The following is a 144,179-nucleotide window of genomic DNA, read 5'->3' on the forward strand; positions in this document are numbered from 1 at the left end:
AGTCATTTCTAAACATTACCTTGGTTTTGTGAGGCATTAACTAGGATTAATGGTGTTTGATATGTATATGTATGTCTAGCTAGTTAATGCTAAGTAAAGGTAAAATATTATAATAAATGGTTATTATTGAATGTAAAGTACTTAAGAAGGATTAACATGTTGTTTTTGAGTGGTTTGTCGTTCATACAACTAGAAGAAAGGAGGTACAAGTTGGCAATTGACATTGACTGAAAGTGCAGAAAAAGTCAAAAAGACTAGTTTCAGTAAAATGGGCACATCTCACTCATTTCTTAACGAAATTCAGATTTACAAAATTATCTGGAAATATTAAAAAGAGATCTAAAAACCCTTTAAACCATTTGAGCTGATTCACAATAGTTAATGAGTAGTATTCACTAGAAGTTGACTGAGACAAACTAGCAAATTTACAGGCAACAATTAAGGATTGAGTTCTAATTCAACTTGGACTCTTCTACCTCTTCATGAGTTTATGTTTTTGGAGTTATTAAAGTCAAGGAATATTGGAGAAGCTTTTGGAAACAATATTTAATGATTAATAGATAATTATAACATGTTTTGTACACATGTTCAACCATGACTATTTTTTTATAGTTGTAGAGTTTGAAGGTGATTAGAACTCTCTCAACTCTTGTTAGTTTAATCTTTATTACCAGTCATGAATAGAATAAGTCATATGCTTTCTGTCATAGGAGAAATTAAATTTGTAATAAGTAGTGTTGAAAGTGTTTAGAGAATACCCAAGTAGTGTTGAGAATAGTTAGAGTTGAGAGTGTTTGGAAAATATTTAGTTAGTGTTGAGTCTTGTTAGTGGTGTTCATGTTCAATCAACAAGTCTGATATATGTCCATGTCATATTTTATTTGCAATAAGAATATTATTTGAGCATTGAATCTTGTTTATTGAAGATAGAATGCTAACGATAGATTGGAGCAACTCAAGCAAGGGCCACTTGAGGAACTGTGACTCCATCATAGTTTAGATTTGTAATAGTTTAGATTTTTATTCATTATTCTTTACTTTTATTAGTGAGTTGGTTATGATAGGTTTTGTTTTTAGCATATTTAATTTCACTAGTTTTAGAATAGTCAGCCTGTAGCCAATGTTGTTGCAAATAACCAGTTTGCCTGCAACCACTGCTGTATAATTAGTTTTATTTCCAACATTGTATTTTCAATTCAGTTTATTATTTTGAGTTTATTTTCTATACACAATTGAAATAACAACTTAGAAGGCTTCCATAGTGCACATACAATGTTGACTCATTTCAAGTTCATGTCCCTGGTGTAGGCATCTAAAATGGTCAACGCTTGCGGTGTCATACTTTAACATGTCCGTGTGACCTTATTTTAGGGTTTTCACATCTTATTAACACTTCTTCTATGCTTCACACTTGATCTTTATTATTTGTCGACATCTTGTCATTCTTCTGCATTTCTTCCCTCTTCAATTGTGTTTCTTGCAATTTTCAATTAATTCTTGTCAATATAGTTTTCAAATTGCAATCTTTTATCATAATCATCTTGTCATATCAATTGGACATCGTCAATCCGGATTTGTGTCGAATTAGGGTTGTGTCCTCGATCTTTATCATTCGTAGTCATCTTTGATCAATTATTGTCATTTTTATCCTTTTGGTTCTCCTTGTCAATTGTCAATTGTCAATTGTTGGTCTCTTGTCAATTTGTGATTGATTCGTCATTGATATTTATCAATCTCAGTATCATGTCAACCTTCATCAAATCGACCTTTTATCAATTTTTGATCGATTTGTCATCGATCTCAATCAATCATCAATCCTTATCAATTTTTTGATTGATTTGTCATTGATCCTTTGTAATTTGTCATCTATCAATTTGGTCCTTTTGTCAATCTCGATCATTTCATCAAGTCAATCAATGTCAGTTTCTTATCATTGTCAAGTCCTTGTCATTTTGTCCTTTTGTTTGCAATCTGTATCTTTTCTTGGCTTCTATTTTGTCTTGACCTAATTTCATTTCTAATTTGTCCATTAGGGTTTAATGATTTAATGATTTAATCCTTCTAACATTTCTCTTTAGGTTAAATGGATTAATTTCATTTATCCTAGGTCCCTCTTGTCATGACTAACTATTTCATTTAATTGGCTAATTAGTCTTTGTTCATTAATTAATAAATAATAATTTATTAATTTATGTCACCTAATTTCCTAATTTCTTCATTTCTAATTTCTTAATTTTCCTAATTTCCCATTTCCACTTAATTTACTAATTTAGAATTTCAAATTTCTTTTAATTTTCCCTCCTAACTTTCCCACTAATTTCTCCTCCTAATTATCCCCCCTTTTTGTGCTCATTTTGTCATAAATCAATGAGCAAGTTTTTAGGCCAATTTGTCATATGTCATGGAGAAAATTTTGTGCATAATTGATGAACATGATTTTCTCTCAATTTGCATAGCAATTTGTCATAATTTATCGATCAACTTGTCAATAAATTTTATCATTCAATTATGCCATTTTCAAATCAATCATGCTAATTTCATCATTTATTCACTTTGTCTATAAATTGGTCTCTCTTATCATTGATTTTCTAACCACAATTCAATTACCCTCATGTTGTCGCTTTCAAATTCGTCACTTGCATTCATCTTGCTTGCTAAACTTTTGCATTTGTAGGTGACACCCACATAATTTGGAGAAGAAAGAATAATAATGGAGTCCAAGGAAGGAGATTTCTGCATATGGTTTGCACTTTCATTTTGAAATTTTGTCTTCCTTCCTCTATTGAATGTATTAGGATTGGATTTTATTAGAAATTAGGTTTGTGGTTGCCTAATATTTATGCTTTTGATGCTTTCCCCTATTTTCCTAGGTACACTTGGGTTGAAAATTAAATGTATCTTTTAGTTCATGAAGGGTTTCTTAGTGTGGATATAAATCCCCAAGTTGTGAATTAGTATTCCAACCTCAATTGCAATTAAAAAGCTCAATAATCCCTACCCCTATCCTTACACCTCTCTCTCTCTCTCTCTCTCTCTCTCTCTCTCTCTCTCTCTCTCTCTCTCTCTCGTAAGAATAACATGAACCTATCGATAATGGAGCCTGATTATCTTCCTGTAGACACCTAAAATTAATATTTAATTAATTTAAGCTTGTCAACATAATTAATTGATTGAATTGTGTTATCCTTATTCCTCTGAGTGTTAATTAAATCCAATTTAATTAATTCTTCCACTATTAATTTATCAAATAAATTAATTATTTCCCCTCTTCTTTTAAAGTCCCCTCCAATAATTATTTCCTCTAAACCCACTTAGTTAATTAATTTTAATTAATTAACCTATTCATGTGATTCCTACAAATTGTTAGATAATTGATTAATCCCAAAGACACTGAGAAGGGGGGGGGGGGGGGGGGGGGGGGTGAATCAGTGTCTAACCGGTAAATAAAAGATTTAAACTTATTTACAATTCTGTAACTGAGATTAATATGTCTGTAAGCAAACAATAATGCAACAAAGAGAAATAAAGGAATCAACATCAATGCACACCATAACAAAAATATTTTGTTGAGGAAACCCGGTAAGGGAAAAAAATCGTTGGGATTTGTGACCCACAATATTTAATCACTGTTCATATGAATAAATATTACTTAGTACAAAAGGGGCTTGCACATGCAGGAAGGCCAACTGCCTAGAGCTCACTGCTCAACAACAAAAGTGAAGTCTCACTGACTACAACATCACACTGATGTAAACATAAAAATGAACTCTTGCAACTTGCATCAAAAAGTTGGATGAGTTCGTTGTTATGCTCTGTCTGATACCGGTATGCTATCAAATGATTCTTCTTATACATAATAGTCTTTGCTCTGCTCTGCTTCTTATTCTCTCTAAAATAAACACATCAAAATGCACATACAAATATTCGCTATCATATCCTATCTTATCTCATATTATTGCTTACTTCTTTTCAAATGACCTACAAGAACTCATAAATATGAGTCTTTACATACAACATGTCGGCCATACAATTATAATTTACATTATAATTTATTTTGCATAAACAATACTTATTGTCAAGTTGGTCTAGAATGCCGGTATAATCTTCTGCCGATGTAAATTGGATGCCGGTGTGAATAAGCCTTGTTGTATCTGCCGGTGCCAGTAGGTGAAATCTATGGCCGCTTGAACCTATGGAACCTTGTTTCCATCAATGACAACATCTACCTTTCTCATCTGAGTGTATAATGCCAACAATATCCTCCTTTGGCATTGATGACAACACTCATGAGAAAAATAAAAAACTGTGAATCCAAAACTGTGAGTGCTCCCCCTGAGAAAATGATCTGTTCATCTTTTGTATACTTTTCTCCATGCCTTACTCAGTACATTTTTCTCACTATATACTCCCCCTTTTCCATCAATGACAAAGGATGTCAAAAATTTCTGAAAATTCAAAAGTTTACTTAGACCCCTGAAGTCTGTTGTGTACAACTTGAAAAATATCCGCAAGAACTAAGTTTAGATCCTGCATGAACTTCATACTGTCGGTAATTATTGTTTTTGTTTGTCTGATCAATCCGGTAAGATAATGCATTTGTTGTTCCGGTGATCTATCTCCTTGAATTGTAGCCTTTGATAGTGCATTCGGGTGAGTGATTAGATTGTCCAATCTTGGACCAAGCTTATTCTTCAACTCCCTGGTTTTCATTTTCAGTCTTGCCTTTTTTTTTTTTCGAGATTTTCAATCTTCTCCTCATGTATAGCCATCTCTTGTTCTATGACTGATGTTAGTTCCGAAGAACCAATTATGTTATCCACAATATCATCAATTTTCTTTTGAGTTTTTTCTGATCTTATCATCAATATCTTTTGTTAGTTGATGTGGTTTACAAGCTTCCCGGTATAATTCCTTATACTCCAAAATGGTATAATTCAATGCCGGTAGCAGTGTAATAATCTACTGAGTACATTCCTTTATTGTTTTTCCAAAGAATACTTCCTTTTCTTTATCAACTTTTTCTTGAATAGTCTCCTTATTTATTTTGTCCAATGACTGAATGTTAGCATAAATAAATTTGGACAATGTGTCCAAATTACCTATCGAGCCAACAATATGATCTACCTTGCACTCCGGTGCAATCATCTGCACAATCGGTAGAGAATCAGCGATAGTCTTAAATTCTAAGGCATCACGCTCTGTTATTTTCTTTATAGAATTCAATAATACTTCTATGATAGTTGTTGGTCTGAAATCCAAAATTGAAGTACTGGGAGAGGTGCTAGGTTTTGCATTATCTTTCTTCTCTTCTCCTGATTTCTTTGACCCTTCCTCTGTTTTCTGTTCAGCTACCTTAATCACTTCCTCTTCCTTATTCTCATTCTTATCCTTTGCCAGTTCAGATGCTGTCTGTTCTTGTGCTTTATTTGTCAATGTCTCAACATCAATGACCTTAGTAGTATCTATATGTATGTCACCATTACTTATATCCTGCTGAGTGTCAACTGCCTTGACCAGTGAGTCAGAAATCTCAATATTTACAGATTTTGATTTCTTCTCTTCAAAACTTTCTTTATCTACAACTTTATTTGCACCATCAATAGTTATTTTATCAATATCAATATTTAAAGGAGTGTTAGTGGGTTGGTCCTTACCAATTTATGGAATAGAGGTATCATCCATTGTAATGTTGATGTTCTAAGTGTCAACCTTCATTGTGAATAGAACGTTTGACTCGGGATCAACCGCATCTGTTGCTTTTTCTTCTTATGATGTCTTTTTTGCGGGCTGATTTTGTACTTCTGCATGTGCCTCTGCTGTTGCCGGTGGGGTGTCCTGAGCCGGTGGTGGTAAGTTATCCTTTATTGTTAAGTCAGGAACACTGCCAACTTTAAATTCTTCCCTTTATCTCCTTTTTGATATACATTAGTAAAAGATTTGTCAGCTTTTTGTCTTCTTTTTTCTTCTCTTTTCTCTTTCTCCACAAAGAAAATATCCCATTTGTCTACTATCTCATCTGTGATTTCCTTTGTCCTGTCGACCGTGAGGCTTACTTGTGAGTGACCACTTACAAAAATAGTTATGTTAGCTTCTGCTATCAATTCATCTATTTCTTGTCTAGACTTAGCTGGATGAACAACCAACAGTGCTTCAACCTTCAATTTCTTATCCATTCTATGATGGATATTCTTTTTGCCTCAAGTCTTAAATATAAGTCATTGGGGAGAAAATCATTGACTTCAATAAGAAATTTCTTATATATATCTAAATACAAAATTATTCTTTCTTCAATAATGTTCTTATCTGAATCATCAAAAGAATGATAAAACTTACTAACATTGCTGAGATTACCATCCTGAGCTATTTCGTTAACGAGCTCTACTGGGGAAAGTGTATCAGAATTCTTTGGTGTCAATTGCTTTTGTGTAATCTTCTTCTTAGGACTGCTAGGCTCTCTCACAACCTGTTCTTTCTTTCTAAGTGTCCTTGTCTTCTTAGGTGACGGAGCAGGTGTCAGTGGAGATTTTTTCTTCTTCCTATCCACTCTTTTAAATTCTGTAGCTTTGTCACTATTAGTCTCGGATGAGTTAACAATAGGGGAAACATGTGTTATCGGTTGCTGGTCAGACTTTCTTTCTTTTATGCTTGCAATGACATCACTCAACCGTTCAAGTTTCAATAATCCCTTGGTCGACAAATTTTGCAACATCTTTCAATGTTTTATCCCTTTTCTTTCTTTGCCTTGAATAGCAGCATCTTTCTCTATGGTTTCAGCAGTGCCAAAGATCTTCTCAATAGGTTATGGTGGGGCATCTAGAAGTCTCTTGGCATAAGTTTCCAAAATGTTGGTGTCCACTTCATATCCCATTTTTGTTACCCAAACAGTTCTGGGTGTGACAACCTCCATCCATATTTCATCTCTTTATAACAAAGCATATCAATTTGTCATAATTATCAACAATACTCTGAGGGATTCTTTCCCTTTGCTTCATTCTTGCTTGAAAGTTTTTGAAGTATTCCTTTACCTGCTTGTTTCCTTCTGAACCCATGCTGGAAATTGCTTCCTTAATCTGTTTTCCAACAAAAATATCATAGGCAAAGTCTCTATGGCCTATGCCGGGAATCTCCTTTGAGAAGTATAGCATCAAACATACAATTAAATTACCATATTTGAATGCTCCCTTTTTATCACCCTTGATTTTGTCCAAGTTATCTATTAATTCATCTTTTAACCATTCACAAAGATCAATTTTTGCATTATTCTTTACCATTTCATAAGCACTGTGAATGCATAGATTGGAAAAAAAATTCAACCTATTTGTATGTGCAACCTTGTAACCAATAACCATGCTAGCATATTTAACATTGTCATCATTAATGTCACTTACCCTGAGTGATCTATTATCAGATGTAGTGTCGATTAGATCCATAACACCTTTGTTTGGAATTTTCTTCTTCTTCTCAAGCCTTGTGCTGGTAGAGGGTAAACCTGTAACAACTTTAATAGCTTCCCTAGTGATTTTGAAGATGGAGTCAAGCCAAAATAATTCACCGTGAACTCTACTTAGAACATATCAGACAATTTCATCTTCGAATTCAGGCATATAAAGGATGTCTACTAACCCTAAATCTTCCACAATCTTATGTTCAAGTTTGATTACACCTTGGTTGTTTGTGATGGATTTCATAAACATGTTCTTTATCTCCTCAGATCCTAAATCTTCAATATTACAGGGAATGTATGGCCTAGGGTCTTCTGTGAATGCGACTCCCTTTGGAATTTTTGAAAATGCTCCAATAGAGTCGTCCATCTTAGCTATCTTAGGAATTATCTTTAAAAATGGCCTAGGATGTTTGATATTCTCTACAACAGTAGGGTTTTCTATGAATTCAGGAACGAAAGATGAAGAAGCCATGACACAAAATAGATACCTTTTTCTGTCGAATGCAAGTGAAAACCTTGGATGCCTTACAGAATATTTGCTACTCTGCTTCTTGAATGCCAATGCTCTACTTTTGTGCTCTTCAAATGTTTGATGATTCGAAATAAGAAATTTCAATGCTTTATAGCCAAAAAGTTAACTAACAACCGCATTAAATGCTTCGCCGATTAAGTGAAATTCCATTGTAACTCAACATATGTGTTGGTAAAGAAGGATTATGACATCTTACCATCATCTAAGGGGCAAAATGCATGATCTCCAATTAGTTGCCTTACCCCTAAGGATTATTCCTTAGTTAGATGAATGATTTCCTATCGGTGCAGGATTGCTTTGTTCTGCCGGTGCAGAGCCAGATTCATCATTTCTTTGATCTGTCTTCTTGACCCATTGTTTAGAGAATTCTTGCTTGATTTCATTCACCTTTTCCTTGCCTTTGTCATTATATCCTCTGTTGTTTGCCAGTACATTCTTGCTTCTACAAAATCTTGCAATATGCCCAATCTTGTTGCATGCATAACAAGTTACATTGTTTCTTTGAATAGCTTTTCCATAACCTTGCCCGGTTTGAGTTCTGCATTGATTAGATAGATATCCAAATCTACCACAAGCATAGCATTTTACATTCATTCTGCAATCATTTGATTGATGACCATATTTATTGCATTTGGAACATTGATCGGTAAATGAGTTTGTATTCTGATTATTCCTATATTTGCATTGATTTGCTCTATGACCAAATTTGTTGCAATTAAAACATTTGCCATTGAATTTGTAAGCATTGGGTTGTCTTACTGGTTTGTTGTGATCATGATTATTTGTAGTTCCAGAACTTTCTCCATGTTCAAATCCAAGTCCAACTGCATCTTTATCAGGTCTTTGATTTTTCAGCATATCATCAAGCTTGGCTAAGCTCTTTTTGAATTTGTCTTTGTATTCATTTGCAATGACCAACTCACTTTCCAAAGTGCTAACTTGTCTCATAAGTTCCTCTTTGTCATGTTGTATCTAAATCAACTCTATTTTAAGCATATCATTTTCATGACTAAGCCTTATAGATTCATCTGATCTTTCATTAAGTCATCTGGCCAAATCTTCTTGATTCTTCTTTATATCTTCAATATCCTTACATAGTCTCATGGTTAAGTCTTGCATCTCATTCTTCATGTTATTGTTCTCTTGTCTCGGTTTCTCTGCAATATCTCTGAGAGTTTATTTTTCTTCATCATCTTGTTTTTGCAGTTGCTCACATAATTATTTTCTCTTACTCTGTTTCATGATCAGGTTTTCTTGAAGTGCTTTGATGAATTCTTGAGCAGATCTGAGTTCTTCTTCCAATTTGATATTCTTTAATTTTTCTGCATCAAAATCTTCAAGAGCCACTTCCAACTGTTGTCTCAAATTTTCCATGGGTACCAGTTTCAGAATCTTCCTCAAGCTGTTAGGCTTCTGCAAATAGAGGACTAGGCTTTGATACCAATTGTTAGATAATTGATTAATCCCAAAGACACTAAGAGGGGGGGGGGGGGGGGGTGAATCAGTGTTTGACCGGTAAATGAAAGATTTAAACTTATTTACAATTCTGTAACTGAGATTAATATGCCGGTAAGCAAACAATAATGTAGCAAAGAGAAATAAAGGAATCAACATCAATCCACACCATAACAAAAATATTTTGGCGAGGAAAGCCGGTAAAGGAAAAACCTCAGCGGGATTTGTGACCCACACTATTTACTCACTGGCCATATGAATAAATATTACTTAGTACAAAAGGGGCCTGCACATATAGGAAGGGCAACTGCCTAGAGCTCATTGCTCAACAACAAAAGTGGAGTATCACTGACTACAACATCACACTGATGTAAACATAAAAATGAACTCTTACAACTTGCATCAAAATATTGGATAAGTTCGGTGTTATGCTTTGTCTGATACTAGTTCTGCCTTTGCCAAAAACCCTAGCTGGTATGCTGTCAAATGATTCTACTTATACATAATAGTCTTTGCTCTGCTCTGCTTCTTATTCGCTCCAAAATAAACACATCAAAATGCATATACAACTATTCACTATCATGTCCTATCTTATCTCATATTACTGCTTACTTCTTTTCAAATGACCTAAAAAAACTCATAAATATATGAGTCTTTACAATACAACATGTCAGCCATACAATTATAATTTATATTACAATTTATTTTGCATAAACAATACTTATTATCAAGTCAGCCTAGAATGCTGGTATAATCTTTTGTCGGTGTAAATTGGATGTCGGTGTGAATAAGCCTTGTTGTATCTGTTGATGCCGGTAGGTGAAGTCTACAGCCAGTTGAACCTTGTTGCCATCAATGATAACATCTACCTTTCTCATCTAAGTGTATAATTCCAACACTAATAACTTTTTCCTAATCCCACTCAACCTAATTAATCCTTCTAGAATCTCTCATAATCATTCTTATCATTATCGTTCAATTTTATATTCCCACTCATGTCACATCAACATTGAGCCTCTCAAAGAAATTCAAATTTCTTTGAATCCCTCAATGCATCCTTATTTTGGAATTTTTTATTTTTAATTCTTCATTTTGAAATTCAAATTTCCTTTCCCCCCTCTTCTCAAGGAATTTTATATTCCTATTTATTTTCCCAAGGCACCCTTGATCCATGCCTTCTATCTTAAATCAATCTCAACCCTCCATAAGGAAATCAATCTTGGCCCTTCATTGGCCTCGTCCAATCTATAAATTGGAGGATCATTTCCTCACAAAAGATCCACTTCCTCCATAGCATTCTCATGCTGCCCATTTCTCCTTTCTCTTCTTCCTTCAATCTTCCAATCCAAACCCATCCAAAATCCTATCAAATCCAATCCCTCAAGTTGAGAAAAGGAGAGAAAACTACACACCAATCAAGGAGCTAATTCAAACAAGCTATGGAGGGGTGCATCCTTGGCTTCACCAATAGCTCAATCCAAAGGAGAAGGTAGAATTAGCAAAGTATAAGTGGTTTGTTTAATGTTTTATGCTTTCTTTGGATTCTAACCATCTAATCTTACCTTGCTACGTTTTCCCCTCTTCATTTCGGCATGCCCGGTGGGACCCACATTCCTAGAATTTAATCCTTTTTGGAAGTTTTTATGAGTTTTTGCTCACAAGTGTTGGAATAGTGCGAGTGAATGCAAATTAGCACGACCGCCATAGGATCAGTGCGAGCGTCACCTACTTTGGCGCGTGTGTACGTGCTTTAGCACGTGGGATGGGAGTTTAAAATTTTTGACCCACCCTTTTGCAGGTCTGCAGAACATCGCAAGCGCCGCGAGAACAACATGTCTGCCTGCAATGTCATCCTATTCCTTCTTCTCTCTCCTATTTTTCCACCTTCCGTTTTTATTCTGGAATTAGTATTTGAAAGCACACTAAAAAGTGGAAAATTAAAAAAAAAATAGTTAATTTTGTATCTAGCTATCTTTTTTATTTCAGAAGTGTCGCTTCAGCACGAGTGCTCTATGAATAGTGCGGGCAATCTGGTAGAATCTCGCTCATTTTTGAATTTTTAAAATTTCAAATTTTGCTTGTGCTAACCTGCTTTAGCGCGACTGCTATCAGAACAACGTGTCCGCCCCAGGTATATTCTGCATTTATTTGAATTTTGTGCTTTTGTGCATTTCTCTTTTCGGACCCCCTTTAGCGCGTATGCAGGCACTTCAACGCGGGTGTCTAAAGAACAACACAAGCGCTATTTCTGTATAATTTTGTCTACTAATCAGATTTTTGAGTTTTACAGGTCCTGCCTGAGCGGTCAAATACATAAACAAAACTACTAATCTGATTTTCTATAGGTTGCCTAAGGAAATCCATTTAAACATTGTGTTTTTCTTAATCTTCTTATTTTAGGCACCTAGATTTAATTCGGGGTAAAAAAACTCTTGCTTTGTGTGTTTGAGGAAAGTATAGAGGTAGGAGAGTATGCTCTTTTCTGCATAGACAGTCAGAAATTGAACCTTTTCTTGTTTGCTTGCACATTTTTACCTTTAGCGAGCATGCCCTCCCGATTTGCTTAGGCATTGGTGAGAGGGGAACGACCCAAGTGAGTACAACTGAACCTAGGCATTCTGAATCACTATAATAAATAGGCCTCTTGAGATGAAAGTTTCAGAGGACGAACCTATTTGAGAGTTCACTCTCATATTGAGCACTTTGTAGGGCCCCTTGAGGTCTCAATCACGCTTGCATGACTACATCTTGCTTAGTACTTTGTAGGCCTATAGGCCTCAATTGCGCTTGCGTGACTACAAGAAGTAGTCTTTGAATGGAAATCCATACTAAAAAACCCTAGGAATAGAAGCCACTCGCTTCACCTCTGAAAGGTGGATAATCTTTGTGCAAGGGAGATAGTAACTCTCCCAAGAGACTTTCCATATCGTGCCCCCATTAGCATTTGGAGTCAGCTAATACAACATTGAGAATCCATTGCGTGAGACTGAATGATCATTTTCTGATTAGCTATTGGGTGTTGTAAAGCGGAAAAATCGAACCCTAGTCATTCTCCCCTCCCCAACTCCGAGGAGAGAGAAGGGAGAGTCACTAGGGTTGATGGTTTTCACTTAGGAGGGACTTTACATTCAAAAGAGGGGTTGAAACCCACAAGATCCAATCCCACGCAATGCAAGATTGGATTCTATATGAGTTTCAAGGGTTAAGACAACAAGGCTACCCTCTTTTGTAAAGAATGTAGATTAGAATGAGTAAGCTAGGAATACATAGAAAGTGAGAAAGATTCGCTTATAAACTGAGATAGGGATATAGGATGAAGCTGCGGACCTGGAATTAGCAGTAAAATGTCGAGATGGCACTGTCCTGCAAATTTGAGCAAAAGTTGACGGGACGATGGCGCCCGACGTGCACACGGTCCTCCGAAAAATCCGCGAAACGAAGGGGGATTTGTTCGTCTCTGCACAAGGATTCCAGATCTTCAATTTCAGTTGCGTACCTACAACCTACACATAGAAAAGCGAAGACGATTGGGGGGTTAGGGATTAGGGGTTTGCCCTTAGGTCAAACCCCGATTTTGGAATTAACCAAGAAATGAGAAATGCTATAAATGTAAATGACTGTAATGTAAAACAAGTACTAGTACCTTGTTGTAAGGATGTTTGTATCCTTATATGCGAAGGTATAGATGTTGTTGTTTGTTGTATGTTGTATGTTGTAGCATGTGATCTCCTCTTCAATGGTTGAATCCTTGTCTTGAATGCAACACTTAGCCTTGAATGGAGACTTAGAATGATCAATTGCTTGAAGGAATGTTTGAATGCTTGAATGCTTGAATGTTTGAGTATCGTTTCCACGTTTTGTACACATCTGTCCTTCCTCCTCAAATGGGAGACGAAATGTAGTTTATATACTTGTCAATTAGGGCTGATAGACTGATTTTCCCGACCTTAGGCCGACTAGGAAATGATATTTTCCATTTTGCAAACAAAAAGACCCGAAGTCCCATAGGAGACCGGGCCCAAAATAGGGCCAGGGACCAGGGCGCTGGGCGCCATGGTCCCACCTCCAGGGACAGCAGGGTACAAGGAGAATCAGGCCAGGGTGCTAAAAAATGCAGTTTTTGATGTCATGAACAAGTTTCGGGGTCTCCATTCAGGTTCAGTGTTGCATCGCCATCGTGAAGACCCAAATGCGGTCGAAATTGCAAGTGTCGCAATTTTAGGACGCTACAGGTGTGTACCTGAGTCAACAAGCAAAGGTTTTCCTCCTCATCCAACTTCCTAGGATAGCACTTTGTGTTTGGATTCTCTATGTGCGTTAGTGGCCAATGTGTATTCATTTCTTGATATCTTTTTCCAAGTCCATCATTCCTCCAACCAATCAATGCTCCCTCTTTCCAAATTCCATATTGTCATCATCAAATCCCTAATCCATTTTTTCTATCCAAGCGATTCTCCAATCCCCAATCCAGTTTCATCCATTCAAAAAATCATCCTTCCTCAATCAGTATTTCTATCCAAATCATTCATCCAACTTCGGGTAGCCTTCCCCTTCCTATTATCTATCCATTCTTCCATAATCATTCTCCCTCTAATCAAATCAAATCTCCAAACTTCCAATCAATCAAATCAATCCATCTTTCTAATCCGGTTATCCAATCCCTCATCAATCAATCGTCCAATCCAATCCAATCCAATCCAATCAAATCAAATTTAATCCAATCCAAATCTAATCAAATCTAATCCATCATCATTTGAAGCCAAGTTCTAATCTTCATCTTTATTTAACATCATCTTCATCATCTTTCTCCTCCAAAACATATTCATCTAATTCTAATCTTATCCCTCATTTTCAACATGGCTACCCAGAATTTCAAAGCTTGGTATGAGTAGATGCTCATGGAAGTTCACAAACCACCTCAACCTTCCTACCAAGTCAATCCCATAATCTCTCATCCACCTATCATATCCCCATCCATTTCATCTCAACACATTGCACCTAATCCCAATATGTATCTGATGTAGAGTGAATTGACTCTCACCTATTAGTACCACTTTGCCTAGGTATCTCCTCCAAGCTACACAAGATCCATCCAATGATTCTACACCTCACACCCTTCAAGGGTCTACAAGAATTACCCTCTCTGACCTTCCCAAGGTCCTTAGGCTAGAATAAGCACTTGTTGTTTTGTGAGCTCCATTTTCTTGCTTAGGAGACCTTGTTTTCCCACTCCCTTTCACACTCAACCGAAGGGTTCAACCCCTCTACCACAAGATCTTCATTCCCCACACTACACACATTAGGAAGGATTATTTTCAAAGGATTCCCAGCCCTATTCCTTACTCAAGAGATTTGACACTTACCGGTTTGGTGTTTTACAAACAAAATACACTTTTAGGCCTAACCAGAGACCTAATTCCAGTAGCCTTGTGAGAGGGGTATTCTCCATTTATCGGTTAAACTTCCTGAACAACCCTATGAAATATTTTACATTATAGACACCTTTTTGGGGTTTACATACAATATTGAAAAGCCAGAGGTGAGTTATATCACTAACATATCTAACCCTTACCAGTTAACTAGGCCTAATTGCCCCTTTCTAGGCCTTAAAAATAGGGATTGTTCAAAACTCCTTCACCAGTCCAATTGCCTGAGTGAATTGATAATAGTTTGGGGTATGTCATTCCATATGGAATTACAATCCAATCATACTTCATCTCCACCCACTGGATTCACCCAATTAGGGCATGTTATCCATGATTCCTAACGCTTGCCAACTCAACGTGCCAAGCCTAGGGCATGGTGGCAAATCTCTGTTTTGACTTCCCCTGACTCAAAACCAAAAAGAAAACATAGAATAAATTACAACCTAACATTCCACCAGGTTTCAAAGAGGAAATCCACCATGGAACGTTAGGTTGGAGCCATTTTGCTCTCAAAACCTTGGTTTTTAGGGCACTTGAAGCCACCTGCAACAAAATGAAGATTATTCATAAACTACAACACTTCAAGACTCAAAATCACAAACAAAATGAGGGCAAGACTCCATTCTAACAATCCATGACCCTGTTTTGGGATTTTGAATCCGTACAGGTCATACAACTTGCAAAGAACAACAAAAACTTGTAAGAAGACACACAAATAGGAAACCAAAATTGTTTATTTGCTTCAGATCTTCAACCACCTTCAACAAAAACCGATTATCTTTGGTATTTCCAAGCCTTATACTAGCCTTGGAGTAGTTACATATTCTCATAACCAAATGTGTCAACCAGCTAATCGTTGGTGTATGAAAATGTTGCAAAGTTGCTATGAGCAACTTTGCAACTTTTGCAATTTGTTACATAGGTGAGAAGCTTTGATCAAACCCAAACTTGGTCGCTTTCAAATGACTCATATGACCTTAACAACCTCAAAACAACATCAGCCAACCTACATTAACCCAAAAACAACTTATCCTATTAAGTTCTCTACTCGACACCCTTAAGAGCTCACATGCCAACAATGGCCAAACAAAAGACTCTTAGGGCCCTTACAATCATTTGAGCACACACGCAATGGCCTTATGGCCTTATTAAAAAACTAAAAACATGATTCCATCATCCTAGAAATAAACTCAACAAAAATTTCTAAGTGCCCCTGCACCATACTTCCGGGGTAGGAAGAAATCAAGTCCCTTGAGTGGATAGGGCTTGAACAGTGGTTCCATGCTGTAGTATATCTCCTTCTGACATCCATGTAGCTTCAGATTCAATGAGACCTATCCATTTAACTAGGTAATCTCTATAGACTCCTTTCCTAGTCCTTCTGACAATCTTGGAATCCAAAATGCAATCCAATGTCACCGGTTGGCTTGGAGGTAGGTCTTGTATCCAATCTACATCTTCAGTAGCAGTAAACTCTTCTTGATTTGCAGTTGACTGAGCTCCTTTATACTGGAAAAAATCATATACATTAAATATTGGTGATATACCCAAGTTTGGTGGTAGTTATACCTCATAGGCATTGTTGTCATACTTATGCACAACCTTAAGAGGTCAAATCTTCTTCCTACATAGCTTGCTAGACCACCCCTTAGGGAGTTTATCCTTTTTCAGATAGGCCATAACTATATCACCTACCTTGTAGTGTACTTCTCTTCTTGTTTTGTTTGCTTGTGTCTTATATTTTTCATTATTCTGCTACAATGTTTTCTTGACTTGTTCATGAATCTCCTTCATATTCTCTACAAAGTTTTCACCTTGAGCACTCCTATTGTCCATAGAACTAAGATCTCTGAGTTCTAAAATACCCCTTGGATGATATCCATATACTATCTCAAATGGACTCCGACCTATGCTTCTATTGACAGAGTCATTATAGGCATACTCTGCTTGTCCCAATACTTGATCCCAAACTTGAACATGCTGTTTGGTGAGACATATCAGTAGATTACCCAAGGACCTATTTACTACTTCAGTTTGACCATCAGATTATGGATGGTATGCAGATGAGAAAGAAAGGCTAGTACCAAGTTTCTTCCACAAGGTTCGCCAAAAGTGGCTCACAAATTTTGTGTCTCTATCACTCACAATACTAAGAGGTAAACAATGGATCCTTACAATCTCTTTGAAGAACAACCTTGCTATGTAGGAGGCATCATTAGTGCATTTGGAAGGCACAAAGTGTGCCATTTTTCTGAATCTATCCACTATGACATAGACACTGTCATATCCTCTTGGACTTCTAGGTAAACCAAGAACAAAGTCCATACTCACACACTCCCATGGCCTTGTTGGTATGGCAAGAGGCTGATATAAACCTACTTTGCTGGAGTTACCATTAGCCCTTTGATAAATAGAACATTGATACACAAACTTCCTAACATCTGACTATAGTTTAGGCCAATGGTAGAACCTGCCAACCTACTCTAAGGTCTTGTCAAGACCAAAATGTTCGCTTAGACTGCCTTGATGCTTCTCCTTGATGATATTGTCTCTCATAGAGCACTGTGGTATGCAAAGTAGGTGTCCTTTAAACAATAAGCCTTCATGCAATATAAAATCAGAATAGGCAACATGACAAGCATTAGCAAACTTTGAGCAAACATCATATGCTTCACCAAAATCTTTATCACCTTGGTAGAGGTCTTTGAGATCATTTAACCCCACACTTTGTAGCTGCACTTCTTGGATGGTTAGAACACTTCTACTGAAGGCATCCGCTACCTTATTGGTGACTCCTTTCTTATGTTTGATGGAAAAGGTGTAGGCCTGCAAATACTCAACCCACTTGAGGTGTCTTTGATTCAATTTCTCCTGTCCATTCAAAAAACTAAGTGCATGATTATCAGTGTAGACTATGAACTCTTTAGGTAACAAATAATGCTTCCACTTCTTGAGTGCTTGCACCATGGCATATAACTCTAGATCATAAGTAGAATACTTTTGTTTTGCTTCATTGATCTTCTCAGAGAAAAATGCAACCGAGTGACCTTCTTGGCTCAAAACGGATCCTATAGCTAACTTGCTAGCATCACACTCCACAGTGAAGAGATAATTGAAATCAGGGAGCCTAAGGTAAGGGAGTTCTGCTAACTTTTGTCTTAACAACTCAAACCCCTTGTCTGTTGCAGTAGTCAACTTAAACTGACATTTTATCCCATCTTTGATGGTGTTCAAGATAGGTGCACACACATGGCTAAAACCTCTAATGAATTTCCTATAAAAAGAAGCCAAACTATGGAAACTTCTTACATCTCCTATTGACTTAGGAGTAGTCCAATTCACTATTGCTTCCACTTTTGATGGATCCATTTTTAAACAACCTTGAGAAACTACAAAACCAAGATACACCAATTCTTTTTTGAAAAAATCACATTTATCCAAGTTGATCATCAAGTTTTCTTGATGTAGCTTCTTCAAAACCTGATTCAGATGTTTGATATGCTCCTCCTTTGACTTGCTAAAAATCAGAATGTCATCAAGATAAACAATGACAAACTTGCTAATGAATTCTCCAAGAACTTCATTCATGAGTCTCATGAAGGTGCTAGGTGCATTTGTGAGCCCAAATGGCATCACCAACCATTCATATAACCCCTCATTTGTTTTAAAGGTTGTCTTCCATTCATCACCAGGTCTGATCCTAATTTGATGATAACTTGATTTCAAATCCACCTTAGAAAATTAGCAAGCTCCATCGAGGTAGTCCATTAGATCCTCAATCCTTGGCAATGGAAACTAGTATCTAATTGTAATTTTATTGATGGCCCTTGAATTAGTGCACATCCTCCACTTCCATATTTCTTAGGTGCCAAAACAATGGGCACTACACATGGACTTAAACTCTTCTTTATCAACCCCTTATCTAGCAATTGCTGCACTTGCTTTGCTATTTCCTCATTTTGAGTGGGTGTCATTTTGTAAGAAGCTTTTTTTGGCAAAGTTGAACTAGGTATGAGGTCTATCTAATGGTTAACATCTCTCATAGGGGGTAAGGCATCTGGAATCTCATTGACAACTATGTCTTTGTACCGGTCTAGTAAGGTCTGCACCTCTTGAGGTATCACTGGTTTGGTTTCAGTCTTTGTCTCTTCTTTGGGTTTCACTATGAGAGCACATCCTTGGTTCATTCACGCTTCAATAACTTCAAGAAATCTCTCCCACTGAGCAACATAACACTTGATCCAACATGTCTTTCTTCTCCTTGATCAATCGAGGGATCCATTTGAAACTTTCTACCCTCCTTGATGATAACATAGGAATTCTTCTCCCCATCATGTATGGCTTTGACATCATACTACCAAGGTCATCCTAACAATAAGTGACATGCATCCATGCGTGATATGTCACATAGCACACTATCCTTGTAATCTCCTATTTCAAAATCTACCCAAGCTTTCTCATCTACAAGCACATGTTGTCCTTTATTCAACCAAGATACCTTATAGGGTGTGGTGTGCGGCAACCTTTTCAATTTTAGTTTGTCTACCATCTCAACTGCTACAATGTTCTCAGTAGACCCTGAATCCACTATAACATTACAAATCTTACCATGAGATCTGTAGGTGGTTTTGAAAAGTGTCTTCCTTTGTGTAGGTTCTTTGGACTGTGGTACCTTCAACAAGGTCCTTCTTAGCATCAGGTTCTCTCCATCTAGGACTAGTCTTGCCTTGTTGATTGGTGAGGTAACACTTTGACAATCTTCTTCTTGCACCAACTGAGTTTTGTTGTCTCCCATGTGAGAGCTTGAATTATTTTCAGGACACCAGCTCATGGTATGCCCCAATTGATGACAATGGTAGCATTTGCCAGTGAAGACTATGGTTCCTCTTCCCGAATTATCAAATCTGCCTCTATAGTTATTTCTCCCTCTAGAGTTGCCTCTAAAATGTCCTCCTTTGTTAGGATTATCACCACCATTCTATTATTGATTTCCTTCATCATTCTTGTTGGCATTATAGCCCCTTCCAAAGGTGCCTCTTCCTTGGAAACCTCTGCCACCTCTGCCCCTTTGATTTTGTTTACCTTTCCTTTTGATCTTATCTTCTGCTCTCAAGGCTAACTAAAAGCATATATGGATTGTGTCAGGTGCCATCATTCTGATCTCATCTTGAATGTTTTGTCTAAGTCCATTTAAGTACCTTGCAACCTTCTCCACTTCTTCCTCTTGCTTCCTAGCTCTTAGGTAAGTTTGTTGAACTCCTCTGTATAAGTACTCACATCCATTTCTCTTTATTTCAAATTATGTAACTTCTTGTGCATTTGAACCTCATAATCTACTGGTAAGAATTGAGTTTTAATCCTAATCTTCATTCTCTCCCAAGAGATGATCTTATTTCTCCCAGTTTGTTATCTTTCTTCTTGCATCATGTTCCACCATACTAGGGCCGATCCCTTCAATCTTGACTTGGCCAAATTGACCCTCTTTTCTTCTACAACTTCCTTGTATTCAAAATGATTGTTCAAGGCTTCTATCCAATCCAATAACACTTCTCCATTTAGGCTTTCATTGTAGATAGGTAAACCTTCTATGTTGTCTTTATTGAGTGACTTGAGGGCATCCAAGAAGATATGTTGATCTTTTTCCAACTCCTTTTTTGTTATGACTCCTATCATATCTGTATCTTTATCATCAGTTTCATCACCCCATTCAGTGACTTTGCCCTTGCCTTTCTTGGTTTCTTGCTCTTGGGCTTCACTAAGCATGTCTTGGACCAACTTCTTGATAGCCTCTTGGCTTCTCACTCTACCTCTGGATCTGACATACACCACTTTGTTCAATCAATTGGCTCTGATACCAATCTAATGTAGAGTGAGTTGACTCTCACCTATTAGTACTACTTTACCTAGGTATCTCCTCCAAGCTACACAAGAACTATCCAATGATTCTACACCTCATATCCTCCAAGGGTCTGCAAGACTTACCCTCTTTTATCTTCCCAAGGTCCTTAGTCTAGGATAAGCACTTGTTGTTTTGTGAGTTACATTTTCTTGCTTAGGAGACCTTGTTTTCCCACTCCCTTTCACACTCAATCGGAGAGTTGAACCCCTCTACCACAGGATCTTCATTCCCCACACTACACACATTATTAAGGATGATTTTGGAAGGATTCCCGACCCTATTCCTTACTTGACACTTACCGGTTTGGTGTTTTACAAACAAACTACACTTTTAGGCCTAACCGGAAACTTAATTCCAATAGCCCTGTTAGCGGGGTATTTTGCATTTACCGGTTAAAATTCTTGAACAACCCTATGAAATCTTTTACATTCCAGACACCCTTTTGGGGTTTACATACAATAGTGCAAAGCCGGAGGTGGTTTTTGTCACTAACATATCTAACCCTTACCGGTTAACTAGGCCTAATTGCCCCTTTCTAGGCCTTAAAAATAGGGATTGTTCAAGACTCCTTTACCAGTCTGATTGCTTGAGTGAATTGATAATAGTTTGGGGTCTGTACTTTCATATGGAATTCCAATCCAAGTATACTTCATCTCCACCCATCGGATTCACCCAATTAGAGCCTGTTATCCATGATTCCTAACGCTTGCCAACTCAACATGCCAAGCCTAGGGTATGGTAGCGAATCTCTGTTTTGACTTCCCCTGACTCAAAACCAAAAAGAAAACATAGAATACATTGCAACCTAACATTCCACCAGGTTTCAGAGAGGAAATCCACTATGGAACGTTAGGTTGGAGCCATTTTGCTCTCAAAACCCTGGTTTTTAGGGCTCTTGAACCCACCTGCAACAAAATGAAGATTATTCACAAACTACAACACTTCCAGACTCAAAATCACAAAAAATTGAAGGTAAGACTCCAGTCTAACAATCCATGACCCTGTTTTGGGATTCTCAACCCATACAGGTCGTACAACTTGCAAAGAACAACAAAAACTCGGAAGAACACACACAAATGGGAAACCAAAATTGTTTATTTGCTTCAGATCTTCAACCACCTTCAACAACAACTAATTATCTTCGATCTTTCCAAGCCTTATACTAGCCTTGGAGTAGTTACATATGCTTATAACCGAATGTGTCAACCAACTAATTGTTGGTTTATGAAAATGTTGTAAAGTTGCTATGAGCAACTTTTGCAATTTGTAACATAGGTGAGAAACTTTTCTCAAAACCAAATTTGATCTCTTTTAAATGACTCATATGACCTTAACAACCTCAAAACAACATCAACCAACCTACATTAATCTAAAAACAACTTATCCTATTAAGTGCTCTACCTGGCACCCTTAAGATCTCACATGGCAACAATGGCCAAACAAAAGACTCTCAGGGCCCTTACAATCATTTGAGCACACACTCAATGGCCTCATGGCCTTATTAAAAAACTAAAAAACATGATTCCATCATCCTGGAAACAAACTCAAAAAAAATTGCTAAGTGCCCCTACACTGGTATCATATCTCTTATCCTTCCCCTACCTTTTCCAAGGCAAATCCATCTTATTACCCATCCATATCTCCATATTATCCCTCCTCCACATATATACCTTCATCTCCCCTCCCACCTACATCCCAATCCCTATCCTTTTGCAACACATTCATTACCCCTACTCCTCATCCAAATCCTTTACTCCATAGTCCTCCAAGCCATTATCCTAATCTTTCATCCAATCCTTATTCTCCATCTAATCCCCATCCTCCATCTAATTCCAATCCTCCAAAATCCGTATTATCCACATCCTCCAAGTCCATCATCCATAATCTTATCCAAGACATGCTAGCAAAGGAGACAAAATCCCCACCTCAAAGAAAAGTTGCCAAATCTCCTCAAGTCCTTCATCCACCTCGATCGCCTCCACCTCAAATCAAATCCCAATCCACTTGGAAATATATGTCTAATTTAAATAATTTATTCATCATATCTCTAACATAGATATAAATATTGACATAATATTTTGATACATAGTTGAGCAATCTATATAGGCATTACAATTTATAAGTTGTCTTGAGTCAACATTTAGAGGTTAGATGTGTTTTTGTCTTTCATATTAATAGAACATATCAATTTTTCTCATACTTCTAATGAAAGAGAGGACAGGTCGACACATATTTAACGACCATATCAAGAATACAAAGAAGGTTACTAACCCATATAAAGAAAACAACACTAAAAACTTGAGGGGAGTAAGGAACTTGACCAAACTTGACACATATAAAAGCCATCCCTCATGATGTGCTGACATGGGAATATTACTTTCAAATATAAAGATTGAAAATAAGTGCAAATACAACTAGACTCAAAAACAAGTTTTCACAATTTTTAAAAAAAACCCTCAAAGAGTTTTTAAAAATGAAGTTAAATTGGGAGTAGATATATTTCAATTTTTTTAATTTTGTATTGGTTTATTATGAAGTTGCTTAGAATATAAATACATAAAGACTAAAACCCACATCTTGAGTTTTTAATGATACTTGGAAAAATATGTTTAATTTAAATAATTTATTCATCACATCTCTAACATAGATATAAATATTGACTTAATATTTTGATACATGGTTGAGCAAGCTATATAGGCATTACAATTTATAAGTTGTCTTAAGTCAACATTTAGAGGTTAGATGTGATTTTGTCTTTCATATTAATAGAACATATCAATTTTCCTTTTTTTTTTTTTTTCTCTTTCTTTTCTTCTTTTTTTTTCTTTTCTTTCTAGATCGATCTACCAACTTGCAAGAGTCTCCCTTGACATGATCAAAGTGGTGCAAGATTTTGTTTTGTTTGAGAAGTTACTAAGGGAGCTCCACAATACTCCTTGTTCTTGTGTTGAAAAAGCCTAGAGCTGCCCTCTATAGTGACTTTAGACCTATAAGTCCATGCAACTCAATCTATCTAAAATTTACAAGACTTATTGCTCTTAGATTACATTCCATTCTTCCGAGTTTGATCTGCCCTTAGAAGAGTGGCTTTGTACTTGGGATGCATATTTTTAACACCATCATTGTCCATTAGGTGATCCATTTCATGGACAAGGGAAAGAAAGCAAGCTTCATTTTAGAATTGGACATGAATAAGGTGTCTTTCTTGGACAAAGTTCTTGGTGGTTTTGGTTTCTTCCAAAGATTTAGAAGCATGATCCAAAATCGTATCTCTTCCCCCAAGTTTTTGATGTTGGTTAATGGTCTACCCATTGTATTTTTTTGGTGTCCTAGAGGCCTAAGACAAGGAGATCTCATCTCTCCTTTTTTTGTTAATCATTTTTGTTGAATCTTTGGGAAGGAGTCTTTATGTCACTTTTGAGTTAGGCAGATTAAAAGGCTTTAAACGAAACTCTATTGTTTTTGTTGTCACCCATTAGCAATTTGTAGATGATACCATCATTCTAGGGGAGGCATTTGTGGTGGAGATTGAGACTTGCAGCTAAAGTATGTGAAAGCTTCAATCCAAAATATTAATGTGGATAAGAGTTGTTTATTCTTTTTGAACACTCATTGGGAAATGCAAGAGAAGATTGCTAGTCTTTTGGGATATTAGTTGAATGAGCTACCTTCCATTTTCTTGCTTTGTCGTTGTTCAAGGGGCACCTCTCATATTTCAACTAGTCCCATATTTTGGAAGATTTTAGAGAAAGTTTGCATGTTGGAAAGACTGCTTGTTGAGCTATGTTGGTAAGCTCCAATTGATAAAAAATCCAAAGTACGTTCCTTTATAAAATAGAAAAAATATAGACAAGGTTTATTTGGTCAGGTTTAGAAGACAAATAAAGATTTTATTTGTTCTCTTGGGATCAAGTTTACCCCTTCCCAAGAAGTTGCTTGGGTCTGAGAAAGTTGAGAATGTTTAATACAACCCTTATGACCAAGGTAGGATGGAGGCTTGTTAAGGAGAAAAATCCATGTACCCTTATTATGAAATTGAAATATTTGACGAATATTGTTTCCCTTTTATTTCCAACAACTCTCTTCCTTAAGAATCATGCATGAAAAATGGATTGTGCAAAAGCACAATTGTCTTAGGTAAAGGTGTTAAATTGAATGTTGGTAGTGATAGGAATGTTCTCTTTTGGAAAGACAATTAGCACCTTGACTACCCTATGGTATCCTTGGACTAGTTTCATGTACAAGATAATCTATAGTGGTCAATTGATAGCGTGGTAGAAGGTTATTCAAAATAAAGCAATTTTATGATAACTTGGAAAAGCTTGATTCTTGCTAAAGCCTCCCTTGAGGACTTGTTTCTTATTACTAAATTGCAAAATGTGCCAGCTAGTTTTCATGTTTTCAAAGAAACTTGATAAGGTGTCTTGGTTTGGGTTAATTGCCTTGAGGGTGGCTATGGAGTTTTTTTAGACTTTTCTTTGCTTCTCAATGCCTAGTTAAGGCCTCCATCCCTCTAGTCTAATGACTATTCTAAGACCTTCATCTCTAAAGTTAAATTTTCCTTTCATTGGCTATCCATAAAGAATTATCACCTTGGATGATTTTGTCAAAAGGGGTTTCTCCCTTCCCAATAGGTGTCCCCCATGTGAGAAGAATTTGAAGATGATCTTTTGCCTCCTAAATTGTTCCTTTTCCTAGAATATTTGGGGTTTTGTTCTTGTCCAAAATTTGTTTTACATGGATCCAACATACCTCTATTTTGGTCCTCTTATCCTAATGGTCACACCCTTTCCCTAATCCCCTCAAGTTGCTTTGGAATATTTTCCTTCTGCATGTTCTTTGGGGCATTTGGATGGATTATGGCACTAGAAATATTAAATATAGGAAATCTTACCTTGTTTGATCTCGAAAATTTGCTTGTCCATTAGGGGAATCTCTTTAGCTTCCCTTAAGGGTTGAGATACAACTATGAGTGACAAAGTTGGCCCTCCTTGTGATCACTTGGTTGTTGACAAAGAAAGCATTGATATTAGCCCAAGTGTGTCCTTGCGAAAGAAGAGTATCCAACATTGTTAACATGGTCTTGACCCCCTCTTTAGTTTATATTTAATTTTCAGCATGCTTCTTAAGGGAAACCTTGGCCTAGTTGGATGGGTTGGGATTATTAGAAATCATTTTGGCAAGATGGTGAGGGCTTTCTCCATCAGCCTTGGTTCTTGTGCCAACCACTTTGTCAAATCTTTTGCTTCCTTTTGGGAGTTGTTTCTAGCTAAAACTATTGGAATTCAACACTTGGATGTGGAAGGGGATTATTGGATATCATCAATTGCCTCTTAAAATGCTAAGTATGTTGTTGGATCATTAAGCACATGATTAATAATGCCCTTGGCTTGCTTGATTCCTTTCATGATGTTAAAGTGATTAATATTTTTTCCATATTGTTAAAGTGGCTGCAATTTTTTTCACCAAATGGGGGGGTGTTGCATGAGGATCATTTTAGATAGGTTGGGTGTAAGGACCTCCTCCATGGTATAAATAATCTTATCCAAGATGAGACCCTTTAGCCTTTGCTGATTTAATTTTTCTGCCCCTTTTCTATGGTATACAAGGTGTGATCTTATTGGTTATTTGGAAGGCTCATCATGCTTCAAAAAACTTCTTACTTCTTATCTCCAAGTGCTTAAGTTTGGGTGGCTTCATTTGTGGGTTCGACAAGCATTTCTTGTGCTTTTTTTGGCAACATTCCAAGACTATGGGTGGGGACACGAACAAGGTGGAGTCCATATCTGACAAAGTCATTAAGAACGATGCTATAATATTGCGTGTCTTGGATAAAGGCTATGACCACACTTTTGTTGGTTGATTTTGGCAAATATTGGAGCTCTATGGTGTTGAAAATAAGAGGGATTAAGATGGAAATAATAAAGGATTAGATTTCCCAAGAAGATATGTAGGGGACAAGGGTAATAAGGGCTAGTTATTATATTATTTTTTAAGGGTGAAGGAAAAACTCAAAAAAAAAAATGCAGCCTAGTTATGCTAGGTGTTGGTTGAAATTTTTTTACACCTAGGAAGGCGTGCAAAATTATGGTTTCAGCCACAACGTGTGAATTAAAAAACTCTCCTAATTCTAAGGGAAGGTTCTCCCTTTCCTACTATTACGAATTAACTATAACCTATAAACACTAATCTAACTTGGGTGGGACAACATCCTTTTCTCTTTTTTTAGAAAAGATGATATTCTTTTCTCTTTTTAGAAAAAGAAACTGCAAGTAGAGTAACAAATTCAGGAACTTCAGAAATTTGAACAATTAGAAAGATGCTTATAAAAGGAAGCAAAGTTTCCATGAAAGCACAAAGTCTTTTGTCGCTTCCCCGAGATGAGAATGTAGAAACAAAAGCTCAAAGTCTTCACGTTTCTATTATCCTATCAACCTTTCAAAATGATTATAATATTGACAACATACAACATACAAAAACTCAAAGTCTATTGGTATAATGCACCTCTTGACTGCTATTGAATAAGAACAAGTATAAGCACAAAGTCTTGTAGTTTCGTCCTATCTTGACACTTAACTAAGCTAATTTAACCCTCAATATTTGCAACACAAAGTCTGCAAGAAATCAAATTAAAGCTCTTTTCCAACAACCTTACTAGAATCTCAAGTATATGCAGAAAAATTTATCACTGTGACAAAAACTTAATGGATATATGAACAAAGCCTCAACACAAAGACTGAAACTCAAATGTGCTCTTTATATTGCTTGAGAATCCAATTTACAAGTATACAACACAAAGCCTTCATCGCTGTAAATTTTTGCAGAGTTTACTTGCTTGCCAAAAAATAAAAAATTACATAGAGCATCCTCCTATATATTGTTGAGGGACTATGAGAAAAACATGGGAGCATTCTAACTACTTTAACTTATTCCAAATTATACTCCTTCTGTCTTTCGACTTGTAATTTGTTTACATGAAATTACAAGTTACAAGAGTACAAGTAATGTGACTACTTGCAATTACAATTTTTGGCATTAAATGTAATTTGTCAAAAGAAAATTACAAATGCATAATTGAAACTAATCTAAGTGTCCGAGACATGACTCTATTTACATCATCCTCTATCTAAGAGGTCTTCATGTTGCTACAAGATGCTAGCACATGAAGTATTCGAGATCGGTGAAGGTATTTGTCCAAGAACATCAACTTGTGTCATTGATAGTTCTTATGTCCTTTGCCAATGAACTCCAACCTCATCTTCTTGCTTGGGGTAATACTGATTCTTCAAGAGAAGTTCTCTTTGTGCATATGACACTGTACTCTTCATTTAATGTCATCAACATATGTCAAAACACTGGTTTTTGCTTACTGTCCTTACATGAATTATAATCCCTTGCAATCAAGTCTCTAGGACCTGACTGCAAGTATTGATCTTTTAAAGGAAAGACGTGGGAATGAAAGTATGTGGAGACAAAAGGTGAATTTCAGATCTTGGGAGGCATAATGCAAGTGCAAGAGATCATAGCAAACTTGGAATGCAAAAAGGGAAGAACACAAGTTGAGGAAAAACATTGACACTTACACTGGCAATCGGGTCTTGAAGAATTGAATGCAAGTAAGCATGCTTGCACAAAAGGCACCAACTAGCAATCAAGGTTTTGAAACCCAATTGCAAGTGCAAGAACATAAAACACTCATGCAATATTGGCTTGCAATCGCATTTCGGAACCCTGATTGCAAGTAAAGGGAACTTGCAAAAAAGGTTACATGCTTGCAATCGGGTCTTGGAAATCCGCTTGCAAGTAATCACAACTTGCAAATGAAAGACAAATACCTACATACTTGCAATGTTGGACTTAAATCCCGACTTGACTTTGACCAAAATTCACGACCAACGAGACTTTAGTTGCACTTGAGTCCTAAAGACCTGATTGCAAGTGTTAAGCGTTCAAACTTGCATTTCAGGTTTTAGGACCCGATTTGCAAGTAAAAGTGCATCACAACTTGTAATCGGGTTTCTAAGACCCAATTGCAAGTAAATTTAGCTTGCAATTTGAGTAAAAAGTTCCTATTTGCAATGGCAACAAAAAGTTCCTACTTGCAATGACTGCAGAAATTTCCTATTGGCAATGACAACATAAAGTTCCTACTTGGAGTGACTGCAAAAAGTTCTTACTTGCAATGACTGCACAAAGTTCCTATTTGCAATGATTGCAAAAAGTTCCTGCTTGCAGAGAGGAACTCAAAACTCGAAATTGCACAAAAAGCTAGGAAAATGAAAGCAAAAACCAAACAAAACTTGAACAATGATGACAAACACACTCATTAATGATTTGACATTAACAAATATGAGTTTTAAGCCTGGTAAAACACGCCTTAGAGAAGAAAATTACGAACTTTGAGTAAAAATTTGTAGGGGTTGTCAATTTTTTGAAAGTTCAAAAATTGAGACGACACTAGGGAGTCCCTCCCTCATCCTTGACACAAAATTACCCTTCAAATTATAAGTTGTTTAACTCTTGAGGATCAATTCCAAATCATTCTCTCTATTCATCTATCTCTGATTAATCATTTTTATCATAACATTAATGCCAACTTCACATTTTTCTTGTTGTCCTATTTGGAGTATTTTTTAAAAAGTCAATAGGGGCACGATTTCTCTCCCTTTGCATCAATCTCCCATTCTATTATTGGGAAACCATGTTTTGTCACTAAAGCCCCAATCATCCATGACCCTTAATGGGGTAGGGTTTGATCCTCACCCTAAGAAACATAAGCCTTGCAATGCTTCTAAGAGATCCCATCTATCTATGTTAACCATTAAAGTGACAAGTTTATGGAGTTGGATGCTAGGGAAGAAGCGGTGAAGACTATACTTAGAAGAAATGGCAAGGATAAGGCCTTAGTGGATGTGTAGAATTTTGCTCAGTTTAGGTTTTCAAGGCTTGATGGCTTATGCCTTGGCCCCTCCTCTAGATTGGAAGACTTCTCCTAACTCCTACATTTTCCATCGGTGATGTGGCTTCTATTGTTGAGCACTTGTGAGACAAAATGTGGTATGGACAAAGAAATCTTAATTCACCAAAATATTCTAAAAGTGGTTTTCCCTTGGAATCAATAGGATGAGTATAAAGACTTCCCTCCTAGCCAATAAACTTGATGGTGAACCATTGAATCTACACAAGGAAAATAAGCTAAACCATAAAAATTGAGAGGCTTTGGATGAGATTTGTATGCTCAAGAAGGAGAACGCAAAGCAAGATGAAAATTTGAGTTTGTTGGAGAAAGAAATGCAAACATCAAAACCAATTTGAAAAAGGTGATCAATATCAATAGAACTACCATCCAGAATAGTGGCATCAGCATAAAGATTTTTTGGGAATGCCTTAGGCCCCAAGCCTTATGTGGAAGCATTGGCCCCAATGCTAGAATTTGTGGCTCAAGAACTAAGGAGAAGAAGACCTAGGAGGTGGATGACACTAAATTTGTTGAAAAACATCTTGACTTTTTGAGAAAGAAATGGAAAGCCTTGTGGCCTTGAACTTGCTGTAACCTTTCTTCTCTGCCATGTGCTTGCTGTCCCAGTGTTGTTCAAGTGCTGCAGTTTGCTGGCCTTGGTGCCTTCTGCCCTAGGGGCTGTGTTGTTGACACAGTGCTGATATAATGCCGTTGTTTTGTTGTTAGTTTCACTGTATCCTGGTTTTGTTCATGTAAAAGGGATGGGACCCCTTTCAAAACCCCTCTTTCCATTAATGAAAAATTCCATCAATGCGCTTGTTGTACCAAAAATGATCCACGGTAGCTAATGTTATAAAAAATCATCTCAAGAGAAAATGCAAAGCCTTTGCAATATCATCAACCACCATGTTCACTTAGAAGATTAGAAAAGATGTGGTTACTAATGATTGCCATAATGGAATACAAAATTACCTATTACTGTTTAAGTTATAAATATAAAACTTATGACACCAAAGTATTAATCTTGTTATAGAGTAGATAGGATTTGGAGTATAAAGGATCAATTTATAGGATGGCGGGAGATGTCAGAATAAATTTTGCTATCAAAGGTTGAGAAAAAATAGAAAGTATCAATATTAATTTCTAAACAATAGCCTTGTTGCTTAAAATATCTAAATGCATAAACTGTTCTTTGTATTTTATTTTTTGCAGTGCCATGGGCTAATTTGAACTTGTTCCAACAGTACCATATAAATCAATTTATATGTATAATGTGGTGAAATTTAAATATTTTAGTGAAGAAAGTATTATCTAAGAGTTTTCCGCTTCAACTTATTAGTAATGATATCTTAAACCCAAAAGATAAGGTTAGATTTAAATACATGATTCCTGCTCAGATGATTGTCATATACAATAGATTCCAAAGAAAAAACAAGAGGGCCTAAATTTTAGGTAGGCAACAAAATCTCTATTTTGTAAATGGGCCCCTTTTCGAAATTATGACATTTTAATCTATTGTAAAGACTTGAAGAAGTTATTTAGAATCAGCTGCCTCTCTACAAACTTTTTGCAATAGAGAAGAACGTGAAACAGACACTCTAAAAAATCACTTGAACAAAACTGATGAATACAATTGTCTGACATTAGAGAAGTTATTGAAACAGTTATTTTACCCAATAAGATACTGAAAATCACCTCCTCCTTGGACCCATCCTGACATTTGGATTCTCAAAGAAATAGTTAACTTTCAAAACTAACCAACCACGTGCTAAACATCTTATTGGACCCTACTTTTGACATTATGCTGTAATGCACAGATCGTGGCTTCCATGCAATGAAGCCCTGAATATACAGGTGGACTATATAAAATCTGATAGTTCCATCAATTTTGGAACTACTTCTGGTTAAGTTAAAACTTAAATTAGGGCATCCAAAGGGGCACCATCCCCTCAGTCATCTTGTCTTTTGGATAAAGTTTTCGTGCACCCCCTGGCAATTCTCCAAAACCAATATACGTTCATAAAAGTGAGCAAGGAAGGAACCGTGAACAGGCAGTAAAAAGTAGCAGGTTTGACCTTTGTAACCTAACCAAATGCAAAAACAGAAATATCAGTCATCTACACCCTATAGCTTTAAGAAAAATTCCATAATCTGTGATTTAAATCAAAAAGAGAAAAGGAAATAAATAATATACAACTGCAACCAGAAAAAACTAAATGCACACAAGAAGATATGTAATTACAACAGATTACCTAATCCGATCCTGCAGTCAGATAAACACTATCTCTAAAAAGGACCAAATAAAACAACATAAGATGCAGCAGAAAATTCACACCTCATCGTAATGCAAGTGAACATGGGCAAAGTAGAAAATGAACAAAATAATTCTTGCGACCTGTAAGAACAGATTATAAAGTTAAAAGAGATGTCAAATCAAATAAATTAAATGTTAAGTTAAAATTATAGCCCCAGTAGCTGATGTATTGTTTTGTTTTTCTAATTTTCAAAAGAAAGAAACCTGTCTTTGAGTCAAGGAATATACAAACCAGCCAACCAAAAAATAATGCAATTCCATTTATTAAATATGCCTTTGATCTTTTCAGGCCTGCCAAGTCTAGGTACCTGGATTACCATTACAAAAATTAAGTACAGAAAATAGAAGGTAAAAGCTCACAACCTGTCTCTCATATTACATGTTTGAGCTTACCATCTCGCATTCACAAAAGGTGTAGTGATTTCAGATAATAGAATCATGTAGACATAAATTTGTGCCTCGCTGCTATAAAGTGAAACGCCAATTGCAGTCATGGAAAATCCATGATGTAAAATCTGAGGAGATATTGTGAAATGAGAATCAGGCTCAAGAAATCAGGAGTATAATTCCTCAATTCCAACAAAGATCCAAAAGTTAGTAAACTTACATACTCTTTACCACCTAAGGATGGATAATGCCAAAATATCATTGCCAAATCAGAGAGAAAATACCCAACCGATACCTGTCCCAATAAAAAGAGATCACAAAATTAATTCTTCATTAATCAGCGTTCAAAGTTGTATGCACAGATTTTTCTTAGAAATGATTCACACATATAACATCATATAAATCAATGCAGCGACTATTTTGGCCCCTAGGTAAGACTAAGACAATTAGACATGTATAGGATATTTTGAACCATGTGATATGGAGATATTTTCCAGAGAGCTAAACACCATTTCACACCTGTCAATGGAATCCCATAAAGCATTGCATCTATGCTGTAAAGTATCTAATTCAAACAGGCAAAAAAAACCATTCAGAGAGTGTCTGATTCTGTGATAATCGAGCATATATTTATTATAAACAGATGAAAAGATTTGATTTCATTTCCCTTTATTGTCAAAAGCTATTATATTGCTCACAGGTTTAAGGCATACCTTTTATCAATACCCACAAACACAAACAAACATAAAGGAAAACGAGATGCTTTTTTATAACATCTAATTTTATTTTTTAGCAACAACTGTATAAAAAGTATAAGCTTGTCCTTATAGAATAAAACTCAAGATCATGGAACTGCTTTGAGATAATATCAGTGAACGTTATTAACTTTTTTTGATTAAATTTCCATTAATGATCAGTCAATATTCAATTATGAGGTGAAATTAAGATTTCCAATCTCCTTTGACCCGTGATGCAATATTTGAGATACCCCTTTTCCTTGTGCTAAATTTGACTTAAGGAATTTAATTGCTACAGATCATGATTGAAATACTACTTAAAACATTACAAAAAATCTGAGTTAAAAGGAATCCATGACATAGTTTTTACTGAGGAAATAAAATAAAATCAAAGTTGAAAAATTATGTATACACCATCTCATTCTTTTGAAACGAGCCTTAATCAATCACTTAGCAGAAATAAAGAGCACACACTAATATCAAAAGAAAAAACCATAATGACACAATATACCTGGGTACCACCCTAGGTTTGGCACCCCTTGGTGTTTAGAAACACTTCTGACATAGGGGCAGCAGCCCTCTATCCCAATATTAGGATCATTGCATGTTTGTTTATATAGGTTTAACAATGTTCGGTGTATCCACCACCATATCCTTGATCTATTACTGGCCTCAAAAATGGTTTTAGGCTCTAAATTACATTTTAATCCCTGTTATCCACTTATTCTGGTTCTATGTTATCCAAAAAACATTAATTGCTGAGAAATTCAAATTGGTAATCTACCTTGACTAAAATGTGATACTCATTAAAGATCTCCACTTTCTATCTATTCTGATGCTATATATCATTCACATGACATTAAGGAAAGAAACGAATTCAGGTAGGTTTTATGGAAAAATGAATTCCAATAATGACTACATATAGTCATAAACATCAAACACTTTTTAAAAAACACCAATGCAATAAAGAGTATTTACACAATAGGCATTCAAATCCAAAACATGTAACTGCATATGCTTTGTGTCCAAACCGCTTGCCAAACATGGGGAAATAGAGCATTTTATTGAATCTCACCTCTTAAGATGGCTGCTAAATTAAAAACCATAATTATTAAATATCTTATGGGAGCAAACTAAGCCAATACCATAACAGAAATCTTGACTTTCCTGTTGTTTCTATAAACCTATACTCTTGCAAATTTTATATCCATGTAAGTAGACTGCCCTGTAGAATATATAAAATGCCAGCAAAAAATTTATGGTTGTTAAAACTTGTGATGAGCCGCAAAACACCAGGTCACATGAAATTAGACATTTTGTGTCCTCAGACATGGCATGTGGGGGCCACCGAATCTAACTATGAATGCCATCATTCCCCTCCCTCAAAACAGAAAATCACTGCCATTTTAATTATGCAAGGGTAAGTAAAAACTAATTCTATGGTCATGTGAGTAAATTATCATTGAAATTTCTATCCACATTTTGAAATTTGTGTATTCTGATTGATAAACAATTAAATAGCCATTAGTTTGTAGATTGTTCCTGTTTGATATTACATTCCACTCTAGATTAAGATGTGGTCCAATCTATATATCATATGATTGCATTAAAGGAACTGGTTGAAAATATCAAGGATGCCCCATTACAAACCATTGGAGGATTTCCAAATCCTTCCTTTGATTAAATCAAGCAATTTAGAATTAAAATGAAAATTGATTTAGTACAAAATTAATATTTCTTGATTAAGATGAAAGTAAAGATTCCTTGATTGCATGGAAAAAATTAGACGCAGAACTTGAAAAGTTGCAAATAAGTTTCATTAATTAAAAACATGTCAAGGAGGCATCACTAGAAGTTATGATGATTTTCAAGATATCCATTTTGTTAAATTGAATGAATTAAGAAATTAAGTTTTTTATTTTTTTTGAATTACTTAAGACAAAAATAGCCCCCTTTTGCTTAGGATGAAAACAAGGGAGTCATGAGAGGAAACAACACATGATTCATATATACTAGAAGAATTTAAGAAGAGCAAACAGTAAGGAAATATTTGGACATATTGTAATCCTTTCATGCTTTTCTTTTCAAAATATATGATACGTGGAAATGTGATAATGAATTGAAAAGGCAAAAGTTTTTTCAGAACTGTCGAAAAGATGATTAAATTTTATTTTTACAAACATGAAATGAATTCAAGTAGGGCACAATTGAAGCCTACATAAAGATAAAAACAGAAATGAAAATTCAGTTCAATAAAACAGAAGTCAAGAGAAGCTGCTGGGCAACTATTATTTAAACCTGAAGAAATTAATGCTGTGGAAATTTATAAATGATCCTTACTAAATTAGGACCTGGTTGTGTTCATCGATGTTGTAAGTATTAAGTATTTGATCTTACTGTAGTTTTGTACTTATAGTGTATTGTTTTAACTTACAGGAAATTGTCATCAATGTGGTCAAATAGAATCATAGAACTAATTTAGGAACTAGAACATCCTCTTTAAAAAGAATTTTTGGTCACGTAAGGTGGCAAAACCACATAATGGATTTCCTCCATTTAAATTAAACCACTCCTTGTTTAAGAGAATAAACTGAGTTTCTTTGCACGGTAAGAGTTATCAAAATTTTATGAGCATCTTCTTTCTAATTCTCTAATAGCTAGAATGTTTTTTTTATCATGTTTCTTTTCAAATATTATATGGCAAAAGGCCTTGTTCCTTTCTCAAAGTCCCTAGGCCCTGTACCTAGATCTACCATCATTAGTTAACAAATAATTGTTAGTTTTTTGACATTAAAATATTTGTGATATTCACTCTTTACATTCTCTAAAGGTGGGCCTACGTGTAAGATTGCACCTTATTCTGTTCGTGCTGAGCCTATCCTTGTTCTCTTTTCAAATTTGACAGTTTTGGCTATCTTTAGATGCCTCTCATCCTCTATATTTACAAATGGGTCCATAAATTAAGACTTCATTTTGCTACCCTATATTATATTATGAGACTCCAAAGATATAACAAACAAGATATTTTCATTTAGAAATGACCACCAAAAGAATACATGAAGTACTCACAAAAATCAACAAGATTTAACATATTAACTAAGAAATCCAAATTTAAAAGCCAGAAACTTGATTGTCAGATTAGTCATTAGAGTAATCACCCCTAAAATAAAGTTCGACAAAAATGAGCTTCTAAGAATAATTGGTTCATCTTGATCATTATTGTAGAATAGATCAGAGATAAAAAGAAGATAAATAGATGCTGCTGAAACAACAATGGCATGGATAGTAGAGAAGCCTCTGCACAAACAAAAAAATTATTTTGTCAAATTTTCTTCAAAGGCAATGAGGATAATAGAAATAGATGTTGAAAGAAGAAACAAATAACTATTCTATAATACATATTAAGTACCTGTTGTTCCATTCGATTTGCTCCATCTTGGTGAGCTTGGCATAGCCTTTAAAATATAGCAGGCTTGTCAATTTTGTAATACCATAAGCCTTCATAGGAAAATTATTGGAATTAATTTGTGCAAATAAAGTTGCATCCATAATAAAAAAAATACAAAATAAAACAAGCACACTGCCTTTCATGCTAGCCAAGCACATAAATGTGATGTTAAAGTTTCTAAATTGCTGGTTCTGGTATGGGATTGGAGTTCCAGTACACTGATATGGCATTTTTTTCCTTGGGTATAGGTACAATTTGGTGTGTATATAATTTCACAATATAATGATTCAATGATTTGTAAAATGTCAATACAAAATAAAAATTTTAATCATTATTCGATAATTTTCATATTGCTCATCTAGAGCATCAAGATTAGCATTTAATTTAATTTCATTTGAACCACAATCAGATATTGTATCATTCCCACTAGCAATGTCACATGCAGAAGTTGCCTCATCTATAGGTTTCAACAAGCTATATGCAACTAAAGTGTCTAAGTTAGCATATTCAAGAATTAGATCCCAATTCCTCGTCATCCCTCATTGTAATCAGATCTCTTATGTGACAAGAGATGCAAATTTGAGTGCACAAAGACTAAATCCTCAACTTTTTTTTGCAATTGATTGCCCTTAACCAAGTGGATAATCAAGTATATAATCCAATTCTGCTCAGTTGAAGAGGAATTCACAATTTATTGAATTTGCATACAACATTTACAATACAAAACACAAATTATAATATATAACAATTGTTGATTGTAATTAGGGAATGGCGGATTCCAATTGCCTTGGGCAACATTGGAATCCGCCCAAAGGGCTGGCCCCTTCTTCAACGTGTAGGGCTGGGCCCTATCTCTCACGGCACTCCTTGATTCCTCACGCCACACTCAACGTGCTCCCCCAAAATAGGGCCGACCCTATTCCATCAAGGCATTTCGCTAAAAGGAAAAGTAATAAATAAAAGTAAATTATAAAGCAAGCCGACATAACTAAAGACCTTGCTCCTCATATAAATAAATGACAACTTCACATTATCATTCACTCATTCAATCATTCCATGCGAATTATACATCTGCCTAAAATGCGAAGTTTGAAGAAGTAATATTGGCGATTTATATCTGTCATAAAAGGCCCTAATACCAAGTGCAAATACCATCATAAGGAGGGCGAATTGTTCCAGATTCAAGGAGCTAAGGTTGCAGTCCAGTCTCAAGCAAAGGTGCAGACTTAAGATACAATAAAGTGCAGACCTAGGGTGTGGACCTGATTGCTGGTTGCTGTGTTAAATGGGGCAGGTTTGATGCTTATGAAAGTGCAAACTTGTTGAAGACTTTATCAGCCCTATGTGCAATCATCTTCAAGTACTTGAGATAAGTGTTGTAATCTTCATATGAATATAATCCATAATCAGATCTGAGGATCTTTTCTGGCTGGGTTTTTCCTCCTAGGAGGTTTTCCCAGGGTAACCGTGTCTTGTTCTTATTTTTGTTCATTTCTATGTTATGCCTAAATCTAGAAAACTCTAAATCTTTCATCTAATCAATTTAGTTAGAAACTAAATTCTAGTTTTCTGAGTTTATATTAATCTGAAAGTACTAAAATTAACACGAAAGTATATAATCCAATTCTGCTCAGTTGAAGAAGAATTCACAATTTATTAAATTTGCATACAACATTTACAATACAAAACACAAATTATAATATATAACAATGAAAGAAAAAGAAAAAGTTTAAAAAATAAAATAAATGCATACTTGAGAGAAAAAATTTATTGCAAGAGGCTACAAGTAAATAGAGCCTTGGCCATATACATAAGACCATTCATGAGCATATTTGGATTTGCGTACAACAAGTATAATTACAAAACTTAAATCATAATATGTAACAATGAAAGAAAAATGAAAAAGTTAACAAATAAAAAGATGCATACTTGCGAGAGAATTTTTGTTGCAAGAGACTGCAAGTAAATAAAGCCTTGGCCATATATATGCCACCATTCATGAGCACATTTCTTGTACCTGTTTCAAAAAGCACAAACACTTTGTATATCTACATCTGAGAATATCCTTGTAAATATGGTGGATTCCCATGTGTTTGAGAAAGGAACAAAGCATTTTGCAGAGGCATTTTGAGAAAGGATACTTTTTTTGTTGAGGAGTTTGGCACCATATAGAGATGAAGAGAATGTTGTTGAGTACAAAATTATATTTAGAAGGATATTCTCAAATGAAGATATACAAAGTGTTGTCTTGAGTGAGTTTGGCCACTTCATATGGTGGATTCCCCTGTGTGTTTTGCTATGTTACGCCAAGTGTCCAGAATGGGGGGATGGGGAGATAGGGGGCCACATTTTTGAGTCCCTGATTTTTCAAGTCATTTTTGGGGACTGCTAGGGGACAGCAAAGGGGACGACTATATTAAAGATAGGGAAAATTTTAAATATTCATATGTTAACATTGATATTTGATAAAGCATGCATATAAGCATTATAGAACTTTAATATAACATTTGTGTTAAATTGAGAGTTCACATGAGAGTCAGAGTCAATCAAATTAGCAAAATGCAAACCTTAATTCAACATAGCAAGTCTGGAAGCTTCACTTCAAGCCACCTTGCTCATTGACACTCCTTATTGATGATAGTGTGTATCCAGTTTGCAGTTTATGGACTGATTTCAATTATTAAAATCATACCAGTTATGCTCATCAATCTTGTTCTAAATCTGTGAAGGTTAGAAATCAGTTTCAATGCTCATTCATGTGTGTTGCAGCTATAGAGGTTAGTTAAGGCACAGTTATTTTAAGGAATCACTAATATCTCCTAGGAGCTAGTCACTTGTTCAAGGATTCTCTGTAACAAGTTGTCTACAACTTTCTATAAGTCCAGAGCTGCAATTTTACTTTTTGTTAATCTTTGAAATCAAAAATTTAATGTAGAAGTTAAATCATATGAAAGACCATATTTCATGTTGTTCTCGTTAGAATTAACATATGTAGTCTAATGTGTATGAAATTTATCAAACACTTATGCACTATTTTTGAGGTGTGGGGGCCTACAAAAAGAAATATTTTTTTTTTTTTTAAATGTGCTGGGAAAAGGGGGATGGCTGGTCGTCCTTGAGATAGCTAGGGGACATCACAGACATCCCGACCGTCCCAAGGATGGTGGGCCGTCCCCTTTGAGAATCATTGACATTCCTATGTTTTTGGGACATTTCCTACTATTTTCCATATTTTGGAGACAACTAGGGATGTCTCCAACCCATCCCCGAGACATCCCCGAAATGGGGACACGTCAAAAAGGGTTGGGGACACATCCCCAGGTTTTCTTGGTTTTGTCCCTAGAAATAAAAACTAATGGTATTGTGAAAAACATACAAGTTTACAATTTGCATATTATTATGACAAAATCTAGAGAAGAAATAGCAATGGATACATGGTTACGTGATGTTGTAATACATTCATCGATGTGGTTGAATTGATCATAACGAGAGTTACTCATAGAGTGTATTGAGAAGAGATTTTCTATGGGTGCATGTTGCATTGAGGACAAGTTCTCTAAAAGTGTATGCTATTGGATTTAACAAAGTGTGATCATCTCTCCTAGCACAACTTAAAATCTCTTGTATATTGTAAGCTTGTTCTTTAGATAATTCTTTTTTTTTAAAATGTGCTGGGAAAAGGGGGATGGCTGGTCGTCCTTGAGCTAGCTAGGGGACATCACAGACATCCCGACCATCCCAAGGATGGTGGGCCGTCCCCTTTGAGAATCATTGACATTCCTATGTTTTTGGGACATTTCCTACTATTTTCCATATTTTGGAGACAACTAGGGATGTCTCCAACCCATCCCCGAGACATCCCCGAAATGGGGACGCGTCAAAAAGGGTTGGGGACACATCCCCAGGTTTCCTTGGTTTTGTCCCTAGAAATAAAAACTAATGGTATTGTGAAAAACATACAAGTTTACAATTTGCATATTATTGTGACAAAATCTAGAGAAGAAATAGCAATGGATACATGGTTACGTGATGTTGTAATACATTCATCGATGTGGTTGAATTGATCATAACGAGAGTTACTCATAGAGTGTATTGAGAAGAGATTTTCTATGGGTGCATGTTGCATTGAGGACAAGTTCTCTAAAAGTGTATGCTATTGGATTTAACAAAGTGTGATCATCTCTCCTAGCACAACTTAAAATCTTTTGTATATTGTAAGCTTGTTCTTTAGATAATATATCAAAGTGTTGTTGCTAATTTTTTTCCTTCCTAGGTTAGATCCAGTATTTCTAAGTGTATGCTTTGATTTGTCATTCTCTTGCACCAATTCTACATTATAGCCTGTTCAACATACTTCTCTTAAGATGATTAGTAACCTAATCTATTATGGTTTATCAAAGCTAAATCATTTTAAACTTTATTGTACATAATCCTCATCTTGGGAACATCAAAACTTAGAAACATAGTAAATGGAGTTTTTACGAAGCTACATTGGTCTATATAGAGGTTAAGATTCCCATACTTCTTGCTTGCAAAGACTCTTGGTTGCATACATTATTTGTCCAACAATTATTATAATTGCATCTTTAGTCCAATCCAAGGTGTGGTGTTCCTTCAATACAATGTTCCAAGTGCAAGCTCCATGTCATGAATAAGATCTAAATCATAATACACGCCACTACTTCATGCACAACTTGAGATTACCATGATTCTTGACAAACAAAATAGATCTACTTCATGGAGAAACAGTTGCTTGCATACATTGTTTGTCCAACAATTATTATAGTTGTATCTTTAGTCCCACTTAAGGTACTCAATAAGATGTCTAAAATGCAGGCTCCCTTTAAGGATAATATATAAAGCATAATGATAATATACATAGTTCAATGATCCTTTTGGACGGTCCTTGGTTTCTTCGGTAGAATGTCCCTTGCCTCAAAATTAGTCTTTGGGTTTTAATCTAGTAAAAGATAGCATCAACAAGCTTTGGGTCTAGGTTAGATTTTTGCGGCTGCCATTGGAATACTAGGATGATACATACTTATGGGCATTGCCAATACTTTTGATGTGGTCACAAATTTCAAGAAACATTTGTTGTTTGCAAAATTTAGTGTTCTTGTGGAGGATGACAAAGTACTCCCTTCATAGATTACCTTAAGTGATTGGGCGTCATAGATTGATTTCGAGAACTCTTTGGTTTTTATCCATTATTGCTTTAAAACGATCCATGTTGGTGCTATTTGCCTAAGAAACAAGAAACACTATTTAGTTTGGTGGAAAAAGGATCATGCACCAACAATTGATAATGATTGTGACACCACTACTATGGTTGTGTAGGAGAGAAACTGGGGGAACGCTCTTTAAGACAGAGTAGTTCCCCTTCAACAAAGGTTCAAAGAGGGGTCCGACATTGCGAATTGGGAAAACTCTAGATCTTCTAGGTTCTTCCAAAACAAAGAGACTTGTGTGGAAGGATCTCACCATTAAAGATAGATGGTTCTAGTTAATCAAATTTCTTTGGAACAATTTGGCTTCAAACCACCTTGACTTTGGGCTAGTTGTCTGTTAGGTATTGTTTTGCCCTATGTTTGCTTATTTTTGTTGATGTGAAGTTGTTTTGATGGTGGTGTCTAATGGTTGCCCTTTATTATTTTGTTGAGATTTATTGCCTTGTCTTCCTTCTTGTACAAGGGTCTAGGCCCTTTCAAAATCCTATTTTACCTTCAAAAAAATATACATCTAACTTCAAAGATAGTTCCAACAAATCTATAATAAACACATCCGTAGATTCTCAAGATCAAATCAAGTTTAGTTAAAAAATCAATAACATATTTTGCAAAAGAGTTGACACCATTTTCTAAATCTTTGTTGGACTCACCAAGACGAAATCTGAATAATGGAGATTGGTCTAAGTAGTCTTGTACAAGCATTGGATTCACATCATCCTCAATACTATCAAAATTCTTCTGATATCAATCAACTTGTTCTCAATAGGGGTTGCTCACTATAGTTCAATGAGGGTTCAAAATATATCAATTTGTTCTAGAGGGTAACCCAATCACCTCCACAACACATGGAGACATGATTTCCATCATATTCCTTTTCACACCAAATGCCATATGAAGTTGTCAAATGTACATTTTTTCTCCCTTAATACTAATAATTGCGATCATTGCAAGACTTCTTGAAAATATGATAAGATCCTAGATCAATCAAGACTGAAATGAATTTGTAATGCTACTTTACTCCCGTAGTTAATTAAGTATTCGCATTGGATTTAAAAATTGTTATTACAAGAGTTAAAATAATTTAAAATATGTAAATGTTATCAAAATAAATATAAATAACCAGTGTAAACTACATATGTAATAATTTAGTTAGGACTCTAAAGGAAATAATTAACACAGTAAATTGAATAATACAGTTACATAAATCAATCAAATTAGCATCAAAATAATATTATATGATATTCTCAATGTCTTTATCACTAATGGTTTTCAATATTTATTTGAATCAAAGCACTTGGAAAGGTCACTCTTACTTCGGGAAGATTTCAATAGTATTAAATTTCGTAGCTATGGTAGACTCTAGAGAACTTTTGTAAAAACACATGTGCCTATTGACACCAAAGCCCACCAAACCACCTTCTTCTTCCCTGAGTGATATCCATCTTACATAAATGCTTTATATAAGCCTTAAGGGTTGGTTTCCAAACCATCATACTCTCTCACAAAGTTTGCCTTTAATAATTATTTTACAAATAAATTTATTCCTCCCTTTTAAAAAGAATTTTTTATAAATATTCTCTATTAATCTCTATTTCAACCAAAGGATCATAATATACTTTATTTTTGTATCTCCCTATTAATTCTAAAGAGTTATTTCATAATTTTCTCTTCTGTTGAGGAAATAATTCACATGGTAGGGTTGTTTTATGATTTTTCCTTGGAACTTATTATTGATCGGTCCTCTTCCGAACAATCATCAATCATTCAATAAATTTTAGGTGTGTTGGTCACATTTTCCATGTTGTTCTCTCCTTACATTATCAAGCAATCTTGTACCTCCACTTCTTAAATTTAAACAATCTCTACCAAGGTAATCCGCTATCACCATTCTAGAAATAAGCAACCTCTATATGTCTTTGTTAGGACACCTTCTTGGGCGATTACTCTTTAGTCAGTAGTATACTGATATTTGTATTGCTTCCCTTGGTAAGAGGATAAATATAGCCCCTCCATTGGCAACCATTTTGGTATTTAAATATTTTTGGTAATTTTGGATTTGATCCATGCAATGTATCACCTTTGTAGAAATTAGTAGGTATGCACTCTTAGGAACAAAGTGACTAGTTTTAACAAGACAAGGACAATGAGAAAAAGGAGACAAAAACATATGATGGTTTGCAGAGGCTATATCAATTTATAAAACTTGAACAATAAATAATGAGTTTGAATGTGTATATAATAATATATACACATCAAAAAAGGCTGACTTGGGACATGTCTAGAGTAGGCCAACCTAAATAAGGTCCTTAGACAAGATTACAAACTCCAACATCCCCCATTAAGGTTGATTTGGGAGCTGGATCACTAAGACTGTCGGGGATCATCCCCCCTTGACTGAAACTACCAAAAGTTGATAGATGATCATTGACTAAAGATGAAGAGATCCTTTGACATATCAAAGGATATGCATGGCTTCTTAAAGATGACACATTCTATTAGATGCCTTTGAAATTTCTTAGCTAATATGCTTGTCTCCTTGATTTGAATGAAGACACTTGATTTGTCAATCATATTGGCTCTAAATGCATGCTTTGAGTTTCATGAACTTGAGGAAGGCAATAGCCCTATGCTTGACATTAAAGATCCATAGAACTTTGGGAAAATCACCAATGAAAGTGATGTAGTATTAGGACCCACCTAAAGATGGTTTCTTCATAGTTTGAGTCCCGAAGGTTGTAATGCATGATAAGTAGCTTTTCTCTCTCAATGATGTTTCCCAATTATACAACCTTGACATAATTTGTTAGTATAGAATATTGGGGGGATTCATATACCATTCTTTTATTTACCATGGGGTACATATCCCAATAATTGATTTGACCCAATTGGTGATGCCAAAGAGTGTTAATATTGCATGTCTTAGCAACCAGCAATGGCTGTAGAAGGAGAAGAAATTAAAAGAGAAACAGAAACAGAAACAGAAATAGAAACAAGAAAATACATGATGGTATGGAGGTAATGAATTAATAAGGACAGTAGCACAAAGGTCTTGGTCAATATGACACTATGCTGCAATGAAGAAGAAGTCTCTACCAGTAGACTTATAACTTTAGTAATTCTAAAGGATATAATGCTAAAGAAATTGTTTGATAATGGACAAGGAGTCAAGGAAAGGTAGTCAATGACAGCACTTTTCAGTGGCTTCAATGCAGACTGAACTCATAAAGGGCAGTAGTATAACAACAGTTACAAGCATGACAGCCATGAAGAGATGATGTAGACAGAATGACATAAAAGTTTGTTGCACAGTGGTTGAAGAGATGACTTGAAGGTAAGGGAAGTCATACTTAGAGGCTGCAATTCAAAAAATTTGGCACCTTCATGGCATTTTGACATAGACAAAGACCACTTAGGGGTAGTAAACCCATGGAAGAACAGCTTCAGAACATTAAAGATCATTTTGAGGTAGCTTTGAAGGCCTTAAATGGCCCAATTAGGGTCCCATGAGGGGGGCTTCGGGATCTATTTTCATGGAGCATGAGGTCCCATGAATAAAAAAAATTATGCTACAGGATAATTTTGAATCTTTTCCTGAATAATAGCAGCCCCTACTTTTTGGGACTGCATATTTCAGCAGGTGCAATTGGGGTGGGGTTAGAAATTGCCCCACCAACTTAGGAATTTTTTCTGCCACTTGTCAATTAGCTACTATTTTAAATTCCCACTAGAAAATAAATAAAAGGAAAATGGTATTTATTTATTAATTTTTTATTTGCAGCATTCTTCATGAGATCACCAACTTCCTTAAATTTCAGAGCTTAAATGTAATGTCTTCTAATGTTAATTACCCTAGTTTTGCCCTAGATCACTATTCTTAGTTAATAAGGGAGGGTTAGAGAGAGGGTACCTTTATCTTCTTAAAGGCAAGACCTACAACAAGTTAGAAAACAACCTACAGTCGTAATACATAAAAATAATATTTATAGGGTGTGTTATAACTGTTCCCCCTCAATCAAACCACCTTCTCCCTCTCATATGATTTCATCTATCACCATGGTAGAGAGGATAAGGATTTAACCCAATAGGGTGCCCTAAGTCTAACCCTCCTAAGCCCAAAGGCAGAGCACCTTTGCCCCCCTTTGGCCTCATGTGGACCCTGCCATACATATGAGGTGGCGTGCTTAGGGGTGACCCCAACACTGTTCCCCCTATTTAGGGACCCTTCCTTCTCTTACCATGATTGGATAAATATATACATATATATAAATTGTAAAGAACTTATATCTGTTACAATTACTGGCAGCCATGTTCTTAATTCAGTAGTAATTACAAAAGTACAATATTGATCTTTAATATCTATGTAATGCTTAATTATTATTCAGTAAGTTAATTATCAAACAATGGTTGATTATTCTAAAGATCAAATGTTCTGTATAACTAGGAAGGAAAAATGTCAGATCAGCTTGTGCCTATTAATGCAATCATGGAAAATTCTTACAGTTTGCTTGCCCTTTTATGTGTTTCGATTCTGCTAGAGTATTCTTCCCTTCTTCAATTCTTATTCCTTCGAGTTTTAGTGCAGATTCGTTCTCTGTCCAACTGATTCCCTTTCTTTATATCTCTCAATGTGAGGGAGAGGTCACATCTCTTCATCATGTGTGCCCTTTGGCATGAGACACGCTCTTTCACCATTAGCACCCTTTGAAAGAGTGCAGCTCTTCATTATTTCTGCCCTTTCAAAGGGACACAACCTTTCACAATCAGATCTGCACTTCTGATTCCCAAATTATCCCCCCTTCAAATAAGTTCTCTTCTCCCTTTTATACCTCATATTTATGGGAGTCGCAACTCATCATTTCATGCCTTTTGACCATTCATTAACTTAATCAAATTTTCATCATATATATTCATATTATTTTATATTTTAATTTAATTTTTATTTTTTATTCTTATGTATTTTAATTTTATTATTATTATTTATTATTAAATCATATTTCAAAGTGGGGACGTGTTGACTCTTGATTGCCCTTGACAACAAAAAAAAAGGGTGACATCTTGAAAGGCATGTTGATAAAACATTGGCATATTTTTATTAATAATGCTATCGTGCCTCATCTGCATATTGTTCAATGAAATTTATGATGTGTACAACCATGTAATGATTTGGCATCAACTTACCTAGCATTCTTGCACGAGACTCTATTGTGGACTTCAAATGTTTTGAAATCCCATTTTATATTTTGGTTTCTTAAGTGGTAAAAGAAAAAGAATAAACAACAGTGTTTTATTTTGTTGCACAAACCCTAGAAGGTGCCGCCATGGGTAATTTGAAGGCTTTAATAATGATTTTTCTATTTCAGATTTTTACAGAGCAGTAAAAAAGTTGCAAAATGTTTTTCTCTTTTGTAAAAAGAGATGAGCAGGAATAAAGAGTTTGATGGTTCTTTTTTTACAGTCATGTAACTATTTTTTTTTAAGATAACAAAAGTTTTACAAGGGTTTTATATGTTATAAACAAGAGATTCGTTGTTCATACGGATTTCAGTTTTCCGGAGCAGATTTATAACTATTTTAAAATGTTATACAAAAATCATGTTTCTGTTTAGAAACCCTAACTAATATAGTTACCCTATTTTGGAGGGTATATTTGGAAGGTTGTTTTTCGAACAGTTTTGATTTAAAAAAAAAACAGTTCATTTCAGTTTTGGAACTGATTCTACATCTTTGGGCATTTATACATATCATGGCCGTGACATTTTGAAAAGTGTGTGAGTGTGAAGAAAAAAATAAGGCAGGGAAAAATGTGCGTTACTTGCTGTGATCAGTGAAAAAGATTGAAAGGGTTTTTCATTGCATATTGTGAAAACTCTGTTTTCAGAAGTTCAGTGTGAATTTGATTTTGGAAATCAAGGACAGAAAGGATTATTGTATTTCATACAAATAACAGAGTATACAGAGTATGTGATTTCTCTGCACTTTATAGCAATATATTTGTAAAAGGAAATTGTTTCAGTTGTACTCTTATAATCTCAAAGTTGCACAAGTATATTTCTGCAATTATGATGTGGTTGTTGCTCCTTGAAGACAGTGTACAGAGTTGGTTCTCATTGTTATAATAAAAAGGATCTTTACGAGTGGTTTTTCTACCCCAAGAGGGTTTTCCACTCATGAAATCTTTGTGTCATGTGTCAAAAGTTTTCCATTAGTTTCATGCTCTGATATGTTGGATTATTTCATTTGTTTTGCATTGTGCTAATTCATACAATTGTTGTTTTATATCTGCAAGTTCCATGTTACTGTGTCATTTATAAAATTAAATGTTATTTACTTCATTTTTGAAATTTCAACTTCTCTTTCAAAACTTCTTGTATGAGTTAAGTTTTTAGACTCTAATTCACCCCCCCCCCTCTTAGAGTCAATTCACTTCCAACAAGTGGTATCAGAGCATAGGATCCCTCCATATAGGTCTTTCCTAGGGATTGTTCCTGGTTGTTTGGAAGTTCAAATGGCTCAAAATCAAGAAGGTGCTTCACTTTCCAGAGCTCCTCTTTTTGATGGCGCTGATTATGTGTTCTCGAGAATTCGAATGGAAACATATTTGATCTCTGTTGATCTTAATGTGTGGAATATTGTTACAACTAAGTATAAAGTTCTTGATATTATTCCTACAGACCCTGATGATAAAACAAAATATGAATTAAATGCTAGGGCCAAACATGCACTCCTATGTGGTCTTACAAAGGATGTGTTTGTAAAGGTCATGCATTGTAAGTCTGCCCGTGAGATTTGGGATAAACTAGAAACAATTTATCAAGGAGATAAAAAAGTAAAAGAATCAAAGATTCTCACACTCAAAAATCAATTTGAGGCATTGAGAATGAAAGATGATGAAACTATTGCAAGTTATTTTCTAAGAATTGATGAGATAGTAAACTCTAGAAGAGGTCTTGGTGAGACAGTGGATGAACAAGATGTTAGAAAAGTCATTAGAACCTTATTGCCAAAATTTGAAACTAAAGTTTCAACCTTAGAAGAAAAGAAAAGCTTTTCTACAATGACTCTTGATAATCTGCAAGGTATTCTTACTGCCTATGAAATGAGAATTGGCAGCAATTCCTCTACTTCAAAAGAAACAGCTTTTAGAGTAGAAAAGAAAGAAGAACCTGATAGCGAATCTGAACTTTCAGATGCTATTGAAGCTCTACTTGTTAGAAAATTGAAAAAGAAATATAAGGGTAAATTACCCTTCAAATGTTTTAATTGTGGGAAAACTGGGCACTTTGCTGCTCAATGTCCTCTAAGTGATCTAAATAGCGAAGAAGAAAAACCAGAAAAATTCTACAAAAAGAAAATGTGGAATCCTAAAAAGAGATTCAATACCTTTAAGAAAGAGAAGAGTCTCTTCACAAAAGAAGACTCTGAAGGAGAATCAGATGATTCACCTTGTGAAGGAGATGAGACACTATTTATGGCAGAAATAGAATCTTCTTCAACTAGCAAATCTGAAAATCAATCTGTTCTAGACCAAGGTGAAATTGATCTTGAGGGAGAGTTACTTTGTGCTCTCAAAGAAATAGAAAGATTAAAAAAATTAGTAGTCTCACATGAAAGTTCAAATCAGATTCTACGAGTTGAATTGAATGACTCAAATTTAGCAAATGAAAATCTGAAATCTCCTCTTGAAGATAGAGATAAGAAAATCAAAGTTTTAGAACAAGAAGTTTCTTCTCTACAAAAACAAGTTGGTCAATATGAGAGTACTATGCATCTGAATGATATTCTTGATAAACAAAAACATCACAAAGATCTGACTGGTGTTGGTTTTTGTAAGGGCAAAACAGAAAATCAGAATTTTAAGATAGAAACAGAAATCCAACATATTCTCTTAACAGATCTTTTAGATTTGGTTTCTTCAATGGATATTGTTTTTATTGCAATAAATTTGGTCACAAGGTCAGTACTTGCAGATTTATAAAGCACAGAACTCCTGTGTTTGGACACAAACAAAATTATGGATTTTCAAATACGGTAAAATGTTTTAAATGCAACTATTTTGGGCATACTACTAGACAATGTAAATCAAAACAAAGTGATGAAAAACAATGGAAACCTAAGTTTGTGTCTAGTACCGAGCAATCCATGTTGGTACAAACTGCACTTCTTTCCAATAGGAGAACCATGTGGGTGTTGGACAGTGGATGTTCTCACCATATGACAGGTGATAAGGATAAATTTCTTCATTTGGAAGATTATGATGGTGGACTTGTTAAATTTGGGGACAATTCAGGTATTCACATCAAAGGTAAAGGAACATTATTCTTAAATGATGACACTCCCATTAATGATGTATATTATGTTGAGGGTTTAAAACACAAACTTCTCAGTGTCAGTCAAATATGTGATAGTGGGTTTAATGTATCTTTTAGTTCTCAAGGTTGTTTTGGAAGGGTTGTTGCTACTGGATTGAGAACCTCTGGTAATATTTATAATCTACTTGATTCCACTGATTATGAAAATCATAAAAGTATGTGTCTTGTGAGTCAGATTGAAGAAAATTGGCTTTGGCATAAATGTCTAGGTCATGTGAATTTTGACACTCTTGTGAGAATTAGTAAGAATCAAAATGTCAGAGGTCTACCTATTCTAAGCAAACCAACAAATGCGATATGTAAAGAATGTTTTAAGGGCAAACAGACAAGGGTATCTTTTAAATCAAAAGAGCATTCTTCTACTAGGCCCTTACAACTTGTACATACAGATTTATGTGGTCCTACAAGGACTCAATCAATCAATGGAGATAAATATTTTATGCTCTTTGTTGATGATTAAACTAGAATGGTCTGGGTTACTTTTCTAAAACACAAATCTGAAGCATTTGATAGATTTAAAGTTTTCAGGAAAATGGTAGAACGTGAATCAAATTTGAAATTAAGATGTTTAAGATCTAACAAAGGTGGTGAGTTTACATCACAGGAATTTGTGGATTACTGCGAAAAACATGGAATCAAAAGGCAGTATGCAGCTGCATGAACACCTCAACAAAATGGAGTAGTTGAGCGTAAGAATAGGACTGTGAAGGAGATGGCTCGTACAATGCTAAATGAAGCCAATTTGCCAGATAAACATTGGAAAGAGGCTGTTCATACATCAATCTATATTTTGAATCGTGTGCAAATCAGAGTAAAATCTACTTTTACTCCTTATGAACTCTGGTATGGTAAAGCAGCTTCCATTAAATATTTCAAAATATTTGGTTGCAAATGTTATATTAAGAGGGATGAGGAAAATCTAGGAAGTTTTGATACTAAGATTGATGAGGGTATCTTTCTTGGATACTCTACTCAGAGAAAAGCTTATAGATGTTTCAATAATAGGTTGAAGAAAATTGTTGAAACAATAAATGTGAGATTTGATGAGCAGTTTCTATTAAGTAATGATTTGCAGGATGTTGAAGAAGATGCTCCAATGAAGCTTGATCAAGTTCCTAAATCTACGGAAACAGAAAAGAAAAATGAAATGAGCAAATCAATCTCTAATGAAGAGGATTCAAATGCAGAAGATTCAAATGCAGAGGATTCAAATACAGAAACAAGAATTCCTCAGTATACTCCTTCAAGGATTATTACAAAGAGGCATTCTCAAAATCAGGTTATTGGTAACGTGGATGTAGGGATTTTAATCAGAAGAAGAGCAAAAACTACTGAACAAGCTCAAATAGCTGAGCACTATTGTTTGGTAACTGATTTTGAACCTAAAAATGTTTCTGATGCTTTATCCAATCAATGCTGGTTAAATGCTATGAAAGATGAAATTAATCAAATAGAAAAGAATCAAACATGGGTGTTAGTGCCTAGGCCAGATGATAAAAATGTGATAGGAGGCAAATGGGTGTTTAGAAATAAGCTTGATGAATTTGGACAGGTTGTTAGAAATAAAGCACATTTTGTTTGTAAGGGTTATGCACAATAGGAAGGGATAGACTTTGGTGAAACATTTGCACCTGTAGCTAGATTAGAATCAATTAGAATATTTCTTGCATACTCTTGCTATAAAAAATTTCAAGTTTACCAGATGGATGTCAAAACTGCTTTTCTCAATGGCTATCTTGATGAAGAAGTTTATATGGAACAACCAGAAGGTTTTGAATCTGCAGATAAACCTGATTATGTGTACAAATTAAAAAAGGCACTCTATGGCCTCAAACAAGCTCCAAGAGTTTGGTACTCCAGATTGGATGCTCATCTTACAGGAAATGAATTTACTAAAGGAGGAGTGGACAGCAATTTGTATGTTAAGGTTGAAGGCAATGACATTCTAGTTGTTGAAGTATATGTGGATGACATTATTTTTGGCTGCAATAATGATTCCTTGTCTAAAAAGTTTTCTAAAATCATGGAATCTGAATTTGAAATGTCCATGTTGGGTGAATTAACCTTCTTCCTTGGTCTTCAAGTAATGCAGCTTAAACAAGGCATTTTTCTGTCACAAACTAAATATGCCAAAGAAATGCTTAAGAAGTTTAACATGATAGACTGCAAACCAGTTAGCACTCCAATGGAAACTGGTTGTAAATTATCTAAGTCTGATGACTCACCTGAGGTAAATCAATTAGAGTATAGATCAATTATAGGCAGTTTGTTATATTTGACTGCATCTAGACCAGATTTGATGTTTGCAATATGTTTGGTTTCACGTTTTCAATCTGCACCAAAACAATCTCATTTGAATGTTGTGAAACGAATTTTCCAGTATATTCAGGGTACTTTAGACTATGGTTTATGGTATCCTCGAAATAATGATTTCACTCTTGTTGGTTTCACTGATTCTGATTAGGCTGGCTGTATAGATGATCGTAAGAGCACCAGTGGTGCTGCCTTCTTTCTAGGTGACTGTCTTGTTGCTTGGCACAGCAAAAAGCAAGACTGTGTTAATTTGTCCACTGCAGAATCTGAATACATTGCTGCCACTGCATGTTGTACACAACTGATATGGATGTCCCACCAAATTGCTGATATGGGTATTTTTGTTGCTAAGCTTGTTTCAATTTTTTGTGACAATACAAGTGCTATTAGTCTTTCCAAAAATCCTGTTATGCATTCTCGCACTAAACATGTTGCTATCAAATTACATTTTCTGCGAGACCAAGTGTTGGCTAATGAGTTTTAGCTTTTGTATGTGCCTTCTCAGGCACAAGTGGCTGATATTTTTACCAAAGCTTTATCCAAAGAAACATTTGAAAGGCTTCGGGAAAGGTTTGGAGTTCTCTCTCAATCTGGTATTCTCACTTCATGCACAAATTGAGGGGGAGCTTTGCTCCTCTAGCAACCATCTGTTGCTTTGCCCTTTGTCCTTGAGACAAAAAGGGGGAGAAACAAACATCATTGATAGTTATATTTGGATTTCTTTATACATGATACACAATGATATTTATGGTATAGTGACTATGTTGGTTATGAGATTCAGGTCAATGATGGCATGTTTTTTTTGCCATCAAGGACAAAGGGGGAGTTTGTTGACTCTTGATTGCCCTTGACGACAAAAAAAAGGGTGACATCTTGAAAGGCATGTTGATAAACCATTGGCATATTTTTATTAATAATGCTATCGTGCCTCATCTGCATATTGTTCAGTGAAATTTATGATGTGTGCAACCACGTAATGACTTGGCATTCTTGCACGAGACTCTATTGTGGACTTCAAATGTTTTGAAATCCCATTTTATATTTTGGTTTCTTAAGTGGTAAAAGAAAAAGAATAAACAACAGTGTTTTATTTTGTTGCACAAACCCTAGAAGGTGCCGCCATGGGTAATTTGAAGGCTTTAATAATGATTTTTCTATTTCAGATTTTTACAGAGCAGTAAAAAAGTTGCAAAATGTTTTTCTCTTTTGTAAAAAGAGATGAGCAGGAATAAAGAGTTTGATGGTTCTTTTTTTTACGGTCATGTAACTATTTTTTTTAAGATAACAAAAGTTTTACAAGGGTTTTATATGCTATAAACAAGAGATTTGTTGTTCATACGGATTTCAGTTTTCTGGAGCAAATTTATAACTATTTTTATATGTTATACAAAAATCATGTTTCTGTTTAGAAACCCTAACTAATATAGTTACCCTATTTTGGAAGGTATATTTGGAAGGTTGTTTTTCGAATAGTTTTGATTTAAAAAAAAACAGTTCATTTCAGTTTTGGAACTGATTCTACATCTTTGGGCATTTATACATATCATGGCCGTGACATTTTGAAAAGTGTGTGAGTGTGAAGAAAAAAATAAGGCAGGGAAAACTGTGCGTTACTTGCTGTGATCAGTGAAAAAGATTGAAAGGGTTTTTCATTGCATATTGTGAAAACTCTGTTTTCAGAAGTTCAGTGTGAATTTGATTTTGGAAATCAAGGGCAGAAAGGATTATTGTATTTCATACAAATAACAGAGTATACAGAGTATGTGATTTCTCTGCACTTTATAGTAGTATATTTGTAAAAGGAAATTGTTTTAGTTGTACTCTTATAATCTCAAAGTTGCACAAGTATATTTCTGCAATTATGATGTGGTTGTTGCTCCTTGAAGACAGTGTACAGAGTTGGTTCTCATTGTTATAATAAAAAGGACCTTTACGAGTGGTTTTTCTACCCCAAGAGGGTTTTCCACTCATGAAATCTTTGTGTCATGTGTCAAAAGTTTTCCATTAGTTTCATGCTCTGATATGTTGGATTATTTCATTTGTTTTGCATTGTGCTAATTCATACAATTGTTGTTTTATATCTGCAAGTTCCATGTTACAATGTCATTTATAAAATTAAATGTTATTTACTTCATTTCTGAAATTTCAACTTCTCTTTCAAAACTTCTTGTATGAGTTAAGTTCTTAGACTCTAATTCACCCCCCCCCCCCCCCACTCTTAGAGTCAATTCACTTCCAACAACATGTTGGTGGTGGTTTTATGCACGTTCAACACATAATAAAATACCCAAAGATATCCTATTCTCTAATGATGAAAATCTTCCATGTGCTAAACAGCTGAACTGTGTGATCACAAAGACAACTCCAAGGTTCCCAAATGCATACGGATAGTCTCAGTTGGTTCATTGTGATTTGCTGGTAATCTCAAGGGGTACTTACATAATTGTTCAAGCAGTTAATCAACCTAAGGATTCTGGTGATTCTTGACACTTGTAACTTTTTTTTTTGAAATGATTTTGCAATAAGCTCTTTCCAATCCTACTTCTACTAAGACTTGGAAAAAAAAGGAAAAAAGGGTGAGGATTTAGGAAGATAATTCTAATCCTAAGCTAATCTTATGAACTCTAGAGATAGAAATTGCAAAAGTGGAATTTAAACCAATTCTTGTTTTGCCAAAATCAACAAATATACAAGAATGGTGCTATCTTCTAAGGTATTCAAAAGATTTCATATCACTTAAATTCACCGACATATTGAACAATGAATATAGTAATAGAAGTTAAGTTTTCATTTAATTGTTCAAGCTAACTTCGCAAAATTATTGAAAATCATTCAATTATAAAAAGTATGAACACATCAACTCCACATTAAGCAATTTTATCAAATCCTTCATTCAATTTATCAACTTGGAAATTAAATCTATTCTAATGAGATCCAAGAAACCATGCTAACTTGCAAAAGTGGACAAAGATTCACCAAACTTCAATGAATTATGTCTATTACTTCAGAAGTATCACTACAACAATTTTTCTGAAATCTCTCCCTAACAAATGAAAAGAGGGTTTATATAGACACCCCAATACAAAGAAATGGTCCATATTGATCCATGATCAACGGCCAAGATTAACAGATAAAACCCTAATTAGGGTTAATTGCAAAAGTCCAACTAACTTTCAACTAATTGGTTATTTATCTTTGACAAGTGGCACATGGAGGAAGAGCCACTTGGAGCATTGATGACACTCACACCTTGTGAACTAATCCATAGGACCACATTCCAAAATGTGATTCCCCTTATCTCGTTCTCTATCTACGAATGCAATGAACCTGGCCATCAACGAATTGAGTTCCTTCATTGCTATGCTCAGCAAGGCATCCAAATGCACTCCTATCATGTCCAAGGCTTCCATGCATTGACCAAAAGTATCCTCCCACCTATCTTCTTGCCTTTGAAAATAGTTTATGCAAATCATAAGGGAAAACATGTCATCTAGCTGATCTTCTTTGATAGTTTCCATTTCTTTGAGATACACATTTTTCACACTCCTTCCAAATTTAAACCATTTGCATCACTGACATCCTACCCAAATAATTTCTCAAGTGATCCAAGGATCCTGAGCCACATCCTTTCAAGTGAGTCTTTCGTATCCATGCATTCTTCCTTCATCTTATCAAATACTTTCTTCCTTACTATCAAGGAATAGTACCATCTATTGAAATCATATGAAACCCTTTCATCAATAACACCCTCTTGAATCAACATCTACATTGGCAACTCTTTCAACACTCTTAGACGAGGTATTATCTCGTATTCTACATTAAGGAAGTCTTCCCAATTCTCTTCTACTTGAAGAATTTCATTTATGAACATGACTATTCTATCATAGGTTCGAACACACCTCTCCAAGAATTGCTCCACTTGCTTTGAGGTATTTTCAGCCAACATCCTTTTTGCTTGACTTGTAATTCTCATTGCTTCGAGGCAAAAGGCGGCTCATCTTCTTGTCTTATTGGAGCACCCATCCATTGAATGAACTCTACAAGCCTCATATTCTCCACCTCTAATCTATCCTTCTTCTCTTCTATTTTATCAAACTTCTCCTTAATAGCTCTTGTTGTATTAGCCAACTCTTGGAAGTCTTGATCTTTTGTGGTTGGTCCAATGTCAAGTTTTGTGAACTCATAATCCATAGGGGTAACTTCATCTCTAGGCTTATCACCCTTTGGAACCGCCACTTGCAAGACCTTGGATCCTGTATCATCCCTGGTGATTTGAGAATATTTCTTTGGTTTCATTGGGTACTTTAGCTTTGCCAATCCTTTCTAATAAGTCATGCATATTCTAGATTGGATGGACCTTATTTATCGGCTTGGGCTTCTTCATCAAACTCTTTGCCAACCAATTTGGCACAATAGATAGCTCCATTCCATCCTCTAATTGAGTGTTATCACTTATTCCCCTTGAGGCCAAAATTATCTCCTCATCTATTTTATCATTGGTGTCTAGGATTTCAGTATCCTTTGCATCTTCAAGCATGAGTGTATCACCCCCTTCCATGCAAGCTATGAATGGATAAGCTTGCTCTTGAAAAGACTCTAGGTGTTCCTCATTTCGAAGTTCAATTTGTTGTACATGGTATGGATCATTATCTGCAATGGATATTTCCTCCACTATTCTAGTGGATGCAATGGTATGGTTCATTATCTGCAAACCAAAATTTGGTCTTTCTTTGTATCCGTCCAGCTTGAAAAATTGCTATTTTGAATCAGCTGTCTTGGCTGCTTGAAGTGAAGGACATACATCTATTATATTTCTTATCATAATAGGAAAATACAACCCTTGCTTGTGTTCCTTCTTTTGAATGGAGTCCAAGTGAACTAATTGTCTTGCAACCTCGAGCATGACTACCTTGTCTGTTGGGTACCTCAGAAGTTTGTATGGAGCATCTGAAAACCCTTGAATCCTTATGTAGGTGAAGGTTGGAAATTGAATGAACCATGATCTATACTTCTCGACTAATGCCATGGCCTCTTTGGATAATCTCTTGTGAATTCCTCCTTAAGCAATCGAGTGGTGTACATGAGAAAGGCATCATTAGTTATCTTGTAGTTATCCTTATAATGCAATTACAGCTGAGGATAGCAATCATAGACTTCGAATTGGTTACTCCTAGGTCCCACTTCTCCTTTACATATTAGACCTCTATATTTTTTGTATTGGGCTAAGATATACACCACATAAAAGCTCATGTAGAAAGCCTTTGTTCTTTCTAAGTTTCTTTATTGGATGTCAAGGTTATCACTTATCAATTTAGCCCAATTCATCACTTCCTGTCCCAAGACAATCTCCTCTACGTATGAGAACATCTACATTTCAAAGAATGCACCTTGGGAAGTACCTATGACCCTATTCAACATGTGAATCATATCACTAAATTCTCCTTTGAAGTAAGTACAGATAAGCCTCTTGGGTAACTAGGAACGATGCTTCTTTTGTTCTTTAACCCAATTGGTATTGATTATACCCATGTAGGCTTCTTGTGCTTGATCAAACATTGCTTGCGATTCTTCTTAATTTCTACTCAGCATCTTCTGGCAGCGAGGAATACCAAACACCTCCCTAATTGAGTCTTTGGTGAGATAGGCCAAGATTGCTCCATTGGGTGCCCTAATGGACCTTGTTTGTGGATCATACCTCTTAGCGCATTCAATCATCAACTCACTACATTGAACTGCTGGTGGGAAACCTACTACTTGATGCAATCCATACTTGATTATGTTGGTTGATATGGATGAAGGCATTTCAATACGCGTGCCAAACAATCTTTCTTTGTATTGAGCCATGTTGAAGTGTTCAAAGTTAGTGTCTCCAACCTGTTGATGGACGTTTTATGACAACACCAACACAAAATAAAGTTTCCAACGGTCACTTTATCCTCTCTTGTTCAAAATCTCATGTATGCTAAGATTGCAGGAAGATCATATATTGATTCCAATGTTCCAACTGCGTACTAGCGACTTTATGATGGATATAGATTCGTTTGGTTTGATGTTGCTGGTAATCCAAGGGGACTTATGTACAATGAAGAAGACTTAGGCAAATTTAAAACTTCAAGGAGACTTTTGCAATTATTTGGCAATAAATAACTTCTTTTTGGGACTTTTCAATAAGATAATGCGAAAAGGAAAATACGAAAGGGTTGAGAAATTCTAATCTAAATCTAGGAACTCAGAAGATAGTAAAGACTTAGGCAAGATCAACCACACTTACTTTGCCACTTTCAAACAACTACATAAAGAGGGTGCAATCTTCAAAGGTTTTGCTTGTAGGATTTTTAACCATCTAGGAACACCATCAAAGAACAATATTCATTCAATAATCCAAGTTAAAACACACATGCAAAAGCTCAGTCCAACCTTACACTACAGATAGAAATCATCTATCAGCAAAACGTATGAGCAAGTGATCTCACCATAAAGCAATGCAATCTATTTCATTCATCTAAGTACTCAAAGCAAATCTTTTCTAAGTGAGGAAGATGAAACCATGCAAGTTTTAAAATAACTCAAGTGAAGACCAAAAGCCACTGTAACTATTATCTCAGAAACTTATAGCAACAATCTCATACAAATCTCCCTCTGTTACAAAAGAAGGGGTGACCCCCTTTTATAGGCCTCCAAGAAGAAAATGGACAACCCAGATTACAATCAAATCAATGGCTAATATTTAACATGCAAAACCCTAATTAGGGTTTGACCAAACATTCCCAAATATGACGCCAAGGAGTGGGGAGGAGAACTTAATGAAGAATCTTGCCCATTATATATTAAATTCCTTTTGCTCTAGAAAGGGCATCCATGATGCAATAAATGCCCATTCTATTCCAAATCACCCATCATTGAATAAATGACCCACTAACTCCTTAAACATGGTAGTTGTCATGCAATAAATAAGCCACCACTTGGAAAAATTTTAACAATCTTATCCGCTTGAAAAATTCATTCCTCTCTTGGAAATTTTTTAACAATCTTATCCACTCCTGAAGGAATCTTGTACGTCTGGAATTCTTGGAGAGAGAAAATCCTCTCTAGAGAGATTTTTGTCCTAAAAGAATTTTCTCGTGTTCTTGTGCACACCTCATCCTGAAGGAAGATTTTTCTATCATCTGACCACTTTTTTCCATGTCTAAGGAATTTTATCCTGTCCAAAGTTCCGAAGAGAGAAAATTCTCATACTTAGCAAATTTTCTTGTGCCTTGAAATTCTTCACCTTGGGCGTATTTTTGAGTGGAGGGAAGGAGCTTTTTATATTTTGAACTTTTCCCTCTTGCTTTGATTTCCACGTTCCATCTCTGACCTTGGGCACAATTCAACTGAGGAGGAATTTGGAAAAATTGGTGAATTCCTTCTTGACTTGAGTTTGGCATCCAACTCTTGCTTGGAGCGCATTTGGCATGTAGGGAAGGAATTTTTTATGTTTGGAGAAATTCTTCCTTGATTGGATTCTATTGCCCATCACCTGTCTAAAAGCATATTTTGAAGGAAGTGAAGGATTTTATACAATGTGGAAAAAAATTCCTCCTTGACTAGCATTTGGCGCTTTGCTTCTTCCTGGAGCGCATTTTGGTTTAGAGGGAGGAATTTCTTGATTTTTGCCTTTTCCTCCTTGGCATCATTTGGTTGCCCAAACCTCTCCTAGAGCACATTTGGGAAGGTGTGAAGGATTTTGGCATGAAGGAAAAAATCCTCCTTGATGTGCATTTGGTGCTCTCTCCTGACCCTGAGCACATTTTCTCTATTGTGAAGGAATTTTTTGATGTGGAGGAAAATTCCTCCTTAACATCATGTTAGCGCCCAACACTCCTCTTGAGCGCATTCCTGAGAAGGTGGAGGAATTTCCACTTGGAGGATTATTCCTCCTTAACATGCATTTAGTGCTCCACTTCTTCTTTGAGCGCATTTTCTATTTGAGTTGGAGGAGAAGTTTCCTCCTTGTCTTGACTTTGGTGCCCTACCTTTACCTTGAGCACATTTCAACATAGAGAAGGAAATGTTTTGAAGTTTGCATTTTCCTCCTTGGCCTTGGATCTACGCTCATCATCTAGACTTGAATGCCATTTTTGGATGGAGGAGGATTTCTCAGGCGACAGAAAACTTTCTTGCCTTAGAGTAGATTTTTCATTCTTTTACCATTTCAGGATAGAATTCCAGACAGCCAAATTTTTTATCAACTACTTGCTTTTTCAACTTTCCAAATTTAGAACTTCGATTTCAAGAATGCTCTGCCATCAGTGTCTTGCCAATTGCCAAAGATAAACCTACCAAAAATAGACTTACTAAAAATAGTAAGTACTTCCAAACATCAAATTAGGGCAAACCGAGACAGAGTGACACTAAAAATAGACATTGCTAAAAATAGTAAGTTTGTTTAAATGCAAAATTAGGCCAATCCGGGATGCAATGAAACTGTTGGAATCAGGGATCACTGAGAGGGGGGGTGAATCAGTGATCTACCGGTTAGCAGATTTTCAAACTTAACTTTCAACCACCAGATGCAAACACTTAAAACTGAAATGCAAGAAACATGAAACAAATAACCACAAGATCATAACACCGATATTTTTACGTGGAAACCCAAATGGGAAAAACCACGGTGGGATTTGAACCCACAATATTATTCCACTATGGCCAGTAGCAAAACAATATTACAAAATGGGAATGCATAGGCATTCAGGCACACTGCCTACAACTCATTGTTCAATTACAATAACCTGGAAGGCTACAACCCTCAAGGAAGTCTCACTGACTTACAAAGTTGATACAGTGATGAATTACAATAATTGAACTCTGAAATAGCATCTGCAATGCTTGGATGAGTTCCAGTTGAGTGTTGGCTATACTGATTGGATCACCTTCTCTGTTCTGCTTTGTTCTACCCTGTACTCTATCTCAGTTAGCTACCGGATCAAGAATGCGTACGTGAAACTACGCCAAAACGGATTCTCAATCACCTCTCGCTCGCATACAATCGCACCATACATCAAAAAGATCACCCACACCAAACTTATTTACCGGCAACCATAAAATAGCAGTGTTCCACGGGCGTTGGGGATGGGGGGACGTGGGCACGAGACAAGGGGGACCAAGGGCCTAAGTTTGGAGACGGCAGCGGGGGGGGTGGCGGGGTGGTGGTGCTGATATAGTTATACATATACATATAGTACTTGAAAAACTAGTTTTGAAAAGATGTATGACAGTATAACAATATAAGAATTAGATTTCAAATGAAACTATAGGAAATACCAAGATTAGTAATTAGTAATTGCTAAATAAAATTTGACAAATGAAATTGTCAAATTGGAGATTTCTATTATATCGAAAAAGGAAAATGAAAATATGAATATCTGATGCCATTGCGAAGTCTATAATAATAAAGACGATTACATGATTCATCATTACAATGAGTAGCCAAATACAAATACGTGTAGCAATAGCATTACATAAGAGACTAGAGTCAAAGACAAAATGACAAAACTCAAAATGTAGCTAATGGAGGCCTCTAATCATCTGCGAACTCCTCCTCACTAGAACTGTTGGACTCCTGAAGCTCAAGATCCCTCAAGCTCCCACCAACTAGCCTTGCATTTGAAGTGGTAGGATCATCCTCATCAATCTGTGAAGGCTCCTCTGGCTCTACTTCCCATTGTGCCACTAGACTCTCCTTGTACACAAGTGTCTTGCGGTCCATGAGACGCAAAGCACTGTGTACAACCACAGTGTACAACCACAAGCTTCTCTGCTCTCTTAGAGGTAAGTCTGTTCCTCTTAAGAGAGTGGATGAAGCTATATGTAGACCAGTTCCTCTCAGCAGCTGAAGAACTGGAAACTTGGGATAGCAGACAGATGGCTAGAGTGGTGGTCAAAGATTTTGATGACAATTCCACCACAAAAGTGGGTCCTCCTATGCCATAGTGTCTATATCCATCTTTACCGCATCTGAATAACCTCTAAGAGTGGCAAATCTTCCCCACTCAGTGTTGATTGTGCTGGCATCTCTGGAATCAAACATCTTCTCTACGCACCCAAAGAAACCCGCCTTCACCTCATCATCCTGAATCGGTGTCACTCTACTCGGTCTAGCCTTGTACCACTTAGGATTCAAGGCAAAGACAGCCATATGCAAAGGAGTGTTCAACTTGTCCCATCTACGCTGAACGATAGATCGGATTTGCTCATTGTAGAATGCTAGAGAGGGTTCCTTCACTCGCACAGCAACCCTCATTTGGTCAAGCATAGAGTCAATGCACTCAAACACCCCTCCAAGGTTAGGTGCATCCCCATCCCCATATTTGATCACCTGGAATACTAGAGAAATGATGGAGACAATGTATTTCACATCAATCCAAAACGTATCACTCTTCACTATCTCCTTCACCCTTCTCCCCTGCTCTGTCTTGGCCTCGGCCCATCTATTCCACTCATTAGTCATAACCATGAGTTGCAATGCCTCTTGCAACTCAATCATTCTCTCTAAGAGAATGAAATAGGATGCATATCTAGTCTCAACTGGTTTCAAGAACTCCTTCTTCGCGAAGGTCCTGAAGAGTGCATGTGAAGTGTGGTGGTTGCAGATAAACATCTGGACATCTCTCGCATCAGTGACCACTCCTCTAATCCAGTCAATCTTCCCCATGTCCTTGAGTGCATTGTTCATGGCATGCACACAACATGGGGTCCACCAAATGTGTCTATAGGCTGCCTCAATGAGTTTTCCTACTGCTCTACACAAATGGGCTGCATCTGTCACTACTTGGACCACATTTTGTGGCCCAACCTCCTCAATAGCCTCCCTGAGGACCTGAGACTAGAAATCAACATCTTTACAATGCCCTGTACAATCAACTGCTCTAAGGAAGTATGGGCCCTCTGCACATGTGACCATGACATTGATGAGTGGATGATGGCTAATGTCCGTCCACCCATCCATAACTATGTTGCACCTCAATGCCACCCAACATGCCTTCATCTTCTCCATCAAAATATTGATCTTGGAATAGCATTTATCCAAGATCGAGGTCCTCATTTCCGTCTCCCCTGGTGGCACATAAGATGGTCCTCCCTTTGCCACCATAGCCATCATCTCCCTATAATAAGGAGACCATGTAACATGAAATGGAATGCCATTGGCAAAGAAGAACTCGCTAATGGATTCATCTATCTCATCTCTTAGCTGCACATTAAACACATCAGCAATGGGGTTTCTCTGTGGTGTCTGCAACCTACGTTTCCCAACCCTGGTGGCAGTAGAAGTGGAAGTGGATGGAGATCCAAACATCATTCCTCCCGTTTGCGAAGCATGAGAAGTATGTGGCGGATTCTAGTTGTGCTGAAGGGCTGCCCTAGCAGACAAAGTAGTAGGCATTGAAAAATTTGTGTCATCTGGAACCCCCCAAAGCCTGTTAAACTCAATTTTGTACTGTATATTTTTAGCTTCCTCCAAAAACTTACAATGTTTCACGCCTTTTCCTCTCCAAAACAGAAAGTGTGCATTCATCCTATTGATGCTACCAAACCATTCAGTGTCACAAATGTTGCACTTCCACTTCCTTGTTCCCCCACTTGAATGTGTTGTGCCTTGTACTAATATTCTTGAAGCAAACTGTTTTAGAGGAGACTTAGGATCAAAATGACTCCTAGCATACGGTGCCAACAACTCTGAAGGGCAACCTGTACTAGCTGGTGCACTCGCCATAGAACTAGATTGGGCTCCATGATCAGCCCCATGCTCACCCCCCTCATTTTCAAGTTCATATTTTGAATCATTCTCACTATGAGAATGGATTTCCATCTCATCTTCACTCATGCCTTGGGAGCTCATTGTGAAATTGACACTGCATTTCACAAAATAAAAATAAAAATAAAATCAGCCTAGTTTAACAATTTTTTTTTTTCCTATTCATCTCAAAATGAGATTTGATTTTGAATCTTGAGGGCAAAATGATGAATGAATTTTGCCCTCAAGATTCAACATCAAATCTCATTTTAAGATGAATAGGGAAAAAAAATCCAAAAATGACATAGAACAATGAAAATCAGAAAATAAAACAAAAAAAAAAACAAGAAAAAGTTGAAAAACCCTACCTTGTGCTTGAAAAATCTCTCCAAAATGTAGTAGAATCTTCTTCTTCCTCTTCTTCTTGCTTCTTCTAGCTCCTATCACACTTGCAATCACTTTTCTCACCCCTTCAATTAGTCTTCTTCAAGTTTTTCCTCCTCTTTAGCTTGCTGGAAAAAAAATCAGTTTTTCAAAATGAGAGTAAAATCTGAAAAAAACATGGTTTGGTGTTGTTTTGGGGGAAAGAGTGGGGCCCAAGTCCAATTAGGGTTACCCCTTAACCCCCAAAAAAGTCACATTTTTATAAAAAAAATTACTTTTCTTTATTGCATTTGTCGTAGGGTGACGGGAGACGCCCAAACGTCTCCCAAGGAGATGTCTCCACGTCTCCCTGGGAGACGCGGAGACGTCTCCGACGACGATTGGGTGGCGGTGGCGGGACGGAAGGGGACGGCGCATCCCCGTCCCCCGTCTCGGAGACATCCCCCTCTGGGAGACGTGGCCAAAAAGGGGGGGGACGCATCCCCGTGGAACACTATAAAATAGATCATTTACCAGGTCGGCCTAAAGATGTAACGTGTAGTTACATGTCGGCTTGATTGGATCAAAAAGATAAGTGTGGATCACCAAAAAATTAATCAAATGATGTGTTTAAGTCGGCCCAATCAACAAGAACACGATTCAAAGCACCGCAATCACCGGAAAGCTTTCTGACCCAAAAATGCTCTATTCTTCCTAAAATACCAGTTAATCGGCTATCGGTTAACACCCTCTTCCGGATAAGAATAATTACGACCACTGGATCGAATCTCTATGAAGAGTTGTCATCAATGACAACCCTAAACCAATAATCAGCCACCGGAAACCATCATAAACCACCGGATGAGTTTCAATTGCCAACAGAAACTTACTAAAAAAAGTTGTAGACATCTAAAAAGGGTCAACGCTTGCAGAGTCATACTTTAACATTTGCGCATTGCCTTATTTTAGGGTTCTTGCGTCCCATTAAGATTTCTTCTATGTTGCGCACTTGGTCTTTATCATTTGCAAGCATCGAGTCCTTCTTCTGCATTCCTCATTTTGTATCGCTCTCAAATTAGGTCTTGTTGATAACAATCTTCAGTCATGATTTTGGTCGATCTTATCCTGTCGCATCAATGTGCGTGCTCATTTGTCATATTTTGGACATCGTCAATTCGATTTCATTTTGGACATCGTCAATCCTAATCAATGATAGAATTAGGGTTTTGTCCTCTTGTCAATCTTGTCATTTTGCGATCGATTCGTCATCGATCCTCATTCTTGTCAATCTTGTCATCTTGCGATTGATTCGTCATCGATCCTTGTCCTGACCAATCTTGTCATTTTGCGATCGATTTGTCATCGATCGTTGTCCTTTTCAATCATGTCAATTTCGATCAATTAGTCATTGTTCCTCGTCAATTGGTGCCTATCAATTTGATCTCTTTGTCAATCTTGGTCAATTTGTCAACCAATCTTAATCGTTTATCAGCATTGGTCCTTTGTCAATCAAAATCATGATCGAATCGACATTAATTTCTTGTTGTCTTGACCTAATTCCTTGTCCTCTTATTTCTAGGGTTTTATGATTTGATCATTAAATCCTTTTCTTCTTCTTGGTGGGTTAAATAAATCTATTTATTTAGTCCTAGGTCTTTTCATGAATTAATTAATGGATGAAAACCTATTAATTAATTCACCTAATTTCTATTTCATCTTTTTCCTCAATTTTCCAATTTACTAATTTCTCCTAATTCCTAATTTCTTTTTTTTTCCTATTTTCTTCAATTTTTCTAATATTTCCTCTAAATTCATCCCCTAATTTTCTCCTATGTTTATGCTTCCATTTGTTGCAATCATGGAGGCTATTTTCTCTCTTCCCTAATTTCATGGGAATGACATTTCAATCTTGTCATAATTTGTCATAATTTGTCAATCAATCAATCTTGCATAGAAAGTGTCAATCTTGTCATAATTTGTCATATTTGTCATCCTTGATTTGAAATTTCCTTTCAAATCTCTTCATGCTAATCTTGTCATCTCTCCAATTTGTCTATAAATTGGATGAATTTCTTCAATCAAGGATCCCAATTAATTACATTTTCGAATCGACCCCAATCCCGAATCAATCACGCTTCCAGTATCCTTATGCTGTCTTGTCAATCTTGCTTTCATATTATGCTTATGCACTTGTAGGTGAGATCCACAAAACAAAGCAATTTGAAGGAGAAAGAAGGACAGTGGAGAATTATGGAGGACACATTCGCGTTTGCGATGGTTTGCATTTGAATTGAATGTTTTATTTTCAATATCTCTATTGATTGTTTTTAGGATTCCTTATCATTGCAATCTAGTTTTTGTGATTGAGCTAGTTTAATATCTTATTTGCTTTGATGAATTCCAAATTCCTATCTACAATAGTAAGTCCTCAAATTGCACTGGTAGTTTCCTTGAAGGGTCTCATTTCATTGCTTCATTCAGATTTATCAAAAACCCTGAGCTACTGACCTCAAATCTAAGTTTGAGGGGTAAAAACCCTAAAATAGACAAAACAAGCTCCAAACTTAGTCAAATTTGCTCAAAACACTTGCAAACTTGACCAAAACTCACCAAAACACTTTGAGACCTGCGGAGATCAAAGAACTACTGCTAAAAGACGCAAAAAACCAAGTGGACCAAAAATGTAGGGGTCCCCATTTGGAATGGGGTGATGTGTCACTAGGTTACAACACAACCTTCTTCCATTTGGATGACATTTGGGATTCAGGATAAAATCCCTTAATGACCTCCTTGACTTGAGTCCTAATTCCTCCTCTCATATTCCTTGGTACAGACATGGTACCTGTACAAAGCTTGAAATTAATGACTTTGTAAGGTAACTAAAACACGGAGGAAAACTAATTAATTCCAGAATTTCTTGAGTTCTGATTTTTCTTGTGAATTTCAGACATTTTAATCTTCTAAAATCAGAATTCAAAACTATGAATGCTCAAACCTTTACAAAATATGGAGAATGGAAGTCTAAAACCTGATTCTTACCTTTCAAGGAGGTCTGATTACAATTGGAACTTAGAGATATCAATCCACTATAGATCTGAAATTGAAATTTCAGTCCCAAAATCCAGAGACAAAGGGAGAAATTCTGTAATTCTACCCTCAAAGTATGATCACCAAGGCTGAATATATGTCTAGGCTTTGTTTGGTTGATCAGCCCTTCTCCTTCACTAGTCTGCTGTTGCAAGGTCTGCCTAAAGCAAAATTGAACTTTGTGAGTTGAATGACTTTTGCTTCCTTCCTTTTATAGACTAGGATTCCTTCCTTAAGGAGGTCAACTCATGCTTTCTATCTCTTTAAAAAAAAAATAACTCTTGCCTCTCATAAGTGATTTGCCAAAAAAACAATAAAGCCTTTGCTTTCTTTCCTTAATGAATTTGCAAGTAAAGCTATAAAACTTGTTGATTCCTTTCTTGAGTGATTTTGGCAAATAAAACAATTGATTTCTTTTTTGAATAAAATAATTGATTTTCCCTTTCTAGGAAATCGACTTAATAAAGGAATTATTCTTCCACTTCTAAGTGGATTTTCAATTTAACCTTACTTCTTTACTTGGGAAATTCGACCTCCAAGTGGATTTTCCCTTTTACCTTCCAAGGAATTTTCAAGTACTTAGAAACCTTTTGCTCACCTATGCTTGGGAAAACTGGACCTCAAGTGGATTTGTCCTCTTTACCTTGTGGATTTTTACCTCTTAACCTTCAACTTAAGAAATTCAAACCTTAAGTGAAATTTTTCTCTCTTTCAAAGTGGATTTGTTCACTTTGTCTTCAATTTTGGAAATTTGAACTCGTGATTTTTCTCTTTCCAAGTGGATTTTTTACTTCTCCGAGGAATTTATTTTCAACTGGATTTTTCATTTCTCCTTGGTGGATTTCATGCCTTCAACAAGATTTCTTACTGAGGAGATCGGACTTTATTTGAAACGGGATTTTCTCATTTTCTTGTACACAGAATTAACCTCGGACTTCTCCCAAAAATAGAAACTCCTAAAAATAGAAATTTCTAAAAAATAGAAATTTCTAAAAATAGAAAAAGCAAAAAAGCAAAAAAAGCAGCTTCCTAGGTTGGCCCCAAAATGTCAAAAATGAAAAAACAAAAAGCAGAAAAAAGCAACTTTCCTAAAACATAGGAAGTTGTTAGAATTGATCCCGCAAAATTGTGTTTTTGCTCCTTCAACCTGTCTGAGCACATCTGTAGCATCAGAACGTTCTTTTGATCATTTGAAGAACTTGACCCATTTACGAAGGTGAGAGACCAGAGACAAAACCTAAGACACCAAAACACTACCTTAAAAAAGCGAAAACAAGGGGTCCCCATTTGCAATGGGGCAATGTGTGATTATGTCACAACAAGACATTACAGTCCGCCCTTCCCGAAATTGCTTGTCCTCGAGCAATGACACATTTTAACCCAATCTTTGCAAATATGAGGATTAGAAGCATGACACACATTTATGACATTAAATGCAATGTTCTTTCCTAAACAAGTTCATATCTGTAATGTCCCTTCTCGAATGATGGGTCTTGAAAATGAATTTTTCTAGCATTATCATTCTCGAGGGTTGGGAGGAATTAAAGAAATAGAAGAGAATAAATGAATGTTATTACTAGGTGAATTCACTTGGTGGGAAGTTAATGAATATTTATTGTAAATATTATTTCAAATGCCTAAATCACCTATGGTAAGAATTCTAGAGGCATCAATGGCTTTTTGGAGGAAGATATAAAGGGGTATCAAGAGGTATTGGGAATTCATTCTTCTATTGTTTCCTTCTTCAATTTATGAGTCTCTCTGCAAGTTTGAATCTGATACAGGATGATACCCCTGTAAATGTTGTCTGGATGTAGCCCCAACCAGCAATCAGCAATTAGAGTTTCATTAAGATCAATGACAAATAAAAGAAGAAGCTTGGGCAGCACATTCAGAGTGAAAGGCAGAATATTATATAAAAATCGCAGGGTTTCAGACCTTTAATCAGCATTGACAACTTCCAGAATGGAATTTCTACTATCTTAGCCTGCCAACTCCACACACAACGCAGCCAGTACCTGAACATGAGCGCTGACATTCAATTTCCAGCGATCTGATATATAGTGATTGGTGGGGGTTTGCTGTCAATAATGGAGAGATAATTTGGTATGAACAAAGCACAAGTTTGTCATTGAAGGCTTATTTGTAATAAAATACTTAGTGCTTATAGCTGGGCAATTGATGTTTAGTGTAGCATTTGCAATGGCAACCAATACTTAATGATTATCTGCAATAAAACTACTGACTGCTTATACCTGTAGTGATAAATTAATGATAAGATCTGCTCCATTGGTTTGCATTTAGTTTTGTGTGTTTAGTTTGGTAAAAAATATTAGCAAGAATATTTCAGCCCTTTGGTTCTCTCTCATTATTCTCATATTCTAAATTAACCAAAAATAGAAATCTCATGTTGATAGGGATATGTTTATAGTAATCATATCAGGTATGAGCCAAACACAGAGCATACACGTGAATACATGTATTCTTAGATTGCTTCCCGTTAACTAGAGTGATTCATTGATTCATCTTTACCCTTCAAGATGGTAGAATCATGCTCTGATACCATTTGTAATGTCCCCTTTTATTAATTACCCTAGTTTTGCCCTAGATCACTACTCTTAGTTAATAAGGGAGGGTTAGAGACAGGGTACCTTTATATTCTTAAAGGGAAGACCTGTAACAAGTTAGAAAACAACCTACAGTCGTAATACATAAAGTAAATAACATTTATAGAGTGTCTTACAACCGTTCCCCCTCAATCAAGCCACCTTCTCCCTCCCATATGATTCCATCCATCACCCATGAATAGCATGTAGATTCCTACTCCTATTCTCCGAATACTAGTAAAAAAAATTATGTTTTTGATAAGTGTGGAAGGTTGAGGTCTTGATTGATTGGTGCCTTATAAGGTGATAGAGTTGTATCCAATCATTACCAAGAAAAAAAAAAGGAACAAGAAAGGTATCATGCATAATAAACACTTCTACTTAATAATCCCTCTTTGAACTCATTGATATTCATCCATTGGAGGTAAAATGTTATCACACACTAAATATGCAATAGATTAAAATACTGTGACATTTTCAAATACCTATTGCAACCACATCTACAACTACGGTGAAAGAAAGTTTACAAGGGTCTATTGCAACTCTAAACCCTAAAAATCTTTTGAAATATTAATAACCAACCAAGGAGACAAATGTTTACATGCATCTGCTACAATAGCTACCCCTTTGCAACTTAGAGAGCAACGTTAGTGGTGGACAAACTATTAAAAATTGAAAACCTAGATGACTCTGCACTATGATCAGTGAAAACCTTAAGAATGGACTGTTACAAGAAAAAGTTCCTACATATAGATCTCTAGTACGGGAAATCGACTTTGACAAAGGAAATGTGGTGGCATCATGTTGCATGGGTTGCTCAAACCATTATTGTCATTTTCGTTAATGTTGTACACAAGATCACTGTTGGGATTCATAAAGATATTCAAAACAACAAGAAATCTTCATCATTCCAAGCAATAATGGAAAAAAAGATTGAGTGCAGATCTGGAATGGGTCGGCAAAATCTGCTACAAATCATTCTAGAATTGGTGCAAAGATATCAGGTACCAAAAATGCTAATGACCACTAAAATTAGGGCATGTCATTTTTGCTTTTCTCCTCGTTGAATCCATGCCAACAAAACAAAAAAATTCATCATGGGCTTGGTCCAATCATGTTAGGTGGTTGTAGAAGTTGCCACTAGACATTTATCGTGAATTTGGTTTGTTTCCACCATTACCACTTAAAATGGTGTGCAAGTCCACCTTCATTAGGTTAACAATTACTATTGTAGGAATTTGGACACCCACATTGGTCATAAATGACCTTAGGGACTATGCAAAGGGGTAGATGAAAGCTACAGGGAAAACAGGTGGGAGTTTTGAACCACTGGAAGTTAGGAAAAACTCATACCATATGCCTTTGGCTATGGCATGGGAGTCAAAGGAGGAAAGGAACTCGTGTCATTGTGGTACATGGAATAAAGGAAGTCCAAATGAGCAATCTTGAAAAAAAGGTTGTATTTTTTTCAATGTCAGATTGGAAATCATGAGAACGTTGTTATAGGTAACAAGGTGAAGGCAAGGGCGGAAGCTCGACTCCTAAGGGAAATACAAAAGGGTTTGGTGAAATTTTTTAGGGTTAAGGGAGGCATGAAATGGAAACATGGAAAAAGGAAGCCTGCAACCCCAACTCCAAGGAAGTACTTTGAGTCAAGAATTGGGAATCAAGGAGGAACTAAATAAGGTATGTTGGTTAGGGATGGTTTAATTCTCCAATCCAAAAGACAGGCAAATTTTTTATTACAAAGACCGAGACGATGGGGCTAAGATGGAAGGGGTACTTGGGGAAGGAGAAGCCCAATGACCCAACAAAAGGGAAATACTTAGGCATTTAGTGGAAATATTTGAGGTTTGGAGATCAAGATGCCAATAAAATGGCATTGAGGTAGACTTGAGTCCAAAAATTTGACAATATTTTTTTTCGAAGGTATTAGATCAAGATGTCAAGGCTTTGGATAGCATGAAGGTAAGAAAAAGGTTGACAGTTTGAAGCTTTGAAAAAACACAGAGAATACCTATAAAACATACTAGACTTAGAATTGTCATAGACTTAAATGAATTGTTGACACAAGAAAGGGTATGTAGAAGCAACACTTAGGCAAAACACATGAACGAAATTCCATATAGATATTTCTCATATCGGTTATAAACAAGGGAAAAAATGAACCTAAGTGGAGAAACAAATAGGGACTCAATAAAAATTTTGACACTACAAGATTGAGTCCCAGCAATTTGCATCCCTCTTTTTAGAACAATCAATAGCTCTAAGAAAATAAGAGCCAACTAAACATGTGACAGTAATATTGATGAGTGATTAATGTCTAGTATTGGTCCACCCACCCATGATGATAGGGCAACCCTTCTTTAGCCATATTTATCTTATTTCTTGTGTCACCCCACTCATTTCAGAATGCTCTCAAGAAAGGTACATTGTAGTTTATGTTCTCTAGGGGGAGCAAATGAGGGACTAACAACAATTGCATCTTTGAACATTTGTTTGAGATAGAGAGAATATGCCACATGAAATAATATGGCATGGACAATTTTTTTTGCAAAAGAAGACTCAACCATTTCTTATATTGAACATTCCTACAACACTAGTAACCCTTCGCTTTCCCTTGGTAGACCTTTCTCCCCTTTGAATCTAAAAATCCATAGTTTGGATGGTAATGGCATGGTAGCTTGTGAAGTTTTCAACAACATTCCCTTATTTATTGCCTTAGCCTCCATGTACAATCCGATCACCTCGACCTTCTCAAATAGGGTCATTTTCCACAACTTTTTACCCTCTATCCACCATGCATAAAAAATTGACTAAAACCTTGTGTGGTTTCTCTTATAATCCTTGTTGCACAAATGACATAGTCATACTCAACTCCTCCCTGAAGTTTTTTCTTGTCTTTGTTTATGGATGCTACAAATTGTAAGGTGCTTTCTATGATTAAATGGGCCTTTTGCATATTTTGTGACTTCTATAGAGGATTCAAATAGGTTATTTGAACTTATAGTCCCTACATCAATCCTAATCCAAACGAACCTACAATATTACTTCTACAATGTTTTTGTTGAAGTTGAACATCTTCACCTTGACAACCCTCAATAGTGCTCATTATATTTTTTACTGAAAACTCAAAAAATTGCTACAAGTGCAAACATAAATCCAAAAAAAAGAAAAAAATCCTCATTAAGTGTTAGAAACTTTAAAAAAAAATGCAACTGAATTTGTGCAAATGAATAGTGGATAGTAGTCTTACCTCATATGATGTATTTTTTATGCTTTCTTGCCATCTTTCACTGCCATTCTCTTTTGTTCTCATAACTATTCTCTTTCTTTGTCTTCTTAACAATATGGAAACGGAAAAATGAGTCTTTTTGTTTTTAGTAGTTAGTGTGGTTGTTTAGGTTTTAGGGTTGATGTAATGGGGCGTGGCAGTCCTTGTGGGCCACAAAAACTCTCTTTTTTCAATGTTATTTTAGGTTTTTTTATCATTGGGTTGTTGGAGATGACGAGCCATCCCTAAGGCAATTAGGGGACAACTAGTGGGGGTCCTTGTGGGTTCCCAGGTTGTTGGAGATGATGAACCTTCCCAAAGGCAATTAGGGGACTACTAGTGGGAGTCCTTGTGGGCTTCCAATCTCTTTTCTTTTCTTTCAATTTCATGTTTCTTTTCTAAATTCTACTAGGCTATAGGGGATGGATAATTTTCCCTACGATGATTAGGGAATTCCAACCATCCCTTGTCGTTTTTGGAGAAAAAAGGCATCCCAAAGACTTTTCCTTTTTTTTTTTTGAAATTGGGTAATGATTGAGGGACATTTTTCAACTTTTCAACCCATCCCCAGGATACATAGATTTGTATTCTTGTCAATCTCCAAATAATGAGCTTGAGAACAAACCTCATCAATGTCCTTAGCTTTGGCAATCAAAATAGGTCTCTCTTCAAGGGCCTAAACAAACCATTAATGTATTTCATTAACACTTCATGTTCCATCACATCTTTCTCAAGTTGAATTTTTCTTTCGGAATTCACTTGTATACTTTTGTACACTTTGGCCTTCTCTTTTCCTATAGATGGCCAAAGTGTACAAAAGTATACAAGTGAACGGCCCTCTGTTTATAGCATATAGGGTAAAATTGCTTCTTGATCAGCACTTTGAATTCTTCCTACTTGAAAATCTGTAACAATCTATGGATATGCAAAGAACATGCATAACTTTTAAAGGATGTCAAAGCATGACCAAATAGTTTCAGCCTCGCAAATAAAATTTGTTGATACACACTCAACTTGTGCAAATTGAAATAGACCTCCATCCAAGCTATCCAATGATCTAGCTTCTCTATGTATACCTATCCATCAAATGGTTGAATCTTTGTCCTCTTTTCAACCTTCAAAAGTGTTTTGTTATCACTAGAAGCAAGTTGTTATCACTAGAATATGGATTTTCCAAGACTTGTTCAATTCCTTTAAACTCCTTTTGATGCAATGATGAATGGAGGATCAAGTTAAGGACAATCCTATAGAAAAAATACTACACAAAAAAAACAAAATGTCACAACAAATTAATAGAATGACAATATTATTGATTCTTAGTCTAAATAACATTCTCAATTTTGGCACAAGGGCTTTTAATAGAATGGACCTCAATTGGTGATTTTGATGCATCATAGACACAATCAATGTGCAAACTTAATTAAAGTCTTACGAGTTGAAATACAATATGATGCTCTTCAAATTCCCATTGAAATTTCTTGAGCTAGTGATAAGATAACTATCTACTAACCGCCTTCTAATGTAGAATAAATGATGTTTCTATAGTGAGTGCAAGCAAATATGAGGTTATGTGACAACCAACAAAGTGGTACAATGCTCAATGCACATTGAAAAATGTAGGACTTGCACTGGATGAATGTGGTAAGATGTAAGATTTGGATCTTAATGTGGTCCTAATCATTAACCTTCCTAGAAACAATAAGCTTGTATGTGTCTTCAAATGTTGGCGTGAAGCTCAAATATTTACCAAATAGCTCAATTGGGTTTTTCTTATAAAATTGAAAAGACACATTGTGTTAACCAATGAGCAAAACCTTTATCTATGATGTGGCATGATTGAATATGACCTTATAAATCTCTAACATCAATTTAAAAGCTTTGGGACCAATATGTAGTAACACAGTAAGATTACTGTTTGGAACTATGATGTGCTAAAATAATGATTGAACAATAATATGCCTCTGTGGTAAGAGTATGATGACTGGTACTTTATTTGGAAAGTTGCAAAACAAAAAAAAAACATGACAAAAATAATTTTAGGTGATGCAAGATTTCTCTTACACACTACATGCTCTTATGTCATTTGCTCTTATGTCATTTGCTCTTCATGTTCTTGATCAAATCCCAATTTTTCGGACAAGGCTAAAATGATGTCTTCCACACTATCTAATTTCCTCATAGACTTAGAAATCTGAGCCATATTTTCCCACTAACAAATTCCTACTTCTTCATTAAACATTTCTCTATCCATGTCTTTTGACAAAGCTCTCATTATACAATTCTGACCTCTAGTACCTGTTTTGAGCTCAAGCAAAAATAACTCATCACTCCCAATTGATCTAGTTATAGGAATAACTTGCAAGTAATCCTCTTCTACATTTCACCACAAGAACTTTGTAAGGAACTTAAACCTTTCTTTGATACCAATTTGATTAGTGAAACAGAGCGGAGATTCCATTTCGTTGCTTCCTAACCATGTATTATCTGTACTATCTTTACAAACCCTTCCGATGACCAATAAGCTTGCAAATGCTTAATGAAATAACTCTAGTTCAGAAGGACACATGCAAAGTAGCATAAAACTACTAGAAAATGATTGTAACAAGCATGAAATGAGACTAGACATGAGTACACACTTGGAGAAACACTTAGTGAACAAGCTCTAGCAAGAGGGAGCTTCAAAACCCTCATGTCACTAAATATCAGCCTTTACAAGTAGGTGCAATGTAAATAGGACCTTCAAGAACTCATGGAAACAAGAACAAATGAGTTCCACAAATACAACATGCCAGCAACTCCATGAAAACTTTATACATCAGTGTCCAACAGCTTTTGAAGAACATTTATGAAGAATAAAATATTAGCCAACCTTTGTACAGAATTTATCTTAGGTTTACGTAACTTCAACAACTCACCTTCAGCTGTTGCTTTGTAAAAAATGCTTGGGAGAGTAAGAGACAAATTTAAAACCACTACTCTACCCTATACATTAGTGTGCAACACCTTTTTGTACACTTAGGAAGAATAAAATATGAGCCAGCCTTTGTACAACATCTATCTTAGGTTTAAATAACTTCAAAAAGTCACCTTTGGTGATTGCTTTGTAAAAAATGCTTGGGAGAGGAAGAGACAACTTTACAACCACTACTCTACCCAATAAGGCACCACCAAAGTGATTGTGAAATCGTCGAAGTAATTACGAAACTGCCCAATAATCCATTTCTGTAACACATCTAAAACTCTAACTTTGTCGAGATGCTTTGGATCAACTCGAGATAATATTTAGTTATGTGGAATATCTTGTTGGCTTTGAAACTATCATCTGCAAGGTTTTTTGAGGTTTCAAAATTCTCCAATACCTTGTTGGCTGATAATGACAAAAACTGACCTATCAATCATGTGTCAAGATCCGATTTTCAGATCAGTTGTTCAAAAAACAATCTACACTATGAGTTGCAAAGGACCTACCTTAGTGGAAAAGCACCCTAGCATGATAATGGTGTTAAGTTTTATGATCAGATTAGATAGAACAACAATTCACACAATTACACAGATATTATTCTGGGAAAACCTTCCTCTTGAAGGTGGAAAACGCAGCAATTAAAGATGTCTTTATTGTCTTAATTGTCTCAATGAATTTTACAATGAATTTGCTTCACTCTTGAAGCTTAAGGATGATACAAATTCACCCTTGATGGCAGAAGAAATCCAAATCACTGTATATTGGTCTATAATGATAACTCTGCCTTCTATCTTAGATGATCTGCCTTGAAGATGAGGATACACGGCTGTAATATGAGAACGATCTGCAGATGAAGATTTACACAAGTCGTAATCATTATGAAGAGTGAGATGAATACGATCTGTCTCAGAATGACTTCAAACTGCAATGAAGAATAGCACGATCTGCATGCAGTAAACAACACGAACTTGCTGGAGATGGTAATGTGTTTGATCGATGCATTATGGAGGAAGACAAGATCGGTCTTTATACTTGTGAGAAGGTGTCACCAACCAACACGTCTCCTTTACCAAGTCGACTTATCATTAATCAACACGCCTCTTCAAACATTATGACTAACCCGACTTTTCACCAAGGGTGGCAGGGATAACAATTAGTTATATTTGTAAATACAAAATCGGCAAGGATATATATGTATTAAATCGGTACACATACATGCATATAAGTCAATCCCATAAAATGTCTAAGGCTGGAAGGCCAATTAGACATTTGGATTTGCACAGTTGGTTTATAGAAGAATACTGACTGACGCTATAACATCAACACTCCCTCTTAGCTAGGGAAGAATTATTCTCAATGAATGAGTCACGTAGTGATATCCACCATGGCTACTCCCAGAGGGTGGGTCCATCATGGCTACTCCCATGTATGGAAATGTAAGTGAACACAAGTGCTCATCAGGGAGTCACTCAATGTGATGTCGTCATCTCAACATGACGTTCGCCATGGCTACTCCCAGAGGGTGAATAAACACAAGTGCCAAGTCATGGAGTCTCTCACATGACATCCACCATACCTACTCGCAGAGGGTGGAACAAGGACTTACACCTCAAACTTCTCTCACAGAGACTAATACATTAACAAGGGCTTGCACCTCAAACTTCTCTCTCACAGAGAAGAATGCATTATAATACATATCAAGTAATCATTGATGCCAAGGCTCCCTCTCAACAAGGGCTTCATTCTCCACAACTCCAAGCTTGTCTCGAAAATGCACAAACTTCACTTTGGCAAGATGCTTGGTGAGAATGTCAGTCGTCTGCTCCTCAGTACAAATGTATCTCAACTGAACAGCATTCCTCTATACCATATCTTTGATATAGTGGTACTGAATCTCAACATGCTTTGTTCTGTCATGGAACACTGGATTGACTGAAAGCTTCACACAGCTTTGGTTATCACAATGAATGGTAGTAGGCTCCAACGATTGTCCAAACAATCCTGCAAGGAGCTTTCGAAGCCACACTGCTTCGCGAGTTGCCACACATGCTGCAATGTATTCTGCCTCTGCGGTGCTCTGTGCCACTGAAGACTGCTTCCTGTTACACCAAGAAATCATAGTAGATCCCAAATTGAAGCAACAACCAAAGGTTCTCTTCCGATCAGTAACACTCCCTGCCCAATCAGAATCAAAATAGCCTTTTAAATTCAAGTCCAAACTGGAAGAGTATTTCAAGCCATATCCAATTGTGCCACGCAAGTATCTCAAGATATGCTTGGCTGCAACTAGATGTATTTGTCTCGGTTCACACATGAACTAACTCAGTGCACTCAATGCATAACAAATATCTGGTCTAGTGTTGACAAGATACATCAAGGATCCAATCAATTGTCTGTACATAGTAGGATCCACAAGATTTGAACTAGCTGCAACTTCCCTCAGTTTCTTCAAGTTAGTTTCCATCGGTGTGGACATAGATTTGCAATCTATCATTCCAAATCTCTTCAAGATATCAATGGTATATTTTCCTTGACTTAGGATGATCTCCTTGGGCCTCTGCCAAACTTCCAAACCTATAAAGAAGTGCATGACTCCTAAGTCCATCTCGAATTCTAAAGTCAACTCCTTCTTGCATCTATGAATGAGATGATCTTATCCGGTAACAAATAGGTCATCAACATAAAGTACCAAGATCAACATATCACATTGAATACCTTGAAGTAAAGGTTCGGATCAGCATCGTTCTTGCAAAAACTCAAACCCACTAAGTATCTGTCAATTCTTTCATAACAATCCCAAATCCACTTAGGGATGGATTTGACATTGGACCACATAAATCTGAATGTACAAGATCTAGAATTTCTTTAGACCTACTTTCACTACAATGAAAAGGACTCTTAATATTTTTACCCATTGCACTAATGGTATGATGAAAGAATAAGTATCTGGTAGAATACTGAGAAGGGGGGGGCTGAATCAGTATACTGAAAAACTAATACAAACTCCCAAACTCAAAAATAAACTTATCAACAAATAACTCAATCAAGATAATATCTAAAAGATTACCAACATCAACCGGTTTGACTGTTATGACAACTTAATAGTAAACAACTTCAATCTTGTAGACATAAAAAATGCTTAATCATATGTCAACATATTCATCTCTCAATGCTTCCAATTATCATGCCATATCAGAATAGTTAAGTAGTTAATCAAATCAACAAATAAGATCATAACCACAAAAGCATTCACCACTTGACACAAAAATTTATACGTGGAAAACCCAAATAGGTAAAAACCACGATGAGATGAGACTCACAAGGATAGCTATCTGAACTCTTCTGAAGTTCACCCTATTAGGAGCCAAGCCTGTTAAAGCTTTTACAATAAGTCCTGTTAAGAATTGATTCTGTTAGGAATCACCCGGTTAAGGGATTTACAAATATGCCTTGATGAAAAGCACAATACCCTGTTAGGAGTAACCTCGCTGTAGGATTTGAGAATCCAAACTAATGGACCACCTTGTGAGAGGATTTAGAAAGTAACCAAGCTTGTTAGAGTTTACCCAGTTAGGGGATTTCAATTTCTGTTGTAATTGTTAGAAAACAACAGGTTTTCTTGATCTGTTTGAATAGCACTACATCTGCTTGATCAGATCCTTCTTAAGCTTCAATCTGCCTTTACTCAAACTGCAGATCCATCCACCGGTTAGGCAACCACAAACTCAATTGGTTTCTACCAATCTTGTCAGCTTTGCCAAAAAACACTCAACAAAACAATATCATCAACCTTACATACAAATCAACTAGGTCAATAACACAACAAACACCTAATTCTCATCATCGAGATTACAAACAAGTCGGTACAAACTTGACCGTTAGAAGTCATAACAATCTCTTCACATTAATCAAGAAAATTCCAACCGCCCCTTGATCACCACTTCATCGGACTTTGTAACTCATCATGCACTATGCATTAGATGCAATCCACTTTGCTCCTTTCCAAGATAACAAATGAGCGAAATCAATCTGAACTAATCCTCATTCAATGATCACACGTGTCTCCATCATTACCGCTCAACATTAGATCTTAAACCAACAAACTTGATTGGTTAGGGTTTAACATAAAATAACTAGTAGGTTTTACCGGTTACATAACATAGAAAGGTTTAACCCTTTACACCGGTTCATCTTACAAACTACCATATACCGGTTTACAACCTCTTCCTTAAAGTTTATCATACCGGTTACAAGACAATAGCAATAACAACAATAACATCAGCAATATCATGAATACCATTCACCGGTTCAATTGACATCAATGACAACATATCATTAATGCAATCTATATGCAAAATGCCAACATGCACAACCTTTACAAGTACCATCATGTACATGATTAAGTTTAGGAATACCTTTCACCATCTTTTCTAGTAATGGAAGAGCCCTGAAATGAAGATGCCCAAGTCTTCTATGCCAAAGTTCACTAGAACTGGAAGAATCATGAAGAAGAGCTTGGACTGGAAGAGTGGAAAGCTTATACAAACTCTCATGTCAATTTTCGATCACACGAGCAGTCTTCATGTTGTAGTTCTTTGGCCATGCTAGAACTCTTCATTCAGAAAATGCAATTTGATAGCCCTTATCCTCCAAGGTTGAAATAGACACAAGGTTTCTCTTGATCCCCGGCACGAACAAAACATCACTTAGGTGAAGTGAGACTCCAGATTCTAGGTTTAGAGATATAGCACCAAATCCTCTTACTGAATAGCGTGCATCATCTCCAATGATCACTTGAAGATTAGACTCCTCCACCAAATCTAAAAGGTGCTCTCGATAGCCGGTGATGTGTCTAGAGGCTCCACTATCAATCAACCAGGTATCATTGTCCGTAGGAACATTGTTGGATAATGCTGATATGAAAAGAAAACCATTGGAGTTATCTTCTATCTCCTTCTGAGATAAAACTTCATTGATGTTTGCCCCTTGATGCTTAGGTCTTGTCAAACAATCCCTTGCATAGTGACCAAACTTGTCACATCTAAAGCACCGGATGCAAGAGAGATCTTTCTTCTTCTTCTTTGAATCAGGTGCAAAATCTAATTTCTGATCTCTATTCCTTTTGAAGTTGCCCTTCTTCCAATTCTTTGCTTTCTTGGTAGATTGAGTGGCAAGAACATGAGTATCTTCGTTTTGAGAACTTTTGATAATTCCCCTAGCCGCCAATCTTGATTCTTCTTGAATGCAATCCGCATGAAGTCGATCAAACTTAGGTAATTTGGATCTTCCACTTGTGCTTTGGATAAATGGCTCCCATGAATAAGGAAGGCCATTCAAAGCCAGCATGACAAGGTCTTTATCAATCACTTGATCTCCAATTGCGCTTAGTTGATCTCTCAATTCTGAAATTTTCATGAAGAATGACATAACTGATTCTCCTTTTGCCATCTTTACTTGGTGGAGTTGTTGCCTCAATGCAAGAGCCCTACTTGTGTTGTGAATCTCATATAAACCTTCCAAGGTCTTGAACATATCTCTCACAGATGTCATCTTGGAGATGAGAGGCACCAAGTGATCCCTCACAGAGTCAATTAATATCTTCTTTGCTTTGACGGCATTTTTCTTAAATTGAAGCTTCTCCTCACGATCTTCAGGTTTGGATAAATCCTTTTCCTCCACAAATTGAAGATCATTTTCTTCAAGTGCAATGAGCACTCTAAACTTCCATGAGGTGAAGTTAGATGCGCCTTCAAGCCTATCCTCGACTTTAAGGCCGTTCACCATTTTCAAAGCTTAGTAGATACTTCTTGAAGGAGAGATACGAGAGAATACTTCGCAATTATGGGAAATATGATCATGTTCCTTTTTTAACTTGGCTTTGATACCATGTTAAGTTTTATGATCAGATTAGATAGAACAACAATTCACACAATTGCACAAATATTATCCTGGGAAAACCTTCCTCTTGAAGGTGAAAAACCCAGCAATTAAAGATGTCTTTATTGTCTTAATTGTCTCAATGAATTTTACAATGAATTTGCTTCACTCTTGAAGCTTAAGGATGATACAAATTCACCCTTGATGGCAGAAGAAATCCAAATCACTGTATATTGGTCTATAATGATAACTCCACCTTCTATCTTAGATGATCTGCCTTGAAGATGAGGATACATGGCTGTAATATGAGATCGATCTGCAGATGAAGATTTACACAAGTCATAATCAATATGAAGAGTGAGATGAATACGATCTGTCTCAGAATGACTTCGAACTCCAATGAAAAATGGCACAATCTGCTTGCAGTAAACAACATGAACTTGCTGGAGATGGCAATGTGTTCGATCGATGCATTATGGAGGAAGAAAAGATCGGTCTTTATACTTGTGAAAAGGTGTCACCAACCAACACGTCTCCTTCAACAAGTCGGCTTATCATTAATCAACACGCCTCTTCAAACATTATGACTAACCCGACTTTTCACCAAGGGTGGCGGGGTTAACAATTGGTTATATTAATAAATACAAAATCGGCAAGGATATATATGTATTATATTGGTGCACATAAATGCATATAAGTCAATCCCATAAAATATCTAAGGCCGGAAGGCCAATTAGACATTTGGATTTGCACAGTCGGTTTATAGAAGAATATTGACCGACGCTATAACATCAACAAATGGGAAGTCCTACACTCAAGTTTGCAGTTGTCCATATTAATTTTGAAAAATTACAAAAGGCATCTATATTATTAACACTTCTAACTCTTTGGGACCCAACCAGATTAACCAAAATGCTAGTATCAGTATGACATAAAGCTAAGAGACTTATAGGGAAAAATTATATTGCAACAGTAGCAACCTAAACCTACTCGAGAGTAGCACATATGCTTCACAAATTAGATCATAGGTGACAAATATTCCCAACATTTACTCTAGTAGAATGGTTCTTGTACAATCAACAAAAAATCTATATCCAGAAGTGTAGGCTTGCAATTTTTAACACATATCTCCATCATACATTGACACGCATAACCAAACAAAAAGAAAAAACTCACGTTACATTCCACTACCATATATTCTTCATTCTTCATTTGCTAAAATTCCAAATGCCATTCCTCTTTTGAAACAAAAATATAATGCAACTAGGGAAAATAGTGAGGGAATTGTCACATAATAATGACAATAACTAATTATAAGGTGGCACATGCCAACATTTACTTGGGTCTAGGAAAGGTTTGACTCCATTTTTCTAATGGAAAACTCATTCAAGAAGGTTACGATGCCACATGTATTTACTTGAGCTTCTCCTTATAGTTTGACTAGTTCCAAGGTATTTGAATGCCACCACACGTGCGTTGTAATTAAATCCACGTGAATTTTATTTACTCAAAAGCTCTTGATTCATTTCTATCATCATACTCACAACATAGAATAATACTAGACGATACCATACATCTATCACATCTAGTTGCATTCCTCACTTGTATGGGCCCTTGTATTTGGAATCCCATTTTTTTGAATGGGCTGTTCATAAATATTTTCTAACTCTTCCTATATGATACCTCAATTATTGACAAAAAATTTCAAATATTATACAAGATGTTTAAAACCAAGGGGAAAAACTCAAATATTTCATGCATCATCTTAAGTCAACATATCCAAGGTTAGAAAATTCTACTGGCTGGCTCATTATGGCGATACCAACAATGTTAAACTGTAGCTGATTCACTTATCAGAGTACAATCCCTTTAGCGTACCCAAGAGGATATCTACAATTATAGTGAGTAACTTCATTCTTTTGACTTTTACTTTATTTGCATTACCAAATTTGACCTGTTCTCTCGGTTATAGGACAATATAGAATCAGAAGACAAATTATAGAGTTGCTAATGGAAAAAGCTGAGTAATCTCCTTCACATAATAAACTATAAGATCATAGTGCAATGTAGGTTCACAAAATACTTACAATTCTACACATGACAAGGCCAACTATTGTAGATGCAAACCATAGTTTTTGTTCTGTCATAGAATATTGTTGAGTCAGATATTCAACATGGTATCGATAAGACCTTACTGCCTCCATTTCAGTTGTAAATTTTAGCAATATAGAGCCTGCATGAAGCCATATTTCTTATTATTGCAAAGAAAATATCATTGGAAAATACTTCATAGTACCATAATCAAACTCAGAATAATCACCAGCCTTGGTATCATGGAACTTACATTTCCTACCATTTGCACACACCTCCTTAAGCAACAAAAACAAAAAAAGCTTTTAAATATTACTTTAAAACAAAAATCAAACTTTGCATCATTTGTGGACCAGAGAAATCAGTTGCAAAAAAGCCAATTTGATTGAAAGATAAGATGAATCGCTCTAAAACACAATCCTATCCATTTAAAAAAGAAGTGGAGGCACAAATATTTACATTTAACAACTATGGATGATAAATCAAATATCTTAAAAAGAAATGCCCATTTGATATGGCAGTTGCTGCATTGCCGTATGGATTAGTGACACAACATGTGTAAGGGGTTAAGAGGTAGCTTTAGATACTTTGTCATTTATTTTATTAAAGAAGATATATTAGATCATTTGGAAGACTTAATTAAATTAAATATAATGCTGAATGAAGTGTTGAAGATGTGCTTATGTTAATTGTTCTTTTGAGAAGGCATCAACAAGTGAATTCACGCTTGCTCTTGTTGGTGGCACCCTTTTAGAATGTATATATGGACTGAAATCTATATACCAATATCATTAATTCTGATTGATATATTCATGGTTGTCTAATTGGCTTGTAAATTCTAATTTCTAATCTCATTACTCTTAAAATAACACTTGCACCCTTATGACATATGAGAAAGTTGTTGCATGTGACCATGGAAGTGCAACTATGGTTAGAATATATTTGATCCAGATTTAACTCAGTTTAGTTGATGAATGGAATAGTGCATGTCTTAGATTTACTTCACTAAAATTATACATGCAATATACTTGCATGCAGAGAGTGAATCGAGTTTATAAATTTCGCACCCATTTTCACTTACACCTTCCAACCATTTTTCTAAGTTCTTACCATAATCAACTAGATGATCAAATCTTTTTTGATCTTTGGTAGAATATAAAACCTATGGTATAAACAAATGTTGTTGCTAGAGATGGTTATAAGACATGAGTTATATACTCTTGAGGCTGTTTGACTTCAGCCTTCAAAACCACTTTATCTTCAGCATCCTTCATCACTCTTTCTTTAATGTCTTCTATGAAAAATTTTAGCATGTTGATGTCCCCTTAACGAATATTTGAGCCAAAATCTGTCCTTAGAACTTGAAAATCAGAAACTTGCATATCTTGAGCAGTTTTATCTTAAGGAATCTATAGTTAGTGTACAGTGCCTATTATTGAGTTTCAATAATATGATTTATCTGACTATGTATTCATTGTTTGTCAACTTCAGGTAGTTACAAGCATTTGGTTGTGTTCCTTTTGGCAACGGTTGGGTCCTTTAAATAGATTTTATATTATCAAGGAAATCAATATGATCTAGTTAGATCGAATTGGATCCTTGATTGACCATCTCTGGTCTAGTTCTGTGATAAATTCATGTGCAAAAAAAGATATATTTTTACTCCTCTATTTGGTATGCATTATTTATTCTATTCACTATTTCAAGTATTCATTTTATAGGATAGGAGAGAAAACATTGGTGTCATTGCCTTGAAAGAAATCGGGTTGATGATTTCCTCATTATGCTAATATAATATGTTGGTTATTGTTGAATGAATCTCACCTTACATCGGCATTGTTCATGTACATCAAAAATTATATTTTGATATAATATAAAGGATTGTTATTGCCTAGTTCTTAATATAATTAATTATATAAATATAATATTAGATATAGTAAATATAAATATTAACTTGTAATATTATATATAATATATATAAGTAGCATAATAATTAATTATATAAGAGTATGATGACATACTTATGAGGCCACATAGGAGAGCTCTCTAGGATTTTGGTGGCCATATGGCTCTTCCAAGGCTTTACTTCTCCCTTAAAAGGAAGCAAAGGTGTAGAAAATGCTTCCTAACACTAATCTAATGGGGGAGATTGTAATTTTTTTCTTACAAATCTTTAACTATTACAAAATAAGAAACACATTCAAATAGAGATATTTAGCATGCATAAAGATTACCCTCAGTTGACATCTCTTATGGGGAATCAATGGATCAGATTGTCTAGATTTCAAGCATGCCTTGGTAGGCAACTTTACAATTGCTTGGCCCTCTATCAAATCATTGGAAAACTAGGCAAACAAAGAATGGAAGCCAAAGATTCAAGGCACAATCTGTAGATTTTAAACCTTAGGTATGTTAATCAGATTTAGATAATTAATTATGCCCTAGTTTGTAATCAGATTTACAGTATTTTATTAGACCAACATAAATTAAATATGCCCTAGATTGTAATCAGATTTGCAGTATTTAATAAGTCAACATAAATCAGAAATAAAACAGTAGACAACAAGCATACCCTGGGAAAACCTCTAATGAGGAAAAACCCAGCATGAAAGACCCACAGGTCAGATTATATATTCTCCTCTTAAAATGCACAATTACAATACTTAGCTCTTCTATCAGATCTGATCTATTTGTGCAGCAGATCTGCTCTTTCTATGTCCTTCAAGTTGCACAACACAACCTAGGTCATCTTGCACAAATTCGCATAAGTTGGATGAATTCGCCTTCTTCCTTATTAATTCGCACTTGATGAGCAGAGCTGTTTTCTCATTTGCATATATGAAAAATGAAATGAATGTGTGTTGACTTGCAAATTGTCACTTATTTATATACATCTTTTACTCCTTGAAATGCAAGTCGGCCTCCTTGGGTTTTTGGCGCCAATAATTAAATGGTGTGTATTTTGCATAGCGTGGTATTTGATTGTGCATAAGATAGGGTCACGTTACCCTAGGATAGGACCCGGTCCTACAAGGGGTTCGGATGTTGCCTTAAGGCAATCCGAACCCATATAACCCTAGTTACAATCAACACAATCAACATCTCATTATGTGGATTAAAGATTTGATTTTCCGGACTAGGTCTTGGTTCATGGGCTCCTTTGGTTTGTATGTAGATCATTAAATAGTTGATTTTGGTCCAATATAGGTGTTGTCGGGTAATTAAGCATTAAGGTAAATTGTGTTAGCATCGGCAGTGAACCCGTCAGTTGTTGGCAGTTGGCACCGGGTAACTAACCGACTCCTTTATATTGTATCTGTTTCCAGTCTTTGGACATGCTATTGTAGTCGAACATATTGCTATCATTGTATGTACTGGCTTATTATGAATCAATAGAACACTTGTGAGCTCCATATATTCTATGTACTTCTGTCATTTATGCAATGTCTTACCCTGACACCCTACGGGGAAAACATTTGGCATCGTTGCCTAAGTAAAAACCTAGGAGCAATGGGAAAAGGACGTACTACATGGCACACGGATAATGGGACAACCATTACTAGAAGGAACGAGTGACCCTGACAGAGAACCCGAAGAATTGTTCGAGGGGGAAAAGACACTCACGAAGGATTTCTCCTACATCCTACAGGCGGCAATCGAAACACACCTACGGAGGGAAGCCACCGCCGAAGATGTCTCAGAAGATGCTGTGTGGAGTTCACTTGGAGTAAGCCCCGCTATGAATCTGTTGATGAGCAAACTGCCTAACCTTTTGGCACAAGGATTTTTGGCTCTCCAGAACCATAGGGAAGACATCTACCGAGAGAACCGACGGCAGCAAATTCTACGGGAATTTAGGGAGCGCCAAGAAGATGAGCGCAATACATGAACTCTGACGGTCAGAGAGAATAAATAAGAGCACCCCCATTTTAATGAGTATGTCAGTGACATACATTATGTACAAGGGATGAAGTAATAAAAGTTTTTTTCGTTTTTTGTACATGGTGTGTGCTTGTTGTGTACGGAAGTGATTTATGCCCAATATACTAAATAAAGACAAAAATAAAAAGATACAAGGTGACGAATGGGAAGTGGCACAGAGCGTTGAATCTCAGACAACAAATAGAACGAAGGTGTAAGCTAAGGCAGCTTGCCGACGGACGACCGGCCGAGGGGTTACTCGAAGGGAACCCAGGAGGTGTCACAGATGTTGCAGAGGCCGAGGTAGACAGAGAGAATTACACTCTCTACACTGTCGTAGGGTTGCCCGAAGGGAACCTAGAAGAAGTCACGATGGTGCCGAAGGAGAACTCTACAATTCGCCAGAATACCACCATAAGATAAGAAGTCGCGAAGAGTTGGTGGAACAAACAAGGCGAAATCTAAACCTGATCGACGCTACCAGAGACCTACTAAAGAACTTGTCCATTTTGAAGGACAACCGAAGGGAGACAACCAACTGGAGGGAGACGACCGAAGGTGACGGGGGAGCACAAGGGTACCGTACGGGAGGCAATATGTTCGATTCGGGGTCAGTAACCTTCTCCGGAGGACCCACGAGTGGAGAGTTAGGTGGAGGAGGCGGAGGCGGAGGATCACCAGGTACAAGCACACAAGGCATCGAAGGAGCGAGACTTGGCGATGGGATGGCAAGTAAACAAAAATTGCCAAAGTTCATAGGGGATGGCAAGGAAGACCCCGTACGGCACTGTCGTACATGTGAAACTATTTGGTCCGCCAACGAAGTGACGGACCAGGATGAGTGGGTATAGCAGTTCCCAACCACGTTACGCGGAGTTGCCATAGATTCGTACTTCGATGTTGACAAGCAAAAAGTGGCCACATGGGCCAATCTACAAAAGGAATTCAAGGAGGAGTTTCGGTTGCTCTGTAATGACAATGAAATTGTAGCCGAGATATACAGTACCAAACAAGGTCCCAAGGAGACAGTACAGGCATATAGCCAGAGGCTGAAAGAATTGCTGGGTAAAATGGAAAGCCAACCCGCAGATGGGTTGAAGAAACGATGGTCCGTTGAACGATTGAAATCCTCCCTACAGAAGAAGATGAAAATTGTACCCCCGACATCATATGACGACGCCTATAATAGGGCGATGGACCTCGAGAGCAAACACAAAATGTCAAAGAAGAAGAAAAGTAATAAATACTCATCCAACGATGATGAAGACTCTGACGGGGAAAGCAGCAGCGGTGGCGAATCGAGTAAAAAGGTGCACGCACGCCAAAAGGATATGGAACGAATGCTGAAAGAATTCAAAGCCATGAAGAGGAGTACAAGTAAGACGGAAGAAAATGACGTGTGGTGTACGGACTATAGGAGTGATGGACACACCAAGGGGTCCTACCCCAAGAAGGCTTTCTGCGACGTTTGTCAGATTACCGAACATTTGACAAAGGAATGTCCCTACAATATGAAAACCAGGAGCCAACAAGTTCTCTTCACGCAAGAGTAGCCGGTCGCTGAAACTTCGCAAACCGCCAACAATAATGCATCATCTGGCGGATTCCGGAACAACCGGCGAGGGGGGAAGACCAATAATAACAATAATAACAGGGGCCGGATCCAATATGATGCGAAGGGACGGCCAATGATCCAGTGCCGAGCCTGCAATCAATGGGGCCACTTTGCCAGGGAATGCACCTCAAAAGAAACTCCACAAAAACTATGCAAATGGTGTGGGCCTGGAGACCACGATGATGGAACTTGCCCAAAGTCTGGAGTGAACCTGCTCAACATTGACAGGACAGAGGAACGGGTATTGGCAATCACAAGGTCATAGGCAAAGAAGGCCACATACCCGGACCCTCGCACGGAGAAGCAGCAGGCACTGGAGGCGAAGGCTGAAGTGGCGAAGGAAATGTTGGCACAAGGGAACACTCAAGAAGCGGAAAGTACTTCCCGCTCTGAGGCTGAGGAAAATATCCTGAATCAAATGTTGCAGATTGAAGTACCTATGACGATGAAGGACCTCCTGGAAACGATGCCGCAATTACGTACGACACTCCTACGCACGGTGCAAGTAACTCCACAAAGTCGGGTGACTCGAAATACGGATGTTCCTGGCGGAACACCAACAGACCCATTGGTCCTGACACTATACAGTGGTCGGCACCCGGCGGTGGTAGAAATGGGAATACTTGGCACCATTTTGACTGACAGCATTGTCGACGATGGGTCGAGAGTGAATGTGCTTCCAGAAGAAACCTGGAAGAAGCTTGGCAAGCCGACACTATGGCCGTCAACCTTCAACTTACTGGGAGCGGATCAACATGGTATCAAGCCTCTTGGAACGCTCCTGGCGCAACAAGTGACCATCGGGACACAACCATTTGTCCTCGACTTCATGGTGATTCCGCTCGCCAAGAAAGGATACGACACCATTCTTGGCAGAGGGTGGTTGGTGGCGGCCAGAGTGAATCACAACTGGAAGCGTAACACGCTGTACATGGAGAAAGACAGGCGAAAATTTATTATCGACCTGAAAACACAACTCGTGAGTGAAGAACTCGCGTCAGAATCGGAATCAGACGGCAAGGGCGGAGTTGACAAAGGAAAGTACGGAAGGGAACCGGATGAGGAAGGCGTCCTGGAAATCCAAGGATGTTCGGAAGATGAGACCGATTCCCTTAATGGGCTCTTCCACTGGCAAATGGAAGACTACGAGCTGCTGCATGGGTGCAACATGTTGCAGGTTAACGAGGAGCCGGACGAAAATGAATTTCCACCAGCATACGAGGAATACATGGAAGGGGATGCTCTTGTCAACGAGACACCAGCACATAGGTTTGACATGACGAAACCAATCCGGTATGAAGAGTCCGTAAAACCTACAAACCTTGGCACGGAAGCAGAGTCAAGGAACATCCTGGTTGGCGACGACTGGAATCCGGTCTTGAAAGCCGCCGCGTTTAAAATATTCATGGAATACAAGGATGTATTCGCCTAGACGTACAAGGACCTCAAAGGGGTGTCGCCAGAACTGTGCGTACACCAAATTTCACTCGTACCTGGGGTCGCACCTGTACAGAAGAGGCCGTACAAAATGAATAAAAACTATGCTGCGAGAGTGAATGATGAAATTGAGCGTATGCTCGAAGCCGAGATTATTTTTAAAGTTCAGACCAACGAGTGGGTGTCGCCCATAGTGATATCCCTTAAAAAGGATGCAAACCAGATCTAAATCTGCCTTCAATTTCAGATGCCTTAACGTGGTCACCATAAAGGACCCGTTTCCAATAGCATTTACGGATAGCATCTTGGAGGAAGTGGCCGGTCATGAAATTTATTTATTTATGGATGGATTTTCTGGGTATAACCAGATATCCATTGCTGAAGAGGACAAAATAAAAACGACCTTCATAGTGGTAGATGGCGTGTACGCGTATAACCAAATGTCGTTCGGGTTATGTGATGCGCCAGCGACATTCCAACGGATAATCCTTCACATATTTGACAAGATGTCAATAGGGAACTTCAGGGCGTTCCTTGACGACTGGTCCATCTACAGTAACCAGGATGCACATCTGGCCGCACTTGGCGAATGCATGGAGAGATGCAAGTGAGCCCGCCTAGCACTCAATCCCAAAAAATGCAGATTCATGGTGCCTCAAGGGAAGCTGTTAGGACACATGGTGTGTAAGGCTAGACTCAAGACTGACCCGGACAAGATTCGGGTGATAGTGGAAATGGAGGCACCGATAGATGTCATGGGAGTCAAATCCTTCCTAGGACACATAGGGTATTACAAGCGGTTTATCAAAAAATTTGCTCAAGTATCCTGCCCTTTGGACAAGCTGACGAGGAAAGGTGAACAGTACGCATGGGGGACGGCTCAGAAAGAGGCCTTCCAAGAACTGAAGTCACGGTTGGTAGGTGCGCCAATCCTGACATATCCGAATTGGGACAAAGAGTTCCATGTACACATCGACACATCAAATTTTGCCATAGGGGCCACACTGGCGCAGGTTGGCGATCACGGGCTAGATCACTCGGTATACTTCGCAAGCAGACTCCTGTCAAAGGCGGAAAAAAACTATAGTACAACAGAGAGGGAAGCCCTAGGGATGGTGTACTCCGTCCAGAAGTTTAGACATTACTTACTGGCCACACCGTTCACATTCTATGTGGACCACCAGGCATTAATGTACCTAGTGAATAAGCCAATCATTCAGGGCTGAATTAGCCGATGGCTGCTGCTGCTGCAGGAGTTTACATTTAACATTATTGTACGACCTAGGAAAAGCCATGTGATAACCGACTAGCTATCTAGAATCAAGTCAAGGGAACCGGCGGAAGGAGTAAATGAAGACTTCCCAGACGCCCACTTATTCCGCACTGCTATTCTTCCTGCCTGGTACACAAGCATCGGGGAATATCTATCAACATCACAATTCCCTAGAGAGATGCCACCAGGGGAGCAAAGGAAGTTCGTACTAAGGAGTAAGACGTTTCAACTCATTAATGGCCTTTTGTATAAAATGGGACCTGACCAGGTCCTACGACGATGTGTCCTGGAGGAAGAAATTCAAGGTGTTTTACGGGAAGCACACGAAGGCCCGACAGGAGGGCACATGGGGCTCGACACCACGGCCAAGAAAGTTCTATTGGCAAGGCTATGGTGGCTGACACTGCACAATGACGCCCGAGAGTGGGTGACGAGTTGTGACACGTGCCAATGGGCGGGGAGGCCGCTGAAGAGGGATTTTATGCCCCTCAACCCGTCCAGTGCCCAAGAATTGTTTGAACGATGGGGGTTGGATTTCATCGGACCTTTGAAGGCAAGTCAAGCCCGACGGTGCAGATACGTTGTGGTGGCCATAGAATATTTGACCAAGTGGGTCGAGGCACGGGCTCTGCCAGACAATTCGGCCGTCAGTACGGCAAGGTTTATCTACGAGCAAATCATTACACGATATGGGATTCCAATCCAATTGACGAGTGACCGGGGAGGACATTTTGTCAATCATATAATCCGGTTGCTCACGACGAAGTTCAAGATATTCCACTCCTTATCAAGCCCCTACTATCCTCGGGCGAACGGGCAAGCCGAGGCAACAAACAAAATAATCATCTCTGTGATTTACAAGTCTTGCGGAGTGGAGAAGGAAGATTGGGAAGAACGCTTACCGTCGGTACTGTGGGCATATCGGATGACATATAAGGTCACCACAGGATAGACCCCCTTCCAGTTAATGTTCGGGCAGGAAGCGGTGGTGCCAGTGGAATTCATGGTGCAAAGTCTTTGCTCCGAGAGCGGTTGTACACCTTGAACAAATTGGATGAGCGCTGAATGATGGCTCAGTGGGCGATAGAGACGGCACAGTAGAGGCAGAAAATGTGGCACGACAAACACCTGCGAAGAATGCAGTTTACTCCCGGACAACTTGCGCTAAAGTTTAACGGATGCAATGAAATAAAGCCTGGCAAGTTCAAGGTAAAGTGGGTGGGTCCATTTAAGGTTCGCGAAGTCGGTGCGAACAGAGCCATTAAACTGTGGACGCTCGACGGCAAGGAAATAACCAAGGAAGTCAACAACTCGAAATTGAAGGTGTACCGGGAACAACAGAAATGCCCAGACCGTGAAAATTGAAAAATTTTGGAAAAAAAAAAAATTTAAGTTGAAATTTTTTTTTTGAAAAAATTATAAGTTGAAAAAAAAAACACCATTTGTGCTATTTCTTTTACAAGCAATGTTTTTAATTTTGGCGAATATGAAAATGGGACCTAGTCAGTAGAGACATAAAGGAAAATAACAGTCTTAATTCCGTACGGACTGGGGCCAAGGAGAAGGAAATTCCTGTATGGAAATCATTGCCAAATCAACGGAAATCATTGCCAAACCAACGAAAATCATTGCCAGACTGACGGAAATCATTGCTAGATCGACGAAAATCATTGCCAGATTGACGGGAAGCATTGCCAAGTACGGAATGTTACACATTAGTACAGACATATTAGTACGAACATGTTAGTACGGACAAAGACATATTAGTACGTTAGAACAGACAAAGACATATTAGTACAAACAGATTAGTACGGACAAAGACATACTAGTACGGACAAAGACATATTAGTACAACATTTTAATACGTGGTAATTCCGTGCAGACCCGTACGGACAAAGGCGTCAAACGAGCTACACAAATCCGTACAGCCACAAACCTAGACATTTTGTGTACGGAACAATTCCATACGGACGCAACTCCAAAAAAGAGGAAAGACATACAATCCCGTACGGTCATTGGTGTATGAAAAAGACCGTACGATTCATTGGTACAGGAAAAAAAAGGGGGGGGGGATCGTACGATGGCAAATTAGTCCATGGGAAAGAGAAAAGTCCATAGGGTTTTGAATTGATGATGTTTTGATCTACAGGCACATATTCCTTACATCATTTCATCAGGGAAAGAGGTCGAAACTTGCCATGTCGTACACACTACGGCAGTCGTACCACCATACCGAAATTGGCTATGCGCGTACCCCAGGAAACAAAATTCAATTGATGGAACAAGCAACTAGAAAGTTGAAGAAAGTAGATTGGCGAAGGAGGCTACAGGAAACTCAGAGAGGACAACATGGAAAGGATTCAATGGGTGATCAGCAGGATGCGAGGGGGGAGGCCGTGGTGCAGGTTGCACGCACGCACAAAGTCGCGCCAGACACTGTGACGTTTGAGGGACTAGCTGGCAGTACGTGCAGACAATGGCGGGAAAAGGCCCTAACCCCAGCTGACATGGAGGCCAAAATAGCCCTTACCAAAGCACGCGTCCATGACGCAGTACAAATGCCCATCTTTTCTATTAAGGAATTTGAACCATGCTTGCGCACTATGATCAAAACCTATGATCCAGAGTTGCGTACGTTATCATTTAAGTTTCAGCATATAGATATCATAGTTTCTTTCAATCCGGATTATTTCGAGAGGGTTTTTGGCATCCCGGATAAAGGGCGAAAGATTGACAAAAATACAACAAAGATGTCCCAAGAACGGAAAACACAACTGTTAAAAGAAATGTGTCGGGATGACTTGACGACAGTCGACTGGGCAAGGATTCTCGCACCACAGGGCAGAGGGTTAAAGAAAACATTCTTGAAACCTGGCATCTGGCAGTGCTTGCTCGATTGGATGCAGAGTCGATTAACTAGCGCAAGTAGGGCGTCGGATGCAGCGGTACCTATGATTGCACTGATGCAGGGCCTGAAGAAAGGTACGGTATATGATTGGGCGAGTTTGTTATCGGATAGAGCCCACAATTTCCTGATGCTGAAGCACAAAGTTTTTTACATGCCATACCATGCCATCGGGTTGTTTTTGGACTCCGTACGAATACAAGTACCAGCCAATCTGAGAGGGTGGCGACCACGAGACTGCATTGATTACTTGCAGCCAGCTATTTTCTATTGGACAGAGTTGGATGCACTCACGGCTGGTGGAGAGGGTCAGACCAGCAGGAAGCGGAGAAGGCAGGTTCCGGTGGTGGTGTCCGCCAGTGACACCGATTCAAGACAGGCAGAGAGTAGTGCAGACGAGAGTGTGGAGTCCGAGGAGACATTGAGGTGTTCAGGAGGGGACACTGCTTTCCGACTCTCGAAGCTAGCCGAAGTAGAGGTGGCGACAAGGACCCCTGGTGCGGCGAAGGGCGGCTGCGCAATGTCTTTTGGCCAGGTACCATGTGGAACCCGCAGGCTGCCAGCAGGGGGTGTGGCACGACCTCCAGGAGAGGGGGTTTGGGCAGGGCGGTTGTTATTCACACCAGCATTCCTGCATGTGGATGGGGAATTGACACCACTTTCCTCGTCTGGGGTGACGACGGGAGTCCTCCCTGGAGTGGCCATTCCAGCATTCGAGCAAAGGCATCCTTGTCCTATAATGCAGACACCTGCAGTGACCACCACTCCTTGTATTCCAGTGCGCTCACTTGTCACAGAACAGGAAATAGGGATGGAAGGCATGGGGCAGGCAAAGGATAGTGGGGAAGCAGTGGAGGACACAGACACATGGTTGGACCTATATGCCTCCACACCCATAGTTCAGGTAGGGCCACCACCTGCTACACCTCGCCATCCTACACAGGTTGAGGTAGTTGATTTGGGGGAGCATCCTACGCAGGTAGAGGTAGTCGAGTTGGTGGAGCATCCTGCAAAGATGGTTTTGCCCACTAGTGGCAAGGAGGAGATACCTTCACGGATGGGCCTTCAAGACGGAGGTGTAGGGAGGACCCAGCCTACTGCCGTAGCACAATTTTTTGTTGAGATGGAGGGGGCAGTTCAGCGGTTGGTAGCTTCCACAGTTGAGGAATCCATTGTTCAGCCAGCCTTGGAGAGCCTACGTGAGTTTGCTACTACGGGGGTAGGAGAGGCATTCCAGAGGTGCTTTAAGGCACGGGGATGGCCGACCATAGACCTACCTGAGATGAGAGCAGAGTGGCGTGTCAGGAGGTGGCCAGAGAGAGTCTAGTGCAGACCTTGGTGAGACAGATTGAGCAAGCTGTGCGGGATGGCTATTACCGACTCTGGGAGGCTCAGATCTAGGCAGATAGAGCTGCGGAGCTGGCCGCTCGCATCCCGTCATTGGAGACGGAGTTGGCCCAGCAGAAGGCCCGAGTCGGCCGTGCGGAGGAGGTTCTGGACATGGTGAAGAGAGAATTGAGCTCTATGAGAGTAGCACTGGCGGATGAGTCAGAGATGAGGACCACAGCAGAGACATGCGTTACCAGCCTTGCGGCAGAGTTGGAGGCGAAGCACAAGGAGCTCATGGAGGCTGTATTCAGGGTGAAGCGGTCACGAGAGCACCAATTGGTGGCCGAGCAGGACCTTGCTTATCGAACTGATCAGGTGATGCGGTTGCGGGCGCAGTTGGCTTCAACATCAGCGGCCCTTTCTTCTTCAGGGATGCCCTCTTGCCCTCCCCAGTGATTTGTTGTTTTGGGTTTCAATTTTGCTTGTACATCATTCCCATTTTGGTTGTCTGTCGTCCGGAGATGACATTTCTTTTTGGGGGGGATGATGTTGTCGGGTAATTAAGCATTAAGGTAAATTGTGTTAGCATCGACAATTAACCCGTCGGTTGTCGGCAGTTGGCACCGGGTAACTGACCGACTCCTTTATATTGTATCTGTTTCCAGTCTTAGGACATGCTATTGTAGTCGAACATATTGCTATCATTGTATGTACTGGCTTATTATGAATCAATAGAACACTTGTGAGTTCCATATATTCTGTGTACTTCTATCATTTATGCAATGTCTCAACCTGACACCCTACGGGGAAAACAATAGGTACCTTGTCTTGAGTGCTGATTTGAGTAAGACTCCCCTTCCTTTGCTTTTTTGGAATGAGGAAGTATTAAAGAGTTGTAGGAAATGCTATTGAGATATATAAGATGAGGGATTCAACCAGAGAAAAGAAGTTATCGATAGCCCATATTTTGTGGATCTTATTAATAGGCTCCCTGAGCGCATTAATTTTAAACTAAAAGATTGTGTTTTTTCACAAATGATCAATTAGATTATATAGCATTCAAAAGGAATTTCTGCCATGAGCATGGGGAATTTCCAAGGAACTACCTAAAAAAGCCTAAATCATATAAGGTTCAAAACAATGACTTTCAGAAATCCTGTAGCAAAAGCAGCAATCATGAAGGAAATTTGGATACTTTTGTAAAGATTCTTGTTCCTCCAACCCCTTCATTTACCTATCCCCAAACGTTGCTCCTAATATAGGTGCCTTTGTTGGCATGGAGACTGACAGAGTGTTTGTTCCTACTGATGCGACACTACTTGATGCGGTGTTGCCCACAATATAGGAGACTAAAGGAGACATTACGAGTTGAAGGCATTGTTGGTTTAGCACTAGTTTTTGAGGGTGGTTTAGTTGTGGAAGAGGAATTTGTTTCTCCCATCATTAGCACTGATGCAGAGGGTGGCCATGAGAGACACAGTATATGTTGTTCCTAAGGAGGCATCAGGTAGAAGCTGCAGAGGAGGATCTCTGCTAAGGGGGACCTGGGGTTGTGACAATGATGATTGAATTTTCTGTTTGGTTGCTGTTGTATCCCTCTTTTAGCATGTCTTGAATATTGGAAAGTATTATTTGCTCTGTTTGTTTTCTGCAACAGATTTTGTGAATTGAAAGAAAGTAAACATATTGTGTGGGCAAAATCAGCTGTACCAAACCTGAGGAAAAACAATTTGCCGAACCTGAAGCCCAAACCCATATCCAAACTGGCAAATGAGATGGTTATGCTAGGAGGTGATTTGAGTGTTCAAACCCAAGATTAAGACTCCAAAGGGCACATCTTTACATTCATGTTGTTACCCTTCAAAAGTGTTGAAGTTCTTGCATCTTGAATGGCAGATGAATGAAACATATCTCAATAGTTGAGAACAAGTGCATGTCCAGGAGAATTCAACCAAATAGGTACCCTTCAATTACTGCATCCTAGCTTGAGATAGGAAAGAGTGGTCCCCAAAAACATAAGAATGCTTCAAACCTCACACATAACAAATATTGTCAAAATAAGTGCTACCATAAAAAGGAAATGAAACAGGAAACATGTTTGAACCTTGAAACAAGGGTTCCAATGTTTCAATGGTAAGAACTGTTTGCGAGCTTTTCCTGCATGTTCAGTAGTTATTCAATTTAGACTAGACCAAGTCCATTAGTTTTGGATTTTAACTGGTTTATTGCAAACAATTATTTTATTAGGTAGCAATTAGCAAATATTATCAATGATTATGTTAGTTAGAGATATAGTACTTATGAAGATTTTAGGTAGTTATTGTGAGGTTAATAATTATAGTGGTTAGAATAGATTCGTTGATAGAATTCATGCTTCTTGACTACAGTTTAATAGTGTAACCATTGTCAGACAAACAAAGCTAGAAATGCCATATTATTCCATAGATCCTAGTTATGTAATAGGAGATTAATTTTCTTCTCGTTAACTATAGGTAATTCTTCAAATTGTATTATGTGTCCTATGTAGCTTTCTAATCCAAATAGGTTGTCCTTTGAGTTATTGGATTGCCCGTGTCAGGATTTGATATAGACTTCTCTTCATCCTTGGTATTGAATTCTTTTCCGCATTGGTGTGACATACTTATGATGATGGCATCATGAACTTGATGCCATCAGTTGTGCTAAAGAAATCCTTTAAACACTAAATTGATTAGTATTTAAATGCAAAAAAAATTGGTCGTTGTGCTTTTGTTAGGTAGTGTAAATAGTGGATACTACAATTCTATTTTTGGAAGATGGTAAAGGTGGGTTTTTGAAACAGTCCAAACCCCTTTACAAAGGTTAACACAGATACAACAAAGCCCAGCAAACATCAGAGAAACTTTAAACAGGGAATAACAGAAGAGTCCAGCTGCACAAAATCTGTTAATGAACAGCAAAGGCACTGATCTAACAGCAAACAGACAGTAAGAGGTAATAAAAAACGCAAGCAGAGACAAGAGATCAATCCCAAGTCTTAGCAAGCAGCTTAGAGCAACTAACAACCAAGGAACACTAACTACCATCAACCACATTTTGTGCTGTTTTCCCGAAGCGAACTGTCATCTTATTCAAACTCCCTCTCTCAGAAACCACCCCTACATGAGAGCTTCAGGATGAGTGCATAACTTGCTTAGAATAACAAGGGGGGAAGGCAAATAAGATTCCATTTAAGAGAGCAAAGAACAGGGGTAGTTATTCTCCCTATCTAACTCTTTAGGACTGGAATCTACTTCAGTCGAAGCTGATGAATCATTGCTTCTTTTGCACCTACCCAAATCCTACTAACAATATCACCAATTTGCAACTGTTGAACCTCTAGATTAATAACCTGTCTCTCTTCCATGGAATCTTTTGAAGCAAAGAACCTGCCATGATTCCTACAAAGGAAATCCTCGCTAGGCTTTTCAGACCTAATGACTCAACGCAGCACTGAACCCCTATGCCTTTTTCCAAATGAGGATATAGTGTTTGTGCTCCAAACGATTGGGGCAGAAGCACCTGAATGAAATCCTTCAATATCCACATCTTGCGACCAAGAACCATCCGTCAAAAAAATCAGAATGGAGTGGAAGACCGGCCTTAAAAGGTTCAAAAGCACACAGGCTCTAGCACAGCCCTCCTGAGAACCATTAAAACTAGGATCCAGTTTGATAAAAGACTGAATGCAATTCAGAATTAAACAGATTCCTTCCTCTGACCTGCAGACCAAAGGGATACGGTAGAGGCACACCCAAAAGGGTACCACAGAGAGAACCACCAGCTCGGGATTAAAAAAGGGCTGCCGAGGGCTGATGAATAGCCCAGCATTGCCAAAAAAACAAGGCCCTTGAGGTGAAATGTGTTCCTTATCTGCACCCAACCTGAACTGAATTAATAAGATACCATTAGAGAGGGGAGATGGATATCACGCCATGTTTCAGTCATCCACTTGCTGAAAGCCTGCTCCTTGACAGATTTACCAACAATTTTTACTACAATTATATAAAAAAAAAAAAAAATTTACGTATTATCGAACTTCCAAAAGGACAAAAAGTATAGCACAATCAGATTCATTCTTGAGAGATAAGAAGAAAGAAACAAGTTCACAGAGGACAATAGACATAATTGCTGCATAATCTGAGTTAAACCAGAAGACGTCATTCAATTAATGGTAATAAATACAGCCCAAAATCTGTGAAATACTCCTAGAGGAGACCGATTAAAGGGCAGTACTCGATGAAGAGCTCAATGTGACAAATCGAAGTAGAATATCGATATTCCTATGGACATGACAAATCGAAGTAGAATATCGATATTCCTATGGACATGTGTTGAAAAGGTTATGGTTCATGCAGTGTTAGGTTTTTTATTTGTCTAAATTTTCTTTTTTTTGGTGATCTGGCTGAATGTCCATTGAAGACCAAGAACGGCCAACTTTTAGAAAAATGGGTTTGAAAATGGAATAGCCCCTTCCGTTTCTGTTTCTGGTAAAACAGGTCAAAGGCAAACCCATGTCCCAAAATAAATTGAGCAGATAATACCCCTTAAGCGTGGCACCTTACCTTGGGGGTCGGGGTAGTTGCTATTCCAAAAACACTCAACTGCTTAAAAACTCGCTTGAAGCACATCTTGAAAATAGGCACTAACGGGAGCGGAATTTCTTACTTCGGGATAAAAATTCGCAGAGACTTGACTGATATAAAAATTCGATTTTTGTGGCCATTTCAAGAAGTTGATTAATTGATTGAACTTGTATCCTTTCAAAAAGATTCCTTAAACTGTAATGCCAATGAAAATGGTATTTTAAAAGGGTTTATTTGGCCGATTCGCTAATTACTCAGAGAAATTTCCAATTTAGATTTAACAATGGAAATGTCGAATATATATTCGACAAATTTCAATTCCAATTTGCAGAAGATTATTACAATCACCAAAACGTACATTTATCAAAAGTAAGTCCTGTGTTCTTCAAAACCGACATAAAAGAAATATACTTGTTCATCTACACATGCACATATGCTTTTCAATCTAAACAGAATAGTAAATCAAACTCTGTGGGTGAAAAAGATTTGGAGGAACTCACAAGCAGAGAGACGAATCCAAATGTTTATGAAGCTCGGCCTGAGAAGAGCGAGGAGAAGAACAATGGATCTCTCTTACTGATTGAATTTCTCATGGGAGGATTAACTTTTCATTCAATTCAATTGATGAATCCGAACAGAATGGTAGTTTGCTAGGCTTATCCTGTTTTTTTAGCTTAATTTAGTAAATGAAAGATTCCCCTCAGCGAACAGACCGTGCTTGACAAGCAATGGATATACTTTGTATTCTTCTAGAGTAGGCTATGAGGTTGATGGAGAGATTATGATTGAATCTTGAGTTATCCTTGAATTGGATTTTAAGGTATCTCATTCACAATCTGCTCCCGCCCTCTACAACCCGATTTCGAATGACCATGGGTGACCACCATTTATGTCCGGAGTTTGAGGGGGATGAGGCTGCTTTTTTTAAGGTCCATCCTCCATTAGGACTTGATTTCGTTAAGGTGGTGTCTAATCAAGCAAGTAGTTTGCCTACTTTCTTTGTGTCTACATCAATCTTTCTCAATTCGAACCTCATCTGTAATTGGAGCGGTTTGTTGCGTTAACCCATCTATCTTATGATTCGCCTGATCTCTGGTTAGTTAAGACCTTCTTTGGATGAACGCCATACATGTCAAAAGCTTTACTGTTTGTTAATGGAGTGCGCCATTGATATTAGTCCTCATGTCTAAAGAGTCTTTTGACCTTTCTCTCCTTGACTTCCTCAACGCTATTAAGTGTATCTTATCACCAAATAAGAGTGAAACAATAAGTTAATAATTAATTATTATTTGTATAGTAGGACAGAAGAAGAGGTGGTCGTTTTGTATGTATTATGTGTATTTTTGTTGAGTTTCATGAGGTGTCTCAATGATAGGATTGGATTGTATTGTCTAGTTGGAAAGATATCTTCAATAATGATTGACTTCATTCTCTAAAACTAAAATGCAGATCCTAATGTTTGGAATTTCGAGGTTGTTATTTGCTTTTTTCTTAATATTTCATTATAATATAAACTTGTAACATTTACATGTATGTTTAATATTTTTATAATATGATTGAAATCAATTAAATAATTATATATTTCAATCAATAAAGTATCACATTATGTATTTCAACTATAAATATATGTTAAATGTATAAAAGAACTATAGTTCATGATAAATTAATGTGATGGTTTATGGATTTGATTGTGTGATTGATAGCAATTTGAAGATTGTAACATGTAGGTGGAATAAAAAAATAATCAAGAAAAGAGATTTAAAGACATGAGTGATGACCTTGAAGAGCCATGTGGAAGAGGTCATGAAGAATTTTATGTGCCCCATTCTACTTTATGCTAGGTAGTATTAACTTGGATGCATATGCTTTGTAAGTTATCCCACTAGTTGTTAGAAAAATATATTTATCCAAAATGCATGGAATGCTAGTAGTCACCTTGTGAAAGTCTATTTATTGTAATGAATTTTCAAATAAAAAGCATTTTGAATATTTGTGATTGGAGTTTATGCTTTATCAAGATATTGCCTCCTTTGAGTGGCATTGTGAAAATAAAAATATTATATTTCTCTCATTTTTGCAATATTTATGTGTGTTCAATATATTTTGTTTTGCAAGTTCATTGCAAGTGGTATTAGAGCTCTTTCCAAGGTCATTACTACAGGTAGTTTTACCAATTTAGATCCATCTATAGTTGTCCACAAAATATTCTCATCTCACCCTAGAGAGGTGTCAGTGATCAAAAGGTGGTTAGAAAAATAGTTGCACTAAATTTTTCATCCATTTTTGCCCTTGAAAGTAGTTTATTTTTCTTTTTAGGTTAAAAAGCCTATGTCAATGGTTTTAAATATCCTTTAAAAAGTTGTTGAGTTGGATTCCCCATAAAGGGTCTAGTAAAGTGAAGAGTATTTTGGCTCCAATACCCAAGCCTTAGATAGAGTATGTATATGACCACACGATTCTTTGTACCTATGGGTATATATTGAAAAACCCCTAAGATTTTTAATATCCTAACCCTAGGTAATATTTGATAGTTTGAATTCTAGAATGTGTCAATAAGTGGTTAGTCTTGAGAAGTTACTCATTGTATACCTTTAATAAGGGATAGCACGCTATGAGCATGATCCTCATCCTCCATAGTTGGTGCTCTAAAAAGTTAGAACAACATTATTTATGAATAATATAAGTATACTAGTGAGCTCATATATCAAACACACCATATAGTGTCTTCCCCTTTTTTCCTACTTATGTGTTATCTATCTTATATGACTTCAAATTTTCTTGGTCGTTGCATATTTTACATTTATTTTATAGTTATTAGTGTTCTTTCTACACAACAACCCATCTTTAATTTCTAAAGTATTATTCTAAATCTACAATTTTTCATGACCAATCTTGTTTATAGTTTTTCTCCTAGAATTGAAATTTTTTATAGCATATTTCTTCCAATCCAAGAAAAAATTCTCAATTTTGATGAAAAATTCAATCCAAAGGGTATTTGAACAATAAAAAAAACTGGGGTTTTTGCCCCCCTTTTAAATTTGGAGTCACCATCCAATTTATCCTAAGTTTTCCCTTTCACTTCATGTTTCAAGCTTCCAGTCGCGGGCTTTATGAGTTTCCAAAATCATGTCATGTGTTGTGTCACTTTCTAAACTTGTCGTGGGGTTAGAAAGTTTCAAAAGTTTTCGATCACCTGATCTCTCATTGTCTTGTGCTTCGGTCGCTCTAGCTCAGGTTGTGAAAAGTTTGTAAGTCCCGACTATAGGTTCTTAAGTTCATATTTTCCCCAACTGAGCAACTTGTCAAGTTTTACCTAGGTTTTGGGGCACCGCCTTTGTGTTAAGTCTTTGTACGGACTAACGTTGTTTGCCTTGTCAGCAGGGATAAGCTGAATTAAAGGACCATTTTAAAGGGCGAAGTAAATGCAACATTTAAGGCATGTCACATCACTCGAGTATACAGATGGGGTGGCAGATGATTTTTGAACCAGCCTTCATTTTTGAGTTTTCACAAGGTGCATTATCTAGCTTGTGTCCATGCAGAGTGTGATACAAAATCATTGGGCAAGCGTGCAAGACACGGAAGTAGAGAAATTGAACTTAGAAACTTTTCTACAAGAGCTTGAAGGAAGCGAGAGAACTCTGTTGCAGGAGAGAATTTTTCAATGTGGCTTGTCTTTCGCAGTTGGTTTTTCGTTTGTTGTTCCCTGTACAGATTTAATAGTTGTATGTTGTGAAAGATACAACCCAAAAGCATAATAAATCCAAGTAGAGAGTGGAAGGGTTATTGCATAGATTAATTCCAAAAGTGTCTCCCTCGCTTTATGCTTTCTTGAGAGAGAAGCCTCCAAAAACATGTATGTTCTAGCTGGCAAAGAGTATTTCCGAACGCATGGGAACTGGTGTATGAACTGCATTGCCAGGACTTGGTTAAAGTCCAAAAAAGGGAGGTAGTCTCAATTGCCTGCCAAATTAAAAAGGATTAACTTTAAGGACAAAGTTGCAGAAATTATAGCCCTCTTGCATTGTGTTGCAGGAAATGCTTACACTGATTCTTTTGATTTTTGGATGTGTCATTTCATTCTAGTAATTTGTGCTCCTGAGAGTTTTATTGATTGGGACTCTATTAATAGCTATCACTTGAATGAACAATTGTGGAATTTTTGTCAATCACTGGTTTTTCATATGTGTTCATATCTGATTTTTATCCTAGCTAGTCAAAAGTCTGCTTGGTCGGGTCTGGAATTGCACCATCCTCTCCCTACATTCACACTCGTCTATAAAAAATTCCCCCAACTCACCATGTGAAAGGGTATGCAATGTTTTTCCTGTGTCAATGATGTGTTCTCAATGGGTATGGTCTAGAAATCAGAAGGGAACCCTGGCCTATGGATTTCCCATGAGTTGGCTACCTTTGGTGACAAAATTTGGGATTTTCTACACCCAATTCGACTAGTTCATGTACCTTAGAATTGGGGGTTTTGAGAAGGCCTCACTAAAAGTGCCTCGGTTTCCATTTGGTTATATTGTGTTTCTGGAAGTTTGCCTCTAGATGGCTGTTGTAAACATTAAATACCTAAACATGGGGAAGAAATGATACTCCTTCCCATTATCCACAACTTATTTTTCTTGCAAAACAAATAGCGCTGCTAAAGCCGTGGGAACGATTCTAGAGAAATTTCATTTTCTATCTTTGCCATCTAGAAGTAGTTTTGATAGTAAGGGATATGTGAAGCGTTATTTGTATGGAGCCAAAGTTTACATGCATTGGCCTGAGATCGAAGATTTCTGGGAGGATTGTCTAGACGATGCTGAAGTGTTTAAGAGAAGTTTCACGAGGCTCTCTCTGCAGCAAATCCACACTTTTGGTGTTTCCTTTAATGTTCCTAATGATGTGGTTGAAGATGAGGTTATTATTGACCTAGAGTATCATAATTTTGTTGATGCGGCCTCCGCAAAATTGATTGGTCTAAAGAAGAAGTCTTAGACCTAATGGTTCGTACTTCTCTAGTGTTAAGGAGGACGTCTAATTGGTTAAATGGTAAGTTGAAGCAATAGGTCGGCTCCTCACAAAGCCAAAAGTCATCATCCCGCTGAGAGCAAGGAGCAGTTTCCTCTTCCCCTGTTCCAGCATCAACAACTAAGTTTGCACGTAGGTTACTAAACCAAATCTCTCAGTCAAGTGGCGATGGAGAGAGACCTTAAGAAACCGCTGCTAGACTGAAATCAACCTATGAGTGGGATGACAAGATTGTGCCACCCAAAGGGAAATCACCTTTCGTTGATTCTGAAGGTATTTATCAATAAATAATTGATGATCATTCTTTTTCTTATTTGCTTGAAATCCCCTCCTCTCCTATGCAAAATACTCCTAGAACCATTAATAAAGGAACAAGACTTGGAACAACCTCTCTAGCATGGCTGAAAACAGAGGTAGAAAAGAAAAGAAAAATGTCCACCCCTATTTCCAGTGAGATAGATACAGTCACATTGTTGTTACAAGGTTCTCACAAGCCTAATAAGGCTAAGGGAATGTCTCAAATCATTTCTGACTCTGTATCTAGTCATCAACTCCTAGAAATTGTTGACCCTGTTAGGGACATGAATGCAAGTGACATAATAGAGAATGATTATAATATCAGCCATGTGGATATGGGACCTTCTACTTTAGAAGGGGATGTCTATCATGCCGAATTTGCAGTCCATGCATTGATTAAAAGGGCCCAAGAATAGAAGAAAAAGAACCTGGAGCTCCAATCCCAAGTGCAGCCATCGAAGGATTTCATTTAATCTATCACAAATCTTGCTACTAGGGAGGTTTCAAGTTCGCATGTACAGGGAATTGATCTGGATACTGTGAGATAGGTCAAATGTAATTTGGGGGTATGCTAAAGTTGTCACTATGTGGATAGATGGAATGTATGGGGTTGGTGTCGGTTACATCACTAAATTCATAATGTTATATGTGAACATTTGGAATAAAAGAAAGGAGTTATTAGTTGAGCTGCAGCAGACCAGGAAAGAGCATGGAAGCATATTTGTGCTTTAAAAGGAGGTCGCAAAGCTCATGTCATTGAACCATGCCACACTTACGACTGAAAAAATAGTAGAACATTCTAAGGAAGTTGACCCTACCCAGTGTGAAGCTTTGGATTGGAAAGAGAAGATCTATCGTGATTATATCAATGACATTGATAATGCTTTAAAACACTACTTGAATGGTCTGCTGAAAATAAAAGATAACCTCAGTGCTCTGAATGTTGACCTCATGGACAACTTTGAGGAAAATGTACAAGAACTCAGTAAAATGATGGGCCAGTTCAAAGATGATTATCAGAAGAACGTCAGAGATCCTCAAAACATCTCCTTGGAATTCTTTAAAGGATTGTGTCACCTGCAAATGCATACCACTACCTTTGAGTTTGACATTGATGAAATGCACAAGAACATAGCCACTGCTAATGGGTTAATTTCAAAATGGAGAACGAGATTGTGCATCACAGCAATGCTAGAGGACCCGAACATGGAGCTGGTTATGAACAAGTATCGTGAGTAGGCAAAAACTCAAGGCCCAGGAAGCGACATGTGTTGGACAGGAGGTGGAGCATCAATGATAACAAACTGGGAGAAAAGTAGGCAGTGGCAGTTTTATAATTTTATTATTTTATTACTTTTCTTAATTATTGGTTGGGATGCCTAAATACTTATTTTAAATAATGGTTGTCTTCAAGAAACCATTACTTTAATGTTTTAAATAGTTGGACTTAGTTTCATTTCAGGATCTTTTGGGCAAACTTTGTTTTACTCTTAAGAGAAAAAACTTCTTTAAGCATATTTCTATTTTACAGTTTTGAATATATAAAAACTGTTGGTGGCTTTTAGATATACATAATCTTTGAATTATGGTGTGTGGATGCCTTTTAGTCTTTTGAATGGTTATCAGTGGATGAATTTATATTTGAGATGGTGTATGATTTAAATTTATTGTTGCTACAAGAATATTATCTGTGAATGATATTTTTTGGTAATCCGGTTGATTCAAAATCTAGAAAATCTAAAAAGAGTGTCTTGTATTTGTGCGTGCCTTTGCAAATATTTCTGGTTAAAATCTCTTTCCTTACTTGCTTTTGGGTTAAAAGCATTTTGGTTAACTCTTTATTCATTGAATATTATATGAAGGTAGCTACCACCTTGTAAAATAAGTAGAGAATCAGTTAGTAGATAGTTTATTTTGACTGGTTCAACTATGGTTACATTTGTCACTTGTCACCTTTGTGGGGTGAGAATATAGAGTTAGGTGATAAATCTTTTAACCAACAAGGGCCAACTTTTTCCTGTTGGTGAATTTCCCCATTAAACTTGCGTCTTCAAGCTAATCAACTTGTCATATAACTTTATCCTAACACTTACAATGGTTAGAGGCAATGGGAGAGCTAGGAGGAGTAGGAAACGGCAATGGGAGAATTCAAAATTCAAATTCTCTGCAAGGCAGGAACTCTGGTTCCAATGGTGAGAGCGACCAGAACAATGTAGTTGGCCCCATAGGAGAGAAGGATAAGCCTCCGGATATTTTGGAGGTTGTTGACATCTCGCAGACTGGTGGTACTCTGCTAGAGAAGATAGAGGGTTCCTCTAGGCTTTTGGGGGAGGGGTCCAGTGGGGGGCCCATCCCATGTGATGAGTCCTTGGAGAACGGAAAAGAAACAAAAAAAATGGTCTTCCCTGTTTGGAATTAAACCACCTAGTCAATCCTCTTTACCTCCTATCAAGAATATTTCTGATCCTTCTGGTGGAAAGTTCGCTATCTCTATTCCTGATCTAGTTCTGGATCATAATATAAATAGTATGTCGAATTCCTTGGTAGGCAAATTTATGGGTTTGCATCCTAATATCAAAGTTGTTAGGGCTTATGTTAAATGAAAATGGGCCCTAAAGGGTAATGTTGAAATCTTGGCTTTACCTAAAGGCCTCCTATCTTTTACTTTTTCATGTGAAGAAGATAAATTAAGGATTCTATGTGGGAGTATTTGGATGGTAGGAAAGACAATGTTGGTTCTTCGAAAATGGCTTCTGAATTTGAACATGAATGACTCTCTTTTGGCACAAGTTCTAGTATGGGTAAAGCTACCAGGTTTGCCTCTTGGATATTGGGCAAAAAGCATCTTCTCAGGAATTGAAAACTCCTTTGGTGAACTCCTCTCTATAGACCCAGTCACAGCTTCAAAAAGGAGACTCACTCGTGCTAGGTTTTGTGTAGGGATATCCCATGACGCAAATATGTCGGAACAGATAGATCTAGTATCAAAGTTGGGAACATGGAAACAACAAATTGAATATGAATCTATCCCCTTTGCCTGCTTCCATTGTAAAAAAGTAGGCCACTAGGCAAAATCATGTCCAATCAAGCCAAAGGCAGAATCCAAGCAGTCTAAACCCCAGACTGATAATCAAAAGGCTCCAGAAAAAATGGTATGGCAAGTTAAAAACTTAGAGAATAAGGAAGAAGACTATAATTGCTTTGATCCATTGGGGGAGAATAAGGAAGTTTCCTCAACTTCTATCTCTAGCCCTTCAACCCAGGAAGTATTGAGAAATGAGCCAACCAAAGTCAACACCTCAGTTACAACTCGAACAGAGGAATTGAAATATCAGACTGAATCTTCAAATGACATAGCTAAAGTGGTAGCTGACACTTATGCGAGAAAGGAACTGCAAGAGAAAGATGACCAACCTGAGGAAGGGGAGATCCCTGGCTCCCAAGAAGGAAAGATTGATTCTTCACTGCTCATGCCAAGTTTTGAAATACAAGAAGCCCAAAAATGTGCAATACTGGGTATGAACCTTTCAGACTCAAACTAGAGCTCAAAAATAGTAAACAATGATTTAAATGCTTCCAGAATCCCTAACTGGGGTAACGAAGAAGAAATTTCCAAAATCCTCAGTAACCCGGAAGTGGCTCTTAAGATAGATGCTGAGTGGAAAATACCGAAACACAGGAACAAGAAAGGAACCACTCCCTCGGCTTCTCTTCTAAAGAAATCTAGCAGAATAGCTCAAGTTGATGTTGGGTATATCTCCTCTTCCCCAGGTCGACCCTCTAACCATAAAGTTAGAGACAAGGAGGCCAATAAGAACATTGCAGATGGGACCCATAAGACTCTTAAGGAGTTAGGAATTGGTAATTAACTATGAAGATTATCTCTTGGAATATTAGGGGACTCAATAATCCTCATAAACATGACATCATTAGGAATATGATAAGGGACAGTAAACCTGATGTTTTTCTAATTCAAGAAACCAAAATGAGTAGAGAAAAAGTTGAATCTTAGAAGTTTTTTTAAAATGGTAATGTTAGTGGTGGTAGTTTGGAAGGTGCTTCAGGAGGCATAGCTACCATTTGGAACCTTAATACTATCAAAGGACAAGTTCTTATTCAGGAAAATAATTTTTCTTGTATCAAATTTGAGCATTTAAAAGATGGTACTTCATGGGTCCTCACTAACATTTATGCTCCCAATACTTTGAAGGCTAGAAATTGCTTCTGGAAAAAACTTATAGAAGCTAGGGACATCTTCAGAAATCTTAGTTGGTTGGTTATGGGAGACTTCAATACTCCTTTGAGAGAGGAGGAAAAATTTGGAGGAAGCCCCTCTCAGTTGGAAAGTAGGTTGGACCTTATGGACTTCATTAATACTCAGGCTCTCAATGATGTGGAAATACAGGGATGCAATTACACTTGGACTAACAGGAGAACTGATAATGATCTTATCCAAGTTTGTCTAGACGGGACTCTCATCTCTGATGACTAGTACAGTCATTATTTATGTTCTTTGTCGGCCCACATTCGGGTTGGGTCAGATCACTTTCCTATCACCTTCATTGCTGACTCAATTAATAGGAGACACTTCCCCTTCAAATTTGAAAAAATGTGGACCCTTCACCCAGATATCAAAAGTAATATTCAGAAATGGTGGAGTATCCAAGTTGAGGGAGTTGTTATGTATAGAGTTGTTAAGAAGCTTAAAAATGTAAAGGATAACATAAGACTCTGGAATAAATCCAACTTTGGGAATATCTTTGAGGCTAAAGGTAAAGTCCAGGAAGACCTTAAAAAAATACAGGCCCAAATTGAGAAGGATGGTTTCAGTACTGTGTCCATTGCTGATGAAAATGAGACTCTCAAAAAATACCATGATACCATTGCTAAAGAGGAAACTTTTTGGACATAGAAATCAAGATGCATTTGGCTTAAGGAAGGAGATAGGAATACTAGATTCTTTCATATGTCGACGATCAAGCATAAAGCAGCTAATAGGATAACCAAACTAATGGTGGATAATGGGGAGTTGGTCAAGGAGGAAGAAATAAGGAACAAAGCTAAAAGGTATTTCTCAGAACTGCTCAAGAGGGATCACAGATTGGATGTTGAAGCTCAAACTTCTTTCCTTCATAACATCCCTTATCTCATTGATGATCAAATGAACGTCTCCCTCTCTTCCATTCCTTCAATCTTGGAAATCAAAAATGCTATTTTTTCCTTTGATGGTAACAAAGCGCCTAGCCCAGATGGTTTCCCCATGTTCTTTTTTCAAGATTTATGGGATATTGTCAGGAAAGATGTCTCCAATGGGGTCAAGGAATTTTTTGGGGCTAGAAAACTTTTGAAAGAAATCAATGGTACTTTCATTGCTCTCATCCCCAGAACCCAAGGTGCTGACTATATGGACAAGTTTAGACCTATCAGTCTTTGCAATTCTTTTTATAAGATTATCTCCAAGGTTCTTACTATTAGAATTCTGTCTGTCCTTCCTGCTTTGATTAATCACCAACAAAATGGTTTTGTCCCTGGAAGACAAATTATAATTGTCCATGAGAACATTCATTCTCTTGTTAGAGCTAAGAAGCAGGGTCTCATCCTCAAGCTTGATCTCTCCAAAGCCTATGACAGGGTTGACTAGCCTTTTCTTGTGAAGGTTCTTATGGCTTTTGGTTTCTCCACTAGAGTTATTGACCTCTTCAGCCAGCTTACCACCTCTGCCTCTTTTGTTGTTCTTGTCAATGGTTCCCCATCCCCCTTCTTCTAAGCTTCTAGAGGACTAAGGCAAGGGGATCCCATTTCCCCCATCCTCTTCATCATTATGGCAAAATGTTTTGGAAGGTCAATGGAAAATATGGTTTTGCAAGGCTCCTTTAAGGGACTCCAACCTTCTTCTACTGACCTCATTTTCTCCCACCAACAGTTTGTTGATGATACTATTATCATGGGGGAATCTAGTATCTCTGAAGCTAAAATCTTGAAGAGTACTCTTTGTACGTTTGCCTCAACTTCTGGTCAGCTTATTAATTGGGTCAAAAGCGAAGTTTTTTTCATCAATACTCCTGAGAGAAGACAACAGAGAATCAACAGAATCCTGGATTGTAGGATTGTTGATCTTCCTGCAACCTATCTTGGTCTCCCCATGGACATTGCACCTCCTGATCCTTTTTGGAACTCTCTAGTGGATAAATTTTATAAAAAACTAGCTGGTTGGAAAGGAGCCCTTTTAAGTCAGGCTGGAAAGCTCCAACTACTAAAATATTCTCTTCAAAGTATATTGATTTATGCCCTAAGTCTTTTCAGAATTCTAGTTAAGTATGTTGATGCAATCGAGAAAACTCAAAGAAAATTCCTATGGTCTGGGGTTGAGGACAAGAAAAGAATATCTCTGGTGGCTTGGGACCAGGTTTGTAGACTGAAAAGTAAAGGAGGTATGGGCCTGAGGAGAATCTGAACCTTAAATGAAGCTCTCTTGTCCAAACAGGTCTGGAGAATGTTCCATTCAGACACTGAATGGTGTAAAATCTGGCGAAGTAAGTACTCTCTTCTGTCCTCCTCTCTTTCTTCTTTTACCAATTCAGAATTCAGTATTAATGGATCCCATATATTGAATCATGCCTCTAAGTGCAAAGAAAGCATTGCTAAAGGAGTGATCTAGAAATTAGGAAATGGCAGGAAAGTTAAATTCTGGGAGGACCCTTGGCTTTTTGATAAACCCTTGACTGAAATCAATGAATGGGCCCTCCATGCTCCCTCCTGTATTAGAACTTTTGGCTCCTTAGTTGCTGAGTACTGGTCTGGTAACAAATGGAAGAACATTGAAAGTATCCACCCTAGCCTTTCGAAGCTCAAAGTCCATCCATCTTCGGTCTGGTTGAATAAAGAGGAAGACTTCCTTATTTGGAAACATGAACCCAAAGGTACTTTAACTATTTCCTCTATGTATTGTGTCCTTTCCCCCACCCCTCCTGGTAATCCTTACTGGTCTAAAGCCTGGATTAAGGATCTTACCCCCAAAATCATTTTTTTCTATTGGACCATCCTTCAAAATAAGATCTTGACCCTAGACAACCTAAAGGGTAGAGGCTTTGCCTTCCCTAATAGATGTGCTTTGTGTCTTTAGGAGGAAGAGTCTATGGACCACCTGGCCATCCATTGTTCCTATTCTACCTCAGTCTAGGAAATATTTCTTAAAAGTTTTAGCATTGATTGGGTGTTTCCTAACACTATCAGTGAACTGTTTTCCTCCTGGAATTTTCATTGGACTAACTCCTTTTTGAGATCTTTGTGGCAATTATCTCTTCCTCACATCCTATGGGGATTATGGAAAGAAAGAAACAATCGTATCTTTAGGGACTTATCCCTCAATAAGGATATTGTGTTCCAGAAAATTCAATGGGCGATTGTGGAAAATATTGGGATCATTGAGGGTCCCTATTTCTCGAACAACTCCATGGAATCAAATATTTTAAGCTCATGGAATTTTAAGATTGCTGACAGTTCTGACCCCAACCAAAATAAAAGACTTGAAGCTAGATGGAAAACCCCCCCTCATGGTTGGTTCAAAGTTAATGTTTATGGTGCTGCAAAAGGTAACCCGGGCCCTGCAGGTTGTGGAGCTATTCTTAGAGATGATAAAGGAATTTGCAAGGAAATGGTTGTTGTCCCAATTGGGAGCCAAACAAACCATAAAGCTGAAGCAATGGCAGCTCTCCAAGGTATTCTCCTTGCTAAAAAATGGAATTGCCCCTACTTATGGATTGAAGGGGACTCAAACAATATCATTAAATGTCTTAAGGGGACCTCAAAGCCCTCATGTTCGATCAACAATATCATTAAATCCGCTAAAGACCTTATCAACACTTTCAAAAAAAGTTACAAATCCCACATCTACCGTGAGGCCAATGGCTCTACTGATTGGGTTGCCAACGTGGCGGTTAACAAAGATGAGATGATTACGTGGACGGGAGAACAAGGACTCCCTGAAAATGTCAGACTAATCATTTTTAAGGACCAATATAGAAGCACTCCAAAGATTTTTGATAGACATAATAATAATGAAAAGGACTAATTGGAGTACTTCGAGTTATTATAATAATGAGAGCCTCATTTATTATAATACTTATTTCATCACTTCCCACGCTTTCTGGGTAAAATTGATAGTTCCGATAAGCTTTCTGGCTAAATCATTCTGCAAGTTTCAAAATTCAGCTATGAATAGAGAAAATATGGGTGGTAACAGGTGGCGATACGAACCAAGCAGCTGCAAAGAATGGAAATAGAAGGAGGAGGTCTGGAGCATCCTGCAGAAGGGTGGTTTTTTGAAATTCATGGAGAGACTCCATAGACGAGATGGCACGGTTACCAGTTTTTTATGCAAAAAATGGAGAAAGGGTATGTTGAAAATGGGAGACCAGACTATTGTAATTGATGAAGACCTTATTGCCCAAGCCACGGGCCTCAGAAGGGAAGGATGCAACTTCTATAGAGACAGAAAAGTCAGCAAGGAGGCCATTGACAGATATCCAGAAACCGAGAAGGAGAAAAAACACCTGGTGAAGTTAAGTAAAACTTACTACCCACCTAGGGCTTTTGTTAAACCCTGGCGGGAGTTCCTCTTTGTTTTAATGCACTACATTACATTAGATGGTAGGTTTACAAAAGTTTATGGCTACCATTTCGTCTTACTGAATCATTTTAGGCATGATGAGAAGATTAATTTTCCTTATTCTCTACTTTGCTCGATGAATGTCACTATTAAGGCCTACAAAGAGAACCCTATGGGGGACACTACATGCATCAAGGCTTAATGGTCCTTATTTACGACCATCTCAAGGCCAATCAAATAGCCCGCCTGTAGACCTCTGTAGAGTTTGAGGAGGATGGGTCTAACTTTGCCTTTTCAGTGGATGAGGAGTCTGACAGTGACCCATCAAATGATTCCGAGGAGAGCATGGATGTTTTGGATTATGAAATTAGAAAGAAGAGGAAACACATTAAAATAAGACCTTCTTCCTCTAAGGGTAAAAAACCTAAAGGCAGAATCCTCCAGATTAGCCTTTCCTCTGAGGAGGAGGTCTCTGAAGACTCAGAGAAGGAGAACCCTCAAGGATCACTAAAAAAGATAACTAAAGTTCACACCCAGACCAAAAATAAGCACAAGAGGAAGGAGGAGAATGTGAAGGAGCTGGAGGTTTATAAGTAGGAAAGGACCTCAGAAGCCGAACACAACCTAGAGAAGGTGACCACGGGCGAGGCTCTTAGGGTTGAAGACACAACTACTATTCAGGACACCCCAAAAAAGGAACATGATATCCCTGGTAAGGTTGATCCTCCCCTTAACCCTCCTCCAGAGGGTATGCAAGGTTTCATGGATACTATGGAGTGGCTTATAACTGGTTACAAGAAAGCTATGGATGACAATAAAAAACTCAGCAACAGAATTCAGATTTTGGAAACCATCAACATTGGGGAAGGGAAGACCATGGTTGATTACATAGAGGACCTGAAAAATACCATTGCAAAAGCTGAAAAACATAAGAGACTCCTTCAACCCCAGATTTGAGAAAATAGAGAAAGATCTGCTAGAAAGGAAAAATCTTGCTGACGCTAATGATCAAACTATCTTGGGTACTGCCAGTAAAGTCAACAAAATAGAGGAGTGCCTGAAGAGTATTGTTGAACAGAGTTTAAGCATCCTGAAGATTTCTGCTAGCAACACTAATACTCTCATCAGCAAACTGGATGAAGAGAAGGAGATCCTGGATATTGACCCGGACACTGAAGGTACAGGGGATGCTCAAGGACCCAGAACCCGAACTAGAGGCAAAAAGAAAGAAAAGAAACCTAACAAGGACCTAGAAGATATCAAAATTGTTGGGGCCACCTATGACCAGTTGGTGAAAAAGGCGGAGGATCTACTGAAGACTATAGTTGTGTAGTGCTTTCCTTGTTTCTTTATTGTTTTTATCTTAGCTGTCTTTTTGGTTTGCTGGCTTTTTTGCCAGTCATTTGTAAGTGGTTTTTAAGCACTAGACTTTTTATTGTCTTATCTTAATCTCCTTTGTTAAAGGTTTCGGGTCCTAAAAACCTATTTTTCTAAATTAATCAGAACTTGTCATATAACTTTGGCAGCCCTTTTATGTCTCAAAGACAACTTGTACCCTTTCATTAGAGCCTCCTACTATGCTTGTTAGGATAATGTGACATTAACCTGACAACCCTATGCCATTCACATGTCTCCATGTTCCTTAGAATGTGTTCCCTAGGATATGAGAGAAAAAAATTAAATATTTGTACTTTTTATGGCTAATTGTAATTACATTTTCAAGAGGTAAACATGAAAAGGTGATAAAGCTAAATTACAATAGATAAAACATACTCCTTCTCATGTCCACATTGTGAATAAAGGGTCATGAATTAGGTGCCCAAGTCTGGGAAGAGAAAAGGTGTTTATTTGGGAATCTAAACAGTCATCGAGAGTTACATAGCACTTGGAATGTCAATAATCTAAGTGGCTTTGGGTTTGGCACCTAAGGAGGAGTCACTTGAAGAGTTTTATTATTTTATTATATTTACAAGTTATGTATATCAATTTGAGAAAATATGACTTTAACAATATGGATGATGAATCTTTTTCATAATCTTTTTACATAGTTAAAACCCATTGTAGATGATGATGTCTAGTTTTCAAATATGTATTTTCTTTTTATGAATGAACGTATTTTTCTATTTATTAATCTAATTTTGAGGGAAGTGGTTCATAAACTTCAAATGACAGGTATTAGTATTTTTCAATATCTTTTAATTTTTAATCTTTTTTGAAAAATAATTACATGTGACCAATCTAGATATCACTCTCCACATAATAAAAAAAATTCTAATTTTTAGCTCAAATTTTGTTGGCCATACGCGAGAAGTTTTAAAAATTGCAATTACATCTACTAATAAACTAATTGCCACCATTGGCATGTGATCATTAAGTTGCGGTGTTATTGTTCTTGTCATCAAGGTTCAAACCCCAATGGGGTGCTATTATTGATTGTTTAAATGGGGATTAGGTCCCTTATTTGTGACCTCACTGGTTCATAGTTTCAAGTCAAAAGCTTTTATCTCTCATTCAAAAATAAAAAATAAAAAACCAATTAAGAAATAATTTTTATTTTTTTTAAATATCTTGAGAAATTTTTACCATAATACACATATTTTCTTAAAGGGAATTACAAAATATTTTTATTTAGGTCAAATTATGCTAGTCATACACATGCTTGTTTTGGCTCAAAACATGACTTTAAAAAAATAGTTTTTGTACATCCTTTAAAAATTGAATTACATACCATATGAATACTAGATTAAATTGCATTTATGAAAACTTGACATAAAATATTACATTTCATATATTTTGGCTCATGTTAAGATTCTATGTGTAAGTGCCTCAAATTTTTACTCCGACTATGACAGACTTTGATTTTCAAGAGAAGATTTCCACTATTTGGCCTTGCAATTACTCGATAAATGAATGAAGTGAGAGCTAATATAGATAGAAAAATCAATCACTAACTAGGTGGGCAACAACAAATTCACACTGTGAACCATATGTAACACTTGCTAAAGAATTAAAAAATATAGTATAAAGATGGATGAAAAATCAAACTCTAATGAAATCTAAAAATAAGATTCATCATTTAAAAATTAGAGCTGAAAATCATAATCTAGAAGGTAAAACCATAGGTCATATTTAAGAAATTAGTTTCGCAAATTTATATTGTAGCTAGGAATTCAGAAATCATCAAAGCAATGTAAACAATAGCCTAGTTCAATCACAAAAACTCAATTGCAATGACCAATCCTAAAAACACTCAATAAAGACATGAAAACAAGACATCAATTCAAATGCAAACCATTGCAAACTTGAATGTCTCCTTCATGTGGCTCCATTGTCCTTCTTTCTCCTTCAAATAGCTTTTGTTTGTGGATCTCACCTACTAGTGCATGAGCATGATGTGAAAGCAAGTAGACAAGACGATAGCGCAAGAATACTAGAAGCGTGATTGATTCGACCAGAGATCAAGGATTAGGGGCCTTGATTGAAGAAATTCATCCAATTTATAGACAAATTGGAGAAAAGATCAGATTAGCATGAAAGTGATTCGAATAGAAATTCAAATCAAGAATAGCAAAATTATGACAAGTGTATGACAAATTGCTATGCAAGGATTTATGACAATTTATGACAATTTATGACAATTTATGACAAATTGCTATGCAAGAATTTATGACAAGTTTTTGAAATAGAAATAGACATTAGAAGCAATTAGAAAATTAGGTTAGAAATGATGACTTGGAATTTAGGAAATTGATGAAAATTAGGTAAATTAATTAATAATTTCTCATTCATTAATTAATTTACAAAAATAGGAGGAATTAATTAGCCAATTAAATAAACATTTAATTGTGACAAGAAGACTTAGGATAAATAAATAAATTATTAATCCTAGAGGGAAAATGACAAACAAGGTTAAATGAATAAATCATGAAACCCTAGAAGATAAATTAGAAATGCAAGGACGACAATTAGGTCTTGACAAAAGATAATTGATGTAGGGTCGATTTAATCATGATTCTGATTGACACAGGGCCAATGTTGATAAATGATTGAGATTGGTTTGACAAAAATCAATGACAAATTGACCAAGATTGACAAGGAGATCAAATTGAAAATCGCCAATTGACATGATTGAAGAGGACAAGGATCGATGACGAATCGATCGCAAAAATGACAAGATTGACAAGGACGAGGATCGACCAAAATCATGACTGGAGATTGTTATCGACAAGACCTAATTCGAAAGTGAGAAAAATGAGGAATGCAGAAGAAGGACTCGATGCTCGCAAATGATAAAGACCAAGTGTGCAACATAGGAGAAATGTTAATGCGACGCAAAAACCCTAAAATAAGGCAATGCGCAAATGTTAAAGTATGACTCCGCAAGCGTTGACCATTTTTAGACGTCTACATATATAATGAAAATAAATGCACTACATAAATAATTTCTAGGGTAATCAAATTAAATACAATGAATTAGGCACAAGATAACTTAGATTATAACTATAATTGATAATTACAATAAATATTTTAAAAATAAATACAAGAGTAAGGGGTACTTAGCTCTAGAACTAACAACAAACAAATGACAATAGTGATGTGTAGAATCAATTTACCATCTTTAAAAGCATTTGAGGAATTTGTTGGATTCTTAAGGTAATATTATCCTTAATTAATCTCTTGGATGACTATAAAACTTGAAATTTGTTGGATTGTTAAGGTCATGTTATCCTTAATTAGATCCTTTGATGACTGTAAAAATTAGGAAGAATTTTTGAAGATATTATTCATCAACATGCAAACAACCTATATGTGAATGAGGTTCTTCGTCCCTTTTAGAAAATATAAGTGTGCTTTTGTGTTCTTTTTTTTTTTAAATCCGACATATTCTTCCTTATTGAATTAGGTGTATATTAATGTCTTTAAATACCATGACATATACACTTGTCTAGTCAGCTCATAATGGAGTAGAAAGGAATAGGCAAGAAAATTAGAATTCATATTTAATATTTAAATTTTGGTGTTCATTTTGTTGAGCCTCAAGGATAATCAAGCTCAATCTTGAGTGACATGAAAATAAACTTTACGAATAAGATCATTTTTCAAATCATGAAGAAAATATGTGAAAGTGAGCGCAAATGCAAGAAACTATAAAAAGAAAATGACAAATGTACAATAATAAATGCAAGTGAAAATAAAGAAGAATAGATAAGGATCACATTATTAATGAAACCTAATACAAGAATGGACCATTTCTCAATATATAATTACATTTAATTCATTACACCAAAATTAAATGAAAAAATGACACGATTATGCAAATTCACCAAACATAACTTTATGATACATGTCGTGACAAAAGAGCATGTGTAGTTTCCTTTCTTAAAATTATTATATCCATTATCTGCTAATAAACTATTATGACATATTGTGAAAAAATATGAAATTATTAATATAAAAATATTTCATATATACACATATACATATCACACACACACACACACACACACACACACACACACACACACACATGCCTCAAAAATGAAGTCTAATGAACCACATCTATTTTCAAATTGATTTTTGTTCTCATTTTTTCAACCTTATCTCATCAACTTCAACACAATGTTACATGAATCTATATATACCAAAGAATGAAGAACCACATTCATTTTCAAATTATTTTTTGTTGTCCAACAAATTCAACACAATAGTACACAAACACATTTATGTGCATACAACAAAGAAATTAAGTCAAATGACCTACATTCATTTTCAAATTATTTTTTTGTCACCATTTATCAAACTTTATTTGAACAACTTCAACACAATACATCCAGTCCATGATAGAGAAAAAACATAATTAAAATCAAGCATGGCTAATTTTTTCTCAAAAAGGAGAGCATTTGAAATTCTAGTGTAGATGACTGGAGATGAACAATCTAGGACTAATTGAGGGGTTTGATGGTTGTGGGTATCACATAAGATAAATGACAATATGATGTGTAGAATCAATATACCATCTCGAGAAGTCTTTTAAAAATTTGTTGGATTGTTAAGGTCATGTTGTCCTTGATTAGGCCCTTGGATGACTATAAAACTTGGAATGAATGTTTGAAGACAATATTCATCAAAACACAAATAGCCTATATAGGTTATTTTTTCCTTTTAGTAAATATTATTGCACTTTGTGTGGTCATTTTATTTCCAAGTTCAACATGCTATTCCTTATTGAATTAAGTGCACACTAATTTTTTTAAATATCATGACATGCATGTGTCAAGTTGGCTTATAGTGGAGTAGAAAGGAGTGAGAAAGTTATAATTACATTCATTCACATGGGTCTCAAGATCAACCAAATTGAATCTTGATGGCATGAAAATGAACCTTATGAATAAAGTTGTCATTGCAAATTGTATATGGTGAAAATGGATAACAAATAACAACAATATTGAAAGACTAAAATGGATTCAACCACTAAACCCTAGCCTAACAATGAACAAAGATCCACCATAACATATGAAGATAACCTAAGACAATGCAAAATAACTCAAAATCATAAAGATTATACCATCACATGTCCAATAGGGTTTTGATCTCCATTCTTCCTATCTCCATTGATCTTGTTTGATATGCTTGCTCTCAGATTTTTGTATGCACAAGAGCTCAACAAAGAACGGAATGTGGTTGCAAGTAGGATCGTAGTGTAGCCAAGTACTCCAAAATCAGTCATTAACATGTGTCATTAGTCATTAGGGTTTGACAATGAAGGAAGCATCTCCTTAAATAGAAGACACCATAAGAAATGGAGGGTTAAGATTGAGAGGTGTAAAAAGAGAGGTCGGCTAGGATTAGAGGGTAGGTAAAAGAAATAGCAAAATAATGAAAGAGGTAGGTAGTGTATGAATTAAGAGATGAATGACATGTGTCATGTGTAGAAAAAGATAATGAATTAATTAAATAAATAAAGATTTATTTAATTAATAGAAGAAGTGGGATCAATTAAACAAATAAGATATTTATTTAATTTAGGAAAGGGATAATTTAAATAAATAAATGTATTTATTTAAATGAGAAATAAGGCTAGAAGAGGATAAATGAATTAATTAAATAAATAAGGATTTATTTAATTAATAGAAGAATTAGGCTTAGATAATTAAATAAATAAAATATTTATTTAATTAGACATGACAATTTTAGGTGTCTACATTTTGCCCCTCTTTGAGACAATGCGGCTTGTCGCGTTGTTTCAAAGAAGATAAGATGAACTGATACAAAGTTGCCCCAGTATGGGAATTATATGCCCCCTCGAGAGATTGGATGAAAATGTCTGAAAAGATTGCAGACAATCTCTCGATAAGAAAGATGGGATAGAATGGGTTGAGCGAATAAAGTGACAAAGTCACGGGATGAAGAATACTGACCCAGGAAATGAAGACGAGGGCAATCTATAAGATAGACCACGGGGGAAAATACATCCTCATTGTCATCTACACCCTTAGAAGATCATAGTGCAAAGCGAAAATAAAGCAGCAACAGTCAGCAGTGATGGCTTTTGTTCACAGATTCGACCGTGGTCGCCGATTCCAGCGACCAGCCGATGCAGGAGAGCCGGTAAGTACCCGAAAACCTCCTCGTACTTTCACGCATTTTGAGTTTTGTCATAAATGCATGTTTAGTAGCAATAAATGCGCTAGGAATAGGGTAGTTGAAAAATGCAAAATCGCGCAACCGCGTCTGTGTCAGTGCCATGCGCGTCTGTGTGCGGCAGGCGCGTCTGTGTCGGGTCCAGGCGCGTCTGTGCCTGGAACCGCGTTTGTGCTGAATGCGGACGCGTTTGTGAAATGTAGAAGCGTCTGTGATTTGTAGGAGCGTTTATGTCATGTAGAGACGTCTGTGTTCCCTGGCCGCGTTTGTGAATGGTATAGGCACGTTTGTGTTCAGAAAACGTGTCTGTGTTGCAGAAGCGCGTTTATGCAGTCTATAAGCGCGTTTATGAGTGAAAAGTGCGTTTGTGTGTCTAAATGCATGGTTTTAGTCTTCTAGGTCAAATCGGCAGTTCTGTGATGAACATCCGCTGTCGATTGGATAAGCTGCTGAGAGGATACACTCAAGCAGGTCCTCTAGGAAGACTAGGATAGATCAAGGCACTTTGTGATGAACAGGGAGCACCAAGATAGGCAGCACTTTGTGATGAACAGGGAGTGCGAATGTGAGTGACACTTTGTGATGAACAGGGAATGTCACACACGTAGTACTTTGTGATGAATAGGGAACACTACTAGGGTAGATAGCAACACTTTGTGATGAACAGTGAGTGTCACTAGGATAGATAACCAGATGCATTTAGGTAGCAAGTAGCATGTTGTGATAAACAGTGAATGCCACGATAACTAACAAAATTGATTGTGTGACTGCAGGAGTATTTGCCGATGTTAGAGTCACGGGAGAGATTCCCGTCGACTCAGAGACTGCGACCAGAGTTGTCGATTCAGGACATGATATCCATTGAGGAGATGGGTCTCACACATGTGCTCTATGTGCCTGAGTTTCGGGCAAACATGGGGTTGCTGACTGCGTTAGCTGAGAGATGGCACTCGGAGACGTGCACGTTTCACCTGCCGATGGGTGAGATGACAGTTACATTAGAGGATGTCTACAGGATTCTGCATATCCCTATTGATGGAGAGTTGATTCCCTATGACCGTGACGGTGACAGGGAGGCATTGAGACGGGTTTTCCAGGATCCCAGGTTGGAGATGTGAGCAGGTCATGTAGCCTGGGATACCATGACTACCACAGGTTTAGCATTGCCGACAGTTATTGGGGGAGCCATCAGTGGGTATTTGTGTCCAGACAGGGCCACACGAGGATTGGCAGTGGGCTGGGGAGGGGCATTGGAGACGCTGATGACAGAGCACACCAGGTATGCATGGGGGCCATGTGTCCTGGCACATTTGTATTATGAGCTGCATCAGTTTGTGTACCACAGATCAGTGGGTTTGGGCTACGGCGTGACTCTCTTGCAGGTGTGGGCTTATGAGCACCTTCCCATCACACAACCCATTCATTTCAGAGGCAGAGGACAGGGACGGAGCTTCGTGCACTTGTACGACATGATTACTTCCCAGCCTCGGATTGGTAGATTGGAGCATTGGAGGCGCGTCATAGATGACATAGACATGGTCATCTGGAGGCCGTACCTGGGGTGCGAGGAGTGGGAGGACGACGCATTGGAGCTACCATATGTTTTCAGGAGCAGGTATCTGATGGGGCGGATGCCCTATATTCGGGAGAGGCAGCTTGTTGACAGGGTATGCAAGCAGTTTGGGCGGATCCAGCGGATGCCACGGGGCTCGGGCATGTATGCCCGTACGGTCAGAGATCAGGTGCAGTTTGGGCCGCTATTATCATATGATCAGGGGGTGACACAGCTAGCAGAGATGATGCCGATGCCATGGGACATGTGGCCAGAGGTAGATGATGCAGGGATGGACGCAGAGTACTCTGCGTATTGGGCAAAGCATCCGTTTCCCAGGTTGACAGATCCGACAGAGCCACTGGAGGGAGAGGGTGGAGGAGATGATGATGATGGTGGAGGGGATGGAGGTAGGGGCCGGCGGAGGCGGAGGGGAGTGGTGGGAGAGAGGCGAGTAGCACCTCGGAGGGAGGGAGGACAGGAGAGAGCAGCTCCGGTGGTGAGAGGACGGGGTGGACTGCCCCTACATGTACCAGCAGCACAGGGTCCTAGACAGGGACCGAGACAGGTGCAGGGACAGGGACAGGTATAGGCACAGGTACCTATTCAGGCACCTAGACAGGTGCAGGCAGAGGCACGGGGATAGGCACCTGTAGAGGAGGAGCCACAGGCAGAGGCTGAGGGCGGAGATCCTGAGGAGGATGAGCTGTTGAGGCTGCGAGAGATCTGCCAGGGCCAGGCAGATGAGATTGAGGATTTGGTGCGGGAGAGAGATCACCTCAGGATAAGGGTCAGAGACACAGAGCAGGAGAGGGATCAGGCCATCCAGAGATATACTGAGGCCGAGACAGCTCTGAGGGCAGGGAGGCGGGCAGCAGAGGATGCAGGGGCAGGCTACGCATATGTCTTGCGAGCCGGAGAGGAGATTGCCTACTGGAGGGATCTATACTATGCAGTCGTGCCAGCAGATCAGCGGGCTAGGAGCTTCCATAGATCATCGCGCACAGCGATGGCTACGGGAGGGAGTCACAGGAGGCAGGCATCTAGCGGTGGGGTCATGGGGTCTCCACCACCACCAGAGAGACAGGGGGATCCTGGGGCGGGACCATCTACAGCTCAGACTCCGTCGAGGCCAGGCGGCTCCGAGGGAGGGAGTTCCTCATAGCTATAGTGGGCTCCCATTGTATCAGTATATGTATCACTTCTTGTATTGTAGACACCTGCGGGTGATTCTTTGTAGCCATATGATTCTTTTGACATCATTGTATCATGACACATTGTGATTATATATGAGAGATGATTCATTTTTGCGGCAGCTATATGCATGTGTACCTTATGTGATGAGATGCTTCTATGATGTATATGTTTTATGATATGGATGCTTATATGATGCAATGCAATATATTTTTGTTCTTTTATGTTGTATATGAGATGCATGATGCAAATGTGAATGTATGTAATGCAAATGAATATGATAATGCAAATGATTATTTACATAATGAAAATGTGAGATGTGCTAACATGTGTTATATGCAGGATGTGATGCAATTGTGATATCTATATGTATGTATGAAATGCTTATATGTGATAATGCAGGTGTAACTATATGAAATGCAAATATTTTTGGTGTGTCATTATACTCAGTCATGTGATAGCAGGCTACGCGGACTCGAGAAGGACAATGGAAGCCAATCAAGAAAGGGGGATGGAAGATAGAAGATATGAACGTGAAAGAGCTTCTTGTGCATTATCATCATTGAGCTTATTATGGCAAAATAGGTTATGACAATCGAGGCATATGTTTGACCCAGAAAGTCATTGTACCCATTTGCATGGAGATAAGACAATCACAAACAAGGAATGCCCCAGTTCATACTAGACTCACAATGTCCTCATATCCTTGGACAAGTCATAGCATTACTAAGAGACAATCCACAGACAACAAATGCAAATAGGTGACGATACCCCATCCTCGCCTTTCTAGTCAAAGACATCCTGGAGATAGCATCTCTAGTCAAAGACATCCCGGAAAAGCTAAAAGACATGTCACCAAAAGATAAAATCAAAAGAAAACCAAGACTCGACACCAACATCCACTGTAGTCCTCAAGTTTACTGTCTCTTGTCACTTGTTTAAGTCTTATTCGATTGTGGTCACAATGTTCACTTTCACAAAAAGGATAGATAGCACTGAACCATATGTTGTCTGAGTCTGTTGAAAGATTTGATTGTTGCTGTTGTGTCTCATTTGAAACTGACTGAATCCATGAAACTGATACTTTATTGCGGAGAAGACGAAACTTTATTGCAGATCTGTGATGCAAATGTTGCTTTATTGCGGATTGTGCGCGGATAGACTGAAGGAATCTGGAAGAAATTGTACTCCTCGAAACATGTGATGTTCTCAGTTCCACACCCATTACTAGACATGGGATTGGCCGTAGTCACAGATAGGATCTGATTTATTATGGATGGAAAGGGATGTGAAAAGGGAGATTTATTATGAATGGCTAAGCAATCTTAGGTAGATCAATAACAAGCCATGATGGGAATAGGTAAGTTTATTGTGAATGAATAGGTTGTGAGTGTGTGCAAAGTGAAAGGATGAAAGAGAATCCCGAAGGAGGGAGGAGCAAAGTCTCTCTACGCATGGCGCTGGTGACCCAGTTTTCACCATGGTACTTGCCTAGGGTGCCACCGAAGTGGTTTTCACCGTTGGACGAAATTATTTCTCTTTACTTTTTCGATTTTTCAATTTTTTTTGTTGTCACAAGGCGCCTGTTTGCCAGGTTTTCACCAAGTAACGATTTTTTGTTTTTATAATTTTTTTGTATTTTTGAAATTTTTTGATTTTTTTTGTATTTTTGCATTAGGATATTCCAAAGAGCTTATGTGTAGAATCTGCGAAGGTGCATGCTGTTGATAGGATCCTCCAAGGGTTCACCTTCTGTAGTTGAGAGCTGATATGCCCCAGATCCATATACTGCTGTGATGATGTAAGGACCAAGTCAGTTGGGTTCAAATTTGCCCTTCTTATCTCTGTCTTGCTGATTCTTGGGGTTCTCTCTGAGGACTAAGTCACCTACCTCAAATGTGCGAGGCTTGACCTTGTGATTGTAACTGCGACTCATTCTTTGTTGGTAAGCCTTGAGATGATTAAAAGCAGTGTGTCGTCGTTCCTCCAGTAGTTCTAGTTCTTGTAAGCGAGAGACCCTGTAGTCTTCATCGTTGATTATGTTTCTCAAGGAGACCCGTAAAGAAGGTAACTCGACCTCAATAGGCAAGATGGCTTCAGCGCCGTAGACAAGTGAGTAGGGTGTAGCTCCTGTAGGTGTGCGGACACTGGTACGATAGGCCCAAAGTGCGGGATTGAGTTGGACATGCCAGTTACGGCCAGCGTCGTCGACTGTCTTTTTAAGGATTTTGAGAATTGTTTTATTAGACACCTCAGCTTGGCCATTACCTTGGGGGTAGTATGGTGTGGAGAAACGGTGAGAGATATGGAAGCGCTCACAGAGTTCACGAACATCCTGATTTTTGAAGGGATGCCCGTTATCAGTAATAATGGAAGTAGGAATCCCGTATCGACAAATGATGTAGTTCAGGATGAAAGTAGCGATTTGTTTCCCAGTAACTTGTGTGAGAGGCACGGCTTCAATCCACTTTGTGAAATATTCTGTGGCTGTGATAATGAATTTATGTCCATTGGAAGAAGGAGGGTGAATCTTGCCTATGAGATCGAGTCCCCACTGACAAAAGGGCCAAGGAGATGCAAGTGGCTGTAGTTCCTGTGCTGGTGCATGTATAAGGTCTCCATGAATTTGACACTGCTTACACTTTTTGACAAACTGATATGCATCTTTTTCCATAGTAGGCCAATAGTATCCAGTCCTGATGAGTTTCTTGGCCAAGGTAGGACCACTAGTATGCGGACCACATATCCCTTCGTGCACTTCTCGTAATGCAATCTGAGCTTCGTCACTCTCTAAACATCTAAGGAGGGTGCCATCTAGACCTCGTTGGTATAGGATATTAGCTAAAATGACGTATCGAGAGGATTGGCGAATGAAAGTGCGGCGTTGGTTGTTCGATAGATCGGGAGGTAAGATATTGTCGCGAATGTATGTGAATATGGAACCATATAACTGGGATTCAAGACCAACAACACATATCATTTCTGTAGGAGTGATCTCATATGAAGGAATCAGCAGGTTGTCTACCAGGAACTCATAGCAGGTCTCATTTTGCGGTAGATCAATGAGCGAAGCAATTGTAGCCATGGCATCAGCAACACGATTCTGTTCTCTTGGTATCTGCTCAAACTCTATCTTTGCAAAGTGCTGTTTCAGATCATCTACCAGTTGTTTGTAAGGCATTAGCTTTTCATCTTTTGTTTGATAATCATCAGTTACTTGACGGATGACCAGTTGAGAATCCCCAAAAACATGAAGCTCTTGGATCTTCCACTGAACTGCAATTCTTAGCCCAGTTGTTAATGCCTCATATTCCGCTATATTGTTGGTGCAAGGAAATGATAAGCGGTATGACTTTGGTATAGAATCGCCTTGAGGAGTTATAAAGAGTATACCCGCTCCTGCCCCATGCTGTGTGTATGAGCCATCAAAGTATAGTTGCCATGGCTTTGCAGGTAATATTGTTAGAATGGACTCATCTGGAAATTCTGACTGTAGAGGAACATCATCTATCATGGGAGCATCTGCCAATTGATCTGCAATTTCTTGTCCTTTTATAGCTTTTTTGTCCACGTATTCAATGTCGAATTCACTCAAGATCATTACCCACTTGGCTAGCCGCCCAGTAAGTGTAGCTTTGTTGAGAAGATATTTTAGTGGATCAATTCTGGCATTCAACTTAGTCTTGTGAGTGAGCATATAATGTCATAATTTTTGTGAAGCGAAGACCACAGCGAGACATGCACACTCAATTGGTGTATAGTTCAGCTCATATCCCACCAATGTGCGACTGATATAGTAGACTGCTTTTTCCTTGCCGTCAGGTATTTGCTGTGCTAGGAGTGCCCCCAGTGCTGTTGGAGTAGCTGATATGTAAAGTAGCAATGGTTGATCTGGAATTGGTGGCATCAAAACTGGCGGGTTCAAAAGATAGTCTTTAAGGGCCTGAAAAGCCTGTTGACAGTTCTCATCCCATTTGAACTTGATGTTTTTGTGTAGCAGGTGCTGGAAAGGATTACACTTATCTGCAAGTTGTGCTATGAATCTTCGTATGGACTGGAGTCTCCCTTGTAAAGACCGAAGTTGACTGATATTCTTAGGTGGCGGCATGTCCAAGATAGCCTTGACTTTTGCTGGATCAACTTCTATTCCTCTTTTAGACACAATGAATCCTAGGAGCTTCCCGGAGGTTACTCCAAAGACACATTTCTTAGGATTTAGCCTTACCTTGTACTTTTCCAACCGATCAAAAGCAACTGAAAGTATGTCCAAGTGTGTATTTCTGTCTATTGATTTAACCAAAAGATCGTCAACATAATCTTCCACGGTTATGTGCATTAGATCATGAAAGATAGTAGTCATAGCTCTTTGATATGTGGCACCTGCATTTTTCAGCCCAAAGGGCATGACGTTCCAACAGAAGGTTCCCCATGGACAAGTGAATGATGTTTTATGTTGATCTTCGGGTGCTATCCTGATTTGATTATATCCAGAAAATCCGTCCATTAAGGATAACATCTCATGGCCTGCTGTGAGATCAACAATTAAATCAATGTTTGGTAATGCGAAATTGTCCTTTGGACAAGCTTTGTTGATATCCCTGAAGTCTGTACATATTCGGATGCTGCGATCTGGTTTGCTAACAGGTACTAAGTTGGAAATCCATTCGGGATAATCAATTGGACGTATGAATCCGACATCCAGTAATTTCTCCAGCTCTGCATTGACTAATAATGCCACTTGTGGATGCATTTTCCTCAATTTCTGCTTTACTGGTTTTGCCCCCGGTTTGACTGTTAAATGATGCATTACTAAATCCGAGTCTAGTCCAGGCATATCAGCATAAGACCATGTGAAGTTGACTTGTCGTTCCTTAAAGAAGCTTATGAATCTTGCTTTCTCGGCCTCTGTCAATGATTGAGCCAAAAATATGTTATGTGGAACCTCTGTTGTACCAATGTTTGTCTTTATAGTCTCCTCTACCACCATGGATGATTTTTCCTCGTATGATGCTGGGAGAATGTCAAGCCTTCCATCTTCGGGCGCCTCAGAGAGGTTTTCACCCTCAGATACGTCCTTTCTTTTTACTTTTTTAGAGTCAGATAGCGCCACAGTGTGGTTTTCGCCATAAGACCCTTGTTTTGTTTTTATTTTCACATTTTTGCGACTAGAAGGCCCGACACCCTCACCAAAGTATGCCATGTTATTTAGCTCTATGGCGTATCCTGCTTTATGGTCTCCAAGAGGAAGATCATCGCGAATGCCAAGATAATCGACAATAGCTTCGTCATTTTGAAATGTATCAAGCTGTGTTGGTCCATCCTGATCCCAGTCAATGAGTTGGGGGTGAACGAGGGGAAGGTCTTTAGTGTTTTTAGAGTCCGCAAGGCTAATAGTGAAGATGTGGTTATATTCAGGTATGTCCAGATAGTCATCGAGGTCGTCAATGGCACTCTCCTCATCAGTTTCGATCGTGAGTGAGTCCAAATTATCATCACTAGTAGCACCCTCAGGGACAGGTGTCCTCATCCTATGTGATCCTGACCTAGGGCCTTGAAACGTCGATTGTGCGGGATCCTTATGGGTCGGTTCTTGACCAACTCTGAATTTCTTGTAAAACTCCTCCTCCTCTGTAGGTTCCTCTGGCTCTCTAAATGTCTCGTTGAGCTCATAGTCGCTGGAGGATTTGTCTGAACCCCATTCCCATTCATTGGAATTTGTAGAATAGTCATCTTCTTGTTGAACTTCAGCCACTTTGACTCGCCATATCTATTTTGTTCTTTTATTGTGAATCTTGGGATTTAGAAAACCAAGCCCCTTGGAGCGTTCCCTTCTTGTAGTTAGCTCAGGTTGTAAAGGCTCCATGACACCTTCTTTGCGTAGTCCAAGAGGACTTTTTCCATCATACCCGAATCTTTGCAGAATTTTGAAACCTTTGCCATAGTTCTCACAGGGTATTATAATTTGATCATGTGTATCCTCTTCAGCGTCCTTATATAGCATTTTATATAAATTTTCTTCCTCTAGTTCGCCCCATTTTTGAAAGACGGTAGGATCCCATTTGAGTAGCATGAGGGAGATTTGCTTATTAGGATGTGGCCTCCCATATTCCTTGGGGGAGTTCATGACTTGTCGTAAGAACATTGTTTGATTCAGAGTGTATTCTCCCATGCCTTTGTCTTGAAACTTGGCTCTAAGTTCACCTTGTTTGGATGTCGAGGGCTTTAATGACTCAGGATCAATATATGCTGAAGAAGGAGTAGCCTCACGATTGCTGGGAATGATAGTCTCAGTATGTGATCTCAAGTTATTGCAATATATGAATGGATTTGGATCACCATTGACCGTTACCTCGACTCCATTATGAGGAAACTTAATGCATTGGTGGTATGTTGATGGGACTGCCCTCATTTCATGAATCCACGGACGTCCTAGCAATATGTTATACGTGAGGTCTAGATCCAGGACTTGACAAACCACGTCCTTTGTGACTGGCCCTATTCTTAGTGGTAAGATGACCGTGCCCTTGGACGAACGCTCTTCATCATCATAAGCCTTAATAGTGACTTGGTTTGTAGAATTCACAGCTTTGTCAGAATATCCCAATTGTCTGATGGTGCTCAATGTACAAATATTAAGACCTGCTCCTCCATCTATCAGGACTCGTTTTATTCGGTGTTTATGTATGAAGGCTTCAATGTGTAGAGGTGCATTATGAGGCTGACTTATGGAGGCATCATCGGCTTCTGTGAATGTGAGGGAGTGTGGAACAGATAAGTATCCCACCATGGCTTGAAACTGGTCCACGTTCAGATCAGTAGGGACAGCAGTATCTCTCAAGGTTTTATCAAGGATAGCTTTATGTGCAGGAGATATACGTAAGAGCTCAAGAATAGAGATGAGTGCGGGTGTTTTCCCTAATTGCTCTACAAGGTCGTACTCAGGCTTGGTAGATGAAAGATTGGTATTCTTGGTAGAGGCACCTGGCAATGTGATCTTACCTCGACGGGTTGTAACATGACATTCAGAGGTAGATGCGGACGAAGATCCCACACCTTTTAGGACAATTTTGGGTCTTTGAGAAGGATTCTCAGGCTTTTTGTTTTTGATAGTAATGGTAGAAATATGATTGTCCATTGAGATGTGATTAATAGTGGAATCATAATTGTAAGATGCTCTAGTGTAATTGGCTTGATCATCTGTGACTTTGCCTTTTCCCCTGTCATGTTTTGGGAATGGTTCCTTAAACACCTCATGCTCTTGGTTAGATGAATGTCCCTCAATCTCAATATTTCCTCTGTCAATGAGATCTTGTACAATGTTTTTCAATCGATGGCAATTACTTGTCTTATGACCCTTGCTCTTATGAAATTCGCAAAATTCATCATCATTCCACCAATTCGGTTTTACCTTTGGTTCATATGGAGGAAAATCTGGGACCGTGATCACTTTGTTTGCTACAAGCTTTTTGAATACTGATTCAAGTGGTTCTCCCAATGGAGTATACTTCCTTCGTAGTTTAGCAGCTGTTTGATTGTTCACTTGATTGTTGGTAGAATTTGAACCAGAAAAGATAAACTTTGGTCTCACTGTATTGGCATCAACAACACCATCATTAACCGTGTTCTTGTTCTTGTTCCAAAATTTTGGTTTGTCCTTTCCTTTGAAGTCCTCTTTGTTTTCTTTGAATAGCTTGATAACTCCTTGTTCAATTAAGACTTTTTCTGTTGCTAGGCCCTTTTCAATGACATCCTTGAATGTAGACAAACAAGCTTTTCTGAGATCATAGCCAATAGCTTTATTAACGTTTTGTGTGAACATCTCCACCATTTGTTTTTGCGGGATCTCACAAGAGCATCTGCTAGCTAAGTTTCTCCATCTCTGTAAAAATGTTGCGAAAGATTCTCCTTCCTTTTGTTTCGTATTGCACAAGGTAGTAACTGAGACATCTGTTTCAATGTTGTAAGAGAAATGCTGAATGAATGCCTCTGGTAAGTCGCCCCATGACTTAATACCGGGAGGTAATTGAGAAAACCATTCCATCGCTTGATCTCCTAAGCTCTGTGGGAACAACCTCATTAAGTATGTTTCTTCTGCGGCTACCTCAATGCAAGCTGTGAAGAATTGTCTTATATGTGCCTTGGGGTCTCCTCTCCCTCTATATTTGTCAAATTTTGGTGTTACAAAGTGCGGAGGAAACGGAGGCATTGGAATGCTCTTATCGAAGGGATAAGGGCATATATCTCTCATAGTATATGTGGGTTTTGATGTGCCCATGTCTTCCACTTTCTTTTGTAGATCTCTAATTTGTTGCTCCAAATTATTTTTGGGAGGAGATGGATTTCTTGTAGCATATCCCATGTTTGAAACACCCATTTGAGGAGGAGCTTGCTGCATATATGGATGATACTGATCGTAGACATGTCCATATGGAGGTCTATATTGTTGCGACATATATGGAGCACTTGGCATAACTTCTTGTTGAGGGACCCCATATCTGTTTTGCGTATATAAACCATATTCAATAGGCCTTTCATTTTCCATTGTGTTGCCCCCAATTTTGACATGAGGTCTCCTTGTGTCAAAATTTTGAGGATGTCCTTGTGTATCCACTTGTCTTAATTGACCCATATCTTGAGCATGTGTTTGAGCATAAGGCCTCCATGATGGTCTTTGAGTGTAAGTATCATATATTTGAGCTTGTGTATGTGGTATTGCTGGTTTTTGAAGCAAAACTGATGGTGACTCCGGCATCATATTATTTGGTCCTCCACTATTTGGTCTCCTTTGATCCATGTTAGGTTGAGTTTGTTGTGAAGGTCTACTTTCCATAAGTTGAGATAAGTCAAAATCATGCGGTATTTTGGCTCCACTTTGTGCCATCATGTTTAGAAAATATTGACGATCTCTCCTCATTATCTCTTCAACCAATCTATTGAATTGAGGGTCCATTATAGATTCTTGTATGTCTGCTGATAGTATTGAAGAATTGTCCACTGTGTCATTGTGTGTAGCATTGTTTATAGTGTTTGCGCTTTCCACATTTGGATTGTGTCTATAAACATTCATGTCTGGTAATGTAGTGTGCTCAGGATTGTAGAATACATCATTGTCATACTCATAAGAACTCATGTTTACGGATTCTTGAGCTTCTTTAGCTATTCTCTTAGATTTTTGAAGGCGGGTTTCAACCATGAACTAGGTGTTAGACCAATATGTGAGAGACTAGACGAAAATGACAAGAGTATGGAAGACCAAGAGTTGTATGGAGTGTAAATGAATCTTGAGGTGTACTTGCAATGTCCAAAGTGTAAGACCAAGTATGTAAGTAGTAGAGTAGGTGTGACTTCCAAAGAGAGGATAGTTTCTCTTGATGAGGTAAGCTGACCTTGACTCTAAGTAAGACCAAATGAGACCCAAAGGTAAGAAACCTTGATGAGGGACCACTCAGCAAAGTGTAGTTGTCTGTAGTGTGTTGACCAAGTATGATGAGGACAAGCAAGTGACCTTTTGACTCAAGTTTAAACAATTGTGAATGTAAAATGAGGTATGAAGCAATGATGGACTGTGTAAGACCTTAGAACAGGCTGAATGCTAGATTAAACCTGAAGAGACAACCTAGGAAGCTCAAGTATGCCGAAACTGATTTTCTTTGTTTGCTTGACTGTTAAAGTTTTCAAATCCTGACACAGACGCCTCTGTATACTTCACAGACGCGGTTTTAAGACACAGACGCTACTCTGTTTGACGCAGACGCTGTTAAAAACACAGACGCTATTCTGTACTTCACAGACGCGCTTATCCGACACAGATGCGGTTTGAACAGACACAGACGCGTTTTTGTAACCTTAGTGCAATTTTTCCTATCTGTGAAGTTGTTTCGTTGTGACCAAATCTGATTTTTCGACTGTTTTTTGTGACAAGAGGACACAGTGTTGATGACTCAATGTTTGCAGACTGTTTAGACTCCAAAAAGTGTGTTGTTTGATGTAAAAAGTTTTTGCATACACTTGAAGACACAAAAGAAACAATGTTTTGCTGTTTTGTCTTGAATGTTTGAGTGTTTAGCATAAGACAAGCACAAATCTTAGGGCTAGCCAAGACAATAGTTGTTGATCCCACATAGGGTTTTACCCCCGAGGCTACGCTATTCAGAGCGGATACTTAGATGCTTGACCTCACTGGCTCCACCCTCGGCACTCACTTCTCGGGTCAGCCAAGCATCAGTCCCCATGAAAACTCCCCATGGCGAACTTTGTATCTCTACTAAGAACCGTATGTGTGTGGGCCGCTACCAGAGGTCCGACCTCCTGCCTCAACAACTAGAAGGATTTGGGCATCTAAAACAAAGAGGTGCTAGTAAGGTCATCCGCTTGTGTGGCCATACATGCGGCACTTTCAGCTCTGTAAATACAGAAGGCTCCCAGCCGGTAGGGGTTACGCCCTACAAATGATCAAATAAATTTGATCAAACGGGTTTATGGGGAGACATAGTGTCGGTATGAACTAATCAGCACACGTTATCCATAGTTTTCACCATGAATACATTTGATTATAGTGGTTTGGATGAGGTGGGTTTTCCTCGCTACCACTTGGGTCGTTCTCTTCTCACTAGTAGTCCTAATGACCACACGGGAAGACAGGCCCTCTAAAGAGTAAACAAAAAAGAGCCTATTGCTCAAGACACAAAAGACAATGATTCAATTTTAGTGCACCAATTGAAGTGTTTGCTAAGCTATGAAACAAGGCACACAATAAAAATTACAAAACCCTAGCTAAGGCCCTGCAACAAAATTGTTAGTAGTTTGGGTTGTTTCAAATGATAACCCCTTCCTGTAAGCACACAAGTTAGGTAAATTTTAGAAAACCCAAAAAGACTTTGTGAAAAGGGGCCTTCAACAAAACGTATTTAGCCTCCAAAGCAAGCTGCACACAACCAGGTTAGCTAGATCTGCAAGGGTTAGCCGAAAATAAACCAGATCTGAAACCCTAAGTACAAAATCCGAAAACCCGAATCGAAGGAACTTGAAAAAGTTGCAAAACAGAAAGCACAGACGCCTTTATACCAGACACAGACGCGTCTGAACTACACAGACGCGGTTCTGTAGTTCACAGACGCGATCAGAGACCACAGACGCCTCTCCCTAACGCAGACGCGATAAGATCAGTCACAGACGCGGTTAAAATTCTCAGACGCGATTCCAGAAACCTGCAAAAATAAAAATCTGGCAAAAACACAGGCGCGATTCACGACATCACAGACGCTTCTGAAACACAAAAACGCGATCCGAACACTCGCAGACGCGGAAAAAAACCTAAAATGTCGTCGAAATCGTCCGATCTGCAACTTCAAAAATGCAAAATCTGCAACAAAAATGTTAAATGCAAAGGGACAAGGGTCCCACCGGGCGTGCCAAAATGTATATGGTGAAAATGGATAACAAATAAAAACAATATTGAAAGACTAAAATGGATTCAACCACTAAACCCTAGCCTAACAATGAACAAAGATCCACCATAACATATGAAGATAACCTAAGACAATGCAAAATAACTCAAAATCATAAAGATTATACCATCACATGTCCAATAGGGTTTTGATCTCCATTCTTCCTATCTCCATTGATCTTGTTTGATATGCTTGCTCTCAGATTTTTGTATGCACAAGAGCTCAACAAAGAACGGAATGTGGTTGCAAGTAGGATCGTAGTGTAGCCAAGTACTCCAAAATCAGTCATTAACATGTGTCATTAGTGATTAGGGTTTGACAATGAAGGAAGCATCTCCTTAAATAGAAGACACAATAAGAAATGGAGGGTTAAGATTGAGAGGTGTAAAAAGAGAGGTCGGCTAGGATTAGAGGGTAGGTAAAAGAAATAGCAAAATAATGAAAGAGGTAGGTAGTGTATGAATTAAGAGATGAATGACATGTGTCATGTGTAGAAAAAGATAATGAATTAATTAAATAAATAAAGATTTATTTAATTAATAGAAGAAGTGGGATCAATTAAATAAATAAGATATTTATTTAATTTAGGAAAGAGATAATTTAAATAAATAAATGTATTTATTTAAATGAGAAATAAGGCTAGAAGAGGATAAATGAATTAATTAAATAAATAAGGATTTATTTAATTAATAGAAGAATTAGGCTTAGATAATTAAATAAATAAAATATTTATTTAATTAGACATGACAATTTTAGGTGTCTACACAAATCATAAAGTAAATATGCGAAAGCGAGTGTAAATAAGATAAATTCTAAAAAGAAAATACTCAAGATGACCCATAATTTAAAATATAATTATATATATGCGAAAGAAATGAATGTGTATATATAATAAGGAAGTAAAGTTAGTGTACATAAAATAACTTTATGGATAAGATGGCCATTTAGAATTATGAAGAAAATATGTGAAAGTGAGTGCAAATGAGAGCAATTATAAAAAGAAAATGACAAATGTACAATAACAAATGCAAGCCAAAATAAAGAAGAATAGATAAGGATCACATTATTAACCAAACCTAATACAATTGTCAATATATAATTACAGTCAAACCATCACACCGCAACTAAATGAAAAAAATGACATAGTTATGCATATTTCACCAAACCTAACTTTATAATACAATAATTAATATACAAATATTTCACGCACACACTCACACACAAGATTTGGGTTCTAGGTTTGAATCAACCTAAAGGTACTATTTGGAAACAAACTAAACATAACTTTATGGTACATGTCATGACAAAAGAGTATGTGTGGTTTCCTTTCTCGTGATTATTATTACCATTATCCACTAATAAATTATAACATTAAAAATTTAAAAAATGACAAATAATTAATATAAAAATATTCCACACACACACAATCAATCTAAAGTTATATATGTTGTGATTGCATAATAACGCTTAACGAAATAATAACACACACACACACAAATGCCAAAGAAATGAAGTCTAATGAGCCACATTCATTTTCAAATTAATTTTTCTTGTCGAACAACAATACTAAATCTATATATGTATATATATCTCTATATATGTGTATACAACAAGAAAATATAGTCAAGTGGCCCACATTCATTTTCAATTCAATTTTTGTTCATTTTCAAATTATTTTTTGTTGTTAAACAACTTCAACATGATACTACATATATCTATATATGTACATATATCCCTATATATGTGTATACAAGGAAATAAAGTCAAGTGACACTATTCATTTTCAAATTAATTTTTCTTGTTGAACAATTTCAACATAATACTACATATGTCTATATACATGTATAAAACAAAGAAATAAAGTCAAGCGACCCACATTCATTTTCAAATTAAATTTTGTTGTACTTATATCTAATTATGTACATATGTATATATAACAAAGAAATAAAGTCAACAAGTGACCCACATTCATTTTAAATAAGACAATAGTACACGACATGGACCCTTTGTGACACCATATGACACCTAACGACACCAATACTCTAGATATATATCTAATTATGTATATATATGTGTATATAACAAATAAATAAAGTCAAACAATCTACATTCATTTCCAAATTAATTCTTATTATTCAACAATTTTAACATAATATCACATTTATCTATATAAACAAAAAAAAATCCAATAATCCACACTCAATACCCAGATCCACTCCAGATAAAAAAACAAAAACAAAAAAAACATTAAAAATCACACCCGGTTGAATTTTTTTTTCTTAAAAAAAAGTCCATTACAAAATTCCAGTGCAAATGACCGATCAATCCGGTCCTAACTGAAGGGACCGGCATCTGCGGGTATAACCCCAAGAAAATCCCCGCACATGGTAGCAACGCAGGAAACCTCAGTGACGTCAAATCTGATCCCCATCACAGAAATCCTCACTTCCGTCCCGGGCACGATTTTTTCCGACGCGTGACCGTCAACAAACTGAAACTGCCCGTCATCACATCTCTCCAGTTCAAATCTTCTCGGCGGCATGCAAAACACCGACACGAAAAACTGAAGAGGCCCTGCTTCTGCAAAAAAGCCGTTGGCGATCACTCTGCTAACCCTCGCCTCGAAAATTTCGTTCTTGAAAGGGCGGCAAATAATACACTCGAATTTGACGGGGAAGGTGACGTGGACGTCGCCACAGCGGATGAGACCGTCGCCGATGGTTTTGACACGTGTGACGGCCACCACGTAGCCGTATTTGCCGCTGCAGCGGCCCTCCACGTCGTTGCGCAAACGTAATATGAGTTTTTGCATGATGGTGGGGCCCAGGTTGCATGGGGCTACCCTTACGTTGCGCTCCATTTCCACCACCATGTACATTTTTATTATTGGGTGGGTTTCCTTTGGGTGTTTACGTAGGGCTGCAACTAAGGTATAAATAGGTAGGTGTGTTGGTTCCCCTGGTTTTGGAGAATCTGTTGGGGGTGTTACACAACTGATTTGTAACTGCCCCCACAGTTGGTTAACTTGTTAGCAATGCAGCTTGCCTAATTAGGTTTGTATTGAAATCAAGATGTAATGTTCAATTTAAGTGAGAAAGAACTTATTAGATTGAAAAACAAGTCATTGGAGAGTTAGAGTAAAAGTTAATTTTCATGGATGAATGTTATAGAATTTGAAAAGATATTCGGAGAAATTTTTTACTAGATGCTGAAATTCTATATTTTATAATATCTACAATATATAAAATTTAAATCATAATCTCTTTAATTTATATCATTAATTTGGTTTGATAGTTACTAAAGTAGGTCACCTACCTAAAACAGAAGTCATTGGAGTAAAAGTTATTTTTCATGTATGAATGCTATAGATATTGAAAAGATATTGGAGAAAATATTTAATTAGATCAATTGTAAACAAGTATTTTTTTATTTTTTTAAACTTTCTTACTTTTCTTAAAGTCTATATGCATATTTTTTAAGTTCACAAATTAGAAAAAATATTTTTCGGAAAATTTTGTTTTCAACTTTTTTTCATTATTCTCTATAAATACTAACATGGAAATATTATAATAATTGTTTAACTAAAAATCATATTTATATTAAAAAATATTTCTTATAAATATTATGTAATTATAATTGATAATTTCATCTATATATTAATTTGTTAATAATCAATAATACATATTTCTTATTTATATAATATATTATATGTTAATAAATTTATTATTTATTATTGAGATATATTCTTAATTATTAAATATTAAATTAATGAATAATTAATTAGATTTATTTATTTTATTATTAATGCTAAATTATTATTTTTTAATTTTTAAATATTAATGTTAATAATTATCATATTATATCAATGTTTATATCATAATATTAAATCAATTCTATAATAATTAACTAGATTTATTTAGTTATGATTAATGCTAATTTTCTTATATTTTTATATTAATATATAAAATTTATATTCATAATTATTCTATTATATCAATATTATAAGGCAAGTACTCGCCACTACGTGGCACTTGGTTTTCATGTATGAATGCTAAACTAGCAAAATTTATGTAAAAACATAATTTTTTAAATTAGAAATTTTTTAAAATCTATTTTTTTTTACATTTAATAAATAATGATAATAAGTTGCTTAGATTTGTTTCTTTTAAATTTAGATTTTTTTTTTCATATTTAATAAATAATAATAATAATAAAAGTTGTTTTTTAATTTATATTTTACTTTTAAATTTATTTTTAAATTATCCGATGTCTAGTCATTATTATAAATAATGATAATAATAGAAAGTTTCTTTTTAATTTAGATTTTAGTCTTTAATTTTTAATTTTTAAATTTCTAATCATTAAAATTACACGAAAAAAATGAGTGGGTGACACTGTAGTGTTTCAGCTCTCGGCATAATTAAATCATAATCTCTTTAATTGACATCATTAACTTGGCTTGTTAGTTACTAAAGTGGATGGCTCATCTAAGAAAGAAGTCATGAAAGTTATTGAAGTAGGTAGCTTGTATAGAGTAAGGAGGCATTCTCAAAGAGGAGTTGGGAGATATATAATTCAACGTTTTTGATAAACTATCATACATATGCACATGTATTCTACATTAAGATGTAATGCATCTTACCTAATGGGGTTTGTATTGAAATTAAGATGTAATGCTCTTTTTTTTCTTCTCAAAATTAAGGTGCAATGCTCACTTTTTATCCCAAAGCCAATAATTCCATTGAAACACAAGCCATTGGAGAGTGAAAGTGAATTTTCAATACATGATGCTATCAAACTTAAAGTCATATTGAAAGAAAATTATTAATAACAATATTATAGATGCTAAAATTCCATACTCAACAATATACAATATAAATTGAATCATAATCTCTTTAATTTACATCACTCATTTGGCTTGTTAGTTACTAAAGTAGGTCACTCATTTAATTTTTTTAATTAAATTTATTGAATAAGCTAGCCTATATAGGGTAAGGAGACGCTCTCAAAGAGGGGTTGGGGGATTTATAATTGCAGGGTAATAGGTATGAGGAAAAAATGTTTTTATAAAGATAAACTAGCATATGTATACACATGTATTCTACATTAAGATGTAGCACATCTCACCTAATTAGGTTTGTATTGAAATTAAGATGTAATATTCAATTCAAATCCCAAAGCCAACAATTACATTGAAACACAAGTCATTGGAGAGAAAGTGAATTTTCATGCATGAATGCTACCAAACTTGAAAAGCCATATTAGGAGAAACTATTAACAACCATATTACATATGCTAAAATTCTCTATTCAACAATATATAATGTAAATTGAATCATATGATCTCTTTAATTAACGTTAGCCATCTTGCTTGTCAATTATTAAAGTAGGTCACTCATGTCAAAAAGAAGTTATTAAAGTTGCTAGAGCAGGTAGCTTGTGCAGAGTAAGGAGGTGGTCTCAAAGAGGGGTTGGGAGATTTATAATTATGGGGTAATAGGTCCGAGGAAACAATGTTTTTGATATATGTGTGTGTGTGCACATGCATTCTACATTAAGATGTAATGCATCTTACCTAATTTGGTTTATATTAAAATTAAGATGTAATGTTCATTTTTTCTCAAAATTAAGATGTAATGCTTAATTTGAATCCCAAAGCCAACATTTGCATTGAAAAAATGTCATTCAAAAGTAAAATTGAATTTTCATGCATGAATGCCATCAAACTTGAAAAGCCATATTGGGAGAAAATTATTAATACCCATATTACAAATGTTGAAATTCCATATGAACAACAAAATATAATATAATTTGAATCATAATCTCTTTAACTAAGGTTGTTTATCTCATTTGTTAGTTACTAAAACAGGTCACTCATTTCACTTGTTAGTTATTATAGAAGGTAGTCTGTATAAAGTAAGGATGCAGTCCCAAAGAGGGGTTGAGAGATCTATAATTATTGACATCAAGATGTAATGTTCAATTTTAATCCAAGAACTAACAATTATAAATCAAAAAAATAAATCACTATACAACAATATATAATAATCCTTTTAACTATATGTCTCTCTTCCTAGATAACTTTATATACAAAGGATGAAATCGCAAGGAGGGGTTTGAGGATTTAAAATTAAAAAGTAATAGGTCTTATGATATGAGTTTCAAAAATTATTTTGATAAAGATAAAAAAGAGAATTGAAAGGGTTTGATAGAAACACACAATAGGGTCTTGATTGTTGGTTTAAGTAGTTTAGATCGTAGGTTCAACTTCTTAATCACTTGCATTGTTGATGAGGATCTTCTACACATTGCTCAAGAGATTATAGGGAGATTTGCCTTTTAAAGAGTTAATCTCTAGGTTGTTAGGCTAAATTCTCATTTCCTTTGGGTAAAAAAGAAACAATAAAATAAATAAAAATCAACCACACAAAAGAAGAAGCATACAATTGTTATCTTCCATCTTTTGAAGCCCATTATCCACCTCTTATTCCTTTCCTCTCAATAAAACCCCCACAAGGTCCTCTTCTTCAACACTAGTAGCACCTCTTTGGTTTGTAGACTTGGTCTCGAGGAAAAATTGTTATTGTAATGGTTTAAATTTTGAAATTAGGCTTTCAATGATAAAACCACAAGCAATCCCAAATTAACCATTACAAGGGGAAAAAGGGGTTAACCTAATAGATCTAGCCTCAATCCCACTAGGGAAGGGCTGAGAATTTGGATTAGATTCACCTAGGTTAGGGTTTGACTTCCTCTTTACCAAGGGTTAATTTGGATTGATTGAAATTAGGGAA

General features: G+C 37.2%; 1 protein-coding gene across 2 annotated transcripts; it reads right to left on the reverse strand.

Annotated features, from left to right (window-relative positions):
* Nucleotides 1-31,296: 31,296 nt before the first annotated feature.
* LOC131073095 (uncharacterized) lies at nucleotides 31,297-102,808 on the reverse strand. Of its 2 annotated transcripts, none has more exons than XM_058009461.2 (9): nucleotides 102,129-102,799; nucleotides 84,541-84,686; nucleotides 36,563-36,651; nucleotides 36,312-36,450; nucleotides 32,637-32,711; nucleotides 32,423-32,544; nucleotides 32,262-32,337; nucleotides 32,051-32,110; nucleotides 31,297-31,799 (listed from the first exon to the last, which is right to left on the reverse strand). In XM_058009461.2, exons 2-9 carry the CDS (start codon nucleotides 84,655-84,657, stop codon nucleotides 31,665-31,667), a joined length of 813 nt encoding a protein of 270 aa, XP_057865444.1. In that variant the 5' UTR covers nucleotides 84,658-84,686; nucleotides 102,129-102,799; the 3' UTR covers nucleotides 31,297-31,664. The 2 variants fall into 2 exon arrangements, with proteins under 2 accessions (XP_057865444.1, XP_057865445.1); XM_058009462.2 differs by having other exon boundaries at nucleotides 31,711-31,799; nucleotides 32,234-32,337; nucleotides 102,129-102,808.
* Nucleotides 102,809-144,179: the final 41,371 nt, after the last annotated feature.

The sequence above is a fragment of the Cryptomeria japonica genome, chromosome 7 (genome assembly GCF_030272615.1).
Source record: "Cryptomeria japonica chromosome 7, Sugi_1.0, whole genome shotgun sequence".
NCBI classification, from domain to species: domain Eukaryota; kingdom Viridiplantae; phylum Streptophyta; class Pinopsida; order Cupressales; family Cupressaceae; genus Cryptomeria; species Cryptomeria japonica.

What these genes read in the sequence shown, in the direction of transcription:
- LOC131073095 (XM_058009461.2), bottom strand. Translation starts at nt 84,657, where the DNA reads ATGGAGGCAGTAAGGTCTTATCGATACCATGTTGAATATCTGACTCAA. An exon ending in CATTATTTTTTGGTTGGCTG is followed by an intron (nt 32,111 to 32,261) that starts GTTTGTATATTC and finishes CTGTTCTTACAG; the next exon opens with GTCGCAAGAATTATTTTGTT. An exon ending in TTCACTTGCATTACGATGAG is followed by an intron (nt 31,800 to 32,050) that starts GTGTGAATTTTC and finishes GCATTTGGTTAG; the next exon opens with GTTACAAAGGTCAAACCTGC.